The sequence below is a fragment of the Chanodichthys erythropterus genome, chromosome 8 (assembly GCF_024489055.1).
Source record: "Chanodichthys erythropterus isolate Z2021 chromosome 8, ASM2448905v1, whole genome shotgun sequence".
Taxonomy (NCBI): domain Eukaryota; kingdom Metazoa; phylum Chordata; class Actinopteri; order Cypriniformes; family Xenocyprididae; genus Chanodichthys; species Chanodichthys erythropterus.
Window position 1 is genome coordinate 1282561 of NC_090228.1, and position 141985 is coordinate 1424545.

At 36.7% G+C, this 141985-nt stretch overlaps 13 protein-coding genes and 4 non-coding genes across 28 annotated transcripts in view; 14 read left to right on the forward strand and 3 right to left on the reverse strand.

Moving 5' to 3' along the window:
* The window catches only part of dpysl5b (dihydropyrimidinase like 5b), an 11607-nt gene extending 9946 nt beyond the window's left edge, over positions 1-1661 (forward strand). The window contains exons 10-12 of the mRNA XM_067390787.1: positions 669-876; positions 1103-1271; positions 1576-1661. Coding sequence (XP_067246888.1) covers positions 669-876; positions 1103-1271; positions 1576-1661 — 463 coding nt within the window. The remainder of the gene's footprint in view (positions 1-668; positions 877-1102; positions 1272-1575) is intronic.
* Positions 1662-5712: 4051 nt separating this feature from the next.
* On the forward strand, positions 5713-15470 carry mapre3b (microtubule-associated protein, RP/EB family, member 3b). Of its 3 annotated transcripts, none has more exons than XM_067391335.1 (8): positions 5713-5847; positions 9056-9125; positions 9620-9747; positions 9815-9960; positions 10042-10243; positions 12027-12175; positions 12252-12404; positions 12530-15470. In XM_067391335.1, the coding sequence occupies exons 3-8, from the start codon at positions 9627-9629 to the stop codon at positions 12593-12595; spliced, it is 837 nt and encodes a 278-aa protein (XP_067247436.1). In that variant the 5' UTR covers positions 5713-5847; positions 9056-9125; positions 9620-9626; the 3' UTR covers positions 12596-15470. The 3 variants fall into 3 exon arrangements, with proteins under 3 accessions (XP_067247436.1, XP_067247438.1, XP_067247437.1); XM_067391337.1 differs by having other exon boundaries at positions 10042-10198; positions 12530-15192; XM_067391336.1 differs by lacking the exon at positions 5713-5847 and having other exon boundaries at positions 9037-9125.
* Positions 15471-17130: 1660 nt separating this feature from the next.
* Positions 17131-31654, forward strand: tmem214 (transmembrane protein 214). The gene is made up of 16 exons (XM_067391338.1): positions 17131-17391; positions 19869-20056; positions 20138-20288; positions 20419-20553; positions 20877-20959; positions 21266-21371; positions 23549-23630; positions 23704-23805; positions 23887-24028; positions 27867-27958; positions 28044-28092; positions 28169-28276; positions 28830-29044; positions 29123-29291; positions 29374-29525; positions 30893-31654. The coding sequence occupies exons 1-16, from the start codon at positions 17256-17258 to the stop codon at positions 31017-31019; spliced, it is 2037 nt and encodes a 678-aa protein (XP_067247439.1). The 5' UTR covers positions 17131-17255; the 3' UTR covers positions 31020-31654.
* A 340-nt stretch (positions 31655-31994) lies between these two features.
* Positions 31995-32082, forward strand: trnay-gua (transfer RNA tyrosine (anticodon GUA)). The gene is given in 2 exon segments: positions 31995-32031; positions 32047-32082. It is a non-coding gene; the product is annotated as a tRNA-Tyr (tRNA).
* Positions 32083-32620: 538 nt separating this feature from the next.
* Positions 32621-32693, forward strand: trnaa-agc (transfer RNA alanine (anticodon AGC)). Its single transcript has one exon. It is a non-coding gene; the product is annotated as a tRNA-Ala (tRNA).
* agbl5 (AGBL carboxypeptidase 5) lies at positions 32626-50158 on the forward strand. 7 transcript variants are annotated; one of them, XM_067391340.1, is made up of 18 exons: positions 32627-32807; positions 32911-33086; positions 34410-34459; positions 34630-34878; positions 35715-35886; positions 36072-36241; positions 37793-37970; positions 38048-38226; positions 38466-38967; positions 40553-40722; positions 40803-41132; positions 41336-41520; positions 44399-44587; positions 48779-48906; positions 48986-49035; positions 49299-49438; positions 49552-49660; positions 49865-50158. In XM_067391340.1, exons 4-18 carry the CDS (start codon positions 34658-34660, stop codon positions 49878-49880), a joined length of 2739 nt encoding a protein of 912 aa, XP_067247441.1. In that variant the 5' UTR covers positions 32627-32807; positions 32911-33086; positions 34410-34459; positions 34630-34657; the 3' UTR covers positions 49881-50158. The 7 variants fall into 7 exon arrangements, with proteins under 7 accessions (XP_067247445.1, XP_067247441.1, XP_067247443.1 ...); XM_067391344.1 differs by having other exon boundaries at positions 32626-33086; positions 41339-41520; XM_067391342.1 differs by having other exon boundaries at positions 32627-33086; positions 34410-34502.
* An 82-nt stretch (positions 50159-50240) lies between these two features.
* On the reverse strand, positions 50241-52243 carry ost4 (oligosaccharyltransferase complex subunit 4 (non-catalytic)). 2 transcript variants are annotated; one of them, XR_010895646.1, is made up of 3 exons: positions 52138-52243; positions 50404-50530; positions 50241-50328 (listed from the first exon to the last, which is right to left on the reverse strand). XR_010895646.1 is itself a non-coding variant. In XM_067391347.1 (2 exons), the coding sequence occupies exon 1, from the start codon at positions 50524-50526 to the stop codon at positions 50413-50415; it is 114 nt and encodes a 37-aa protein (XP_067247448.1). In that variant the 3' UTR covers positions 50241-50328; positions 50404-50412. The 2 variants fall into 2 exon arrangements, 1 of the variants encoding a protein (XP_067247448.1); XM_067391347.1 differs by lacking the exon at positions 52138-52243 and having other exon boundaries at positions 50404-50526.
* Positions 52244-52463: 220 nt separating this feature from the next.
* On the forward strand, positions 52464-61445 carry LOC137023738 (flap endonuclease GEN homolog 1). The gene is made up of 14 exons (XM_067390789.1): positions 52464-52572; positions 53095-53258; positions 53336-53540; positions 53897-54073; positions 54149-54259; positions 54336-54409; positions 55859-55944; positions 56017-56167; positions 56245-56281; positions 56356-56436; positions 56511-56641; positions 58041-58102; positions 58550-58693; positions 60647-61445. The coding sequence occupies exons 2-14, from the start codon at positions 53098-53100 to the stop codon at positions 61414-61416; spliced, it is 2190 nt and encodes a 729-aa protein (XP_067246890.1). The 5' UTR covers positions 52464-52572; positions 53095-53097; the 3' UTR covers positions 61417-61445.
* Positions 61446-63315: 1870 nt separating this feature from the next.
* Positions 63316-63759, forward strand: msgn1 (mesogenin 1). Its single transcript, XM_067391784.1, has one exon. It carries the CDS (start codon positions 63331-63333, stop codon positions 63757-63759), a length of 429 nt encoding a protein of 142 aa, XP_067247885.1. The 5' UTR covers positions 63316-63330.
* A 2134-nt stretch (positions 63760-65893) lies between these two features.
* On the forward strand, positions 65894-75339 carry si:ch211-51e12.7 (uncharacterized protein LOC336335 homolog). The gene is made up of 6 exons (XM_067391348.1): positions 65894-66061; positions 67438-67535; positions 68220-68375; positions 68481-68624; positions 70432-70551; positions 70784-75339. The coding sequence occupies exons 2-6, from the start codon at positions 67438-67440 to the stop codon at positions 70872-70874; spliced, it is 609 nt and encodes a 202-aa protein (XP_067247449.1). The 5' UTR covers positions 65894-66061; the 3' UTR covers positions 70875-75339.
* Positions 75340-76179: 840 nt separating this feature from the next.
* mrps10 (mitochondrial ribosomal protein S10) lies at positions 76180-78733 on the reverse strand. The gene is made up of 7 exons (XM_067391351.1): positions 78633-78733; positions 78494-78519; positions 78377-78404; positions 78142-78281; positions 77959-78067; positions 76697-76786; positions 76180-76596 (listed from the first exon to the last, which is right to left on the reverse strand). Exons 1-7 carry the CDS (start codon positions 78702-78704, stop codon positions 76516-76518), a joined length of 546 nt encoding a protein of 181 aa, XP_067247452.1. The 5' UTR covers positions 78705-78733; the 3' UTR covers positions 76180-76515.
* A 1041-nt stretch (positions 78734-79774) lies between these two features.
* Positions 79775-97986, forward strand: tulp4a (TUB like protein 4a). 2 transcript variants are annotated; one of them, XM_067391349.1, is made up of 14 exons: positions 79775-79867; positions 80524-81276; positions 86349-86477; positions 86557-86718; positions 88018-88198; positions 88539-88646; positions 89264-89424; positions 89625-89849; positions 89967-90201; positions 90292-90436; positions 90616-90760; positions 90857-90950; positions 91047-94291; positions 95592-97986. In XM_067391349.1, the coding sequence occupies exons 2-14, from the start codon at positions 81025-81027 to the stop codon at positions 95706-95708; spliced, it is 5199 nt and encodes a 1732-aa protein (XP_067247450.1). In that variant the 5' UTR covers positions 79775-79867; positions 80524-81024; the 3' UTR covers positions 95709-97986. The 2 variants fall into 2 exon arrangements, with proteins under 2 accessions (XP_067247450.1, XP_067247451.1); XM_067391350.1 differs by lacking the exon at positions 79775-79867 and adding an exon at positions 79902-80089.
* Positions 97987-99557: 1571 nt separating this feature from the next.
* Positions 99558-109637, forward strand: tmem181 (transmembrane protein 181). 2 transcript variants are annotated; one of them, XM_067390790.1, is made up of 17 exons: positions 99558-99667; positions 100894-100997; positions 101344-101405; positions 102101-102188; positions 103164-103288; positions 103378-103509; positions 104603-104683; positions 104857-104956; positions 105266-105396; positions 105535-105626; positions 105721-105778; positions 107070-107172; positions 107252-107303; positions 107762-107844; positions 108113-108202; positions 108276-108342; positions 108422-109637. In XM_067390790.1, the coding sequence occupies exons 1-17, from the start codon at positions 99660-99662 to the stop codon at positions 108504-108506; spliced, it is 1461 nt and encodes a 486-aa protein (XP_067246891.1). In that variant the 5' UTR covers positions 99558-99659; the 3' UTR covers positions 108507-109637. The 2 variants fall into 2 exon arrangements, with proteins under 2 accessions (XP_067246891.1, XP_067246892.1); XM_067390791.1 differs by lacking the exon at positions 99558-99667 and having other exon boundaries at positions 100952-101086.
* A 45-nt stretch (positions 109638-109682) lies between these two features.
* Positions 109683-112032, reverse strand: dynlt1b (dynein light chain Tctex-type 1b). Its single transcript, XM_067390792.1, has 5 exons — positions 111941-112032; positions 111639-111680; positions 110072-110195; positions 109914-109991; positions 109683-109814 (listed from the first exon to the last, which is right to left on the reverse strand). The coding sequence occupies exons 1-5, from the start codon at positions 111965-111967 to the stop codon at positions 109744-109746; spliced, it is 342 nt and encodes a 113-aa protein (XP_067246893.1). The 5' UTR covers positions 111968-112032; the 3' UTR covers positions 109683-109743.
* Positions 112033-112251: 219 nt separating this feature from the next.
* Positions 112252-114771, forward strand: rpl18a (ribosomal protein L18a). The gene is made up of 5 exons (XM_067390794.1): positions 112252-112346; positions 113828-114007; positions 114087-114216; positions 114434-114543; positions 114626-114771. Exons 1-5 carry the CDS (start codon positions 112329-112331, stop codon positions 114716-114718), a joined length of 531 nt encoding a protein of 176 aa, XP_067246895.1. The 5' UTR covers positions 112252-112328; the 3' UTR covers positions 114719-114771.
* Positions 113643-113777, forward strand: LOC137025364 (small nucleolar RNA SNORA68). Its single transcript, XR_010895844.1, has one exon. It is a non-coding gene; the product is annotated as a small nucleolar RNA SNORA68 (small nucleolar RNA).
* LOC137025365 (small nucleolar RNA SNORA68) lies at positions 114248-114382 on the forward strand. Its single transcript, XR_010895845.1, has one exon. It is a non-coding gene; the product is annotated as a small nucleolar RNA SNORA68 (small nucleolar RNA).
* Positions 114772-141985: the final 27214 nt, after the last annotated feature.

Genomic DNA, 141985 nt, shown 5'->3' on the forward strand with positions numbered 1-141985 from the left:
CTGTGATCAAACTTGAATTTTCAGCATCATTACTCTAGTCTTTAGTGTCACATGATCCTTCAGAAATCATTCTAGTATGATGATTTGATGCTCAAGAATAATTTCTGATCATTATCAATTCTTTGATGAATAGAAACTGCATTTATTTTTTATTTATTAATCATTTTTAAATGTATAAACATATATATATATATATATTGTCATTTTTTATCAATTTAATACGGAAGCTTGTTTTCGCCACTAAGTAAAAAATAAAAAAGGTATAATTGTGTCTTTTTAGCTTACAATTATGACTTTTTTTTCTCAGAATTGGACTTTATAACTCGCCCTTTCAAGAAAAAAAGACAGAATCGCAAGGTTATAACGTGCAATTCTGACTTTATTTCTCGCAATTTTGAGTTTATATCTCACAATTGTAAGAAAAAGGTCAGAATTGTGAGATAAAAATTTGCAATAACCTTTTTTATTTTGTATTTAGTGGCGGAAACAAGCTTCCATAAATTTAACGAGTTCTCACTGAAAAAATGCATTAATTTATATGAAAAAAATATCTTACTCGCGCTAAACTTTTTAATGGTAACTGTACATCCATTTATTACCACTTTCCTTTTTCATGCTAATGCCATGATGCTCATTCTTTGTGTTTGACACATGATCACATGCTTCAGGACGATCTCTGCGAGCTCTCAGGTTCAGGGTGGAGACTTTAACCTGTACGAGAACCAGCGCTGTCACAGCGTCCCTCTGGTGACCATCAGCCGCGGGCGACTGGTGTGTGAGAACGGCGTGTTCACGGCCGCTCAGGGCTCCGGGAAGTTCTACCCTATGCGAGCCTTTCCTGACTTCCTCTACAAGAAGATGATTCAGAGAGAAAAGGTGTGTATATTGTGTCATATATCTGAGTGAAACGCTTTGCAAACAAGAACAAATGTAGGGCGGGGCTTGATTTTCTCCGTGGGGAATTGATTGGATGATTGTGGTTTGATGTACAATAATGATGTGAACGGATAAATCATTTATAATAAACACTGCAATATTCCATGAAAAAACAAGAATTGTCAAGTTTGATTTATGGTGACTTTAATGCTATTTAAATCCTCAGACTCAGAACCTGCGCAGGGTGGATCGAGCTCCGTATTCGGGCGATGTTGTCACGGTAACTAACTCCAGCAGGAAGGAATCGGCCACTCCAGAGGGTGACGTTCCCATGCGGGCGGCTGCCAGACACGCAGGCGTACGAGACCTGCACGAGTCCAGCTTCAGCCTGTCAGGTGTGTGTCTGACATCAAACTTCCAAACATGCACTCTTGAAACAAGTTTTTTACCTGATCTCGGGTCAGTTTTATAAAATTTTACAGACATCATATTTAACGCTATTAGATTTGTTAATTGCTTTAATAGATTACACTTTCAATTAAACATTTGCATTTGGTTTGCAAAAGGTGTTTTTATGCATGTTTGAGCAGATTTGAACAGTATGTTTGCATTTGCATTGCATTGTATATTCCCTCTCGGTTTTGTAATATAATGTCTAGCTGTACTGCGTGCTGAGGATTGTGGGATTTTCCTCCACAGGAGCTCAAGTGGACGATCACATTCCCAAGAGATCCTCTGCTAGGATTCTGGCTCCGCCTGGTGGACGATCCAGTGGCATCTGGTAACTGCTGAACTGTGGAAAATGATTAAATAATCAGATGTGTCCAAACTTTGAACTGGTATTGTACATACAGATGTTTCTATCATTATTCAGTCGCGTTCTGTCAGTTCTCCGGATCACATGATGTTGCCAAAAGAGAAAAGAACACGAGGAGGAAAACTATTATTATTCAGTATTAAAAGTGATGACATGATGAGTTCACATGATGAGTCTACATTCACAGATTGACAGTCAGTGTAAAGCAAACCAAGTGTGTTTTCCCACCAGATTAAAAAGAGTCACATGCACATACTGAACTTAGTGTTTGTGTTTATAGTGATGCCCACATATGATTAAAGTGTCTGTGAAATATCTATATTTTACATATATATTTATAGGAAATTGTTTGTTGTTAGTTTTGTTGGTCTTGATTGTGTAATAATGAAATATCTAAAGCGTCAGTGACTGATGTTACCCCAGCTGTTGGAAAATGTTAAAGGGTTACTTCACCCAAAAATGAAAATTCAGTCATCATTTACTCACCCTCATTGAATGAACCAATGAATTGAGAAGCTCAAACGTGCTGCGTAACACGAGAATGAACCTCATTGGTTCTTGCTGAAGCTCAAACGTATTACGTAACACGAGAATGAACCTCATTGGTTCTTGCGGAAACTCAAACGTGTTACGTAACACGAGAATGAACCTCATTGGTTCTTGCGGAAACTCAAACGTGTTACGTAACACGAGAATGAACCTCATTGGTTCTTGCGGAAACTCAAACGTGTTACGTAACACGAGAATGAACCTCATTGGTTCTTGCGGAAACTCAAACGTGTTACGTAACACGAGAATGAACCTCATTGGTTCTTGCTGAAGCTCAAACGTGCTGCGTAACACCAGAATGAACCTCATTGGTTCTTGCTGAAGCTCAAACGTGCTGCGTAACACCAGAATGAACCTCATTGGTTCTTGCGGAAACTCAAACGTGTTACGTAACACGAGAATGAACCTCATTGGTTCTTGCGGAAACTCAAATGTGTTACGTAACACGAGAATGAACCTCATTGGTTCTTGTGGAAACTCAAACGTGTTACGTAACACGAGAATGAACCTCATCGGTTCTTGCGGAAACTCAAACGTGTTACGTAACACGAGAATGAACCTCATCGGTTCTTGCGGAAACTCAAACGTGTTACGTAACACGAGAATGAACCTCATTGGTTCTTGTGGAAACTCAAACGTGTTACGTAACACGAGAATGAACCTCATTGGTTCTTGCGGAAACTCAAACGTGTTACGTAACACGAGAATGAACCTCATTGGTTCTTGTGGAAACTCAAACATGTTACGTAACACGAGAATGAACCTCATTGGTTCTTGCGGAAACTCAAACGTGTTACGTAACACGAGAATGAACCTCATCGGTTCTTGCGGAAACTCAAACGTGTTACGTAACACGAGAATGAACCTCATTGGTTCTTGCGGAAACTCAAACGTGTTACGTAACACGAGAATGAACCTCATTGGTTCTTGCGGAAACTCAAACGTGTTACGTAACACGAGAATGAACCTCATCGGTTCTTGCGGAAACTCAAACGTGCTGCGTAACACGAGAATGAACCTCATCGGTTCTTGCGGAAACTCAAACGTGTTACGTAACACGAGAATGAACCTCATTGGTTCTTGCGGAAACTCAAACGTGTTACGTAACACGAGAATGAACCTCATTGGTTCTTGCGGAAACTCAAACGTGTTACGTAACACGAGAATGAACCTCATTGGTTCTTGCGGAAACTCAAACGTGTTACGTAACACGAGAATGAACCTCATCGGTTCTTGCGGAAACTCAAACGTGCTGCGTAACACGAGAATGAACCTCATCGGTTCTTGCGGAAACTCAAACGTGTTACGTAACACGAGAATGAACCTCATTGGTTCTTGCGGAAACTCAAACGTGTTACGTAACACGAGAATGAACCTCATTGGTTCTTGCGGAAACTCAAACGTGTTACGTAACACGAGAATGAACCTCATTGGTTCTTGCGGAAACTCAAACGTGTTACGTAACACGAGAATAAACCTCATCGGTTCTTGCGGAAACTCAAACGTGTTACGTAACACGAGAATGAACCTCATTGGTTCTTGCGGAAACTCAAACGTGTTACGTAACACGAGAATAAACCTCATCGGTTCTTGCGGAAACTCAAACGTGCTGCGTAACACGAGAATGAACCTCATCGGTTCTTGCGGAAACTCAAACGTGCTGCGTAACACGAGAATAAACCTCATTGGTTCTTGCGGAAACTCAAACGTGCTGCGTAACACGAGAATAAACCTCATCGGTTCTTGCGGAAACTCAAACGTGCTGCGTAACACGAGAATAAACCTCATTGGTTCTTGCGGAAACTCAAACGTGCTGCGTAACACGAGAATAAACCTCATTGGTTCTTGCGGAAACTCAAACGTGTTACGTAACACGAGAATAAACCTCATCGGTTCTTGCGGAAACTCAAACGTGCTGCGTAACACGAGAATGAACCTCATCGGTTCTTGCGGAAACTCAAACGTGCTGCGTAACACGAGAATAAACCTCATCGGTTCTTGCGGAAACTCAAACGTGCTGCGTAACACGAGAATAAACCTCATTGGTTCTTGCGGAAACTCAAACGTGCTGCGTAACACGAGAATAAACCTCATTGGTTCTTGCGGAAACTCAAACGTGTTACGTAACACGAGAATGAACCTCATCGGTTCTTGCGGAAACTCAAACGTGCTGCGTAACACGAGAATGAACCTCATCGGTTCTTGCGGAAACTCAAACGTGCTGCGTAACACGAGAATGAACCTCATCGGTTCTTGCGGAAACTCAAACGTGCTGCGTAACACGAGAATAAACCTCATCGGTTCTTGCGGAAACTCAAACGTGCTGCGTAACACGAGAATGAACCTCATCGGTTCTCGCTGAAGCTCAAATGTGTTACGTAACACCAGAATGAACCTCATTGGGTCTTGGAGAAGCTCAAATGTGCTGCGTAACATGAGAAGCTCAAGAGTATATTCATATGGATTAGTTTAACGATCTCTTTATGAACTTTTTGAAGCATTAAAGTGGTAGTTGTGTAGGCTGTCAATGGAGGGACAGAAATCTCTCAGATTTTATTAAAAAATCTTCATTTATGTTTCGAATATGAACAAACGTCTTACAGGTTTGGAAGGACATGAGGGTGAGTAAATGATGACAATGTTTTTATTTTTGGGTGAACTATCCCTTTAAATCAGTGATTTTGGCTGTTGAAATCCCTGCTCACACATTCCACTCACAGTGAACACGGATGTGTCACAATCAGATTAATATGCTGATTTTGATCAAACAAAAACTGGATTCACCTGATGTGTGAAATCACGCACCAGAGCTTATTGAGCTTTCACTCCAACACACATTCATAAGCCTCTTACATGTTTGAAAAGTCTCATGTTGTGTTGATCAGCAGTTATACTGTCCGTGTTCTGTCCCGATCCAAGCATGAGCTAGGGCTGTTTTTATTGGTGCTGTTTTTTAAATGCGGGATTTTCATGGCGGGTCTCAGTTTATATGGTTTTAGTGTTTTTTATTTTTCAGAAAAAGCACTTTGTAATTCTGTGTTGTTCTTGACAGTGAGTCCTGAAAGTGAAAGCTTGTTTTCTTACCACATGGATAAGTGCAAAAATAAAAATCCCTATGAAACTGTTGCTTCATTTATATTTTTTATTTTATGTTGTTGTGTACATTTATGAACAGAACCTCTGTGCATCATTTATCAGCGTATCATTTACTATAAATATATTAAAAAATAGTAACAGTTTAGAGTTATATGATTTGAACATTATATTATTTTTTAATATTGAAAAAGGAGACAATTATGCATTTGTTTTTATGTCTTTTCATCATATGTCTAATTTATGTTCATTAAACAGTAAAATGCGCATTACTGTACATTATTATATTTGTTTCTTCCACTATATATTCATCAAACCGAGTGCTTTTAAAAATATAGAATCGTACTGCGTATGTTGTGTGTGTACACTTCCGGTTGTGTCAGACCCGCGTGACGCATGCGTGCTGACGGGGAGCGCGTGTTGCGCGCTGCGTTTCCAGAGACGCTGATTACTGAGAGAGACTGCGCACTGATCCACACTGCTCACTCCAGCCGGACAGATTCACGACAACCGTGAGTAAAATACCTGATCCGACAGCAGAATGTGTGTATTTGAACGATTTGAAGGACTGAACGCGGTACTTTAAACGCGTGAATGAGCGCGTCAGTGTTAAATTATAGAAAATGCGTCAGTCTGTGAGGCCCTTCAGACGCGCGCGGCACAAATATGTTTTATTAAGCTTTAATTCTCGGTTAGCGATATTTTTTTTGGGTGGACCAACGCAGTTTAGGGATTTGTCCCGGTTTAGAGGAGTGTCAGCGGCTACACAGACGCACCGGGGACGCGCACCGGCCCCTGACATCATCACCGGCCCGCTGAAACTACTGCGTATTATATTATATTATACTATATTATATTATGTTATATTATATTACATTATATTATTATACGCAGGCAGTGTGTCTGTACTATAATGTGTGTTATAATATAATATAATATAATATAATTATACACAGGCAGTGTGTCTGTACTATAATGTGTGTTATAATATAATATAATATAATATAATTATACACAGGCAGTGTGTCTGTACTATAATGTGTGTTATAATATAATATAATATAATATAGTATATTATTATTATACACAGGCAGTGTGTCTGTACTATAATGTGTGTTATAATATAATATAATATAATATAGTATATTATTATTATACACAGGCAGTGTGTCTGTACTATAATGTGTGTTATAATATAATATAATATAATATAATATAATATAATATAATATAATTATACACAGGCAGTGTGTCTGTACTATAATGTGTGTTATAATATAATATAATATAATATAATATAATATTATTATATGCAGGCAGTGTGTCTGTACTATAATGTGTGTGTTATTATATTATATTATATTATATTATATTATATTATATTATATTATATTATTATATTATATTATTATAGACTCAAAACTGTGATCTGCCTAGACTGCTGGTTACTTTTCCTCCAATGGGAAATGAGGATTAAACCATAAAGAATAAATAAATGCATGTATTACCGAATGCAAACTATTGACAATAGAGAGATGAAAGTGAAAGCTTTTCTTTAAATCTGGTGATGACATTCGTGCTGGTTTGAGCTGAATAAGTTATAAACTCTGAAAGTAAATAACCTGACTCTCAGATCCTCTGTTCCCACGCCCTGAAAAGAATTCAGTATATTCATATCAAATGGGCCGAGACATGCCACCCGATTCCAGACGCTTTGATAAACCTTTCAAACATGATGTGTGTTATTGGAAACGCTTATAACAGACACAATCCTCCAGACTGATACTGAACAATAACCTCATAAACACTGTAAACACACACTCATTCCCACACACACACACACACACACACACAGCAGAACCTGCAGCGCTCAGCATTACAGTGAGCCGTTCATTCAGAGCGACAGAATGAAGCGATCAGGCATGACACACACGAGTCTCTGTTTTACAGTCATGAAAAACCTGCAATAATATGAGATGAATGTAAGACGTCATGCAGTTTCTCTTCAGGCCGCTGGAGCAGAGCACAGTGATGATCTTGTATTCTGGCATGCCAGTGTTTTGCACAATCAAATATCTTCTAGAACAAGACGCTGTAAAACCTGCCAGAAACAAGCAGCGAATCAGGATTCACGGCTGAGACATAAACTAAAGCCTATTGGCTGGTCGACATAATACTGGTTAACACACCCTAACTTCCTGTTTCAATAGAAAACATGCAAACATTGCATTATCATGAACTAAAACTAATGAAAATTAGAAATGTTGTTTTTGCAACTAACTGTATTAGATTGAAGCACTACAATTTAAAACAAAATAAATTAAACCTAAGAAGAAATATTTAAAGCAAATATGAAAATGACAAAAAATACCACTAAAAATTAAAATATAAAAGGTAATTCAATAATAAGAACTGTAATAGTGTATAAAAATACTAAAATAACACTGAAGTACACAGGAAATTAAACTGCACTCGTCTGGAACTTTTTTGTTTATAAATTCTTTTATTTTCAAGCTTAGAAAAATCATAACAAATGTATGAAAAACTCAAGAGTTTTAGAAATATGCAAAGAATAGAATTATTTTTGATTATGCAAAAAAAATTGTTTAAAACTATTTTTTTTCATTATATAAGTTACACATTCACTCTCACACACACTCACATACTCATGCGCGCACACACACACACACACACACACACACACACACTCACATACTCACTCACACACACACACACACACTCACATACTCATGCGCGCACACACACACACACACACACACACACACACACTCACATACTCACGCACACACACACACACACACTCACATACTCATGCGCGCACACACACACACACACACACACACACATGTTTGTTTTTGTGAAATGTGGGGACATTCCATAGACATAATGGTTTTTATACTGTACAAACCATATTTTCTATCCCCCTACACTACCCCTAAACCTAACCATCACAGGAAACTGTGCACACTTTTACTTTCTCACAAAAACTCATTCTGTGTGATTTATAAGCCTTTTGAAAAGTGGGGACATGCTGAATGTCCTCATATTTCACCTTTTTTTGTAATACCCATGTCATACCCATGTCATTATACACATTTATGTCCTGATATTTCACAAAAACAAGTACACACACACACACACACACACACACACACACACACACTCACGCACACACTCGCACACACTCGCACACACTCGCACATACTCACATACTTGCACATGCACGCACACACACTCTCTCTCACACACACTCACACACACACACACACTCACTCACACACTCGCACACACATGTGCACACACTCACTCACTTACTCACACACACACTCACTCTCTCACACACACACACTCACTCTCTCACACACACACACTCACACGCACGCAGGTTCGTTTAGCTGATGACGGACAGCACAGGAAGCGCAGAGACTTTATCAAACGACATTCCATCATTCTTCAAACGTTATGTGAACGTTACTTTGGAATGTTCTCTGAAACAAGTAACATTTCAGAAAAATACCCTCCATAAACGATGTATAAATTACAATGTTTTTATGCTAACGTTTTGAGAACTTTATTAAAGACCCGTAAACATTACTGTTAGAAAGTTTGTTCATAACTTTGCGAGAACCTTGACAGAACGTTCTGAGAACGTCTCCGTTACTGTGGGAAAGTGTTCAGTGTTTCTCATTGTGTTTGTAGGACACTGTTCTTTTGGGAGCAGTAACTCAGAGGAGAGCTAGAGTACTACAGTGACATCCACCTACTGACGGTGAGTGTGTGTGTGTGTGTGTGTGTGTGTGTGGTGCGTAATCTTGCCAGGCTGTTAGTGGGTCACCTATTTAAACAGAAAGAGAATGTGATCATATGTTCTTGCCTAATTTAACCGCAACATGTCAAAAGAGATGATCTTAAACAAGTTTCCTGAAAACTACGGCATCTGCCATTGGTTGGACAAACAGACAGTCCCGCCTCCAAACTCACGCCATTGGTTGAGTCAGAATGTTTTGAATGAGTCAGTGTTTCACACTCTTCAGGACGTCAGTGACTTCTAGAACATCAAACTGGGAATTTGAGCTTTTAAAAATTTTTAGAAACAAACAAATCAAATTTTGAGTGTTGTAATTTGTTTTTTTGTGAGTCACTAAACCCTGTAATTTCCTGCAATTAAAAAAAGGAAAATTGTGCATGTGTTAAAGCTGATTTGTTGCTGTAATCAGTGTAATCCTCTTGACGTTACCGTGATTTTGTCTGCTTTATCTGTAGTTAGGGGATGGCGGTAAACGTTTACTCCACATCTATGACCATCGAGAACCTGAGCAGACATGACATGCTGGCTTGGGTCAACGACTCGCTGCACCTCAACTACACCAAGATAGAGCAGCTCTGCTCAGGTACGCATCAGCTCTGAACGCACACGCTGTCATGTGATCTCTGGTGCTGATCGGTTCTGCTCCGCAGGTGCGGCATACTGTCAGTTCATGGACATGCTGTTTCCCGGCTGTATCCTGCTGAGGAAGGTGAAGTTTCAGGCTAAACTGGAGCACGAATACATCAACAACTTCAAAGTGCTGCAGGCGGCCTTCAAGAGGATGGGCGTGGACAAGGTGAGACGGACGTTTCTGCCAGCTGAACACCGTAGAAAGTCATTCCCGCAGGTCCTTCTTACATCTAACGTCTGCTTTCAGATCATTCCAGTGGAGAAGCTGGTCAAGGGGAAGTTTCAGGACAACTTCGAGTTTGTTCAGTGGTTTAAGAAATTATTTGACGCCAACTACGACGGGAAGGAGTACGACCCTCAGTTGGCAAGACAAGGCCAAGACATCACTCCTCCACCCAACCCAGGTGAAGTCATTTTCCACAAATCCAAGAGCTCCTCCAGAGCGCCAGGTAACCCGCCGCTGCGGAGAAAACACACACACTCCGCACGCGTGTGTCTGCGTGTGCTTCGCTCGCCTGCTCTGAGTCTCTAGAAACCTTTTCAGGCCTGATCTCAGCCTTGAATTCGTTTCGGTTTGATCTTGTGTGTTCTGGCTTTGGAGTTCAGCTTAATTCTGTTTATTGATGCTTTTCAACAACAGAGATAAAAAAAAATCAATAACAATCAGTAAATAAAAATAAATAAAATAATAACATAAAAACAATAAAGAAAAAAATGTACTGTACATTTTTATTAACATTTTATATATGTGTATATATATATATATATATATATATATATATATATATATATATATATATATATATATATATATATATAATATTTTTATACACATATATAATAAAAACCACAAAGAAGAAATGTATATATATTCTTTATTATATATATATATATATATATATATATATATATATATATATATATATATATATATATATATATATATATATATACACACATCGCTTTTTTATTTTATATGTATACATACAATTTTATTATATATTATATATACTATATATATTATTTTAATTTTATTTATTTTATTTTATTATTTATATGCAATAAAACATAATAATAAAATAAAAACAATAAAGGAGAAATGTATATATTCTTTATTATTATTTTTTACAATTTATTTTATTAATAATTTATTTTATTTTAATAATTTTATTATATATTTATATTTTTCTTTTTTATTTAAATAAAATAACAATCAGCATTTGTTTTATTTTATTATTATTATTTCAATATACACACACACACACACACACATATATATATATACATATATATATATATATGTTTGTATATAATATATGTTTACAATAAAAACAAAGAAAAAATGTACTGTATATTTTTATTTGATTTATTTTACAATAATTATATATTTATAAAAAACAACAAAGAAATGTATATATTCTTTATTATTACTGTATTATATACACACATCGCTTTATTTTTATTTTATTTTTATTTTATATGTATACATACAATTTTATTATATTATATACACCTTTATTATTTTTATTTTATTATTTATATATAATAAAACATAATAATGAAATAAAAACAATAAAGAATAAATGTGTATACTGTATATTCTTTATTATTTTATTTATTTTATTATTATTTTGTTTATATATATATATATATATATATATATATATATATATATATATATATATATATATATATATATATAAAAATAATAAAAATTACAATAACATAAAAACAATAAAGGAGAAATGTATATATTTATTATTATTATTTTTTTTAATTTATTTTATTAATCATTTTATTTTAATAATTTTTATTATGTATTTATACATTTCTTTATTATTTTATTATATATAAACAAAAATAAAAAAAAAATTAACAAAAATAATAATAAAAAGAAAATTTTGTATGTATATATAAAAAATAATTAGTATAAATGCATAAATAAAATACAGAAACAATATTGAGAAGAAAGAGTAGAAAGAAAGAAAGAATCTTGCGCAAAACAACCGTGCACTCACGCTTACAATCACTACTAACAGGAAGGAAAAGATAATGGAGGTTTTTTGTGCTCTCTGTTTCTGGGCTTTGGATTTTAAGTGTGTGTTCGTCATGCTCCGCCCTCACAGTCACAGATCTCTTAGAATAGATTTCCATTGGCTGACGAGTGAACCTCTGCTCTGTGATTGGCTGCTGTGTGTTGTGATTGATTAATGACTTTGCTTTCATATGCAGGACCCCAACGGACATCACCGACGGCACCAAAAACTATGCCCGCCCCCCCGCGTGCCATAAACTCCACCCCCTCAACTGGAATAAGGCGGACCATCCCGATGTCACGGAACGGAGGTGGCGACGCCGAGATCATGGAGCTCAACCAGCAGGTGAACACATCTGAACAAACAAACAAACAAAACGCAGTGTATAAACCGTTCACTAAATCTGTCTGTTCGCCTGCAGCTGCTGGATCTGAAATTGACGGTCAACGGTTTGGAGAAAGAGAGAGATTTTTACTTCAGCAAACTCAGAGACATTGAGCTGGTGTGTCAAGAGCACGAGAGCGACACGAACCCCGTCCTCGGCAAAGTCATGGAGGTCCTGTACGCCACAGAGGTGAACGACAAATAATGCATTTCTGTCAGTTACATCAGATTGATGAAGCATTGTGTATTTTTAACACATAAAGTCACACACACTGGTCCCAAAAGCAGTGTTTATTCATATTTGGGTTTTTTCAGGATGGTTTTGCGCCCCCGGAGGACGATGAGATCGACGAACAGCCACGAGACCAGGATGAATACTGATCTGCAGTCCCGTCTTTCTCTCTCACTTCATCCTTCCTCCATGATGTCTCTCTTTTTTCTCTCGCTCTTTGACACTCCATCCCCACCAGCAGACACCAGGGGCGTGCTGTGATAGGCTAATAGACTGAGTAGGGGCGTGTCTGTGCTAATGAGATGTGAATTTATGCAGTGACGCTGATGTTTTATTGGCTGTGGGTTTTAATTAAGAGCCCAGATGACTCGAGCACTGAACCTGAAACTGCATGATGATGCAGTGACACACACACACACACACAGAACTTTTGCAGTGCTGATGTAGCCGACACACTCAGCCAAGGTTATTGACTAACAGTTTTTTTATTTGAACTCCAATCAGCTAATTTATTCGAGAGTTTGATGCTGATGTCGTTTATATATATATATTTATATATATATCTCTTTAGAAGGGTTTTTAGTTTCAATGAATAAAGTGGACAGTGTATGGAAACCGATGAAAGCTTGTTTCCACCATGGAATAAAAAATAAATAGGTAATTTATTCTAGAATTCAGAATTGCAAGGTGATAACTCGCAATTGCAAGAAAATATTTATTTTATTCTGTGGCAAAATGTGACAATACTGATTTTTTTCTTCTTGTAATAGCAAGTTATTTTATCACAATTCTTAGTTTATAACCTACAATTCTATGATTTTTTTTGTTTCAGAATTGCGAGAAAAAGGTCAGAATTGCGAAATATAAACTTGGAATTGTGAGATATAAACTCTATTGCGAGAAAAAAACAGTTGCAAAACATAAACTCGCTATTATAAGTGAAAGTCATAATTATGAAATATAAATTTGCTATTGAAAGAAAAAAGTCAGAATTTCAAATATAAACTCGCTATTGTGAAAAAAATCTGAATTGCGAAATGAACTTGCTATTATGAAAAAAATTCAGAATTGCAAAATATAAACTCGCTATTGTGAAAAAAGTTAGAAATGCCAAATATAAACTCACTATTGCAAAAAAAATAGAATTGCGAAACATAAACTTGAAATCGTAAGATGTAAACACTTTTTTGAGTGAAAAATTCAGAATTGCGAAATATAAACTTGCTATTATAAGAAAAGTTAGAAATGCCAAATATAAAATCGCTACTGCGAAAAAAAAATAGAATTGCGAAATATAAACTCAAAATTGTGAGATAGAAACACTTTATTGAGTGAAAAGGTCAGAATTGCGAAATATAAACTTGCTATTGTAAAAAAAATCTGAATCAAAATATAAACTCGCAATTGTGAAAAAAAAATAGAATTGCAAAATATAAACTCTATTGTGAAAAAATATCTGAATCACAAAATATAAACTCTTGAGTGAAAAAGTCAGAATTGTGAAGTTTAATTTCGCTATTATAAGAAAAAAGTCAGAATTTGCAAAATATAAACTCGTTATTGTGAGAAAAAAGGTAGAAATGCCAGATATAAACTAAAAAAAAATAGAATTGCGAAATATAGACTCGCTTATTGCGAAAAAATCAGAATTGCGAAAAATAAACACTATTTTTTGAGTGAAAAGGTCAGAATTGTGAAATATGAACTCAAAATTGCAAGATATAAACTCATTTTTTTAGTGAAAGTCAGAATTGTGAAAATTTAATTTCACTATTATGAGAAAAAAGTAAGAATTTGCAAAATATAAACTTGCTATTGTGAGAACATTTTTTGAAATTGTGAGTTATAAACTCGGAATTGTAAGAAATAAAGAACTTTTCAGATACAAAAAGTATCAGTTACCTTTTTATTTCTCATCCCATGGCAGAAACAAGTTTCCATAGAAAGCCTCACTGATGAAATCCCAGAAACCAGACAAACCGCAGGCTGAATCCTTGTGAGCTCATCATCATCAACACTTGTGTTCCTGATCTTCTTGTGCTTCTGCTGCCGATAACGATGCGTTCACAATCAGACCAGGATCGTGTGTTGAGAAAGTAAACGGAGTCTTATGTTGACTTGACAGTTTTTACACTCGCTGCGACACATTTCTCAATGCTCAGGGCACTTTCTCAAAAACTCTTCCCAGCTTTGGCACAGCAGTTAATTTTCACTAAAACTACCAGAACACTAGCGAGGGTTTCAACCAACAAACACTATGAAACACTAACAGCAGCATTACACAATGATTGCATGTGTAACATTTCTTTACAAAACTAGAATGACACTCTTTACTGTTTATAATTCACTGCAGTTTGTTTACATTACAGTACAGAATTATTCATAGGTTTCCACCCGTGTAGGTGTTCAGACACATCTGATTGTTTTTAGATTCGGAATATAATATAATGTCATTTTTGTGTAAATGAAGCAAATTTCTGTCTTATTCAGTTTTGTATAATGTTAGGTTTTGAATGTGTGCAAATTTGCCTGTATATCACATAGTTTTGCTGATGCTTGTGTCCGAGTGAGAAATGTGTTCATGTAATCTGACAGAGGTCGTCGCTGAATGCATTTCGTGCCAAAGCAAGGAGAAATAATCCCCACTTTTGCTCGTATAGAGTTTTGAGAAATGTGTCCTAGCGATTGTAAAAAGCTGTAATGAGTGTGTTTTTTCACAGTAATTGCTGATAAATCATTATTAATATTGCAGGTGTGAGAGTTTTATTTATTTATGATAGTGTTATCAACTAACACTAATGAAAACACACTAATAACTGACTGACAGTATGGAACAAAGATTTCTAGCTGCTATATTTTAATTTAACATTTCATTCTCTGTCTTTATTTGATTGCACTGATATCACAGGTTGATTTTGATTGACAGGACCTGTGTCATTGACCCTTTCACCCCTGCAACCGTTTGCAAACATGCATCCATTTGGAGTTTTACTATGTAAAATAAAGATGTGTGCGGGGAATGAAGGACGCGTCTGCTTTATTCTCACTATACTGCTGCTTTTCAATCATTGATTGACATATAATAATAATAATAATAAAGAGCATCCGCTATAATGCAATACATGAATCACACAGAATATAAATAATGTTTATGATGATTGAAAAGTGATGATGGACTTGAGTTTTCACTTTTTTGAGGGAAAATAAAATGTAAAAATTGAGCTTAAAGGATTAGTTCAGTTTCAAAATAAAATTTCCTGATAATTTACTCTCCTCCATGTCATCCAAGATGTTCATGTCTTTCTTTCTTCAGTCGACAAGAAATGAAGGTTTTTAAGGAAAACATTCTAGGATTTTTCTCCATATAGTGGACTTCAATGGACCCCAAACGGTTAAAGGTCAAAATGACAGCGATCCCAGACGAGAAATAAGAGTCTTATCTAGAGAAACCATCACTCATTTTCTAAAAGAAATTTAAAATTTTATACATTTTAACCATAAATGCTCATCTTGAACTAGCTCTCTTCTTCTTCTCTATTAGAATTGCAGCAGTGCAGAGGCTGCTAAGTGTATTACTGCCCTCCTCAGGTCAAAGTTTAAATTAATTTGTCATATACAATATGCTTGTGCAAGTATATAACAATTAGTTCAAACTTTGACCTGAGGAGGGCAGTAATACACTTAGCAGCTTCTACACTGCTGGAATTCTAATAGAGAAGAAGAAGAAGAGAGTTCAAGATGAGTATTTATGGTTAAAATGTATAATTTTTTAATTTCTTTTAGAAAATGAGCAATGGTTTCTCTAGATAAGACTCTTATTCCTCGTCTGGGATCGCTGTAAACTGTGATTTTGACCTTTAACCGTTTGGGGTCCATTGAAGTCCACTATATGGAGAAAAATCCTGGAATGTTTTCCTTAAAAACCTTCATTTCTTTTCGACTGAAGAAAGAAAGACATGAACATCTTGGATGACATGGGGGAGAGTAAATTATCAGGAAATTTTAATTTGAAAGTGAACTAATCCTTTAAGCTGCAGTGACCTGGAAATATAATGCAAAATAAAATATTTTTATTTGCTAATTTTTAATTTAAAGTTCGGATTAAATAAAAAGAATACTTCGGCATCTTTAAAATAATTTTGTGGGGAAAAAAATAAAAATAAATATATATATTATATATATATATATATATATATATATATATATATATATATATATATATATATATATATATATACAAAAAAATGTCACATACAATACTTTTAACGAATTCTAAAGAATTATAAAGCATGAGTAATATTTTACATAAAAAACACAAATGCATATTCAAAAGTATACATGCGCAGGAGAGACATCAAAGAACAACAACAAACGCAGCATCGCTTTCCCAAGGAGTCACGTGCTGCTCAGCAGCGCTTCCGATTGGTTTACTCTGCGGGCGTTTAGCCGGCGCGCTAGCAGGTTTACTAGAATATCAAGATTATTACATCAATACACACCATATTTCTAAACTGATACGTGACCTTATAAAATACGTACTACATGCCAGTTATGCTTAGTGTGTTTTAATGTCATAATATACCAAACAGACCGCACTAATAGCAAATTTAGCCTCGAGCCCTATTGGAATGGTCGAAAATAAACTTACTATTAGTTACTCTCGGCTGACCGGAAGAGCGCGGAGTGCACGCGCTCGAACAGGAAGCAGTTCCGCTCAGCAATCAGACGTGGCATAAGAACCGTTGGTTTGATTCGATCAACACTGTTGATTATTGATTAATTATCATTTATTTCGTTTCGATCGAGATTATGGCCTCCGGTGTGGGCAAATGGGAGGTGGTGAAGAAAGGAAAGAAACAGAGTAACAGCTCCGGAGGAAAAACTCAGGACAAGAAATCCGCGAGGAAAGCGCTGAGAGAGGCCAACACGAGCCGCACTGACAGCAGTAAGACTCTCTCAGACACCGCAGAAACACTCAAACATGTTCCTCGAGCCGCTCGCTGCTGTTTATTAGCGATATTTCTACACATAAACAAAGCAATGCCATCGAGATACGCGTTAGATATCAGTTTCTGGACATAGATCGATTTTCTTTGAAGCATCTCTGAGGAAACGCCATTATACATGAATAAGATAATCAATTAACACCAAACTACTGAATGTCAGTCGGTTGGATCACGTGATTGTCAGATAAACAGTTAAACTGATCTGAGGAGATTATTCAAAACCAAACAAAATCAAACTGTAAACAGAGAAACAACATTACAGAAAACTGACAATGTCCCACTAATGCTGATTATTATATAAAATTATTTATATAAGACACACCTTAAGAAATTTTGTGCTTTTCTCTACTCTCAAAGTGTATGATTGCAGGAAAAATATATATGTTTGTATTGAACATTGATGGAGCAACATATTTTGTGTTAAAAATCTTATAAATGTATGAGGTGGTGATGGGGTAAAAGGCAAACAAATACTTTAGATAAAATAATGTTTTTAATAATGACTAGGTTAATACTTGTTCAAAAGAATCACTGTAGCAAAGTTTGTACTATTTGTTTATTTTGATAATTAAAAATTCATTTTTTTCAGTAAATATACTGTCATTAAAATGTGATATATATTTTTATATATAAAATATAAAAATAGATTTTAGAAATACAGAAACAAAATTAATCTCAAGGTGCCCTAGAACGTTTTTTCACAAGATGTAATTTAAGTCTAAGGTGTCTCCTGAATGTGTCTGTGAAGTTTCAGCTCAAAATACCCCATAGATTTTTTTTTATTCATTTTTTAAACTGCCTATTTTGGGGCATCATTAAAAATGCGCCGCTTCAGTGTGCTTCCCCTTTAAATCCTTGCGCTCCCCGCCCTGGAGCTCGCGACTCTATAATACACTGCATAAACAAAGCTCACACAGCTAATATAACCCTCAAATGGATCTTTACAAAGTGTTCGTCATGCATGCATGGATCTGATCATGTGAGTATAGTATTTATTTGGATGTTTACATTTGATTCTGAATGAGTTTGATAGCGCTCCGTGGCTAAAGCTAACATTACACACTGTTGGAGAGATTTATAAAGAATGAAGTTGTGTTTATGAATTATAAAGACTGCAAGTGTTTAATAATGAAAATAGCGACTGCTCTTGTCTCTGTGAATACAGTAAGAAACGATTGTAACTTTAACCACATTTAAAAGTACATTAGCAACATGTTAACAAAACATTTAGAAAGACAATTTACAAATATCACTAAAAATATCATGTTATCATGGATCATGTCAGTTATTATTGCTCCATCTGCCATTTTTCGCTGTTGTTCTTGCTTGCTTACCTAGTCTGATGATTCAGCTGTGCTCAGATCCAGACGTTAATACTGGCTGCCCTTGTCTAATGCCTTGAACATGGGCTGGCATATGCAAATATTGGGGCGTACATATTAATGATCCCGACTGTTACGTAACAGTCAGTGTTATGTTGAGATTCGCCTGTTCTTCGGAGGTCTTTTAAACAAATGAGATTTAAATAAGAAGGAGGAAACAATGGAGTTTGAGACTCACTGTATGTCATTTCCATGAACTGAACTCTTGTTATTCAACTATGCCGAGATAAATTCAATTTTCAATTCTATGGCACCTTTAAAAAGTAAAGATTCTGAAAGCATTAAAGGAGATCCCATAATAGCCTATTTAATATAGATTTACAGTAGTAACAATAAATTTTATCTTATTATATGATTAATATATTTTAAAATATGATGGTTTCATTATAAAGATTCATAACACTCCGAAGCTTCCTGAAGCAGTGTTTTCAAATCGGCCATCACTAAATAAGTTGTTTTTTTGGCACACCAAAAATATTCTCTTGGCTTTATAATATTAATATTGAACCACTGTACTCTGATTTAAATACGTGACTCCGTGAGCTTGTCTATTTCTTAGACACAAGCTGCATAAACTAGCTACATTTCAGGCATTATTGTACCACATTTAATTTGTGCACTAATGGCTGTTATGTTAAATAAAGTTTACTAATTACAGCAAAGCTGGTAAGTGTACTTGACCTGTGCACACCGTTGTCTCGTCTCCCCTCAGATGCGCTGTAATGGAGATCATGCGCGCAATTCTCAAAACGCCCACATGATGGCAGCGTTTATTGGTAAATCCGATATTACAAAACCGATATCTGATTATGGCAAAATTCTTAAATATCGAGGAAAATATCGGTAAATTGATATATCGGTCAATCTCTATATATGAGTGTGTGTGACTATAATATCTGAATGATATTAAAATGACAGTGATCAGGGTGTGTGTGTGTGGAGTAAGAGTTGCTCAATGTGTGTGAAAGGGCATCCGCTCTGAGGCTATAAGTCTCCTCTCTCTCATGTCAGCGTTTCTCTGTGTGTGTTTGCAGACGTGATATCCGAGACCATATTTGACGGTTTTGAGAAGATGTTGAAGAAGCAGAACAAGGAGCAGGTTCCTCCGACGGCCGAAACGCAGCAGAAGAAGCCCAACGCAGGGAAACAGACCAAGAAACTCCCCGCCAACGGCAGCTCCAAACCCACACACTACAAGACGCTGGAGGAGGCCGTCAAAGCCGTGAGTACAAGCACATACATCACATGTTAGGAGCTCGAGACTTGGCGAGTAACAGCTTTGACCAATCGCTGTGTCTCTCAGCTGGACGTGGTGGAGCTGAAGCAGCAGCTGGACAAAAGTCAAAGCCTGTTTCCTGAGAATCCGTCCGTCTGGGTGAAGGATCTCGCCGGATACCTGAACTACAAACTGCCAGCTCCAGACACTGATCCCACGCTCAGCAGCTACGGACACGGTGTGTGTGTGCCTTTAAATAAAATAAATAAATAGACCAAATCCAGCGTCACCATCTGAGTGTCACAAGACTCCAGTGTGCCCTGCAGGAAAACTGTGTTTTGCACATCTAATGTTGTTTCTCTGTTTAGATTACCCATACTGCCTTGCTGGTAAGGAGCTGAAGGGCATCATTAAAAACCTGCTGGGCAAATGTTCAGACACGCTGCCCGAGTTCTTCGACCACTGCGTGTTTACCATGCTCCGAGAACAGGACCGGCAGCCAAGTGAGTCACATGTATTTACACAGCACTCTGATTGGTTGTTCGGTTTGGACATTTGTTCCCCAGTTTCCATGCGTGTCGTCTCTCTCAGTTGCTGTGTTGTGTTTTAGTCACTATGTGTCTGTTAAAGGAATAATTCACTCAAAATGACTATTCTATCTTCATTTACTCTCCCTCTCGGCCTTTAATAATCATGACAGGCCTAATATATTAAATGCACTAAAAGATTCAACCCAGTTTTTTAGGAAAACGTTAGATATTTGTTGCCAGTGTTTTTCATTTGCTCTTAGCATCATCGTGTGTGTGTGTTTCTGCTGCTTCGCCAGGTGAATCTCTGCATGGATACAGGATGTGCATTCAGGCTCTCATGCAGGACAAACCCAAAATTGCCACGCTGAATCTCGCCGACGTGAGTCAAACTCTTTATGAACCATGTTTAAGCTCAGCTGGGCAACTAACGCTTGGCAGACGCTCTTGTGACACTCATGCATCCTTAATAACATCTGATAAGTGTTGTTTTAGTATCATTGAGATTATAGTTATTGTTAAATTCAAAATATTACGGTTCTGTTTGTTAACGTTAGTGAAATGACAAAAGCACACAACAAAATGACTAAAAATGAACAGAACTAGAAGGTTAATTCATAAAATAGCACTGTTTGAAGTGAGGAAAGTGTTGTTCTAGTTGAATGACCTCTGTGTGACCTCTCCACAGCACCTGGAGCTGCTGCGCTCCCATCAGAACCGGCCGGTCAAGTGTCTGACCATCATGTGGGCGCTGGGACAGGCGGGATTCTACGACCTCAGCCAGGGCATCAGAGGTGAGTGCCCATGAAACCAGGCTAAAGGACCAGAGAGATGTTGGGAAATAATTGCTGCTGGTGTGTGACACTGAACTTCAGGCTCTCTTGAGACTGAACACGACCAGCAAGACTGAAATGAATGAACTTTATGCCGCTTTTCCTCATGATGAGCGAGTCTTGCGAGTAAAAAACGTCTGGTAGAGCTGGATGATCAATTCAAACACCAGTTCAAACATCTTTTTCCTAAATGTCAAAGATTCGGCTCTATTAAACCTTTGACAAGTACAATCACACTGATTCATATCTCTGTTCTGAGCCAGAGTTCAAAATGCTGGTTCATCCAGTAATGAAATGAAGTCTTTATGAGTGAGTCATTGAATCATTCAAGAGATTCATTCAAAAATTGATTTATCCAATATTGAAAGTGAAGACTTTACGAGTGAGTCATTGAATCATTCAAGAGATTCATTCAGAAACGGATTTATCCGATATTGAAAGTGAAGACTTTACGAGTGAGTCATTGAATCATTCAAGAGATTTGTTCAGAAACAGATTTATCCAGTATTGAAAGTGAAGACTTTATGAGTGAATCATTCAAGAGATTCATTCAGAAACGGATTTATCCGATATTGAAAGTGAAGACTTTATGAGTGAGTCATTGAATCATTCAAGAGATTCATTCAAAAACAGATTTATCCGATATTGAAAGTGAAGACTTTACGAGTGAGTCATTGAATCATTTATTCAAGAGATTTGTTCAAAAACAGATTCATTCAGTAATGAAACAAGTGAAGACTTTACAAGTGTCATTGAATCATTCAAGAGATTCATTCAAAAATGGATTTATCCAATATTGAAAGTGAAGACTTTACGAGTGAGTCATTGAATCATTCAAGAGATTCATTCAGAAACAGATTTATCCAGTATTGAAAGTGAAGACTTTATGAGTGAGTCATTGAATCATTCAAGAGATTCATTCAAAAACTATTTATCCGATATTGAAAGTGAAGACTTTACGAGTGAGTCATTGAATCATTCAAGAGATTCATTCAGAAACGGATTTATCCGATATTGAAAGTGAAGACTTTACGAGTGAGTCATTGAATCATTCAAGAGATTTGTTCAGAAACAGATTTATCCAGTATTGAAAGTGAAGACTTTATGAGTGAGTCATTGAATCATTCAAGAGATTCATTCAAAAACAGATTTATCCGATATTGAAAGTGAAGACTTTACGAGTGAGTCATTGAATCATTTATTCAAGAGATTTGTTCAAAAACAGATTCATTCAGTAATGAAACAAGTGAAGACTTTACAAGTGTCATTGAATCATTCAAGAGATTCATTCAAAAATGGATTTATCCAATATTGAAAGTGAAGACTTTACGAGTGAGTCATTGAATCATTCAAGAGATTCATTCAGAAACAGATTTATCCAGTATTGAAAGTGAAGACTTTATGAGTGAGTCATTGAATCATTCAAGAGATTCATTCAAAAACAGATTTATCCGATATTGAAAGTGAAGACTTTACGAGTGAGTCATTGAATCATTTATTCAAGAGATTTGTTCAAAAACAGATTCATTCAGTAATGAAACAAGTGAAGACTTTACAAGTGTCATTGAATCATTCAAGAGATTCATTCAAAAATGGATTTATCCAGTATTGAAAGTGAAGACTTTACGAGTGAGTCATTGAATCATTCAAGAGATTCATTCAGAAACCGATTTATCCAGTATTGAAAGTGAAGACTTTACGAGTGAGTCATTGAATCATTTATTCAAGAGATTTGTTCAAAAACAGATTCATTCAGTAATGAAACAAATGAAGACTTTACGAGTGAGTCATTGAATCATTTATTCAAGAGATTTGTTCAAAAACAGATTCATTCAGTAATGAAACAAATGAAGACTTTACGAGTGAGTCATTGAATCATTCATTCAAACTGAGTAAAAAAAAAAAAAAAAAAAACTTGTTTTAAATGGCAATTAGCTGCAGCATTTAACATGTCATCAGAACCTCTAGTAAATTACATGTTTTTTTGTTCAGTTGTCAGTTCAGAATTGTGGGAAAATCATGATCTCTATTTTAAACAACAACAAAACAAATCGTGATTCTGAGTTTACCCAGAATAGTGCAGCTTTAACGTCCAGATGATTTCATTGAATGACCTGTTTGTTGTTTTTGTCCTGTAGTTTGGTTGGGTATTATGCTTCCTGTTCTGGGGATGAAAGCGCTCTCTGCGTACGCCATCGCTTATCTGGAGCGACTCCTGACGTAAGTCTTTATCTTTACTTTCACTCTGGAAGTCCTGGACTGTTCAGCTCAGGGTTTTGTGTCCGTGTTTCAGGCTTCATGCCAACCTGACCAAAGGTTTCGGGATCATGGGACCGAAGGAGTTCTTCCCGCTGCTGGACTTTGCTTACATGCCCAAAAACGCCCTGTCACAGAGGTGAGGCTCCCGATGAGACGCACAGGTCATCATGTGACCGCTGAGGCGCTCTGATTCAAATGTCTGCTGGTTGTTTTTCAGTCTGCAGGAGCAGTTGTGTCGACTGTATCCGCGGCTGAAGGTTCTTGCGTTCGGAGCGAAACCCGAATCAACGCTCCACACGTATTTCCCATCATTCCTGTCACGAGCGACGCCGAACTGCCCTGATGCCATGAAGAAAGAGGTGTGACACACACACTGAGCCTTTATAAACCCGTTTGATTTTTTTTCCACACGTTCCCTTGTAACAGTGTCATGAACTGTACAAGGTTCTAGTGGCTGTAGTTTTCATCCTCCCCACCAGGGGGTCCTAGTGTGCTCCCTGGGTTTGATAAAAGATGAGGAAGTAGTAGAGTAAGATAGAGGACAGCATGGTGTGCTTTGTGGTCCTTCTTGGCCCTTAGAGAACATCCTTGTTGGGAAACTTAATTGTTTGCTGCTCAATTGTAAGTCATGCTTAATTATAACCACTAAATAATGTATTTTGAATAGCTTTTATACTTAATTGTAATGTGAAAAGTAGTTCTGAGATAATTGTTCCTTGAGGTTGTCATCCACACCATTTTATGAGTGGGTTTTTTCTGAATGTTTGTATTTTCTTTTTGATGCGAAAACTTGAGAAAATGAGATCCAGGCTGTTGATGACATTGAAGAAAAATTATTTATTTAATTTAGCCTCAGACGCAAACTTAAATCGATAATTAAAATATTTAATAAAACCAAAAGGTAAAATAACAATCAGAAAGAAGTAATTAATAGTTAATAATACAATTTTAGAGTTTTGTAAAATGCAGAGTATTGTATCTAACAGATGAAGATCAAAAAGAACAACAATAATTAAGACATTTGCAGATGAGAGAGAAGAAGCAGAAGCCAAGGAGAGCAAAGGAGGAAAAGCTATCAATGACTTAGTCAGTTTTATACCTTAAACATGTGGAACTTTACTCAGACTAGGGCTGTCACGATATTAGATTTTTCACACCATGGTTATTGTGGCCAAAAGATTTCACAATATCGATAAATCGCAATATTTATAGAATCCTTGGGGGGGGGAAAGTTTTTACTTTACATTTACATTTACATTTTTACATTATTTACTTTATTTAGTTTTTCTCTTTCAGGGTTGCTGCACATTTTTTAAAGTCAAATTTAAGGTTTTTTAAGACCTAAAGAAATAAAAAATTAATACTAGCATAGTAGCCTATACATTATGGCTGTTACCAATCAAATTAAATCATTATCAACAAAATCCATCTTTGCAATACAGAGGTGACACAGAATGAGTGAGATTAATATTTACACAGCATTTACAATTTGTCTACATACATTTAATTTAATATTTAAAAATGGATTTTAACTTTTTAATTAATGTCCCTTAAATATGAAACTAAACTAAACTGCCAGTAGGTGGCAGCAAGTCACTGTCTTAATGAGTGAGTGAGTCATTCATACAACCGATTTGTTCAAATGACTGATTCATTCAGTAACGAAGCTCGGATTCATTCGTTCTAAACGCGGATTCAGTCAGAATAACAAAAACATCTCTGTCTGTTGCACGTGGGCTGTTCTGCTGTTCATAATTTTGAAATTTTCGTTGGCAAAATAAATGGAAAAAACAATATTAACAACACTGTCTAAAATGTAACTCGCATTGTTCATTTAACAATAAGTTGAAGGAACATTGCATTTGTGCTGATTTGGGGAAAACGTCACTTTTACTCGTGTGATATTGTAAAACAACTACATCTTATAATATGATATAATAACAAAAACTCATCGGGCCAAAAAATGCCCATGTATCTTGAATTTTGAGGGCATAAAACTGCATGCATAACTACATCACTCTGAATAAGATGAGTAAAGAAAAGGCGGTACTGCGGTATCACCCTTTATTTTAATAAATGAACACAGAAAATCGCTGTTAACAGTTTAATATAACATTTCCCATTCCATGACTAGTTAAATAATCAAAACTTACTCTCTGTAAAATGGAGTAATCTGCAAGGTGATGGACACGGAGGTGGGTAAGAGGTTGATGGTGTTGCCACCCTTCGCACTGACTGTAGCTAGGCAAATCCTGCGGATTGGGCTGTCTAAGGAGCCGAAAAACTCCCATACTGTCGAGCTTACTTTACTTTTTTCGGGTGTGTGAACAGAGCCTCTCACTCTCCCGCTGCACGCTGCATCATCTTCTTGTTTGACGGGTGTCAGCGTTAAGGTGCAATACTGCCACCTGAGAGCTCAACCAGGTACTGGCACTGGAGTATTTGCATGTCAAGATATCATAAGCGTCCTATTCAGTTTAAATATTGTGGTTATCGCCAATATATTGCGACACCCCTAACTCAGACCTTGTTTTTGTTAATCAGAAAGGTCAATGGATTTATCCGTGATGTCATAGGGCCTTTCCCTTAAAGGGTTAGTTCACCCAAAAATGAAAATGACGTCATGAATGACTCACCCTCATGTCGTTCCACGACCGTAAGACCTCCGTTTATCTTCAGAACACAGTTTAAGATATTTTAGATTTCCAGTGACGCTGCTTCTTCTTCTACAGCGGTTGGCATCCAGCTTATTGGTGCATTACCGCCCCCTTCTGCTCTGGACAGTGACGCTGCTGACATGTTATCCAGTGCGGCAGAGTTTACAGTCTGAGGGTGACACACGCTGTATTCAAGCTGTTCTGCATTGTTTGTATTTTGGTATTGCTATATTTTTTAAAACGGTGCGTAGGTGTGCATGTTGCGGATGTCCTAATCACGTCACTGTCCGGAGCAGAAGGGGGCGGTAATGCACCAATAAGCTGGATGCCAACCGCTGTAGAAGAAGAAGCAGCGTCACTGTGGATATACACAACAGACCCGGAAGAGAAGACAATGCCGAATAAAGTCGTATTTTTTGTTATTTTTGGACCAAAATGTATTTTAGATGCTTCAAAAACTTCTAACTGACCCTCTGATGTCACATGGACTACTTTGATGATGTTTTTATTACCGTACAAACACTTTCAATGGAGGGACAGAAAGCTCTCGGACTAAATCTAAAACATCTTAAACTGTTCTGAAGATGAACGGAGGTCTTATGTGTGAGAAATGACATGAGGGCGAGTCATTCATGACAATTTTCATTTTTGGGTGAACTAACCCTTTAAGGGTATTTTGCAAATCTTACACTATCAAATGTCAGCAGAAATAGAAACAGACACATTTTGATCGGATTCAAATGAGCACTAATTCTGAAAAACATAACTTCTGCAGTACTTGGCAGGCGTCCAATATCTAACCACACACGTGTCACACTGGGACACTTTAAAGAACAATTGAACATTAAAGAATAATGACCATAAGAGTACAATAAAGTGTAAATACTTGAAAATATGAGAATTAATATATAAAGTAGGAGTACATAAATATATGAAATCAAAAGTAAAATTGATAAATCATAAGCCACAAATGATTAACATAAATATGAATAAAATGCGTGAATATGAATATTGACCATTTTGGATCCACCACTTTCGTAGGAGGATTTTTGTTTATGGGCTTTCTTTCCTTACCCATCAACTCATGCCAGGGCATATGGGACATTTCCTACATTATATGTCTGGACTTTATCACAAGTACAATATTCTTTCCACTGATGAGTCTTTCTGCGATTTCTTGTTTTGGGTTATTGATTGATTTTCTACTTTTTATTTAATTTTTTTTATTATTATTATTATGTTTGGTCATTGTTTGTACTGATATGATTGGAAAAGGTCTGTTCAAATATGGGTTATTCATGTATTGTGTAAAGAATCGAGTCATTGATAAGTGTGGGTTTTGCATATGGTATGTTTGCATATCAAATGAACTTAATCCGCAAACGAGTTTGAAAAATCTTTATTGATGTAACTGAGTATTGTGTGAAGTAATATAGTTGATCCCTCCTTCAAAATTTGTATAGCTGTTTTTTTGTTAGAGAGACAGAAAATCAGTTACATCAGTTCATCATGAAATGGTATATGTTTGTTTGGTCTGCAGCTCCTCAGAAGCCTGACGGAGTGTCTGACCGTCGACGGCCAGAGTTTGAGCGTTTGGAGGCAGTTATACACCAAACACCTGCCACAGTCCAGGTGACCTGCGTCAGTGCTCGTTAAAACACGTCAAGAGGTTTTAATTGAACGTTTAATTCAATGCTCTCTCTCTTCCTCTGTTCAGTCTGCTGTTAAATCACCTGCTGAAGTCGTGGAACACACTTCCTCCGAAGGTAAGAGCGCGTCACACACGCAGAGACACGTCATCTCGCGCTCCTCGCTGTCCTGACGTCACGCGTTTTCGTTTAGTTGCAGAAAAACCTTCAGGACACTATCCAGTCCTTCAGAGTGACCAATGACGAGCTGCAGACCAGCACCAACACACAGGACATTCATCACTGCAACACGCTGTGCCAGGTCTCACACACACACACACACACACACACACACACACACACACACACACACACACACACACACACACACACACACACACACACACACACACACACACACACACACACACACACACACACACACACACACACACACACACACACACACACACACACACACACACATGTTTGTTTTTGTGAAATGTGGGGACATTCCATAGACATAATGGTTTTTATACTGTACAAACCATATTTTCTATCCCCCTACACTACCCCTAAACCTAACCATCACAGGAAACTGTGCACACTTTTACTTTCTCACAAAAACTCATTCTGTGTGATTTATAAGCCTTTTGAAAAGTGGGGACATGCTGAATGTCCTCATATTTCACCTTTTTTTGTAATACCCATGTCATACCCATGTCATTATACACATTTATGTCCTGATATTTCACAAAAACAAGTACACACACACACACACACACACATATCTGCAGAATTTTTTATGATGAATGTTGAAATGAACAGTTTTAGTTATGTTGGATTTTGATATTGTGGCGCCCTCTACCCATCAGTCTCTGCAGCTGAAGATGCACGGTCAGGGTTTCCCGTGGTGGCGCGTGTTGATGATGGCATTGGTGTTCGTGGCGGGCTTCATCGCGCATGACGTCAGGTCACAGGGGTCGTTCGCAGACTCCACCACAGCGCTGTACCTGGAGAGGTCAGGGGTCACCGCCGTATCCCAGCAGGCCTGGATCAAAGTGTCACATTACGGCCAACAGGGCGTCAGGTCAGGAAATGCGCCAAGCATGCGCTGAATGTGCCGGGTGTTAGGTCACATGACTCATGAATGTTCGTGTGCTTGCAGCTGGTTGGCCGAGAACACGCCGTATTATTACTCGCGCGCCGTGGAGACCGTCGGGCCGCTGCTGGAGGACGGGCGGGACAAGGTGAAGGTGGCGGCCGTCTTCATCGCACAGAAGAGCTCTGAAGTTTTACTGTGGCTACAGGAGAACGTGCCGCGGCTGATAGAATGGGTGAGAATCACGTGCTTTTGCTTTCTCTGATGTAGACATTAATTGCAAAAATGATGTTTACGTGTGCTCGTTCTTCCCTCAGATCCACGCCAACACTCCAGAGAGCGTGTTTCAGTTCATCGAGTACGTGAAGCTGCTCCTGCTGTACATCCATGAGCGCTTCATCATCCCGTCACTGCAGTATCTGTCCACAGCACTGCAACACGCCTGGAAGAACCTACAGGAGTCCTGCAAGTCAGTCCTCAACACTGAACACACACTGAGGACCTGTTCTGGGTCTTGATGATGTTTTTGGGCTCTACTAGAACTTGAATGTTGATTATTCTCCATTGTTGCAGCTCCTCTCTAATTTGTGATTGATTAATCGCAAATTTCTCACAATTACATTAAAATTGTTTTATTATTATTTGTTTTTATTTATTTTTTATTTAGGGCTGTCAAGCAATTAAAATCTTCAAAATCTAATTACACAATGTGGCAATTAATTAATTAATTGCACATCAAATTTGGCTGAGAAATTCGCACTAAAATGAAGCATCAAATGGACAAATTTTCATTTTTGAAACTATATCTTGAATAAGTTTTTCATTAATTTGGAAATAGGATTTTTTTTTTTTGTTTTTTTGTTTTTTTGTTTTTTTATGAAATGAAACTCTAAATAAGAAACTGCCAGTAGGTGGCAGTGAATGACTCTTGATAAGTCATTGAGTCATTCACTCGATTCGTTCAAATAGCTGATTCATTGTTCACCCGATTGATTCTTTCAAAACGTTGATTTATTCAGAAACAAAACACCGCTATGGCTTTATAGGTAATATTTTTGTTGGCAAAATTGAGCAAAAACAGGCAATATTGTGTCTAAAATAACACAATAGTAACTAATTAATTGAACTGTTGTATAAAATCTAAATCACATTTGCACTCGTGTTACTCAGGACAAAAGCAGCATTTGTGTTACATTTCTTAACTCATATGATATAAATATGAGACATTTTTGAAATTAAATAAAAAAAATAAGAATATTTATTTATTTATTTATTTTATATATAAATTTTATATATATATATATATATATATATATTTTAATAAAATACATTAAATATTATACATAAATATATATATATATATAAATATAAATTAAAAACTATATAAATATAAAAATCTAAATAAATATAAAAATAAATAAAATATATATATAAAGTATATAAATAGAAATTAAATATATATATATATATAAATAATAGAAAAATGTTCTTAAATATATATTAAATATTATACATAAATACATATATAAATAAATATAAACTAAAAATGATATATATAAATATAACAAATAATATAAATTAAATAATATATATAAATAAATAAATAAATTAAGTTTCAATATCTTGAAATTTAGGGGCATATACCATTTAACTAAATAAACAGACCGTTTCTGCTGCTATACCTTTCGAATTTCCATGCAAATAACCTCTGTTATGATTGGCTAACGTTCTCACATGTGAATTAACAATGGCTCTGTGAGTTTCTGAACAGGTGTTGATGTATAAATGTGGGCGGTCACATGTTAATGAGTTTTGCGGTGTGTTCTGTGTCTGTAGTGGCGAGGTTTCGCTGCACTGCTTACAGAATCACGTGAGGTCCTTCACCAACAGCACCTGGATTTACCTGCAGGACGCCACGTCCGCCATCAAGAGCCGAGCGCAGGAGCTGCTGTCACGAGCGTGATGCACACATTTTTAAACAGACGTTTCTTCTTCACCTCCTTTTTTTGCTTTTTTTTTGTTGTCAATTTGCATGAAATTTTATATCTGTTGTACTGACAGTTCTGTCTTTTATGCAGATGTTTTTCATGTTTATTTTACACAAAGTTGCCAATCCAGACTGAGTTGTAAAGAGGCTGTTTTTTTTCTACACACACAGGCACACACACAGCCCTCATAGTTAGCTGTGTGTTGGGTGTGTGTTGCAAACCGGCCTCTTGTTCAGAATGAAATCTGTGTGAGGAAGGTCAGAGAAGACGGATCACTAATGACTACTGCTGCTGGCTGAGCTCTTTACTTGAACACTGAGAATTAATGTGACGCCCCTCTGTGTGATTGACTTGATGTTTTCCTGTTTGTTTCTTTCCCACATGAAGCAACAACAGCGTCAACGACTGAACCTCGTGTGCTAGATTTCAAAGCCAACCCGAACCTTCTGCTTTTAGCCTGTCTGGGGTTTGCCGGAGGTCCAGTTCTGTTTCAGAGTAACACAGAACACATTATTGAAATACAATGTATCATTTAAACCCGGTGTGTGTCCTGTAAGATGAGCTGATTTGTTACTTTGTAAATGATTTATAAATAAACTAATGCTGTTCAGTTCTGCTCACTCCCATCTGTTTTGTTTCAAATTTCATTGTGATGAACCCAAAGGCTTCTAATTTGTATAAGAAAATATGGAAGCATGAAATTAACATAAATTAAAATAAACGCCACCTTTATTTGTGGATTTATATAATATGAAGGACTTGAGTAGCTAAATTTAATTTATATGCATAACCTTTAAATAATGCAAACAATATAGCAATAAAATATAGCGTATATTTAACCTTTAAAATTGAAAATAATGCAATGTGCAATAAAATATAGTGTATAGTTGACGTTTAAAAGTAGCTGAACAGTACATTTATAGCTGATACTATTGAACAGAGTGTCATCCCCTTCGATAGCTCAGTTGGTAGAGCGGAGGACTGTAGCGGTGATTCACTGAAATCCTTAGGTCGCTGGTTCGAATCCGGCTCGAAGGAGTGGCTTTTTTTTAAATTTAGCAATGTTTTTCATGGGCTGGAACAATAAATCATTGAATCGCGAATCGAGAAATGATTCTGTATCGATTCTTAGGTTTTCCGAATCTGCATCGCGATTCTCTCGAATCGATTCTTAGCTTAGTTTTTAACAGCAGATGGCGCTGTGTGCTTTAGAAACAGCCAATTCCTCACACACACACACACACACACCACTTGAACCTTCTATAAAATAATCATTCGTTAAATTTGAATAGGTTGAAGCGAATCACAAGGGTGTTTGCCATAGACAGTAATAGAAAGGTGTTTGCAGATATTAATCTCGCATTCTGAGGTGCAAATACACGAGCGTGCGGTTAAAAACTAGCCTAGAGCGCCATCTGCTTTTAAAAGCTAAACTCAGAATCGATTCGAGAGAGAATCGGAAAATCTGCATCGCGAGATGAATCGATTTATTGTTCCAGGCTTATTTTTTTATGTGCAGAGTTAAATTTCACAAACTTCATTTAGTAAAGGATCTATAGCAGTTAATGCAAGCGGAGGGGGATTAGCTCAGATGGTAGAGCGCTCGCTTAGCATGCGAGAGGTAGCGGGATCGATGCCCGCATCCTCCATTAGGTTTTTGTTGTTGTCATAATAACGATTAACTTCAGCACGATTTTTGGCTTAAGTAAGATGGGATCAAGAAATTGGCTTCCATATTGAACGAGCATTAAATTCAAATAAATGTAAGTTTTTCTAATATTGTTTTTTTATGGTTTACACGCACTTTTCTATATAAACGACATGTCAGTGTTCATACGCCTTTTCCGGTTTACTTCGTCCTTGGAGTCAAACCAACCAATCGCTGCGAGCGAAGCTATCGCGTGCGTCAATCAGCTGGCGCTGCGCTGTGTTCGCGAGCCAATCAGCGGCCAGTGCACTGCTCTGTGAGTCAGGCTGCTGGTGAGGGTTTGTTTGGGTTTAAAGAGTCGCCTAGTGATCGCAGAGGAGGAAGCAATAAACAGGTATTTTTTCTGAACACAGCGATGACAAATGTATTCTTGCTCGGTTTAGTGTTTAGTTTTCTGTGCTGTAAACAACAGAGGTGTTTTGTTAGACAGCAGTGCTGATTTTGTCATTAAATAACTGCATAAAGCTAGCGAATGCTAATCAACACTAGCGGCAGCTGATGTGTGTCAATGTTTCAGTGAGATTCAGAAATTAACATGTTTATGATTTAGAATGATGCAGGTTCGTGTAACATAATCGCGTAATGTCACCGAAACGGTGCAGTGATGATTCCGATGGAAATACCGCGCTATTGTTTGATTATATATGACGGGACTGTAAACATTATTATCCTGTGTCACGAGCATCACATTCTCCAAAGACAACAACCACAGTTATATGAAATAAATGAGTTAAATATGCACATACTATGGGTTTTGACAAGTGTGTTATTTCTGCAAGCTCTAAAGAAAATCAGACTGGAAATTGCAAAATGAAATAGCAAGATTTGGTTATAGGGAGAACGTTTTAGAAAATATGTTTAAAATATATTAATGTGTAAAAAGTGAAGAAAGCAAAATGCAATAAAATATATATAGTGCATATTTAACGTTTAAAAATTAAATTAATGCAACGTGCAATAAAATATAGTGTATATTTAACCTTTAAAAAATGCAAATAATGCAAAACGTGCAATAAAATATAGTGTATATTTAACCTTTAAAAAATGCAAATAATGCAAAACGTGCAATAAAATATAGTGTATATTTAACCTTTAAAAAATGCAAATAATGCAAAACGTGCAATAAAATATATAGTATATATTTAACATTTAAAAATAAAAATAATGAAACATGCAATAAAATATTTAGTGTATATTTAACACTTCAAAAATAAAATAATGCAACATGCAATAAATAGTGTTTTTTATGTTTAAAAAATGCAAAATAAAATGCAAAATTTGCAATAAAATATATATACTGTATATTTAACATTTAAAATGAAAATAATACAACATGTGCAAAAAAGTATAGTGTATATTTAACATTTAAAATATTAAAATAATGGAAAATGTGCAATAAAATAAATAGTGTATATTTAAAGTTAAAAAAATGCAAAAAAGTTAAATGTGCAATAAAATATTTGTATATTTAATGTTTCAAAAAATGTGCAGTAAAATATACAGTGTATATTTAACAGTCTGTGGAAATGTTGCAGAAATGGTACAGTTTTTGTGTGTGAAATGTGATAAACTCATGAAGTACGCTGAGCGTCATCATGTCAGTGTGTGTGTGTGTGTGTGTGTGTGTGTGTGTGTGTGTGTGCTCTTGTCTTTCCAGCTGAAGCAGATCATTACAGGATTCATTACAGCGTCTCTCCTGTGAAACAGGTACGGTGGAGGAAATCCAGGATTTTCTGCGTCTCGTTTGATGGTGTGTGTGTGTTTCTCAGTGCTGATGTGTCCAGACTCAGGCAGGGCTGAAGGGTCAGAGGTCAATGATGGTACTGTAACATGAAGCCGTGTGTCACTGTTGTTTAGGTGTGTGTGTGTTTCTTAAGGTGTGGAGATGAAGGCTCTCATGAACGCATGAACGTCCGTCTGATCATGGAGTTCCGCTTTGGGAATGTCGTGTTCAGCTCCCGCTTCGACTCTGGGAATCTGGCCCGCGTGGAGCGAGTGGATCGATCCGAACCCGACGGCGAGAGCGCGCGACCGGCCAACGCTTCTGCGCAGCCGCAACCCGACTATGAGTTCAACGTCTGGACCAAACCGGACTGCGCCAGTACAGAGTTTGAAAACGGCAACCGGTATGAAGCGTTACATCATCACAGCTGTTCTGCTCTGAGATCAGTGTTTGCTTGGGATATTTTCAACATGAGTCACAATGAAATTAAAATTACTGATACACCAGAATATTGGCAACTGAAAATATGTGTCTTTTCCCATGATTTTTAATGATTTCAGGGACAAAATGATGGACAAAAACAACGACAAATTAATGACACATTTTGGCTGTGGCAGTTTTTATTTTGCAATGTAATTTATTTTTTAAATTAGAAATTAATTGATTAAATAACTTAATTTTTGCATTAGCAAAATTTTAACTTTAAATTTTGCATTTTTAAATATTAAATGTACACTATATATTTTATTGCATGTTTTGCATAATTTTCATTTTTTAAATGTTAAATAAATACTATATTTTATTGCACATTTTACTTAATTTTTATTTTTTAATGTTAAATATACTATATTTTATTGCATGTTTTGCATAATTTCAGTTTTGAAATATTAAATGAACACTATATGTTTTATAACTTCACTGGTGAACTGGTTACACAAACTTTTACCAGCATGTTTAAGTTTGTCATTTTTTCCCTTATCATCAAAATATCCACAAAAGTGTCACTGATTATTAAACAAACTTTTTGATTTTGGTTTTGGATAAATTAAAACTTACTTCTTTCAGAGTTTTAGTAAAATATTGCATCACTAAAAATAAAATGAACCTCATTTTCTTTCTTTTCACACGTTCCTGGCTTTACCGCGAGTGATTAATCCGGGGATTTTCCTGGAGTAAAGCGGTTTCATGTTGAACTAAAGACAGAATCTGTTCTGAAGTGTGTTTGGTGTGTTTTCACAGGTCGTGGTTCTACTTCAGCGTTCGCGGGATGTTACCGGGAAAACTGCTGAAGATCAACATGATGAACATGAACAAACAGAGCAAGCTTTACTCTCAGGGCATGGCTCCGTTCGTCCGCGCGCTGCCCGTCAAAACACGCTGGGAGAGGGTTCGAGACAGACCCACGTTTGTGGTAACACACACGCCTGAAATAACTTCTGTTTGATCTGTGTTGTTAAAAATAGTTCTAACATATTGTGTTATTTCAGGTTCATGTCTTAAAATAATCTGCTATTTTTATTGAGTCATAAATAACTCCTGAACTCCATAAATAACTCCTGTGTGTGTGTGTGTGTGTGTGTGTGTGTGTGTGTGCAGATGTCAGACAGTCAGTTCATCCTGTCGTTTGTTCATCGTCTGCTGGACGTCCGAGGCGTCACTACATACTTCTCCTTCTGTTATCCGTTCTCATACACGGAGTGTCAGGACATGATGCTGCAGCTCGACCAGAAGTTCCTGAGCGCCTCACACACGCTGGGGCCCTGCAGGTACCTCACACACACACACACACACACACACACACACACACACACACACACACACACACACACACACACACACACACACACCTACACACACACACACCTACACACACACACACCTACACACACACACACCTACACACACACACACCTACACACACACACCTACACACACACACACACACACACACACACACACACACACACACACACACACACACACACACACACACACACACACACACCGTCCCGTCTGCTGCCCGACGCTCCTTTTTCAGTTTATAAATCTTAAACAAACCCTGTATGTTTTATTGCACATTTTGCATAATTTTCATTATTTTAAAAATTTTAAACACTAAATATTTTATTACACATTTTGCATTTAAAATAAAAAAAAAATTAACTAAATATTTTATTGCACATTTTGCATTATTTTTTATTTTTTTAAAAATAGTGAACACCAAATATTTTATTGCACATTTTGCATTATTTAATTTTTTTTCAAAAAAAATATTAAACAAAATATTTTATTGCACATTTTGCATTATTATTTTTTTTTTAAATATTGAACACTAAATATTTTATTACACATTTTGCATTATTTTAATTTTTTTTTTAAATATTAAACTAAATATTTTATTGCACATTTTGCATTATTTTCATTATTTTAAAAGTATCAAACACTAAATATTTTATTGCACATTTTGCATTATTTGTTTTTTAAATATTGAACACTAAATATTTTATTGCACATTTTGCATAATTTTCATTATTTTAAAAATTTTAAACACTAAATATTTTATTACACATTTTGCATTTAAAATTAAAAAAAATATTAAACTAAATATTTTATTGCACATTTTGCATTATAATTTTTTTAAATTATTAAACTATTTAATTGGACATTTTGCATTACTTTTTATTTTTTTTTAAATATTAAACTAAATATTTTATTGCACATTTTGCATTATTTTATTTAAATAAAAATTAAACACTAAATATTTTATTGCACATTTTGAATTATTTTCGTTATTTTAAAAATAGAAAACACTAAATATTTTATTGCTCCATTTGCATTATTTTTTTTTTAAATAATTAAACACTAAATATTTTATTGCACATTTTGCATTATTTTTTTTTTTAAATCATTAAACATTAAATATTTTATTGCACATTTTGCATTATTTTTTTACATATTAAACTAAATATTTTATTTTACATTTGTATTATTTTCATTTTTTAAATAAACACTATTTTATTGCACATTTTTCTTTATTATAATTTTTTAATTTTAAATATACACCATTTTATTACGTTTTGCATTATTTTCATTTTTTAAATGTTAGATATACACTATTTTATTGCACATTTTGCATTATTTTTTATTTTTTAAAGGTTAAAAATGCTTTATTTTGTTTTTTTAAGTGATAAATATTCACTTTTTATACATTATTTATACATAGATATATTTGAAACACATTTGAATACTTCTATTTTAATTGCAAACCGAACTTCCTCCCTGTAACTGGATTTTGCCGTGATGTTCTGTGTGTATAGTCCAGTGGAGAGCATATACTACCACCGTGAGCTGTTGTGTCACTCTCTGGACGGCCACCGGGTGGATCTGATCACGGTTTCGTCCTGTCACGGTTTGCTGGAGGAGAGAGAGCCGCGGCTGGACAGACTCTTCCCGGACCTCAGCACCCCGCGGCCGCACTGCTTCACTGGCAAACGGGTATCAGACACTGTTTGACCTGAACATTCTCGCCAGCGTTCCTCTTCAGTCCGTCACGTTCTCGTCTGTGTCCGCAGGTGTTCTTCCTGAGCAGCAGGGTTCACCCCGGTGAGACGCCGTCTAGTTTCGTTTTTAACGGTTTCCTGAACTTCATCTTGAGTCAGGATGATCCGCGCGCTCAGGCGCTCCGCAGGATCTTTGTCTTCAAACTCATTCCCATGCTGAACCCCGACGGGGTCGTCAGGGGTCATTACAGGTCAGAGGTCATCTGTGTGCGCTTGTGTTTATTGAACATTGATGACAATTTCTTGTTTTGTTCAGTTTTCATTTCATCCAGTTGCAAATTTGGAATTTTTCTACCCATATAGGAACAAAACCAAAAAAAAGTTTTAAAATGGTTGTAAAATGACATTTAAACAATTACAATTAATCAATTATTTTAAATGTTTTTAATTGAATCCGTTATTTTAAGTGAATTTAAACGTGTGTTTTCAGGACGGACTCTCGCGGTGTGAATCTGAACAGACAGTATGTGAACCCCAGTCCAGATCTGCACCCCTCCATCTACGGCGCCAAATCTCTCCTGCTCTACCACCACATCCACAATCGCCTCGGCAACAACACTCCCTCCGCCCTTAAAACCTCCAACCAATCAAACACCACCCTTCCTGTGACCACGCCCACTGAGCTAGAGCGCTGTCTCAACCACCGCAACGAGGCGGAGCGCGGGGATGGGCCGACCCTCGACCTCTCAGAGATCCCGATGCAGCTGGAGGAGAGCTGGGAGAAAGGCGGAGTCGAGAGGGAGGTGGGGCCCTGCGATGAGAACGAGTCGACGCCGAACAGAGGCGAAGCGCCGGTGGTGACAAACCCCGCCCCCTCTGAGCAGATCCCGCCCCAGGACAGCGGAGTCGCATATTATGTAGACCTGCACGGCCACGCCTCCAAGAGAGGATGCTTCATGTACGGCAACAACCTGTCGGACGAGAGTCAGCAGGTGTGTGTGATCTCACGGTCACGTATTTCCTTCAGGTGTCTTTTTATCCCTTCGCAAATTTGCACATTTATTAATTGTTAAATATTCAAATTTAATCAGTTGTTTTAAATGGTCTAAATTTTTGCCTTTTAAATTGAATTGATTATTTTTTATGTTTTTAATGTAATAATTTTTAGTGTTTTAAATTTCGTCAGTTATTTTATATGTTTTGAATTTCGTCAGTTATTTTAAATGTTTTGAATTTCGTCAGTTATTTTAAAAGTTTTAAATTTCGTCAGTTATTTTAAGTAATTTAAATTTCGACAGTTATTTTAAGTAATTTAAATTTCGACAGTTATTTTAAGTAATTTAAATTTCGACAGTTATTTTAAATGTTTTGAATTTCGACAGTTATTTTAAAAGTTTTAAATTTCGACAGTTATTTTAAGTAATTTAAATTTCGTCAGTTATTTTAAGTAATTTAAATTTCGTCAGTTATTTTAAGTAATTTAAATTTTGTCAGTTATTTTAAGCAATTTAAATTTCGTCAGTTATTTTAAATGTTTTGAATTTCGTCAGTTATTTTAAGTAATTTAAATTTCGTCAGTTATTTTAAGTAATTTAAATTTCGACAGTTATTTTAAGTAATTTCAATTTCGACAGTTATTTTAAATGTTTTGAATTTCATCAGTTATTTTAAAAGTTTTAAATTTCGACAGTTGTTTTAAGTGTTTTAAATTTAATCAGTTATTTTAAATGTTTTAAATTTCGACAGTTATTTTAAATGTTTTAAATTGAATCAGTTATTTGAAGTAATTTAAATTTCGACAGTTATTTTAAGTAATTTAAATTTAATCAGTTATTTTAAATGTTTTAAATTTAATCAGTTATTTTAAATGTTTTAAATTGAATCAGTTATTTGAAGTAATTTAAATTTCGACAGTTATTTGAAGTAATTTAAATTTAATCAGTTATTTTAATTCATTTAAATTTCGTCAGTTATTTTAAGTGTTTAAAATTACATCTGTTATTCTAAATGTTTCAAATTTAATCAGTTATTTTAAATGTTTTAAATTTCGTCAGTTATTTTAAGTGTTTTAAATTTAATCAGTTATTTAAATGTTTCAAATTTCGTCAGTTATTTTAAGAGTTTTAAATTTAATCAGTTATTCTAAATGTTTCAAATTTCGTCAGTTATTTTAAGAGTTTTAAATTTAATCAGTTATTCTAAATGTTTCAAATTTCGTCAGTTATTTTAAGTGTTTTAAATTTAATCAGTTGTTTTAAATGTTTTAAATTTCGTCAGTTATTTTAAGTGTTTTAAATTTAATCAGTTATTTTAAATGTTTTGAATTTCGTCAGTTATTTTAAGTGTTTTAAATGTAATCAGTTATTTTAAATGTTTTAAATTTCGTCAGTTATTTTAAGTGTTTTAAATTTAATCAGTTATTTTAAATGTTTTAAATTTCGTCAGTTATTTTAAGTGTTTTAAATTTAATCAGTTATTTTAAATGTTTTGAATTTCGTCAGTTATTTTAAGTGTTTTAAATGTAATCAGTTAATTTAAATGTTTTACATTTAATCAGTCATCATCATTTTTCTGCAGGTGGAGAACATGTTGTATCCGAAGCTGATCTCACTAAACTGCGCCCATTTTGATTTCCTGGGCTGTAATTTCTCCGAGAAGAACATGTACGCTCGCGACAAACGCGACGGCCAGTCGAAAGAGGGCAGTGGACGTGTGGCCATTCACAAAACCATCGGCCTGACCCACAGGTACAGACCCAGAATCAAACTCAGTCAGATATTAACATGTGACATGCATTTGAACCAACGTGTGTGTTTCCTGTCTTTAGTTACACGCTGGAGTGCAACTACAACACGGGGCGGTCGGTGAACACCATCCCACCCGCCTGTCACGATAACGGGCGAGCCACGCCCCCTCCACCGCCCACCTTCCCGCCCAAATACACGCCTGAGGTGTACGAACAGGTGGGGCGAGCAGTCGCCATAGCAGCGCTGGACATGGCGGAGTGTAACCCGTGGCCGCGGCTAGTTCTGTCCGAACACAGCAGCCTGCTGAACCTGCGGGCGTCCATCCTCAAACACGTGCGGAACAGCAAGGGCCTCGCGTCCGACAACCGCAAGAACGCCAACACGAAAGCCAGCAGTCCGCCCAAACCTGCGTAAGACAGTATTTTCAGCTTCTTTTTACTTCTATGCAAAGAATGAAAGAGTGCGCTGCAGTTCACTTAACGGCCACCGGTGTCGCTAATAACAGGTTTCTGAATTCTACATACAGCCAGTTTAACCAAATGGGAAATGAATGAAGAACTATAATAATATCTCAATGATACTAAAATAACACTTTTTTTCTGCATTTTCTCAGAAGCTTGAGCACCTCTGCCTCGGAAAACTCCCTCAACCGGACGCGCAGCATGGCAAATGTTCAGGGAAGCCGGCAGACGTCTCCTCAGCTCAAGAGTTCTCCCAGCTTCACCTTCGGCAGCCCCGCCTGCGCTCACGGCCCCGGCGCACACCGGCCCCCGCACAGGAGCCTGGGGCCCGTCAGAGGTCAGATGGTGTTGATTTTGCTCCAAACACACTGAATATCCACTTATGGGACGGCCTTCAGAGACAGATATTATGAAAAACAGACATTTTTAATAATATAAATATGTTGAATCAGCTTTTACTTTTATATTTTCAGTTTTTATTTTAATTCTTTTACAGTTTTAGTAATTCTGCTATGTGCTTTTGTCATTTTTTAGACAGCTTTCAGACTGCATTAAAGCAGCTTCACAGTAATAAACAGTGCTAATGAATGGGGGAAAGTGCAATGCGCGATATGGCGCAATAAGCCCCGCCTTTAAAATAAAAGAGCCAATCTGAAAATCTACTAAAAACATGATGATGAACGAATATTAAATTCAGAACGGTGACGTTTCTGACATGGATTTAAACCCTCAGTATCATGAGCATCTCAGCAACAGGATCGCTCCTGTTCGCCTACTTGCTGAACAGATTCTTGAACAGATTTTCCTTGTTTCCATTCCTTTCCTTCTCCTTCCTCTTCTTGATAATGCCGGCAGCTTTCATGCTGTAGCCCAAGACTGGTCACCCACTGAAGCTAAGCAGGGCTGAGTCTGGTCAGTACCTGGATGGGAGACCTCCTGGGAAAACCAGGTTGCTGCTGGAAGAGGTGTTAGTGGGGCCAGTAGGGGGCGCTGCTCACCCTGTGGTCTGTGCAGGTCCTAACGCCCCAGTGTAGTGATGATGGGGACCCTGTACTGTCAAAAAGCACCATCCTTCGGATGAGACGTTAAACCCAGGTCCTGACTCTCTGTGGTCGTTAAAAATCCCAGGATGTCCTTCGAAAAAGAGTAGGGGTTTAACCCCGGCATCCTGGACAAATTTGGCCTCCTAATCATCACCATGTACTGATTGGCTTCATCATTCTGTCTCCTCTCCACCAATCAGCTGGTGTGTGGTGGGCGTTCTGGCACAATATGGCCGCCGTCACATCATCCAGGTGGTGCTGCACACTGGTGGTGGTTCAGGAGATTCCCTTCTTCCGTATGTAAAGCGCTTTGAGTGCCGAGAAAAGCGGTATTTAAATGTAACAAATTATTGTTATTATTATTATTTCCCCCCTTCTTTTTCCTTCTTTCCTTTTGTCTTCTTTTTATAATGCTGTAGTTTTACTCATATTTTTAGTTTTCATGCAAAGTTTTGTTTTAATTTTTAGTCATTTCATTATGTGCTTTTCTCATTTTATTTTATATTTTTTTAAATATTGCCTGGCATGATCCTTTCATGAATTAACATGTTGCTAGCATTGGTATGTTGGTAGCATGTTGGTAGCATTAATTGGCATGTTGGTAGCATGTTTTAGCATTTTGGTAACATGAAGTGGCATATTGATAGCATGAATTGTGATGTTGGTAGCATGTTTTAACACATTGCTAGCATGAATTGGCATATCGTTAACATGAATTGGCATGTTGCTAGCATGTTTTAGCATGTTGCTAGCATGAATTGGCATTTGCTAACATGAATTGGCATTTTGGTAGCATGGTTTAGCACATTGCTAGCATTAATTGGCATGTTGGTAGCATGTTTTAACATGTTGCTAGCATGAATTGGTATGTTGCTAACATGTTTCTAGCATGTTTCTAACATGATTTAACATATTGCTAACATATTGGTTTTAGTACATTGCTAACAAGTTTTAACTTGTTAGCATAATTTAACACATTAGCATTTTGCTAACATTATTTAGCATGTTAGCATTTTTTTACGTGTCTTCTAACATGATTTAACACATTGTTAGCATGTTTTACCATTTTGCTAGCATAACGTTATCGTGATTTAACGTTGTTAACATGATAATTAGCTAATTTCTTAGCATGAATTAGTATGTTGTTAGCATTATTAGCACATTTCTAGCACAAATTAGCACGTTATTAGCATTATTAGCACATTGCTAGTACAAATTAGCATGTTGTTAGCATTATTAGTACATTGCTAGCACAAATTAGCATGATTTAACTTTTTTTTTAGCATGATTAACACATTGCTAGCATTAATTAGCATGTTGGTAGCATGGTTTAACACATTGCTAACATGAATTGACATGCTGGTAGCATGTTTTAACATGTTTTGCTAGCATGAATTGGTATGTTGGTAACATGTTTCTAGCATGTTTTTAACATTATTTAACATATTGCTAACATATTGCTTTTAGTACATTGCTAACAAGTTTGAACTTGTTAGCAATGTACATAATTTAACACATTACCATTTTGTTAACATTATTTAGCATGTTGTTAGCATGTTTTAACATGTTTGCTAACATGATTTAACACATTGTTAGCATGTTTTACCATGTTGCTAGCATTTAGTTATCATGATTTAACATGTTGCTAACATGACTTAGCATGTGGGTAGCATTATTAGCTCATTTGTTAGCATGAATTAGTATGTTGTTAGCATTATTAGCACATTTCTAGCACAAATTAGCATGTTGTTAGCATTATTAGTACTTTGCTAGCACAAATTAACATGATTTAGCATTTTGCTAGCATGATTAACACATTGCTAGCATGAATTAGCATGTCTTAAGATAGTCGGTAAGCTTTGCTAGTGATGGACAGCTCAAATACTGTGTGTTATAGAAAAGTCTTGACCCCTCAATGAAAGTCTCTGGGATGTAGTTTTGATCGTCCATTTAACGAGAATCATAAGTCTGATCTGTTAGAAAATATAAATCACACCGAGTCTGAAGGTCTGGCCCGAGTTTGGAGGTTGTAATTTGAAGCGAAAATAGTAGATCGGTATGTGAGCTTTGCCAAGCCAACATAATAATAATGATAAACAACTGATATCAACTGTAGTGATGATACGGTCACACACAGATCTGTAAGTGTGTGTGTTTTGTGTCCCGCTGTAGACTGTAAAGCTCAGGAGAAGAGGCGTCCGCATCATCAGCACCAGCGGCTGTCCCTCCGCCAGCCGGGCACCGCTCGCGCCCCTCTCTCGCCCTCCTCCTCCTCCTCCTCCTCTTCCTCCTCGTCCCCATCCTCCTCGTCCTCAGGAGGTGTCGGCGAGGCCCCGGGCCCCTGCTCCATCAGTATGGCAGGTCTGTACTCGCTCCAGCCGTCCAGCCTGGCTCAGATTCTGCCCTCCCTGCAGGTCATGCCCCGCCCCAGCCTGCTCTCCAAACTGCCCCCCCTGCAGGCCTACCTCAGCGACAGCAGGACGTCCCCGGGGCCCGCGCCAGAGTGACGGGCCCTCACTGTGTGTGTGTGTGTGTGTGTGTGTGAGAGAGGGAGTGCATTAGATTTTACACCCACAGAGGTTCCCATGGAGATTATTTGACACGTTAATTTAAAAAACAAGAGATTTTATTTATTATGACTAAATCTAGCGATATTGAGGCCTTAGATTCTACATTCATGTTTGAGTGGAATATGAGCTCAAACTGCACACGATTATGACTGAATCTCACGCAAACAGAGTATTTCACCCCTAAATGTTATTTTTAATTTATGCATAATCGGCACTGCAGGACGTCACCGTTTCTAATTCCCTAAAGGCGTTAAAGCCGGTGAAAGATGACGTCCTTATATGGTCACGCTGCACTTTTATTCTTTCTTGTGAATATATGGTCAGAATGAGTCAGTGAATGTATTGGACGGATCTGTTGCAACCGTGTGTGTGTGTGTGTGTGTTTTCTACTCTCTCCCGCAGTTTCTGTTGTGTTTGTTTGTAATGATCTTGTGAGCTGTACCATCCGCCCAGCATCATGTGACCGCTAGACTTCATCTTTAATGCCTTTATTCTGACTGCCTTCTGCTGTATCATCATTCTCACAGTGTACGCAGGTGAATCTCACAAAAACTCATATTTACACCTAAACGAAAAGAACAAAATAATCAATTAGATTTTCTTCAAAGAAATTATAATTTATTTTTATTTTTATTATTGTTATTATTTTTAGGAACTGTAAAGTTTTTATTATTCTGACATTTCCTTCCAAATTCTCCTTACTGTAATGAAGGATTTATATTAAATTGCAAGGTATACATTGTGGTATGGTTTGTTGTACTAAATTTAAAATGTTGATTTTGCTTATTTTAATTTTTAATTGTTGATTTTTAATTTTAAAAATATGTCTGAACCTTAATAGGATCTATGGAAGCTTGTTTCCACCACTGAATAAAAAATAAAAAAACTGCGACATATCTCGCAATTCTGACTTTATATCACAATTCTGACTTTATAACTCAATTCTGACTTTATAACTCGTAATTCTGACTTTATATCTCGCAATTCTGACTTTATAACTCAATTCTGACTTTATAACTCAATTCTGACTTTATATCTCGCAAATCTGACTTTATAACTCAATTCTGACTTTATAACTCAATTCTGACTTTATATCTCGTAATTCTGACTTTATATCTCGCAAATCTGACTGTATAACTCAATTCTGACTTTATAACTCAATTCTGACTTTATAACTCGTAATTCTGACTTTATATCTCGCAAATCTGACTGTATAACTCAATTCTGACTTTATAACTCGTAATTCGGACTTAATATCTCGCAAATCTGACTTTATAACTCAATTCTGACTTTATAACTCATAATTCTGAGTTTATAACTCATAATTCTGAGTTTATAACTCAATTCTGACTTTATAACTCAATTCTGACTTTATAACTCAATTCTGACTTTATATCTCGCAAATCTGACTTTATAACTCAATTCTGACTTTATAACTCGTAATTCTGACTTAATATCTCGCAAATCTGACTTTATAACTCAATTCTGACTTTATAACTCGTAATTCGGACTTAATATCTCGCAAATCTGACTTTATAACTCAATTCTGACTTTATAACTCGTAATTCTGACTTTATATCTCGCAATTCTGACTTTATATCTCACAATTCTGACTTTATATCTCGCAATTCTGACTTTATAACTCAATTCTGACTTTATAACTCATAATTCTGAGTTTATAACTCATAATTCTGAGTTTATAACTCAATTCTGACTTTATAACTCAATTCTGACTTTATAACTCAATTCTGACTTTATATCTCGCAAATCTGACTTTATAACTCAATTCTGACTTTATAACTCGTAATTCTGACTTAATATCTCGCAAATCTGACTTTATAACTCAATTCTGACTTTATAACTCGTAATTCTGACTTTATAACTCGTAATTCTGACTTTATATCTCGCAAATCTGACTTTATAACTCAATTCTGACTTTATAACTCGTAATTCGGACTTAATATCTCGCAAATCTGACTTTATAACTCAATTCTGACTTTATAACTCGTAATTCTGACTTAATATCTCGCAAATCTGACTTTATAACTCAATTCTGACTTTATAACTCGTAATTCTGACTTAATATCTCGCAAATCTGACTTTATAACTCAATTCTGACTTTATAACTCGTAATTCTGACTTTATAACTCGTAATTCTGACTTTATATCTCGCAAATCTGACTTTATAACTCAATTCTGACTTTATAACTCGTAATTCGGACTTAATATCTCGCAAATCTGACTTTATAACTCAATTCTGACTTTATAACTCGTAATTCTGACTTTATAACTCGTAATTCTGACTTTATATCTCGCAAATCTGACTTTATAACTCAATTCTGACTTTATAACTCGTAATTCGGACTTTATATCTCGCAATTCTGACTTTATAACTCGTAATTCTGACTTTATAACTCGTAATTCTGACTTTATAACTCATAATTCTGACTTTATAACTCAATTCTGACTTTATAACTCAATTCTGACTTTATATCACGCAGTTCTGACTTTATAACTCGCAATTCTGACTTTATATCTCACAAGTCTGACTTTATAACTCACAATTCTGACTTTATATCTCAATTCTGACTTTATATCACGCAGTTCTGACTTTATAACTTGTAATTCTGAGTTTATAACTCAATTCTGACTTTATATCTCGCAATTCTGACTTTATAACTCGTAATTCTGAGTTTATAACTCAATTCTGACTTTATAACTCAATTCTGACTTTATAACTAGTAATTCTGACTTTATATCTCGCAAGTCTGACTTTATAACTCAATTCTGACTTTATATCTCGCAATTCTGACTTTATAACTAAATTCTGACTTTATAACTCGTAATTCTGACTTTATATCTCGCAAATCTGACTTTATAACTCAATTCTGACTTTATAACTTCAAATTTTGACTTTTTATCTCGCAATTCTGAGAAAAGAAGTCAAAATTGCGAGATAAAAAGTCGCAATTACCTTTTTTTATTTTTTATTTAGTGGCGAACACAAGGTTCCAGAAGGATCTTTGTAATCTTAATGGAAAAAAAATCTTGATGGTCCTAAAAATGGCTTCGTTAAGTATGGAAAAAGATATATTTTTATTTTCTTCTTATTTCTGCGGTGAAATATGACCTGCATTTTTTTGTGAGATTCAAGTGCGTGTGTGTGTGTGTGAGAGTGAGTGTGTGAGTGTGCAGATATCATCTGTAATGCACAGACGCAGCTGTCTAAAATCCCAGAATTCCTTCAGCACATGTCAGATGTAAAGCACATCCGTAGAAACTCGCACCAGTTTAACACTCATTAACCATCTCAGCAGAAGCGTGTGTAACTAATCTAACTGTGTGTGTTAATGTAGCGTGACGCATTCGGACAGATCTGATGCTCGCTGTCGTGTCTCGTCTCTGCTGTGATGATGTCATGTGATGTTACTTCCTGTTCCTGTTCTCTCTTCATCTCTGACTTCATCTCTTCTCATCCTGAAGCTGTGCTCTCATTGTGGACCTGACGGTTTGTTCTCTTCATTCGCCTCTGAATGTATAACAGTAGATCATCACGCTAAAACGATGCAATAATCTGTAAGCCACATGATGGTGTGCTCATTTATTAATGTATCTTGTACTGTGTGCTCCGTGAGCTGATAGAAGTATCCGAGCGGTTCATCTGTTCATCTTTTCTCTAATAAACACCCTTCTGTTTGAACTGTTTCTGTGACCTTTGGCCTTTCTTTATCATTCCTTCTCTTCTCTGTGGCGATGTCCTTTCAGTCTGTCCAGTCCCAGGAACATTTACACATGTGCAGCTTATGCAAAACTAAATACAAAATTGTATTTTTTTTATCATATTGTATATTATAAAATCCACAAGTCACTGTGAATGTGGCTCACACGAGCTGTGTTGCTATAGTTACCAGCTCGTTCCACTGTTACCATGGTTACCGTGAATGGTTTTTAATGAGGTAACCCTGTCTGTGTTGTTGCCTAGGCAACAGCTGCCTGGAGTTCCGCCCAGCCAGCCAGACTAAAGAGATGCGTGGTGGGTGGGGCAAGGCTGGTCGATCAGGCCCCGCCCACTCTCAGGCATCCTATCAGAGGATAGCGTTCACAGCACAGGTAGAAACCCACATTTACCAGAGCTGTCCGTGAACACAGATGGCTTATAGATTGAAATACTGTTGGGAATGTTTTCTAGGAACCGCTGCGGGAATCTCTGGACATCCTGACATCTATAGAGTACAGCAGGTGAACATCATCATATGATACTTACTGTAGAGAAAACATGCATGTATGTATGTATAAACGTATGTATGCATGTATATATGTATGATGTATGAATGTATGTATGATGTACACATATGATGTATGCATGTATGTAGACAATGATTTAGCAGGAAATCGTTGCAGGGGTTTGTGCTCTAGTTTGAGACACAGAACTTGATCTGATGAAGCACATTCACACGTTCAGAAGTGCGACTGAAGTGTGTAAATGTGTTTTCTGCTTTCAGATGTGAGCTGCAGCCTCGGCCCAGCCGTATCCCGGTGCGGAAGGACGTTCAGTCCGTGGTCGTCCCTCTTACGGGCCACGAGACGCACAGCATGAGAGTGTGGAAACTGATCAAACCCGGCATCAAGAAACACCTGGCGGGTCAGAGTCCCTCACACACAAAATCAACCCTATAAAGCCGTCCCAACATGCATTCCCTGCTGATTATTTGAATATTCATACATGCATTTTAACTCAGAATCTGCTGTTTTTAGGTGTTTCTGGGAAAGACGGTTCATTGCGTCTGGCAACCAAAACTCTGTTGAAGAACTCTTCCTGCAGCTATCAGAGCTCTGGAGACGCTAGAGACAAACACACAAACAGGTGACAAGAACAGGTTTTCCTGCTTAAATGTTGATTATTCTCCTCATATTCTCCATTGTTGCAGCTCCTCTCTTCCCAGTCTGTCAGGAACGCTCTGTTTAGTTCCTGTCTCTATGAAGCCCCTCCTTCTGAAAAGCACACTATGCTCTGATTGGTCGGCTGGAGCTGGACACTATTAATACTTAAAGACTTTCATCTCAACAGATCTTTGCAGACCTGAGAAGCTCTAATGAATCATCTACAGAAGCTGCTCGTGTTTAACGGTGATTGAAATGTGGCGCTTTCCCAGCATTCAGCAGTGCTGTGGCCGTTTTAATCCTCCATAAGCACAACTACACTAAAACAACCACATGCTCAGCATCACGTTGTGTTTCTAAAGATGCCCTTTTAAATGTGTGGCTTCGTTTTGTGATTGAAAAATTATGTTATGGCAAAATCGGATTGTGGTGCTTATTACATTTAAGAAAAACTGACCAAACTGTGTTTATGGTGCATTTAGAAAGCAATAAACAAATGTGTATTTATGAAAAAAGTGCTGACTTCATTATTTAAATCAAGAAAAACACACACAACAGGCATCTCACATTCTGACAATTTATTCCCATGATTTTCATACAAAACGCACATTTACAGGCTGGGTCATCCTCCGATTCTCCCCGTTCCACATCCTGCCGGAGGAAACATCAGTTATTCCCGTCATTATTATCACACATGATCAGGTGTTGATGCGTGCGTCTGCTCACCTCTCAACCTCACTCCAGTTTCTTAGGGTTGTTCACGGCCACATAGTGATACAGAACCACCAGCAGGAAGAGCGACACGCCCAGCATGTTGGCGAATATGGCCAGCTGTACGTCCGTCACCATCACGCTGCAAAACATCACGTTTGTTTGATTACTGTATTCATGTACTTCATATAGCAGCTATAAAAGCATGTTCATTTTACAGCAACACAATAGAGTGCATTAGGGCCCGCCCACTTTTTCAGCAACGTTGGTTTCAGAAGTATTTTTCCCAGTTAATTTCTCCAATAGGTAATTTTTTTCTATCTCGCACTTCTGACTTTATAACTCGCAATTCCGACTTTACAACTCATAAACTTGGAATTGCGAGATATAAAGTCGGAATTGTGATTTAAAAAGTCAGAATTGTGATTAAAAAGTCAGAATTGCCAGTTATAAAGTCGGAATTGCCAGTTATAAAGTCAGAACTGCGAGTTATAAAGTTGGAATTGCAACTCGCAGTTCCGACTTTATAACTGGCAATTTCGACTTTTTAATCACGATTCTGACTTTTTAAATCACAATTCTGACTTTATATCTCGTAATTCCAACTTTTAAATCACAATTCCGACTTTATAACTGGCAATTTCGACTTTTTAATCACGATTCTGACTTTTTAAATCACAATTCTGACTTTATATCTCGTAATTCCAACTTTTAAATCACAATTCCGACTTTATATCTCGCAATTCCGACTCTCCAATAGGAAAAAAAAAAAAAAGTATTTTAGTCAGCTAGGACTTTTTAATCACAATTCCGACTTTATAACTGGCAATTCCGACTTTTTAATCACAATTCCGACTTTATAACTGGCAATTCCGACTTTTTAAATCACAATTCCGACTTTTTAATCACAATTCTGACTTTATGTCTCGCAATTCTGACTTTATAACTCGTAATTCCGACTTTTTATCACATTTCTGACTTTATATCTCGCAATTCAGACTCTCTTAATAGGAAAAAAAAGTATTTTAGTCAGCTAGGAGGTGAATCGTAGCATTACAAACTTTGATTTGAAGCAAAACACTATTTGAAAATCGGATAAAAACACATAGGTACAAGATTGTGGCTTTAGTTAGGGGAAAAAACTACAATCCCATGAAGCATTGCGACCAGCATAATCGAATTAAAAACGACGTAGAATTATACAACTACTCATTTAAAGACATTGATTACATCTGTAGAAACAATATGTTTTAAGTTTATTGCAAATACATAGAAATATTTAAGTATTTTGAGAGCGTACGGAGATGACGTCATTCGCAATGCAAGAGCATCATGGGTGATGTATTTTTTCCACCTGCCGAATTCTGTCGTTAAAACCTATTTTTTTTCTTTTCTTTAAAAAAACAAGCTCACATAAAGCGAGCTGACGTCTTTAGCAGGAGCAAGTTTAATCGATTAACAAAATGGATGCTGTTTGTACTTCCGGAACCCTGGAGAAATAAATGAAAATATATAATTTTCATTTTTTGCAGCAACTGCATATAATTTATAGTGCAATATAAAGATTACATACTTACTTATAATAACAATGAAATGTTATTTTACGGCATTTAAAACACATCGCATGATTATATTAATGAAGTGTAACACATCATGATCAGATGTGATGCAACGAAATTAAAGATCAGAACTGCTGCTCGTGTCATTGATGCTTTCACACATTATAGTTTAATTTACTGTATTACTCACAATTATTGTGTTGGTTATGTGATGTTTATGATGAATCCGCTCAGCTCGAAAGATCCTGCGCTGCTGAATTCCGGGATTGAGACACGTCACGTACATACGGGTCTCTGAAGACGTCACATCCTGAATAAATCACTGATAATTCACTTCTTTTTTTACAGTTATTAATCTAATTAAAGAATTTTCGTATGGACGTTAGCGTTTTTTTAGTTTAAAAAATAAATAAAATAATTTTACATTTTAAAACGTTATTAAGCGGAACGCGTGTTTTTCCTCCTGACCGCTAGAGGCGCTGATGTGATTCTACACGATCGAGCTCTTCAGCAGGCGCGAGTTCAAATATTCAAACTGAGGATTTACACAACAAAAACATCTGCAAAACAACAGATTAAACATATAAACATCACTTCTAAACACATCGAGATACATATAACATATGTAAGTATTAATTTCTCCTCATAAACCAGCGCTTTGATGTCAGAGTTGACGTTATTTTGGGTTTTGTTTATCTGAATAGTCGATACTTGTACTTTAATATGTTGGATAGAATATAGTAATAAAGTACAAACAGAATATAGTAATTGCTAAAAAATGATATACTAAATAATAAAGTGTTTTAAAACAATATATTGAATAGACAGTAGTGTACATTATTGAACGGGTAATTTTTTGACTATATGTAAGCATTTTATGCAAAATCTGTTATTCAGGACAGTGCTAAATAAAAAAGAACACACATTTTGCATGATCTCTCTTATTTTGTTAAAATAATTAACATTTTTCAGATTCTGCAAGCGGTATGTAAACTTTTGAGCACGACTGTATGTGTGTGTATATATATATATATATATATATATATATATATATATATATATATATATATATATATATATATATATATGTAAAGATGTGAGAACTGTAATATTCTATATATAATTAATTAGTTTGTCTGGTCTGAAGGTGATGGGGGTTTCTGAGCTCTGGTCCATTCTGGATCCGGTCCGGCAGTCCGTCCCGCTCTACAGTCTTTCAGGAAAGACCCTCGCCGTGGATCTCAGCCTGTGGGTCTGTGAGGCCCAGCATGTGCAGGGCATGATGGGAAAGGTCACAAAGCCGCATCTCAGGTGAGTCTGAAATCTGAACGGTTTGATTTCAGAGTCGCTCACGTGATGTCAGTGACGTGTCACGCGTGTTGTTGCAGGAATCTGTTTTTCCGCGTGTCCTCACTGACACTGATGGGTGTGAAGCTGGTGTTTGTGATGGAGGGAGACGCTCCCAAGATCAAAGCCGAGACCATGAGCAAACGCTCTGAGATGAGATTCGGCAGTCTGAAGGCCAAGAGCGTCACGAAACCAGCAGCTGCCAAAAACACCAGCAGAGGCCGATTCAAGGCCGTCCTGAGAGAGGTGCGCATGCCTTTATTCACATGATTAATGTTATGCTTTTTCAAACATTACTTTCAGGTTCTGAACTGCCGAAACGAGTCGTCAGTAAATCCAGTCTCACAAGATTCAGATATGATAATGAGTGTTTGGATTCTGACCAATCAGAGCAGAGCAGCTCTCAGAAAGGCGGGGTTTAGAGAGACCGAATCTTCGAACGAAGCGTTTCAGACACTGAGAGAAAAGAGCTGGTGCTGCAGTGAGGAAATTCAAGTGTTTTTTGACTTTAGATGCATGTGAAGCTGTTTTAGGAGACTCTAAACAACTTTAAAATAGCATAATGGAGGCACTTTAACTGCATGAAACGCTCTTGTCTGCAGTGTGCGGAGATGTTGGACTGTCTGGGCGTGCCGTGGGTGACGGCGGCCGGTGAAGCGGAGGCCATGTGTGCGTTCCTGGACTCTCAGGGCGTGGTAGACGGCTGCATTACGAATGACGGCGACGCCTTCCTGTACGGCGCTCGGACCGTTTACAGGAACTTCAACATGACTTCTAAGGTTCCTCTCATGCTTTAGTCTCTAAACACGCCCCGTACGTCTGCACGCGCTCACGTGTGTTCGTTGATCCCGCAGGATCCTCAGGTGGACTGCTATCGGATGTCTCGCGTTCAGGCTGAACTCGGGCTGTCCAGAGAGATGCTCGTGGGTCTGGCCATCTTCCTGGGCTGCGACTACATCCCGAAGGTGCGAACCTAGAAGAATAAGTTTGAGTAAGATTGCGGTGATGCGATGAAGCTCTGAAGTGTTTCTGCTCCTGCAGGGCGTCGCTGGAGTCGGGAAAGAACAAACACTGAAGCTGATTCAGAGTCTGACAGGACAAACTCTCCTGCAGAAGTATGAGCCGTTCTCACTTACTCTATTCATGCTTATTATTATTAAACGCACAACATTACTAAAAACATGAACCAAAATTAATATGAAAACAGAAAATATAAAGTAGTCAAAATATGATCAAATACTATATATCAGTGATACTGAAATTACACTGTAAATGATACTGAAATAACAATAACTGCTTGATTTTTATTTATTTTTAATTTACTAACAGAAACTGAGTATAATATTAAATAAATAAACATTCAGTTGAACTTTATTTTGTGTAGTTTCAATTAAAAATAACACTTTATTTTTTATTGTTTTATTATTATTATTAATATTTATTTTTATTTTATTATGTTTATATTGTTATCTTTATTATATTTTATGAGAATTACATTTTTGTTTATATCTTGATTTTATGTGGGTATTTTTTAGTATTTAGAGGAAAAAATATTTTTATTATTTTATTATTATTGCAATTAATTTTTTACTGTATTATATTTTATTATTTTTATATTATGTAAGAATATTATTATTATTTTATTGTAATTATATTTTATTATTTTTATTATATTATGTGAGAAATACATTTTTGTTTATATCTTGATTTTATGTGTTTTTAGTATCTAGTTATTGAGGGGAGGAAAATATTTATTATTACAATTGATTTGTTTCTCTATTATATTATTTATTTTTATTATATTATGTAAAGATATTATTATAATTATTTTATTGTATTATTTTCATATTATTTATTAATTATATTATGTAAGAAAAACATTTTAGTTTCTTGATTTTATGTGTTTTTTTGTATTTAGAGGGAAAATATTTTTTATTAGTTTTATTATTATATTAATATTTATTATTATTAAACAATTTAATTTTACTGTATTATATTTTATTATTTTTATAGTATTTATTTTTATTATATTATGTAAGAAATACATTTTTAAATTTTTTTACATCTTAATTTTGTATTTTTAATATTTAGTTATTGAGAGGAGGAAAATATTTGTATTATATTATTATTATTATAATTATTACAATTTATTTTAAATGTTATATTTTAGTATTTTTATATTATTTATTTTTATTATATTATGTAAGAAATATATTTTTGAAATAAATTGTTTTTTAGTTTTTAGTTATTTAGGGGAGGAAAAAATATTTTTATTTTATTATTATTATTATTATTATTTATTTTTATTGTATTATATTTATTATTTTTATATTATATTAATTATATTATGTATAAAATACATATTTGTTAACATCTATATTTAATTTATTTTGTAGTATGGTAATTTCGAGTGAAGCACGGCTGTTACCAGATTGATTTGAGGTTATTTTGGTTTTCTCACAGTAGTCTCAGTTGCATTATTATAAAATATTAGCATTTATTATAAAACAGACTTGAAGAGTTGTTTTATATCAGAGTTGAGTGTGTTTCTCGCTCTGCTGCAGGTTCGACGAGTGGAGCTCAGACAGAGCTGAAAGGTCAGAGGTCGCGGTGAAGAAGGTCACCCACTGTCTGGTCTGTCGACACCCTGGTTAGTTCCGTCTGATCCGATGACAGAAATCCCCTGAACTGGAGCTTTCTCACATTGTTCCTCGTGTTTCAGGCTCTGCTAAATCTCACGAGCGCGGCGGCTGTGTGTTCTGTCAGAGCGAGCGCTTCTGCTCGCCGCAGGACTACGATTCCCAGTGTCCCTGTGACTGGCATCGCACTGAACACTCTCGCCAGGCCTCCTCCGTCGAAGCCAACATCAGGAAGTACGATTAGCACCTTAACATGAGCACAGCGCTAGAGCTTATGGGTAATAATTACAATGTCTGTATCATGTTGACAGGAAGACGCTGGCGTGTGAGCAGTTCCCGTTTACAGAAGTGAGTCCCAGTCTAGAATTCTCAGCAGTCTTCAGTGTCACATGATCCTCATTTGGCGTTTGCTGACGTTTCAGATCATCAGTGAGTTTTTGGTGATGAAGGACAAACCCGTGCCGCCCTTCCGGAGGAGGAAACCCAACCTGCCGCTGATGCAGGTACAGCTCTGAGTGAGTGAAAGCGTTGGGTTTAGACGGACGGTGTTTGACGGAGGCGCTGCTTGAATCCGCAGGCGTTCGCTCTGGAGAAGATGGACTGGCCCAAACACTACAGCAGCGAGAAGATCCTCCCGCTCGTGACCTACACTGAGCTGATGAACCGACAGAGAGGCAGAGACTCTCACAGCCTCATACAGCCTATAAGGTGTGTGTGTGTGTGTAAGTGTGTTACCTGTATTTTAATTTGTTCTTATTGTTTTTAACCCTTGTGCGGTCTTCGTTTGGGAAGTACACTCAGAGTCTTTGGGGTCAACAGGCAACAAAATGTAATTTTGTAACAAAATAATTGTTTTTTTAAAAACAAATGTAATTTAAATCTGTATATTAATGTTTTTACTTGACATTTGCGCAGTATTTGGAGGATTTATCATATCTTTTAAATTTATATAAATAAATAAATAATTTTTTTTTAAAATAAGTTTTTATACAAAAACAGCTTTTTATGTAAAATTCACTTTATAAAGACCCACATTTGTAACTTTCATTCATGGGGATCACATGATAATTTGACATGGTTTAGTGTGAGATTTTTGCCCATCTTTTGGAAAATGCAGTTTTAAAAGTAAAAAATGATCACTTTATCCAGTAGATGGCAGCAGAGCTCCACTATTTGCTGTTTGACTGACTGAAAGACTCTTTTCACAAGTATTTTCAGCTGGATTCATGTCTAAATATTACGAAATCACAATTATAACAATAAAAGGTACTTTTTGTCAAAGTTTAGCATTTGTTGTAATAAAAAATCAGTTTTTCAGTATTGGTACATTATGATGAGACTCATTCAATGGACAAAATTCATCCTCAAAATCAACATTTCTGAAAAACTTTTTTTTTTTCAGTACCAAAAAAAAAAAGCTAAACTTTGACAAAAAGTAATTTTTATTGTTATAATTATGATTTCATAATACTTGTGAAAAGAGTCTTTCAGTCAGTCAAATAGCATATAGTGGAGCTCTGCTGCCATCTACTGGATAAAGTGATCATTTTTTACTTTTAAAACTGCATTTTCCAGAAGATGGGCAAAAATCTCACACTAAACCATGTCAAATTATCATGTGATTCCCATGAATGAAAGTTACAAATGTGGGTCTTTATAAAGTGAATTTTGCATAAAAAGCTGTTTTTGTATAAAAACCTATTTAAAAAAATATTTATTTATTTATTTAGTTGTATAAATTTAAAAGATATGATAAATCCTCCAAAAACTGCACAAATGTGGAGTAAAAACATTAATAAACAGAGTAAAATTACATTTGTTTTTTAAAAAACAATTATTTTGTTACAAAATTTCATGTTGTTGCCTGGAGACCCCACAGACTCCGAGTGTGACTTTTGTTTCTACACTAACATAAAAACAAGAGATTCTGTTTATCATTTGTAGATCTAGAAAGTGTTAAAAAACTGAACAAAGTTTCATGTCATTTGGACAAAAAGAACCTTTTTATTTTATGTGAGCAAACGACGTTTGTGGTCTAAAAAGACCCTATAAGGGTTAAATGTTTTTCATCTTCTTCTGTTAATATCTTTCTCTCTCTTCTCAACAGAATATATAAACCTCGTATAAAGAACGGCGTCTCCTGCTTCGAGGTCATCTGGACGAAACCAGGTCAAACAAACCAACAAACAAACATTTATTCGTTTCCATCAGTAGATTTTATTCTGCAATAATATAATAAGATGCAACATTAAATAAGCAGCTTGTGAGTGTCGTGATGTGAGCGTGTGACGAGCTTGTTAGTGTCTTGTTGTGAGGTCAGATCAGGAGGGGTCGGGGGTCACAGGTGACGGAACAAATGTATCACCGTTAGGTGCTAAAAGAGCTTCCTCCAGACACCCTCAACAGCCCGAACCCCCACAATCCACAGCTCTGCTCGTAAAATATTTATTATATCTTTAAAACGGCTTTAAAGAGGCTCAACGAGTGCTCTCGCCGAGTCTGAGTGAGATTCATGAGCAAAAGGAAGTGATGAAACGCTTTTAAATGTGAAAACAAATCCTTATTATGATGAATGACTGTGTTTGAGATGTTTTAATGATAATAACCGTGTGACAGATCATTATGTGTTCGCCGACGGCTGTGAGGAGCAGACGGAGGTGCGGACGGTCGAGGAAGAGTCTCTCTTCAGCCTGGCGTTTCCCGGGATCCTCCAGGACTTCCATCGGGAGAGAGCCGAGGCTCAGGAGATCAAAATGAAGAGTACGTGCTTTCATTCAAACTAATAAAGCTCTGATCTGAAGCTGTGAAGGTCGAGCGATCTTCCTGTGCGTCTGGCAGCGAGAGCAGGTGAGCGCTGGGTGTTTTTCCTGTGTTGAAGGACGGGATCAAAGAGTTTGAGCTCAGAAGCGTCTCACACCCGCGCCGGCGCATCCCGACGGCTCACACACACACACACACACACACAGACGCTTTGATTACCGCGAGGTGTCGCACAGAAGTCGCTGTCAGTTTCACACTTTATTATCCTCAACCAAAACTATTGAGAACATTCCTGCTAATATCAGTGAACATCAGAAATGCTGTCTGGGAAATAAACTGAAACTAAGCTGAAGCACTGAAATTATTAACTGGAAATAAATAATAAAAATTTTACATTTTAAAAGAAAACTAATAAATATGCTAACAAAATGACAAAAGCACATAACTAAGTGACTAAAAATGAAACTAAAATTAACATGAATACTAAAAATATAAAATAAGAGCTAGTTATTTAGTTATTTTAAAAAAACTCAGCAGGAAGTGTTGGGTTCAGGAAAGACGACAACAGTGCCGTTTTCATCAACTAAAACTATTTTAAAAATTGCTTTCAATGAAATAAATTTTAAAAGGAATACATTTTTTTTATATATATATATATATATATATATATTACACACACATTATAATTAAATTAAAATGAAAACAGAAAATATACTACAAAAATATTAGATACTGAAATAACACTGGTCAACATTTTGGGCAAAAAGACTCCCCAAAAAACATTTAATTAAATAATAAATGTTAATTAAAATGAATGTTAATGGGAATATATATATATATAATATATATATATATATATAATAATTTTATTTCAATTATTTGCAAAACTAATTTTCATTTAGTTTGTTGAAGTATTAAAATTACTAAAATGAAATAAAATAAAGGGTAAATAAACATATTTTTTAAAAAATGTAAATACGACATTACTAAACCTAAAAAATGAATAAAATATATTAATAAATGCCATAATAGTGTATTAATGATACTAAAATAAAAAAACTGGTTGACATTTGTGGCAAAAGACTCCTCAACAAACACTTAATTAAATAATTAATGTTAATTAAAATAAAATAAATGTTAACAGGATTTTTTTTTTATGAAAATGTAAAAATTAATAAAAAAACCTTTTTCATTTAATTTCAGTTATCTGCAAAACATAAAAATGAAAACATAAAAACTAAAAAATATTAATAAATGCCATAATACTGTATTAATGACAGTAAAATAACACTCAACATTTGTGGCAAAAAGACCCCCAAAAAACTTTTAATTAAATAATAAATGGTAATTGAAATATAATAAATGCTAATGGGAAAAAAAATAAATAAATAAAATAAAATAAATAAATATATATATATATATATATATATATATATATATAAGGAAAATGTAAAAATAAATATAAAAAACTATATAATTTCAATTATTTGTAAAACTAATTTTCATTTAGTTGAAGTTAAAATATTAAAATTACTAAAATGAAAGCGAAATAAAAAGTAAACAGACATATTTTTAAAAAAAAAATGTAAATACAACATTACTAAACCTAAAAGTGACTTAAATAAAATGAAAATGAAAACATAAAAATGAATTAAAAATACTAATAAATAGTGTATTAATGATACTAAAATAACATTTGTGGCTAAAAGACTCATTTTGAGTCGTTCCTCAAGCAAAAAATTGTGACTATTGTAATGAACTTACATGTTAAAAAGACAAAAAAATAAAGGGAAAGTTTCTGTGACAGTCTCCAAATACAAACACTGTTGAAGTTACAAAAACAATAGCATTTTTAAAGCATAAATTAAAAGTTAAAAGGAAGAAGAACTGTATGAAAGTCAGCATGAAATGGAAACTGTGATCAATTGTGTGTTTGTGTCTCAATTTCTGCAGAAAAGAAGCCGAGAGCGAAGAAAGAGAAGCCGGCCGATTCCCATGATGCCGTGTCGGATCTGTTCGCTCAGATGTCTCTGCAGACGGACACGGATCCAGATGCCGTTTTATCCAGCGAAACTTCCCAGAAACCACCACAGCCTGATTCCCCTCCGTCCCCTGAGATCCCAGCCCAGCGCTCTCCTGCTTCCCAGAATTCCCCTTCGGTGTCTGCTCTGATTGGCCAGCTGCATCTCAGCAGTATAGACTGGGACTCTTCCTCCTTCACGGCCTCTCCTTCCTCGAGCGACAAGACTGACCCGAGACCTGCGGATAGCTCGACTCGTTCTCTCAAGGAGCGGATAATGGTGAAAAACACCCGGACGCAACATCCCAAGAGTCCTGAATCCCTCCGTTCAATCCCATCAGCTGCAGGTGCAACAACCAAAACAAACCTCCAGCAGAATCCCAGCAAAAAACCTGCAGCGAAAACCGCCGGAGGAACGGTGTGTAAGACGAGCCGGATCAGTGACGACAGCGACGTGGAGAACCGACCCGGATCACAGAAGCCGAGAAGCAAAGTCAAGGTCACGTCCAAACCACAGAGACCCCAAATCCCCCGCAAATCCCCCGACCATGAGCAGGTGAGGAGCTTTCCTGCTAAAACCCCAGAAAAACCAGCCACCCTCGTCCAGGTGCATCATGGGAAGATTGAGGACGAGGATTCGGACGCTTCAGTGGACAGTCCTCGACCGCTGGCCGAGAGGCTGAAAATGAGATTCGCGAAGTGAGCGATGAAGCACAAGTGACTGTTCGTTTGAGAGGATAATGTTTGACGTTGAATAAATTAGTTTTATTTTTATGCAGTTTTTTTGTGTGTTTTTAATTATTTTTAGTTTTCGTGTTCATTTCAGGTTAACATTCAGTCATTTCCCTGTTAAATTAAATCATGATCAGTAGAGATCGCAGTGAAGAATAAAACATCCTCTTCTGCTGAAAGAACTTGTCAAAATAACATTAGGATAAAAGTAACAGTCTGGTCCTAATAAGGGCATAAACGCCTGCCACTTCCTGTCAGGCCTTGATCTTGAGTGACAGGTGTCACACCTTCCCAGACAGCTGCGTCCTGCTGCGCACATCATTAAACACCGGTTTATTAGTGATTCGTCAAGACCTTATAGATGGGCGAGTTTGAATGAAACATTTAAGATTAGATTTAATAGCTTTAAACGTTAACTTTTGTCTCTCGTTACTTTTAAGAGTGCTGAAATTTGACAGAATTAAATAAAACTTTCTTCTACAATTGAAATCAGGAAAGAAAAGCATTCTTTGCACATATTATCAGTTAATTTGTCTTTTAATATTTACATTTTTATAATAAAAAGAATGACTTTCCCTGATACTGCAGTCATTACCATAAAGACAAGTATTTTATAGAAAATATATACAAATAAAAATAATACAATGTTTATAATATAATATTTATTTGGGAAAAAATATTTATATATTTTTCTTTATAATATATTATACAGTATTTTATAGAAAATATATACAAATAAAAATAATATAATGTTTATAATATAATATATATTTGGAAAAAAATATTTATATATTTTTCTTTACAATATAAACAATATATTATACAGTATTTTATAGAAAATATATAAAAATAAAAATAATATAATGTTTATAATATAATCTATATTTGGAAAAAATATTTATATATTTTTCTTTACAATATAAACAATATATTATACAGTATTTTATAGAAAATATATACAAATAAAAATAATACAATGTTTATAATATAATATATATTTGGGAAAAAATATTTATATATTTTTCTTTACAATATAAACAATATATTATACAGTATTTTATAGAAAATATATACAAATAAAAATAATACAATGTTTATAATATAATATATATTTGGAAAAAATATTTATATATTTTTCTTTACAATATAAACAATATATTATACAGCATTTTATAGAAAATATATACAAATAAAAATAGTATAATGTTTATAATATAATATATATTTGGAAAAATATATTTTTTTCTCCACAATATAAACAGTGTATTATACAGTATTTTATAGAAAATATATAAAAATAAAAAATTATATATTTGGAAAATAATATATATTTTTCTCCACAATATAAACAATATATAGTATTTATATATATATATATATATATATATATATATATATATATTTGTACTCAATATTACAATACAAAGTACAGTATTTATTTATGGAAAATATAGAATATAATATAATGTTCATAATAAATTGTGTCTAAAAATTAACATTACAGAATGAAGGCCATGATAAGATCATTATTCCACAACAGTTTGAAGAAGTTTTGTTTTTGAAGATGTAGGCAAAAGTGCCTTTTCCCAATTAAACAATATGTTAATGAACCTGTGAAGTTTGTGTGATTCGCTGCGCGCGTCTGATCGCATCAATCCGCTAATTGTCGTCGTGTCGACTTAAAGAGTCATTTCCCACAAAAGGGAATCTAATTATTTTCTTTTCACTTACACATTATCCGCCAACATCACCTTATTCGCACCCGGGTGGCAAGCGCGCGTCCGTCCTGTGCGCAGGCGCGCGTCTCTTTGAACCTCGCGCTCGTAAAGTTCTGGGGTATAAAAGCGCCGTTCTGCCACACTGGCTGGAAAAGCTGAACGGGGATATGGCGAAGGTTGATGTCGATGTGTTCACGGCGAAAGTTCTGTCCCAGTGGGACTGGAGCAGCGAGGACAGGACGTTTGGAGACTGCAGCGCGTCCTCGCCGGAGTCCGAGTCCTTCGACTCCGTGTGCTCGTCACCGGACGCGCGCTCCAGCAGCGGAGGATGTGAGGCGTACGGACGCAAACACTGCGAGCAGCAGAAGCCCAAAGTGAAGATGAGCGTGAAGAGGAGGATGAAGGCCAGCGAGCGCGAGAAGCTGCGCATGCGGAGTCTGGCGGAGGCGCTGCATCAGCTCCGGGATTACCTGCCGCCGGTGTACAGCAGGAGAGGACAGCCGCTCACCAAGATCCAGACCCTCAAATACACCATCCAGTACATCAAAGAACTCTCCAGCATCCTCGAGCAGCAGGACGGACACGCGCGGGGCTGATGGGAGCAGAAGAACCGAAGAACTGCTCTTAAAGGAACCATTTTTTCTTAGTGTGAAGAACACTTTCCCACTATTAACAACCTCCTGTGCAATGGAAAGATGTTAAAAGACCTTTGTGGAATCATCCAACTGACAGGAAACCTTCCCACAACGTTTGTTTAAATGCAATTGTCTAAATAACATAATCTCTTAAAGGGACAGTGCACCAAAAAAATAAAATAAAATAAAATTCTGTCATTTACTCACCCTCGAGTTGTTCCAAACATGTATGAATTTCTTTGTTCTGCTGAACACAAAAGAAGATATTTTGAAGAATATGGGTAACCAAACAGTTGATGGACCCCATTAACTTCCATTATATGGGTGGAAAAAAAAGTCATTGGTGCCCAAAAACGGTTTGGTTACCCATATTCTTCAAAAAATATCTTCTTTTGTGTTCAGGTTTGGAACAACTGGAGGGTGAGTAAATGACACAATTTTCTTTTTTCTTTTTTTGTTTTGGTGCACTGTCCCTTTAAGGTTGTGAGAAAAACGTTCAGAGAACATTTTTAGAACATCCTTATAATGTTATGAGTGTTAACGTTAACCTTGGAATATTACAAATGAATGTTCAAAGAGTAAAAGGTTAGGAGAATGTTGTACTATAACGTTTCAAACAACGTTTGAATCACAACGTTTTAAAAACATTGCCGATCAAAGTTTTTAGAACATGCATTCGATGCTGATAGAGAATCTTTATTTTTACAGCTGATTTTGATTTTAGGCTGCTGTTGTACAGACTTTATTTTGTTTGTTTGTTTGTTTGTTTGTTGTTTATCCACTCTCAAGTTTTTATGATGTAAATATTTCTTGCTGAAGCTGGAGTGGAGTGTCTCTGTCTAATATTAAGAGTTAAAATTTAAAATAGCTGAATAAACGTCTTGTTCGTGTTGATAACTGTTTTTTTTATGTCAAGATAAAAGTGGATTTTTTAAACTAAAATGTTAAAATATAAGTAACATTGTGTTTTTGCTTTACTTTTTTATCAAAGGGTTAGTTCAGCCGAAAATGAAAATAATGTCATTAATTACTCACCCTCATGTCGTTCCATACCTGTAAGACCTTTGTTAACTTCAAAACACAAATTAAGATATTTTTGATGAAATCCGATGAGGCCTGCATTGCCAGCAATGACATTTCCTCTCTCAAGATCCATTAATGTACTAAAAACATATTTAAATCAGGTCATGTGAGTACAGTGGTTCAATATTAATATTATAAAGCCACAAAAATATTTTTGGTGCGCCAAAAAAACAAAATTACGACTTATATAGTGATGGCCGATTTCAAAACACTGCTTCAGGAAGATTCAGAGCATTACAAATCAGTGTTGAATCATGATTCGGTTTGGAGCACCAAAGTCACGTGATTTCAGCAGTTTGGCGGTTTGACATGCGATCTGAATCACGATTCGACACAAAAGATTCATAACGCTCCGAAGCTTCATGAAGCAGTGTTTTGAAATCGGTCATCACTAAATAAGTCGTTATTTTGTTTTTTTGGTGCACCAAAAATATTCTTGTGGCTTTATAATATTAATATTGAACCACTGTACTCACAGGAACTGATTTAAATATGTTTTTAGTACATTAATGGATCTTGAGAGAGGAAATGTCATTGCTCAGGCCTCACTGAGCCATCGGATTTCATCAAAAATATCTGAATTTGCGTTCTGAAGATGAAAGAAGGTCTTACGGGTGTGGAACGACATGAGGGTGAGTAATAAATGACATTATTTTCATTTTTGGGTGAACTAACAGTTTAAGAAAACCAAAAATATTACAACAAAATAACAAGGGCTTAGACAAAAAATAAATTTTTTGTAAAATAAATATCTGCACAGGCACAAAATATTTATTTTTAGTTTTTGAAAGGGCTTTTAGACGTTGTACCAAATAGATCTTAAAGATTACAAACAGGAGAGATTTAAAAAAAATCTAAATTTGTAATAAAAATAAAGAAAAGTAGCAATAAAACCTGTTTACGCACAACAGCGATTATCATGACGTAGTTGTTGCGACAGGAGCACCGGCCAATCACAGCGCGCCTGTGTTCGTCTCGGGCGGGGCCTCGCGGCACAATGACGCTCTGACAAAGAGAATCAGCGCTCGATGTGACGGTGCGGCGCGGGCCGCCATTTCAAAGCCGAGTAAACGCGCGAGGATTCACGATTTAATAGACGGATGCTTGTTTTTTAGAGTAAAGTGAAGAACGCTTTATATTTTAAAGGCTTGTCTCTTAGAAGAGCTCTCGATCTCATAAGGTAAGTCACGGAAGAAACGCTTTAGCTCGAAATAGAGCAATTGTGTGTTTAATGTCGGTGAGCCGTTAAATCCCTTATTCGCCTTCGTTAATTCTGTCGAATAACTTCAGCTCGTCCGCTCGTTTAACAGTAAATATGTGATAGTTCGTAGTTTATTTGTGTCCTCAGCTGATGATTTCGTTCAGCTGTGGTGAATGATTTTTAAGCCTCCAGTAAATCTCTGAATGCATGAAATTAATGAATTGAGAGCTCGTAAATCATCAAATTAATGTTTTTTGTGGGACTGAACACACTTTCACTATTATATTCAGGTGTAATAACATCATAAACAGCGAGCAAATGCACGATTTTATAGTATGAAGCGTTTAAATTACTAATACTACATAGAAATGTTGAAAGCGGACCAGAGATATTGATGATATCATCGTGCACTCAGGGGTGTGTATGCAAATTATTATCCAATAAACGTGTTCTGCAATGAGAAACCCCTCCCCCTACCGATATCAGATAGCAATTCAAGGTTCGTGGATTTAATGTAAATTAAAACCTAATTAAAATATCTATTATTTATAAATATTTGATATGTCCCGCCTCAAAGTCCTAAAATTTCATAGTCAGTAACTGCTTAGTTCACCCTAAAATGTTATTAATTTCTCTCCCTCATGTCGTTCCACACCCGTAAGACCTTCATTCATCTTCGTAACACAAATTAAGATATTTTTGATGAAATCCGATGGCTCAGTGAGGCCTGAGCAATGACATTTCCTCTCTCCAGATCCATTAATGTACTAAAAACATATTTAAATCAGTTCATGTGAGTACAGTGGTTCAATATTAATATTATAAAGCCACGAGAATATTTTTTGTGCGCCAAAAAACAAAATAATGACTTGTATAGTGATGGGCGATTTCAAAACACTGCTTCAGGAAGCTTGAACATGGTCAGTTCTTCATCAATATCTTGCATCTTGAGATGTTTTCTCATGCATCGTGTTTCCGTTTGCAAAATCTCCAATTATCCACCAGAACAGGGTTAAATTCCTCTGCCGTTTCTTAGAGATGCTTCGTTGTACAGTTGGCCGTGTGCGTTTCACACTATTAATACACAGCTTGTCGGCGTGCCCTGAAATCCCCACAGCCCAGATCAGCTGCTTATATCCCAGCAGGCCGTTTGATGATGGAGGTGGTGGCATGTTAAGCCTGTCGTGACGCTTTAACAGCGTGGAGTCCATGTGCTTCCCAAAGCGAGAGGCCAAAGGAAAATGGTCACACGTTTGACATTGGCGCTCAAACATTTCCAATCTGGATTTGGGTCAAAGGTGAATGTTTGAAATCTGGTGTCTTGTCGTACACTAAAGAGCACCAGTATTTTCCAGATGGATGCCGACACAGAGCAGGTGGAGGAGACGACAGAGGTGACGGAGGCCACAGAAACGCCCACGCAGGAGGAGCCTTCATCTGACAGCAAGTTCAGGTAGGTCGCATGACCACTGTCATTGGTTATTCTCATCAATATTACAACATTGTGCTTACAGCTGAATCATAATTGATGAATTTTGCAACATCAACAGTAGCTATGTTTCCCTCCATCTATGTTTATGCAAATTTGGGGATATTGCATAACGAAAACACCATAAATTCAGAAAATGTGCATAAAAACGTATGTGCTCAATGTTTTTATCTGATAAGACATATGCACACAAACTATGACGGAAACACATTTTTACTGATTAAAACTGTGATTGGATAACTGGACTAACCTGCAGACCAATCGCATCGCAGCATCTCAAATGTTGGTTTTGAGAAAAAAAAAGCGCGATTGCAGCAACTTACGTTTTTATTGCTGATATTTTGCGCTAATTTCCAGGAAGCGATTTTGTTCTCTTGAACACATTGGATGGAAACGCTGTGTTATTCGCAAATATTTTATGCCATATTCCAATTTTGCGCAACATAGCTACAGTTATTGAACGGAATAACGACACTGTCTTCATAATTGATTATTTTTACGCAGTTATTGAAATGAACTGAATCAACATAGAACTGAATGATGACACTTGAATTTATCTCATATTTGATGAAGTTTGTGTAATTGACTTCCGATTATTGTTGCTGAATTAATATAACGTGTCTGTGTTGTGGCTCTGGTTATTTGCAGGGGTCGTGGAATGAAGTTTCGCGGCAGAGGTGGCCGAATGGGCCGCGGGATTCGTGGCGGACGTGGGATGATGATGATGATGAAAGGCTTCAGACCACCGGGTCACATGAGAGGCAGAGGCCGCGACGGGTTTACGAACGGATTTGGACCCATGAGGTCGTGCCGAAGAGTTCTTGAGTCTTAACCCACGACATCTTAGTTCACGACAAATCATTCTAATGAACGTGTTTATGGAAAACTGCTTTTCTCTGTGTGTTGCAGGAGAGGCATGGGTAGGACGTGGCCGTATCCAGACATGCGCGGCCGTCGAGGTCGAGGCGGTCCGATGGGAATGAGCTTGGGTCCGCCGCCGCCGCCGCCTCCTCCGCCCATGCACATGAGAGGACCTCCTCCACACATGCACAGGTGTCTGCACCACTCCTTCAAATATTGGAGAAACACTTCAAAACCATGTACTGCGTTCAACCAAATATGAGCTGTTTTTCTTTTTTTTCTTTTTTTTTGCAGTATCTAAGGCTGGGTCAACTATCGATTTCTTGATCTTAATTTCTTCTGTTTTTAGTTGATGCGTGAACAAAACTTCTGTAAACGTTATTTGTAGCACCTGCCCATCCATCCTTTTGTGCTTTTGTTCCTTTTTTTATAAGAAAGTCTCAGCTTTTAAATTCTGTCAATTTTATCTCAAAATTCAAACAATGAATATTATATTATAGCCCAAATAGTAACATACAATTGCGGTAAAAATTAATACATTTAAAAATTATTACAATATTGATGTATTCGCTCTGAAATGACTTAATTGGGTAAAATATTTAATGTAAGAACTATAACATTAAAAGTTCAAATAACCAATGCTTTTTTTAAACATATTGAGAGGCTGTTTACATGACATTTTCAACTAAAAACCGAAAACTTTTTAATGCGTTTTGGCCATTAATTTATACGACAGTGGCATTTTGGTGGCCTGAAAACATGTTTCAATGTGCAATTTTTTGAAAACGATAACATTATCATCTCTGTGTAAACTGCAAAAACACAAATCTTGAAAATGGTGACGGCATGCACATGCATATTACGTGTTTGTAGTCTATCCACCTTATTTTTCACTTGGAAGTAAGGTGTTTTCTGTGAATGTGCGAGACTTCCGATGTATTAGCCGCTATAGGGAATTGACGAGAAGAATATCAAAGTGCAGTAAACTATAAAATTAAGGTGGATAGACGTGCGTTTGGTGTGAGTGTTCATGCACAGGCACGTTTTCTTTACAAAGTGACATCGACTTGTCTAGCGTGCGTAATACAGCGCCATTTTGGTGGATCCGTGTGAACGGGGATAGATTTAAAATCGGTGTCATCTGTACATAGAGAAACTTTTCTGTTTTTAGTACATCGTTGTCATGTAAACGTACCCTTAATTATTTTAATTTGTTTTTGTTTTTGTTTAAATTGCCGTTTGTTTTATTTATATATATATATATATATATATATATATATATATATATATATATATATATATATATATATATATATAATTTATAATAATATATAAATATAAATAATGGCAATATGTACCAACATAAATCACTACTATTGGTCACCCTTTCTGTGTAGGTTTTGCAAGTATTTAACCGATGAAAAGTACTAAAAAAGGGCTTGTGACTAAACCTCTGAACTCCATTGGCTCCTCAAACTGTCAGTCAAACCTCATAACTTCTGTTGCGAATGAAACGCCGCATTGCATCTGTGCTTGTTTGCAATGCAATGATAAAGAACTGCTTTTTTGAATAAGTACAACGTTTTCTTTATTCAAGCAACGCTATATATCTCTTAGTCTAGCATTTGTCTTTGAGTCACAGCCAATACTGTCTGTGTGAAGCACTGCGTCTTTAATAACGTGAGATTTTGGGCAAATCTGAGCGCTCACATAAAGCTACAGTAAACTTACTGCCTCAGATTTAAAACTCGTATCTCTGTGTAACTCCGTTTGAGCTTGTTTTTGGTGAAATGTTAATAATATAATGACACATGCAAGTGTCTGCATGTATAAAGCCACAACACGGCATTTAATTATTTATTTATTTTAATTTCTCCCATTTGCTGAAAAGTAGCGGTTTTGTGACGTACGTCGTTTCCGCCTGATAAATTCCTACAGACTTCCGTCCACTTTTCCAAATACAAACGTTGAGTGTAAAGTGTGCGTTTTATCGTTACAGGCACGGCCCGCCTCCTCCTCCCCCCCCGCCAGGGCACCCGGCCTTCAGAGGGCGTCCCCCACACCCGAGAGGGCGGAGCATGATGCCGCCCGGCCCGCCTCGCTTCTTCCACCCCAGAGGGTAAGAACGCACTCAGCCGCTTCCCACTTTCACAAACGCACATGCGAAGAGCCTCTTCGGCGTGACAGTGCAGACCACGGCTAATCCAGCACATTGAATTAAATTAGTGCATGACACACCCTGTTTACATTGAATTCTGTGTTTTGAATAACGCATTTGCAAAATGACGAGTTTCGGCCCCTCTTGAGCACAGCAGGCCAATCCAAATGTGTGATTTTATCCTTTCATGCAGCTACCACAACGGATCGGCCCCTCCTCTGCCCCACCCGCCTCCAGGCAGGGGCCAGCGCTGGCCGGGGCCCCCTGGTGGCCGGAAGTTTTAATGCAGCTCAGAACTAGTTGAAATCTGTAGCGTTAATGGCCACCGCTCAGACTCATTTTGTCCGAACAGACTCAAACAGGTCCTTTTACTGTAACAAACACGCTACCTTTTTTTTTAATATATATATATATATATAATGTTACTTCATTTGAGGAAAATCCCGAAAAACATTTAAAAGCACTCTCACTCTGAGGAAGAGAAGGAAACATGTTCTTAAGTTGATTTAAATTAAGTGTATTTTTACTCCTAAGTGTTGTGTAGTCTGCGTGGTGCTATTCCTGTGAGCCTTAAACAATCTTGTTCCTTTATTCCAAGAAAACAAGTGAGATTTTAGAGATCGAGAAGGGACGATGGCGCCAGCCGTCATTCCTCAGCATGTGTCGTTGATATTTCTGTACTCCTTGGACGTCTCAAACATGGCATTTACCAAGCAGATCACTGGCCCCTCAATATGTTCATCTTCATGTGTAGTGCTCATGAATTAATAATGATTTAATATCATTAATGTGCAGCTACTTAAAGTCAAGTGAGAATATTGCTGTTGAAAAGTATTCATGTTCCTTTTTTTTTTTTTTTGGTTTGAATGATTTTGTTAAAATCACAAATACATGGATTCGTTTAACATGACAGTAGAGTAGCGCTACGATTTATACTTCTTCTTTAAATAAATATTTCCTTGCTTTTTCTATTTTAAGGCCAGTTTCGCAAGTATTTGATTCAAAATAGTAAAAAAGTAAAAATAAAAACCCTCTCCTCTGTGTTGAGTTTTGAAGTGTTATGGCACATTCACGTATTGTAACTGATAAAGTCATGTGAATTTGTGAATGTAAATTGAACAGATAACAGCTTTTGACTTAGTTTTGACAAGCAAAACAATAAAGTTAAGATAAAATGACCTCTCTTTTTTTTATTGTTCATTTAAACTAAAAGCTGAATGTCCATTTATGTAATGCATTTAAAAGTACTGATCATTTCTGAAGCCAAATGGACAGAATTTGACATGAGCACAGAAATGAGATCATCCATGACAGTGTTTATTATGAATACTCATATATATATTTGCATCATTGCATAATAAAGCACATAGATGACTGTTCTATTATTGAGTAAAGTTAAATACACTGAATGAGGCTTTTAAAGTTGCCTAAGAGGGCTGAAAATTCAAGCACAGGCCGGATGTCCAAGGATGTGTGCATGAAATAAATGTACTACTTTTATTATTCAACAGAAAAACTTTTCTGCTTATTTGACTTATTCTAAAAACAAGTTCAGATGCATAAAACAAGGACACTTGTGTCATCATAGCAGGCCACGCTGTAGTGCACCAGAGTGATTTTAACACTAAATAGTCAAAAGTTTGGAGACACTCATTTATTTATTCCTTTTGCATGTGCTAGAAAAACAGTAAAGTGAATCAAAACACACATGTGGGGATGAAAACACTTCAGCTCTGGACATTCATCAGCCGACTTCATCCTGGGATGCTTTTAAACACTATTAAAGGAGGAACGTGTGTGAACGTGTGTGTTGGCTGTCTGCGGACAGTTTTAGTTCATGCATTGCACAATTAATATTTTTAAATGATCTATAAAAAATAATTTATCCCTGAAGCGTGTTTGATTAACCCTGTGAGAAGCCTTTTTTATACAGTTAACACTTTGGAAGAATTTATCAACTAAATAAATTTCTTGCCATGAAAATGGCTAACTGGCATGGTGTTAAAAAACAAGAATTTCAAGAATTTAAAGGGATAGTTCACCCCAAAAATTGTCATTTACTCACCCACAAGTTGTTCCAAACCTGTATGAGTTTCTTTGTTCAGTTGAACACAAAATATATTTTATTTTTAATCCATAACCAGTTTCTGGTCCCCATTGACTTCCATAGCATGAAAAAGAACCTATGGAAGTCAATGGGGGACCAGGCCTAAAACTTCACTTTTTCGCCACACCTGCCAATGGCAGTGACTTAAGAAAATGTACCAGCCATGAAACTGTTTTTGCAAAAAACACCAATTCACACCAACATTTTAGATATCAGTGAAAATTCACAATTCTCTATTGCAATTTCCATACCACAGCTAAAACTACTAGCCTAACTAATATAAAAGTAAAACATTAGTAAACAGTCAGTAAAAAAATAAGATCAAATTACAATAGAAAGAAAATAAAATGAAACGGTGCTTTTCAGGTAGGACTGGCAGTAGTTTTCATGTACAGAAATGTAATAAAGTAAGCAAATGTAAAATAACACTGCATAGTCTTCACTGTATAAAGTAAACATCCTTATTAATTAATCCGTATGATTCAATAAAGAGCAGTGAGTGAGCTTTTTTTTTTTCTTTGTCCTTTGTTGTTTTATTAACATCAATAACACTCACAGCTGCTGGAATATTTGGCTACTGTCACTTTAAGAGCGAATGCACGGATATAATACAGCCTACTGATGCGGTTTACTTTCTCAAATGTTCAGTTACGACATAATCGGCGGTGTTTACTATGATACCCGCTGCTTTTTGACATAATTTTGTGTGAATTTGTCTGTGAGAGATCAATTTAGTATTCGCGCGCACACGTGGCTTCCCCCACAGCGCGAAACGAGCTCCCTTTCGCGCCTTTTTGCGTTTGAATATTTACATTTTCAAGGCTTAAACTTTCGTGACGTTGCAGCGCTGGCCCTTTAACGGTTCCGAGCGTCGTTCGCAGAATTCATAACAATATTTCACCGCTTCATATACTCAATAACGCCGATTTACATTCGGCGCTCGTCGAGTGTTAATTTTAGACCCTGGTTACCAACATTCTCCAAAATATCATCTTTTGTGTTCAACAGAACAAAGAAACTCATACAGGTTTAGAAGAGCTTGAAGGTGAGTGAATGATTCTTGATCCATTTAGATCAGATGAACATAAATTCATTCAGTGCGTCCAAACTTTTGACTTGTGTGAAGCCTTTAACATAACAAATAATCCCTGACACGAGAGCTGCAGAACATGCAACATTAGATTATTCTGATTAATCCGTTTCAATACACTAATATTGTTTTTTCATCTGTTATATTCAAAATGAATACAGGTTAATTTCGCAGATATCAGATAATACAATATTGAAGTGCGCAGGTTGAGCTCACAGAATGAGATCTAACCCAAAGCTTGTTAAAATACTGCAGAGTCAACTATAAATCAGTTGTCCGTAGGTTGATTCCCCAAATGTGCGCAGTCCAGAAATTACACACGTGAACATCCGTGTGCCGTGTCTTTGTGTTCCTCTGACGGGGCTGTTCTGCTGCTTTCACTCTGGACTGACTCTTCTTGTCTCCTGAAGGGGTTAGACACCCTTTTGGAAGGCAGCCGGACACGTAGGAGGCAGGACGATCCCGTCTGTCCCTCCTCTCCTCCTCTGCCCCGCCCCCGCCGCTGTGATGCTCCGCCCCCTCATAACCACGGTGAGTTTGTCTTTGTGTTCAGACCCCCTCTCTCTCTCTCTCTCTCTCTCTCTCTCTCTCTCTCTCTCTCTCTCTCGAGTGAAATAGAGCGGCTGACCTGTCAATCACACTGAGAGGACGTTACAAGTGAAAGTTAGTGGATCCTCCATCATTAAAGCATGTATTGATCTCAGCTGAACATTATTAAAAATCAATATCTGTAGTTAATAATCAGAAGCAAGGTTTAATTTGCGTTAACTAACTGAACTAACACTGAACTACAGCATTCATTATCTAAGTTCATGTCAATTAAGGCTTGAGGAACCAATCAAAAGTTTCTTCAGCTTTGAAGTTTTGTAGACACTTTACATTATTAATGCATTATGTAATAATAAGCAACACTTTTGTTAGTTTTTATTCATCTTTGTTAGTGTTAATAAAAATACTTGTGCTTTCGGATTAATCACATCTAATGTGTTTGTGTATATAATATAAATATACTAATTTATATAAAGACACATATTACATAAGCACAACCTTTTTTTTTTAGGTGCAATTAATGGATTTGACAGCACTAAAATACTTTTCAGTTCCATTAAAAAAATATGGTACCAATTTACAGTAAAATTTCATTTGTTTACATTTAATGCATTAACCTGAATTAAGCAAAGCATTATTATTAGTTAATAAAAATGTTCAGATAATAAATACAATGTCTTATAAAAATAAAAAGTGTGATGTTAACAGATGCAACTTTTGATTTTAATGTGTTAGTAAATGTTGACAAAGAATATAAAGAAATGCTTTTCTAAGTGTTTTGGTTGTTTTTCATTGTTCATGTTAACTAATGGAACATTTTTTAAAAGCATTTCCTAAATATAAATGGTAATTTCTTCATAAAACTTAAAAAAAATAGTGTATAATGCATTATATATAATTGTAACCAAAGTTAAAATGCAGCATTGCATTATAGTATTTGCAAATTGCTTGTTACATGTTTTTTAATGCAAACAATGAATTGAAAAGTGTTATATATATCAGATAATACAGTGCATTAAAACACTTACAATGCATTATAAATATATATATATATATATATATATATATATATATATATATATATATATATATATATATATATATATATATATATATATATCAAGTAAAGTGTTAAAAAGTTTTTTTGTGTAAACAATGAATTAAAAGAAAAGCATCCGAGGTGTTTTTGGTCGCTTCATAACTCACATAATAATTGCATTATTCTCCAGTGTGTAAAATAGTCATAACCACGAATACACAGTTCACAATATCATTTTTGAGGCACGTTCAAAGATTCTCCAGAGGGTCAAATTATGCGTCGTCCATCATTTTTACAGTGATGAACAGCTGCCATAAAAAAGCATGAGTTTTTCAGACAGAAAGAGCTCAAATATCTGCAGCGGAAAGAGACGAACTGCCTGAAACTAATGCAATTTTAGTGTTTATCTCTTTTTATCTCGTCTAAATGTTTAAATTCTGTTGACCGGGATTCTGTTTTACTCCCTATAACGAATGTGTTTGACATCTTGCTGTTTTGTGTTCATGATCTCTGTATGGGAGAGACACGAGCGAGCGGTGAGTCATGTGACTGCTCTGGTTCAGAGGAATGAGTCATTTGGTTTGTGCAGCAGGACTGCGCAGATGCAGACGGACCCGTAAGTAACACACTTCAGCTGGACTGCGTGATTCATTCACACACACACCATCATCTTCAGTGTAAACAGATCTAGATCTATAGCTTCTCAGAAGCTCATGTCATTAGTTTTTCTATTGCATTAAAGGGAAAGATGTTTCTGCAAACCCGTCTTGGTGTTTTTAATTGTGGGAATCTTCTGATGTGAGACTTTTAACTGTTTACTGGTTTATTAAATGCTAATGAAGCACAAATGAACACTTCAGACGTCTGTATCCAGATAAAATCAACTCTTCATAACAAAGATTCAGTACAAAATAAATAACAGATGGAAACATATTTAAGCTAGTTGAAAGAGAAAGTGTCATGTCAAAGAAAATACACAAAACCTCATTAAAAAATGCATTGCTTTATGGTATACATGTACAAACAATATGATAACGCATAATATTCACATGCCTTTCTCTGGTTCATATGCAGCGTCTTTTATTTCAGAATCAGGTTGTAAATGTTCTTCAGAGACGCTTATAAAGCAGAAGATCCTCCTCATTGTCCGGACTTCTCCAGTTTGCCGTCGTTGTCCCACAGGGGTTTCTGGATGTGCTCTGGGATCTTTTCAACAGCAGTCTGTCAAGAACAACAAACATTGTGTGTTATATAGGAGAAAACATGCTTTATCGAGCTAAAAACACTGCACTTTTGATATCACACTAGTCTGTGTCGTTACCTTGGTGACCTCCATGGCGACGCCCTCAGGCAGATTACGCTGAATATACTCCAGATAAACCCGTGCGCTTGATCCCGTTATTCGAGAAATCTGAAAGTCACAAAGATGTTGAAGTTGAAATGACCAGACATTTTACAGAGTAGAGAAACAGATTTTATATGTAGCCTTTATATATATATATTATATATATACACACATTATAATTGTTATATTACATCTCATAATAAATATAAAATTGTTTTGTGTGTGTGTATATATAATATATATATATATATATATAAATAAAAGCCTGTATACATTAAATGGGTTAGTTCACCACAAAATGAAAATTCTGTCATTTATTACACAAACACAAATTAAGATATTTTTGATGAAATCCAATGGCTCAGTGAGGCCTGCATAGCCAGCAATGACATTTCCTCTCTCAAGATCCATTAATGTACTAAAAACACATTTAAATCAGTTCATGTGAGTACAGTGGTTCAATACTAATATTATAAAGCCATGAGAATATTTTTGGTGCACCAGAAAAACAAAATAACTTATATAGTGATGGCCGATTTCAAAACACTGCTTCAGGAAGATTCAGAGCGTTATAAATCAGTGTCGAATCATGATTCGGTTCGGAGCGCCAAAGTCACGTGATTTCAGCAGTTTGACACGCGATCTGAATCACGATTCGACACAAAAGATTCATAACGCTCCGAAGCTTCCTGAAGCAGTGTTTTGAAATCGGCCATCACTAAATAAGTCGTTATTTTGTTTTTCTGGCGCACCAAAAATATTCTCGTGGCTTTATAATATTAATATTGAACCACTGTACTCACATGAACTGATTTAAATGTGTTTTAGTACATTAATGGATCTTGAGAGAGGAAATGTCATTGCTCAGGCCTCACTGAGCCATCGGATTTCATCAAAAATATCTTAATTTGTGTTCTGAAGATGAGCGATGGTCTTATGAGTGTGGTGGAACGACATGAGGGTGAGTAATAAATGACATTATTTTCATTTTTGAGTGAACTAACCCTTTAATATATATCCAATACAATATTTTTAACAGGAATTTATCACAATAAAATTGTGAAGTTGTGATTTCCAGTCTTTTGAGAAGTTACAAATTTTTTTAAATGAACATTCATTTTTCTTCAAGTTATGCTAAACTTTAAATTATTCCACAAGTAGGAAATCTTAGAATATCTGCTCTTGAAACCCTCGTGCCGCGAGTGAGATTCATCAGTCCAGATGTTGGAGCCGCTCACCTCGATGCACCTGTAATGCGTCCTCATCTCATACTGCACTCGGTGCTTCTTGAAGATGTGAATGGACTTCAGCAGGGTCAGTTTATCGATGTGTTTGGGCGGCTCAAATCTGGACAGCAGTAAACAACACTGTCAGCCCTCAGTTCAACAGCATTTCCATGAGTTTATCTCAGTGACACTCACACTTTCTCCAGGGTGAGGCCGAGCTCTCGAGCTGCCAGAGTGGCGAAGAACTCATAGCTGTCCAGAACGGCCTTATCGTGACCTTTGACCTGCACTGACAGCCTCTGATAGAGCGTGTCCGGCTCCTCTGTGACCCTCACCTGCAATTCAAACCCATAATCACAGGATACACACGCTTTGATTGATTTTAATCACAGCAGAACTACTTTATTTGAGTTTAAAAGCAGATACTCACTGCAGGAGACAGCGATGTGTGCGTCAACCTACAAACAAGCATTTAAGAGGTTTAACTTCTATACAAGCACATTAGTCTGTCAAACAGCCTCAATTCTTAGGAAAGTGTGAAACTGACCGTGTTTGATGCTGTACTGCAGCAGCCTGAGATTCAAAACAAATGACAACGTTTAAAACACATTCAGCTGAATAAACAACACATGCAGGTAGTAACAAAGACACAGAGATGATAAACCCTGTGAACGAGTCTGCAGTACCGGTAAGAAGTGTCTATTGATGATCTTTGACAGGACGCGAACGGTCCTTACGCTCGCTATGGAGGCCGCCATGTTCTCTGCCTCGACAGGCGGAAGGAAGCGGAAGCGACGTCAAACACGCGGAAGAGGGAAACGGCGCCCCTAATGGCAGGGAATTAAACAATCCACGTGGGATGAGGTTTAATTTAGCCACTTTTGGAGCGGTTCTCGTCTTAACTAAAACACTGGAAGGAAAAATAGTTTATATACTTGCTACATGTAATAATATATTATGAATGAATATCACTGTTTTGCGCATGTGCGCAACTTTATTGACAATAGTTCAGTTTAAGTGTCTGAATACTAACTGCTGGTTTAAGCATCTGAACACTAGTTAACTGCAGGTTTAAGTGTCTAAACACAGTTAACTGCTGGTTTAAGGGTCTGAACACTAGCTGAACACTGGTTTAATAAGTGTCTGAACAGACATTTACTGATGGTTTAAGCATCTGCACACTAGTTAACTGCTGGTTTAAGCATCTGCACACTAGTTAACTGCTGGTTTAAGTGTCTTTATTGATAATAGCTTGTTTACTTCAATTGGACACACAACTAATCTCTCAGAAATATCATTCATTTCAGTCACTGAATATGAATTTACATTACAGTCACAATGAAAGCACCCAAATAAAACATAAAAAGTTATTGTAGATTTAATAATATTTAAATATTTACAGAAAAGGTATTATTGTGCTTTTGTTTTTTTTTAAGTATTGAAACATTTCAATGTTCCAATTCTATTTTACACTGGCCCATGTTAGGTGAACACGTAGAAATAAAACACTTATGAAGCATTTTGAAGTACAATAATGCATTATGAGATACAATAAAAACCTTTGAAAACATCCCATATTATAGGACATTTTTAAGTAAATAGTGTTTTTCCCCTCTGTACCCCACCTCTTGTTCATTTTTCATTGAAATATAAATCTGCAAAAAAAAAAAGATAATAATAAAAATAAAATATCTATTTATTAAATGTATTTAAGATTTTTTTTTTATGTTGTATTAGTCTTTTAAAAATACACATCCCCTGTACACCTTCTGGAAATGAAATCAAAATAAAAGCACTGAGGGAAAAAAAATGATATGTGATCATATGGTGGTCACGTGACCCGACGCAGCGGCCCAGGCAGCATCAGAGAATCAGAGACGGCAGCGCTAAAAACACACTCATCTGACATCCACACTCGCAGGTAACGATCACATCGGGTTCGTTTGGGTTTCCTTATCATCCCTAGACCGGTTCTGTTCTCCTAGCACGTCCTGTTATTGTATTTTATAGTGGAAAAACAATGAGGGAGCGCGTGAAGTGAGTGTAGCAGCGCAGCTAACAAAAGCCACAGACGCAGAAATGCAGCAAAGATGATTTTATTTAACAATAAAGGCGTTTTATTAGACGAATCAACCGGATACATGTACGTATGTTATCTAGACGGATTTCTTAGAAGTGTCAGCTGTTAATCTAACAACAGTTTATATTCTCGAGTTCATCGGGGTCGATTAATACATTCTTAATTCTGAAAATATTGGTGTTAATATTCTCGCCATTTTTAGGACGTTTGAGTCATAAAGTAGAGCACTGAAAGAGGGATCGTTTTCTTTTTAAATATTTAATACTTCGTTTTGTGTTGCTCTCATCAGGGATTTATGGAAATACTGAGGTAAAATTAAACCGCCATTTATTCCTAACCGAAGAAAGTACGTTATTTCTGCTACTTAGCAAACAAACGAATGTGTTTATATGTGTTTTACACGGATATCTTCAACATCATACGAGACTTTTATGTTGTAAATATAATCAATCAGAATCATTAATTGTGTTTATATTTTTGCCGTTGTCCTCTAAAAGGAATCCCCGACGCTGATTGGCCGGCGGCTCCTCTGATGCGATGACGACACAGGCGGAGCTGGCACTCCCGCGCTGGAGCAGCTGACGCGCAGGAGAATCCCGTGCGCGCGCTGCTGCAATGAGCACGAGGAGAGGAGCGTTTCATCCGTCGATGACGTCACTATGAGCGGGGCATCGGGCGTAATGACATCATGAGGTTAAGCTGCGAGCGTGAAGGAGGGGAAAGTTTTCTTTGAACTTGGATATTTTCGGCTCCTTGCTGTTTGGAATCAGGTGAATTCTTACTGACTCCGTCCTCGATATTCTGCAGAAGGGCACTTGGTGTGTTTACGCCTGTCGGCATGACATAATTTATGTGCCTTGATAGTAGTTTTATGCAGTTCTGCGGAAGCATTCGGGCCGAAAGTGGTTGTGAACTGGCAGCCGCTCTCACCTGGACCCCAAGGACCCGCCGGTGAGCAGGGTGACTTTGTGGATCTGCGTTCATCCGTTCGTGCAGGTATGTTTGCGGCAGTGGAGCACGGTCCCGTCCTGTGCAGCGACTCCAACATCCTGTGCCTGTCCTGGAAGGGTCGCGTGCCCCGGAGCGAGAAGGAGAAGCCCGTGTGCAGGAGGCGCTACTATGAGGAAGGCTGGCTGGCCACGGGGAACGGCAGGGGCGTCGTAGGCGTGACGTTCACCTCCAGCCACTGCAGGAGAGACCGAACCACCCCGCAGCGCATCAACTTCAACCTGAGGGGACACAACAGTGAGGTGGGGAATTAGAAACATTACATAACAAGCATATGGCAGTCAAGGAGGTTGTGTGAGGCAGATTCAGGTTTCCCATGGCCAGATTAGGGAAAATACATTTTAATTATGTTGGCTTGACAAAGATCTACTATTTAAAGGTGCAATATGTAAGAATTTTGCAGTAAAATATCCAAAAGCCACTAGGCCAGTGTTGTATATTTTGTTCACTTGAGTACTTACAACTTCCCAAATGTTTCCAACTATTTGCAAACCGTGAGAAAATTGCAATTTCAATCAAGGCTGCGGGACGTGTGAGGAGTCGCCTGTCAATGGCGTCATACCCGCGTTACCCTCGGTTTCCGGTTTATTTTGTAGAAACCATGAAAACACCAAAGACGCTTTAATATTTACATGTTTTAATAGAGAAGGGAACAATTGATTTGATATATTTATAGGCAGAAAACAAATTAAATTAAATTGTTGAATTGAATTAAATTAAATTAAATTTTCTTGATTTTTTGCGATGCTTTACCATGCCTCTGAGAAAAACACTATTTTGTGAAGTAGCTAACATAGCATAACCAGATGCAGCTTTATTTTTAGTAACAGTAATACAGAATTTTCTCCATCATACAATACGTTTTAAAATTAATTGCACTGCATCAACACAATCATCCAGCATTTAATCTGATATTGTAAAATGGATCTATCTTACTGCAGTGTGTAACAGAGTCTCACAGCAGCCGCCGAGCGAACGCTCAGAGTAACGTTATAACATCATTTAACACTCTCAAATGTGTCTAATATGATAAACAGAGCTGCGTTACCTCATACTCATGACCGGAAAAGCGGCAGCGGCGCCGGCGACTGTGTCATAATAAAAGTCCCGCTGCTCGTGAGGCATGTTGATCAATCGCTCCAGCTCCTCGTTCAGCTCCACAACACTCGCTCCTGCTCTGGTTCATACTACAGTAACGTTAATAACCACATCCATGAACATGATTTCTTCCTGAATCCTATCCCTATTCTTTTCCACCATCCGTTGAGGTGGAGATCACATGTCCCAAGATTCCACGCTCAAAACGCATCATCAAGCTACGCCTTTGTTTTGAATAGGCCTCTAGCGGACAGAAAATATTACATATTGCACCTTTAAGTGTCTTCTAAATTTTAAACAGTAATTTATGTAGTAGTTTTCAAGCTACAACCACCAAACTCGGGTCAGACTGCGTTGACTTGATGATGATCGGACTTGCGATTTTTCGTTAAATGGACAATCAAAACTACAAAACGTCGACTTTCATTGAGGGGGTCAACTTTTGTACAATAAGAGTATTTAAGCTATCACTAGCAAAGGTTGATGACTATCATAGGATAACGTGTTAGCAACACCCTAATTAATGCTAGCAATTTGTTAATCATGCAAGGAATAGTTTAGCAACGTGTTAAAACATGCTAACAACATGCTAATTAATGCTGCGAATAAGTTAGCAACATGTTAAAACATGGTAGCAATGTGTTAAATCATGTTATCAAAATGTTAAATCATGTTAGAAGTATTTTAACAACATGCTAATTCATGTTAGTTCATGTGTTTAAAACATGCGAGGAATGTGCCAATTCAAGCTAACAGCATATCATGTTAACATGTTAAGTCATGTCAGCAACATGTTAGCTTATGTTAAATAATGCTAAAGGCATGATAATCATGCTAGTAACACGTTAACAAAGTGATAAAAAATGCTAGCAGTATGCTAAATCATTTTAACAAGATGTAACGGGGTGTTAAATCATGTTAGCAACATGTAAGATCATGTTAGCAAAATGCAAACAACGATGGAAATTATGTTAGCAACGTGGTAAAATGTGTTAGCAACATGTTAATAATGCTAGTAACATGTTAACAAAGTGATAAAAAATGCTAACAGTATGCTAAATCATTCTAACATGTAACAGGATGTTAAATCATGTTAGCAAACACGTTAAAACATATTAGCAACATGTAAGATCATGTTAACAAAATGCAAACAACAATGCTAATTATGTTAGCAATGTGTTAAAACATGTTATATTGTTAGCAACATTAGTAACACGTTAAAAAATGCTAACAATGTGTTAAACCATGTTAGTAACATTGTTTTGACTTTCTCTAAAGTAAAACCTTAACGTTTTTTAAGTTATTTTAAACTTTCAGACCAGGCTTTCTCAAGCCAACATCAAAGTTTATCAAACTTTGCTCGTTTAGTTCAACAATTGTGAGTTCAGTGCCATGAATCATTTGCTCACTCATATCTCTTGTGAATTTAATTTATTTTTGCATATGTTTTGCTTGGTTAAAAATATTTAAAAGGTCTTCAAATTCAAATTTGCACTAAAATTGCATTAAGAGACGCCCTTTGCCTGCTAGCAAGTGAAGTAATTTAAATATATTAATTCCAACACTTGAAAAAGTCATTGGTCAAAAGCTTCCTTGCAAATACACACTATTGTCATTTAAATCTTAATAAATGCATATTATGTTTAAGAAATGCATTTTAGCAGCATCGAGTGAATCATACAATGGCTCACAGACATGTGTTTGTTGAGCCGTTGAATCGTGGCTAGCGCAGGACAGATGTGCACTGGGGTGTGAAATCCATCATGGGCAGCTGTATAATTTCCCTTCCTGACAGCCGGCTGATGACGCTGGTTAATGAGATCTGTCAGGTGATGAGCTATGAGACCTCATTAGCACCAACCATCTCTCATCTGAACCTCAACTGGAATGTGATATTCTATTTGTAAAGGAAACATTCATTCTATAATTTTAATGTGGGCTAGAAATCAGGGTTTTTAGATGCAAAAACATGTTCTAAATGAACCGCTCTCAATGTTTTAAGCTCATCTAATGCTCCAAAAATAGTAATAAGACACCAAAGTGTCGTTCATGTGCTTTGCTTCTTTCTCCTGAGCGCTTTCTTTCATCATGCAAGTGTCCATCACACATGAAGAGAGCAGAAAATAGACGAGGATAAAAATAAACCAGCTGTAATCTGTTCTCTGTTGGGATTCTTAACCTTGTTGCATCTTTAAAGCGTCTCGTCATCTGCCTCTGATATGAAGCGCTTCAGACGGCTGCTGCTTCTGTTCTTATTCTCGCACACATCTGTAAAGTGAGGCCAAATGGCACTAAAAATAGTAGTTTGGGAGAAAAGAAATGTTAGCTGGTTTAGTTGGCGGCCCATTTAGAGCACACAATGTCTGAACTTTTATTTGTGTTTTTGAAATATGGGATAATTTGAGCTCCTTTTCTCTTGTTCGCTCTTTTTCATGCAGTGAAAGCAGACGGTGACAAAAATACAAATCAAAGTATCATAAAACTCTTCCATAAGACTTTCTCCTTGTTTTCCACCTAAAAAATAAAAATACAACATTGACAGTGAGTAACAGAATTAATATTTCTGGGTGAACGATCCTCTCATTATAAGGTGTAAAGATGATTTTCATGTTCTCCACGCAGCTTTTGTCCTCTTACAAGTTAAGTCCATGTTATGTAACCAGATCATGTGTCGCGTCTGAGGTTAAGAGAGAATCTGTTCTTCATTCAGACTGTAAACAAGTCTTCATGCATGTGAATATATATTTCTGTTTCTCTATTGGATGTCCATTCTGGTTCATAACACTTATAAAAAAAAACAAAAGAAAACCAGAAAACAGAAGAGCAAAAGTTCTCTTATTATGAGAACAAACTCGAAATGATGCAGAATGCATTCTTGTGAGAAATACGGCCCTCTGAAATGGGTTTTATTTTTTTCCCAAATTCCATTTTTTTCCATTTTAAATTTTTCTAGATTCCGTTTATTTCCATTAAAATTGTTTTGGACTTAATAATAAAATGTTTGTCATCAAAAAGCATGTTTGATTAATTGAATTCATAAAAACTATCAAAAACTAAATTTAAAAAAATTATTTTGTTTATTTATTTTTTTAGGGCCCTACATTAATAATTCCGTTTTATTTTTACCAAATTCTGTGTTTTCTGTTTTATGTTTTCTGGATTATATTTTAATGGTTAAATAAAATTTTAGCATGTCTAATTAATTGAATTCATTAAACAAATTATTATTAAGTTTTTAGGACACTACAATAATAGGTCCCTATAATTTATTTTTTAATTTTTTCCAGAAATTCTGTTGTGCGTTTTATTTTTTCTGGCAATGAAATGAAGGCATAAAAGATTAATTTATCTTTTAATAATATGAAATTAATGTCAAACAAAATGCTGCACAACAGAGCTTTACTGTTAAAATTCAAACATGGAAGAAAAATTGTGGTTATTTCCTAAATAATAAAGTTTATAAAGAAAAGTTACACAGTAAATTCCGTTTTTATGACTGGATTCTGCGAGTTACGCTTTGATAAGATTGATACTGTGTATCAAATTGTGCTGAGAAGGCTGAGATTCAGATATGCTGATGAGCGTTTTGTTTCTGACGAATCGCAACAGACTGGGCCGTCAGACCAATCAGAGCAGAGCAGAGCTCAGAAAGGCGGGGTTTAGAGAGACCGAATCTTTGAACGAACCGTTTCAGACACTGAGAAAAGAGCTGATGCTGCAGTGGAATTAAAGTTAAAATTAAAGTGTTTTTCGTGGATGTGGTTTAATCAGTTGAAGGAGACTCAAAACACAATTAGGAGTTTTTAAAATAGAATAATATGCCATTTTAAAATGCCACGTGTTCAACACGCGCCTCGACACGCGGTATTGAGTTAATAAAGCAGGTGATTAGCGTGATTTCTGTGGCTTTGGGTTTCTTCAGCACCTGCTGCTGTAATCCCAGCATGTGTACAAATCTTTAGTCTTATCTTGTTATGACGCTTGATCCAGCAAAGCGCTGCGTCACCGTCTGACCGAGCAGAACGGCTCTGATCTCTGCTCTCAATATAGACCCATGTGTTCTTACCTGCGTCTCTGGCCTGATGGGTCACGCTCTGTTTACACGCAGTGCAGCGTGTGTTTGCGAATTAGTGTTTTCAGTTTTGTTTTAAATTCTATAAAACTAATATTGTCTTTGGGAATGAACATTAAGAAGTGTTTCCTGTTGCTCTTGTAGGTGGTGTTGGTGAGATGGAACGAACCCTTTCAGAAGCTGGCGACCTGTGACACAGACGGCGGGATCTTTGTTTGGATCCAGTACGAGGGCCGCTGGTCTGTAGAGCTGGTCAATGACCGAGGAGCTCAGGTGAGGATTAGACCGTCCTAAAGCTCCCGTTAATGTTCTCGCCCACAGATGAGGTGTTTAATTTACTGTACCCATGCAGGTGAGTGACTTCACGTGGTCACATGACGGCACGCAGGCCCTGATCTCCTACCGCGATGGTTTTGTGCTGGTGGGGTCGGTGAGCGGTCAGCGCCACTGGTCCTCTGAAATCAACCTGGAGAGTCAGATCACCTGTGGGATTTGGACCCCTGATGACCAGCAGGTAATGACCGCTTTACTGATCTGTACAAAATCACTTTTATTTTTTCCCAAATTCCCAAACTGGATTCTGTTTGAAACTTTCTGCATTCCATTTTAATGGTTATTTTAAATTTAAGATAAATCAAAAAGCATGTCTAATTAATTAAAATAATGATATTTATGCAATTTAACAATTTATTTTTTGAATAAAATGTTAACAAAAATTACATTTTTAGGTTTTTTTTTTTTAAATATTTTTTCCCCCCCCATATTCCGCTTTTCTCTGTTTTAATAATCAGAAAGCATACCTAATCAAATAAAATCATGCAATTCATACAATTTAACAGCAATTTAGTAAAAGGTTAATAAAAATTACATTTTTATTTTTTCCAAAAATCCATGTTTTCCATTTAATTTGTTTGGGGGATTCTGTTTAGTTGGTTTAGATCAATTTTGATAATCAAAAAAAGCATGTCTAATTAATTAAAATCATGAAACATTCAATTTAACAACAATTTAAGTAAATAATAAAAGTAACATAAAACATTTTGAATGAAATATATATTCAGATTGTTTTTAGTTTTCAGCTTTAATTTTTCTGGATTGGATTTTAATAGTTATATTTAATTTAAAAGTAATGAAAACCATGTCTAATTAATTAAAATCACAAATCTTATACAATTTAACAGCAATTTATTAAAAGTTTATTAAAACAAAAATGACATTTTTAGGGCCCTATGAAATATTTATTAAATATTTGTTTTCCCAAATTCTGTGTTTTCTGTTTTAATTTCTGTAGATTCTGTTTTAATGGTTAAACAAAATTTTTATAATCAAAATGTCTCAACTGTATTAATAAAACTTTAACAATTTAATTTTTTTTTTTTTTTTACAATAATAAGGCCCCATGGAATGTTTTTATTTTTTCATAAATTCAATTCAACATTCATTTTCTATTATTCTATCATTCATTGTCTATTATTTTTCTAGATTTATGATTTAAAACAAATTTATAATCAAAAACGATTGTAATCAAATGAAGCCATGAAACCTAAAAATCTTTCAAAATGCAGTCGAATGAAATTTAGCAAACATACAAATAATAAAACATATTTTTGTTTTGCAGTTGAATGACTTTGATTTTGTGGCAGCATTAGAGTTCAGATTATTTTGTAAAATATATTATTTGCTTTTCATAATCTGCTGAGTGTCTTCTTTCAAAAGAGACCAACCTTAGGTTTGCATTTATGAATTATATCCGTTTAAGTGACAGTGAACAGGTGAATGTGATTTTAAACTCCGCTGTTGTTTTGAACCCCAGGTGTTATTTGGCACGGCGGATGGGCAGGTGATCGTCATGGACTGTCACGGGCGGATGTTGGCTCATATCCTGCTCCATGAGGCCGAGGGCATCGCCAGCATGGCGTGGAATTATCCCAGCTTTCTCGTGGAGGACAGCAGCGAGAGCGACACAGACTCGGATGATTACACACCTCTGCATGGTAACGCCGGATCGCCTTCGTACTCTTTAGCCACAAAAAAAATCTATGTTTACAGCTCACTTCAGGAGGCATATTGATTTTGGGTTTATGGTGGGATTGTTCAAGGGAAGAGATTTATAACCGTACAGCCTCTTCTCATGACATGCTTTTATTACAAGCATACAAAACAAACCATTAATGCAATAATGTTCTAGTGTTTTTCAGGCTGTAGTTTCCTTAGTAAATAATGCAGCAGTATAACATAAAGTGTTCTTTTATAGTTTTATTAATAATTTATTTGTATACATCAGTGCATGCCTAGTTAACAATAGCAACCCCTAAAACACTTTTTTCTTTCCAGTGCACAGTCTGAAGCCGGTGTTGACGGTCTGCTTCACGTCTGGAGACATCAGTTTGATGAGCAACTATGATGACCTCTCACCTACGTTAATACGCACTGGCCTCAAAGGTTGTTCTTCTATATATTTCATCTGTTTATTTTGTCTGCTGTAGAGCAGAATTTATATTTAATGTTGAAATTTGCATTAGTGATTCTGTTATTCTCCTGTTTCTTCTCCTGTGTTGTATAAGAGAATGGTGTCTATTGAAATGCAAATTGATTTCCTGTATAACGAGTCTGTTATTAGACTGCAGAGGGGAAATCAATACAATCTAAACAAATCATTATTTCCTGAATCTGTACACTGATTCCATGTATAAATATGTGAATAATCTTGCTATTATGCCCAATTATGCTATTCTAAAAGTTCTTAATTGTATCTCCTACAACAAAAATTAAAAAACACTTCAATTTTCTCATACATACCCATTGCAGCATGAGTGTCTGAAACGGTTCGTTCAGTGATTCGGTCTCTCTGAACCACTTCAGTTCAGAGTCAATTCTTTCTTTTAGGAGACAATAACTTCTACATTTATGAAACTTTTACATTCCTTTAAGCAGACCTAAACAGATTTACTACACACTACATGAAATGTCATATCCAAAAAAAGCATAAAAGGGGCACTTTAAATGCTTTTTACTGATAATAAAATGATGTATAAAGTACTCTTTGATGTGTGTGTCAGATGTGGTCGTGCAGTGGTGCTCTCAGGGCGACTTGCTGGCCGTTGCTGGGATGGAGAGACTTGTAATGACCTCTGACCTTTCCCAAGTGACCCGAAATGCCATTGTAAAGTTTTACAATGTTCATGGTGAAAACATTTACTCACTGGAAACACCTGCTCAGGTGAGGATTTGCTCATTTAAACACAATAATTTTCACTGACTGTAAATAAGCATTTGCACACTGAAAAACAAAAATTCACTCAGAAACTCCGGAACAATTTTTGGTTTTGGTCCTCTTTTGTAAGTAGATGGATAAACAAAAGCATCTGCTAAATCACACAGATGAAACCTAATCTCATGTGTTTCTGCATTTGTATTCAGAGGCCGATCAGTACTCTGTGCTGGGGCCATCGAGACTCGCGTCTGTTTCTTGCTTGTGGCCCGGCGCTGTACGTGCTTCGTGTCGAACACAGAGTCGCCAGCCTGCAGCTGCTCTGCCAACAGGTCATCGCCAGTGCGGTTCATGAGGAGAAAGACGTGGCCAAGCTCAGCATGCCCTCTCGCCTAAGCACATACGTGTCTTCTGCCTTTGCTCCCACCGTTAAGGTAGAAACTTTTACAGGCTCAGCCCAGTTTCTGCACCTTGGTTGTGTTGGAAAAAGAATACCCTTAACACTTGCTTCCCATTCTTCCATCTATCTTTGTTTCTGGCACCCTTTTTAGCCTCCCATCCCAGATCCCAACAACATGCGAGACTTTGTTAGTTATCCGACATCAGGTAACGAACGTTTGCACTGCACCATGAAGCGCACCGAGGACAACCCTGAGGTCGGCGGTCCGTGCTACACCTTGTATCTGGAGTATCTAGGCGGGCTTGTTCCTATTCTGAAAGGCCGTAGGATTAGCAAACTTCGCCCTGAATTTGTCATCATGGACCCAAAGACCGATGGGAAAACAGGTGGGTTTATATATTACGTAAATTTTCGCCAACTATTCCAAAATGCCTGGTTTTTGTTTCTCATTGGCTCAAATTGTTTACTTATCACAGATGAAGTCTACGGCAACAACTTCATCCCCTCCATGATTGACAGCTGCAATTGCTCAGACTCTAGTGACATTGAGCTCAATGATGATTGGGTTGGAAAGAAATCACCAAAGATCTCCAGAGGGAGCAAGTCTCCCAAACTTCCCAGGTACTGCATGTTTTTTTTAGATTTGTGAGAACATTGTTAGGGAACTTGTCTTCGGAATTGGAGGATCCACATGTTTTGTTTAACACTATTAGACTGCATGCTGCTTCAAACTCACTTTGAACTCTTTTCTTCATTTGCTACCTTCTCTGTAGAGACTTAGTGTGTCCCTTTACCAACAGGATAAATATAGACCCCCGTAAATCCCCCAAGCTCTCCCGCACCACACAGGAAATATCCCGATCGCCACGGTTGCCCATTCGCAAGCCCTCCATTGGCTCTCCAAGTCTGACTCGGCGAGAGTTTCCCCTAGATGACATCACACAGGTACTGCATTTTTACAGCTAAATTATAGACCGTATTGTATATGTATTAGCACACAGAATGTCTCATTCTTAAAATGTATGTCTCCTTGCATTTTAGCACAATTATCTCGCGCAAGTTACGTCTAACATATGGGGGACAAAGTTCAAAATTGTGGGGCTTGCAGCATTTTTGCCAACAAATCTTGGTGCAGGTATTGTATCTTTTTCAGTAATATGAACCACAAGATATCTGATTTATTTATACATCCCTCTTTGTCTAACTTAATATATATTTCCCATCTTACTAGTTATCTACAAGACAAGTCTGCTTCACCTCCAGCCCAGACAGATGACCATCTACCTCCCTGAGGTGAGGAAGATCTCAGTGGAATACATTAACCTACCTATGTTTAGTCCTAATGTCTTCAGTGAGGATGAGGATGACCTGCCTGTCACAGGAGCATCAGGAATCACTGATGATAATCCACCTTGCACTGTCAACATACCTATCGCCCCCATACACAGCCCTGCCCAAGCCATGTCCCCAACCCAAAGCATTGGCCTAGTCCAGTCCCTACTAGCCAATCAAAACGTCCAGTTGGATGTATTGTCCAATCCAACATCGACTGTGGCACCACCTGGGGTGTCTGACCAAGGACAGCAGGACACTGTGCTCACGGCACAGTATACTGTTCCTGCCAGGTATTCTAGTCCTGGCCAGGTAATCTTTGGAGGTATGGACGTTGGTCGGCTTTTAGTTGTGCAATCCCAACAGCAGCAGCAGCAATCGCAGCAGCAACAGCAGCAGCAGCAGCAACAACAACAGCTGCAACAACATTATCAACAACAGCAGCTGCAGCAACAAATTCAACAATATCAGCTGCAGCAGCAACAGTTGCTGCAGCATCAGCACATGCAGCAACAGCAGCAGCAACACATGCAACAGCAGATCCAACAGATGCAGCAACAACAGCAAATGCAGCAACAGCTTCAGCATCAAATCCAACAGCAGCATCTGCAAATGCAACTGCAGCTGCAGCACCAGCAAATGCAGCAGCAGTTGCAACAGCAGCATCAGATCCAAATCCCTGTCCCAACTTTGCCCTCAGGTCAGCCGTCATGCCCAGTAATTCAGCTTCCACAGAGTACTATACCGGTCGCTCCCCCTACATCAGAGCACAGTACAGAGCGGGGGGAGCATGAGCTCCTGCTTAAAATCAAAACTACTCGTTCTGCCCCACAACTGGCTGAGGGTGATGCAGTGGTTTTTACTGCCCCTCTTGAGATTAGCAAAATGAACCCGCCCCCTCCTTACCCTGGCACAGTTGCTGCTGCAGTGGCAGCTGCAACAGCTGCAGGCTCGGTTGCTGCTTCTACGAGTTCTGCCTCTGGGGTAGCGGGAAGCAACACTAGCACTCCATCCTCAGGGGAAGTTTGTCTAAAGAAAGGGGATTTGACTCTGTATCCACCTGGTGCGCAGGGAACTCAGTACCCAACCCCGCTGGGCTACGAACGCATCACCACATTTGACAGCAGTGGAAATGTGGAGGAGGTGTGCCGTCCCCGCATGCGACTTGTTTGCAACCAGAATGTTTACACGCTACAGGGCCCAGGAAGCTCTGCCACCCTCAGGGTCTCATCATCTTCCTCTGCTGTAGAGGGGAAGAAGGTGCAGCTGCCCTATGCCTCAGCCACGTTGAACCGTCTCACTGTGCCCAGATACTCTATACCAAGCGGGGACCCACCACCTTACCCTGACACAGCCAATACGGTTGGAGCAGGGCGGAACCCTGGCCAGAGACTGGACAGCAGCTTGATTCATGCAACCTTGAGGCGGAACAGTCGGGAAGCTGCGCTGAAGGTTTCTCAGATGATGGATCCCCAGAGGACCCTTCCCTCCAAGGCCAAAGCCAATACTTTGTCTGCTTCATACCAGCCCAGAGGACCGACAGCTCTTTATACTTGCAGTCAGTGCAGTAGTAATGGTGGTATCAGCAGTGGGGCTACCAGCAGTGGAAGTAATGGAATAGCTGGGGGGACGATCATTAGGCAAGATTTCCCACCAACTGGGGGTGGTGCACCTCACAGCACTGTTATAGTGCACTCCAACAGTGCCTCACCTCTGCCTTCCCAATCCTCCTACAATTTGCTCAGTATGGATGGCTCCAGTGGTGGCGGAAACAGAGACAGGGCTGACTATATCAACTCTGCCTTTACAGAGGATGAGGCATTGAATCAGTCTCTGAGGCAAATGGCTCTTAATACGGAGGTAGTGAGTTTGACAGTCAAACGGCCACCTCCGTATCAATGGGATCCATCTTCTACGGAAGAGATTTGGGTTCCTCAAGAGCGTACTGCGACTCTGCCCACCTCTGGTCCTCCTACATCCCACAAACCTCCCCCACTCGTGCTTAGCCCTGCACAGCATCTGGATGTTTCCCGTCTTCCATTTGTCCTCTCACCTAAATCTCCAACAAGTCCTAATGTCACAACTTTCCAACCACCAGGAGCTTATCAGATTGCACTTCCCTATCCACCAAGTGCAGCCTACAGTGGTCCCTCTCTACAGACAGTGCAAGCTTCTCCACGTCCTCCCTCTCCAAAAGAGGTGGTTCCTCCACTTTCCTTTTCCCAGCAAGACCAGGCTGTGGTCTTGCCACCTGGTTATCCGCCAAATTTGCCCAACCTTGCTTGCTTCCCACCAATGTACCCTGGGACAGCTTCTTGTTCTAGTCTGCCTGTGACTTCCATTCCTCTTCATCCATGGGGTTCTTACAATCCCTGTCCACCAATGCCAAGCCCCCCAGGTCCTGCCCCTTCCCTTCCACCAAAGACCTCCCACATGCTGGATAAGCCTGTTCTTTCTCCTCCCCCTCAACCACCCCCTCTTCCTTCGCCGCCTCCAGATCTCCAGAGTGTGGTCAGTCCCCCAGAAGCTATCGCTGAAGCTGGGGAAGGCTTTCAAGAGGTGCTCTCACTGAACGAAAGCCCTGTTCCTCAAAGAGCAGACAGGTTTGGCAAGAAGAACCGAAAGCGGTTGGACAACAGTCGGACAGATGAAGCCAATGTTCCAGCAATCGCAGAGGGAGGAAACAAGTCCAAAAAAGAGGGCCGTGCCCTTGGTGACTTCAACTCCCTTATCTCCAGTCCAAGGTTAGGTGGACGAGACAAGAAGAAACCTAAAGGCCAGAAAGAGCAGCTGAAAGCCAAAAAGCTAAGCAAGGCCACCACCAATGAGTTCCAGGACAGCTCAGAGAGTGAGCCAGAGCTCTTCATCAGTGGTGATGAGCTAATGAACCAGAGCCAGAGTGGTAAAAAGAGTTGGAAAGGTAAAAGGAACTTGCGGGCTGGAGGCTGCGAGCTGGACGAAATCAAATGCCGAAAGGCTAATGAGAAAGAGGACCGTGGCCTCGGCAGCCAGGGGTTTGTCTACATTATGGCCAACAAACAGCCTCTTTGGAATGAAGCCACGCAGGTCTACCAACTGGATTTTGGAGGGAGAGTCACGCAGGAATCGGCAAAGAACTTCCAGATTGAGCTTGAGGGGAGACAGGTACGCAAGAAATCTATTGGCTTTCATACAAGCTTTATGGCACTTTTCTACTGCGTGGTACGACTCGGCATGGCACGGCTCACTTTACTTTGCTTTTACACTGTAGTTCAGCACTGCTTCAAAATGGGTGGGAGTATAGGCATATTGTTATAGTTGTACTGCCGTGGATCCGCTCCTCGGCTACCAATGAGAGGAACTTCTGCACCTCGTCTTCTGATCAAGATACTGCCATTTCTTTTTTCAAGTTGCGTGGGATGGTCATTTAAAGGAACACTCCACTTTTTTTGAAAATAGGCTGATTTTCCAACTCCACTAGATTTAAACAGGTGAGTTTTACCGTTTTCGAATCCATTCAGCCAATCTGGTACCACTTTTAGCATAGCTTAGCATAGTTCATTGAATCTGATGAGACTGTTAGCATCTCGCTCAAATTGACCAAAGAGTTTCGATATTTTTCCTATTTAAAACTTGACATTTCTGTAGTTCTAAGACCGATGGAAATTGAAAAGTTGCGATTTTTCTAGGCCGATATGGCTAGGAAATACACTCCCATTCTGTCGTAATAATCAAGGAACTTTGCTGCCGTACCATGGGTGCAGTAAGTGCAATGATATTACGCAGCGTCTCTCACAAATGTCTCCATGGTTGCAAGGCATGCTCCCTGTGCAAACGGGGTCACAGCCGCTGCATAATATCATTGCGCCGCTGCACCCATGGTACGGCAGCAAAGTTCCTTTATTATTACGCCGGAATGAGAGTATAGTTCCCAGCCATATCGGCCTAGAAAATCACAACTTTTCATTTTCCGTCGGTCTTAGTACACAATGTAACTACAGAAGAGTCAAGTTTAAAATAGGAAAAATATCGAAACTCTTTGGTCATTTTTGAGTGAGATGCTAACGGTCTAATCAGATTCAATGAACTATGCTAAGCTATGCTAAAAGTGGTACCGCCAGACCCGGAAATCGGCTGAATTGATTCAAAAATGGTACAACCCAATTGTTTAACTCTAGGGAAAATGACCCTATTTTCAAAAAAAGTGGATTGTTCCTGTAAAGCAAGTCGTTCTAGTGGGTTTGGTGTCTCGTGTCGCAAATCCAATGACGCTGGTAGAGGCGATTCTCTCTGACCAATCAGTGATCTGCAGTGTTTACACGTCACATTTCAGTATCGTTACGGCTCGCTTGGAACCCTAACCGAGGTGGGACTACTTAAGTGAGCCATGCCATGCAGTGGAAAAAGCGCCATTAGTTTAGTTTGGTTGCCTATATACACTTCTAAACTATTTTGTTCCTTCTAGGTGATGCAGTTTGGAAGGATCGATGGGAATGCATACATCCTGGACTTTCAATACCCCTTCTCAGCTGTGCAAGCTTTCGCTGTAGCACTTGCTAATGTCACCCAGCGCCTCAAGTGATCGACTGGGCATAAACACTTTAGCCAATTATACCATTTCTTTCTTTGCTCTCTGTTGTTTTTTTTCCCCAGTTTAAGATGCAGTACTAATACTTGAAAACTACATCTGGGAAGTAATTGCCACATTTTCCAAGTGTTAGCGGTACTACTGGGCACTGAAATCAATTGCTGTACAACATACTGTCATTTTACTAATTTTTTTGCATAAGATACTAATGATACTTTGAGGAGGTCATATCTAAACTCACTTCCAGGGACTTTACCCTTGGAGTTCAATTGCTAGCATCTGATTAGATGCTTTTTGGCTTGCAGTCATAAAATGTATTTTATTAACAAATAGTAAGACTGAATATCCAGTCTGTAGCTGTACTCTCTGTTAGGATGGACTTGCTTTGGCAGACAGAAAACCGAATAAGCTCAACGGTGAAACCATTGATGCTGTATTCATTAGCACTCTAGATGTTTTTAGTTCATGGTTCCTCTTGAATGTTTTTTTGTTAATCACTATTTGATCATCCATACTTTTTAAATTTTTATTTGTACTGCCCTGCATGTCATTTTATTTTCGACACACACATGCCCCCCTCCAAATAATGAAGTGACTGCCCCCTGCTGACGCTTCTGTGAAGTGATTTTGTGTAATGGCTCTCAAGCCACATTTACTCCACCTCAACATGTGCAAAACAAGCAACAGGAGATATTTTTCTACCGTATTACAACAATGTCATTTCATACCTGTTATTTTTTTGAAAATGATGTTTGTGCGACACGTTTTGTTATCAGTGCTAAGAATATCACAGTGTTAGATGAAATCCTGTAGTACGAATAGAAATTCAGCAGTAGGTTTGTGAGGAACAGCAATGAGAAATATATAATTCATTACTCCACGATACATGGAGGATTGTGATTCTCTATGAATACATGGAGACACTTAATGTTTTTTATTTGATTTGCCTTCTATCAGTAAAACAAGCAAGTGATAAAGAATACAGCATGAATAGACGAGTCCCATTTCAGAAGAGAGTGAATTTAACAGGCCGGTCATTACATTTCACTTCTAGTGTTTTCGAAAGAATTAGTCAGTATTTGTGATCAGAATCAACACGTTTGTGCACGTTTGTCTGTCTTATGTCTTTTGTAAAGAGTGGTTTTGTTTTTTGGGGTTAACGTGGTGATTATTTTGGCCTTTCACCAGGAGTCCTTTCCCACGGTGAATCGAGAATTAGTTTGTGTGCTTAACGGAAGAGTTTATTTATTTATTTATGTCTTGTTTGTTTATTGTGCAATATTGTCAAGACTAATGCTTTCTTTAACTTCTCAAGACAGCCGTTCACGATAAACGTGTGGCGTTTAATCCACCTTTTGTAAGTGTGAACATTATTTATGTATAAATCGGCTTGGTGTTGTGTGTGTGTGTGTGTGTGTGTGTATTACGTGGATGATGCTGAATTGGTGGCGGTGGGTTTTGGTGTCATTTGCTCATGCGGTTTGAAGGTGATTGTGGTTACGGTGTAGTAAAGTGACCATGGATGGGTTTGTCACGTGTGTTTTTGTACAGTGCAGAATGGAAACCAGATCAGCAGCACAACCCTTGCTATTTTACTGTTACATCACATACTCCATTTTACCCATGTGTGTCTCTACTATGTACTGATCTGATTGATGGTCTGTGTTGGGTTTTATTGTACAATTATGTGCTTGGTATTCGTAGGAATAGGTCAAAAAGATGCTTTGGCGATGAAGGAAAAACTGACTGAATGTGTGCATTGAGTGGTACAAAGGCATGCTTGGTAAATGAACTTGTTTTTTAAAGTATGTGTTTGTTTTCGGAGGGTGAGCATGGAATGGCTTTGGGATTGAAGACGCACGTCATAGTTCGTTATAATTGCAACTCATTTAAGTATTCACGTTTGCTTTCGTTTGCTGAAATGTGTGTCCATTCTGTCTAAAATAAATGAAATCACCCATGATGCCATTTGGTTTTGAGGTGACTGCTTGGCAGGAAAGTTTCATGTGGACTTGTTTTTTTATTTTTGGAAGTGTCTTTATCTGTTTATTTGCTCTATATACTGTATATTAAAGGGGAATCCTTTGCTTTGCTATAATTCCCCCCTTTTTTGACTCTTATTTTGTAATCAGACTCTGGGGTTTGGGGTTAGGCGTAACTAACTTGAAGCCTATATGCACTAGGGTTTGCATTGTACTGTAATGAACAGTTTTGTTGTTCCTCAAAAGCTGAATTGTGTCCTTTGTCGGTGTGTAGCCCAATAAAGTGTACAGGTTGAAATATGTCTCCTCGATCATTGAGTTCATGAGCCAAACATAAACACACTGATGTTGTTTAAGCAATTTCAATACACATTTGCATGCTTTTGTCACTAACAAAAGTACAATGGTGAAACATGATTTTAATATGAAGTACCATGATTTGAAATTTATTTTATGCATTTTTGTGCTTTATTTTTTATTCATTTCCAGTTAATAATTTTAGTGCTTCAACTTGAACTTATTTCAGTTTATTTTTTTTTCAACTTATTGTCGCTTGCTTTGTTTTTCAGTTGTTTATATTTTATCACACACTGCATTTTCTGTATGTCAAACTAAAATCAGTGCATTATTTTTTAAAAAATAAGCAAAACAATATAAACTCAAGCCACTTTTTAAAGAATATTTTTACATCCATTTTTAGAAATGCCTTTTTATAAGGGGTTTCTCAACATCTTAATATTTATTTACATTTACATTTACATTTTATATATTTTTATATTTATAAAATTTACTTTTTTATTTGTATATTTATTTTATTATATTTATATATACATATTTTTTATATTTATATATATATTTATAAAATTATATTTGTATATAATTTATATGTATTTATATATTTTAACATTTATTTGTTTCATATTTTATATATTTATATTTTATTTATATATAATATTTAAATTTATTTATATATTTTTTATATTTTACACAGCTCCACAACATTTGCTTGTTAAATGGTTCTCTGAAATATTAAATTTACTCCTGCATTTTTTGTATAATTCAGACTAAAACCAATGCATCATTTTTACACACTTTAGAGAATATTTATATAAATATATACAATTACGATTTTTATTTGGGGTTTCTTAAATATTTAAAAAATATTTTTATTTTATTTCAAAGGACATGTTTGTGTCTATATTAGGGTAAGAGCCCTATGTAGTGAATCTCTCTCACTATGTGGACTGAACCCTGTCCGTGGTCCTGAACGCGCATGCGCAGGCGATCAGCTCGTGCGGATCCTCCAGCCTGCACAATTAAAGCGCTTTGCCTGCATTTCACACTCAATAGATCCGCAAAAACACCCTCAAACGCCATTTTCAATGAAAAGCCATGGAGCGGCCGGACAGCGAATACTGCAGCTTTGAAAACCCGCTGATCAGCGAGATGAAGCATTTCTGCAAGAAGATACAAGAAGCCTGCAACGAGCTGAAGGAGGATCTGACGCCGTACAAAAACGAGCGCTTCTACAGGTATCAAACACATTTATGTCGAACGCTTTAAACGCTTTTATTGAACGAATTCTGTGTGTTTCACACCAAACAAACAAACATACAATGGCGTGTTAAAATATCGTGCGCTCAAATTCAACACAGATTGCTCATTACTCACTGAATTCACACTATATATTTTTATTTAAAATGTCCAGCATATGTATAATGTTTGTTATTTTTAAATGCATAAGTCACATGCACACTAAAACGAGTTAAATTAAAACCTCTTTGCGTTATTAATCGATAAAAAAAAAACCCAATAACGCAGATGGCACATGCGCAGTGCGGCGGAGGTCACATGACCTCGCGGGGTGACGTCAGTGGGCTGATGTGTGCGGATATGCGCCGTCAACAAGCGTATTCTGATTTATCCGCGGATTTCGCGCCGCCAATGGAATAAAATCAGCGCGATGGAGCGGTAAGTGTGTGGATGGACATCACAACATCACATACAAACACACTTATACCCGTCTGTGTTCAATAAACGCGCGTTTTCGTCAGATTTGCAGTGACTGTCCAGATTTCGGAGTGAGTGAGAGCTGATCGCGCACGTGCACGCGCTTCACTGCCTGTTTATAATTATAAATAATTGATGGATTATATTTAGAGTTGCTGGAAATGTTTTTGTGTTTTACCCAACATATGTCGGATGTTGTGGGCGTGAACTCATTCCATGTTCCTGTGTGTGTGTGTGTGTGTGTGTGTGTGTGTGGGCGGGCGGTTTGAACATCTTTCTGGTTGTTTTGACCTCAATACTGAATCTTTAAGTTTTGTGATGCAACATGAAGATAGCATTTTTTTCCATTGTGATATTATTTTAATTTCATTTAAGTACCATTGCTAAATCTGTGCCCGCATAATAATGAAAAGGTTGATATATATATATCTATATATATAATGTATGTGTGTGGTTCAAATTAAGTATATTTATTTTATTTTTACACTCCTTTTTGTTAGTATCATTGTGCAAGTGGATATAAATGCGTATTTAGATATTATACAGTGTTTACATTTATGTTTGCAGCCTCTAAACCTAATATGAATAAATTGAAAATTATATAAATGTCATGTAATGTATACTTAATGACTATATACTTTAATGTTTATATTATTGAGGTGTGAATCTTCTTTGTTGCTTTTATTTACATTAATAGCAGCAGGTTTATTATATTAATAGCTAATGCACAGATCTAATATCATGTTACCCGTCAACTGTTTACCTTCGCTTAAAGGGTTAGTTCTAGGGATGTGCAACGATTAGTCGTTTGCAAAATAAAAGTCTGTGTTTATGTAATATGTGTGTGTTATATATATAACATGTATAAATTTTAGAAATAAATAAATATATATATATATATATAATATAATATAATATAATATAAATATTTCATATATAAATCTAACATTTTTCTTAAATATATACATGTATGTGTCTGTATTTTATATATACATAACTATTATACACATAACACACACATATTACGTAAACACAGACTTTTATTTTGCAAACGACTAATCGTTGCACATCCCTAGAACTAACCCTTTAAGACACAACCGGCAGTGTTTATGTGAATTCTCGCAGACATGTTCACATCAGCATCATAAAGCGAGTGTGTTATAAGCTGTGTCCGTGTGTTTCTGTAGGTTGGCCCCCATGCGTCTCTACACTCTCTCTAAGAGGCACTTTGTTCTGGTGTTCGTGGTTTTCTTCTTCTGCTTCGGCGTCTCGACCCTCATCGGTGTGTCAGGTGAGATCTCTGGTTTCCTGCTGACAGTGGGCCGATTCAGCCGTTTCCCAGCATTCACCTGCTGTTCCTTTGAGAGAGTCACAGTGAAGGTCTGTGTGGATAATGAACCTGCAGATCACATGAGATTCCAGCAATTAAAAGTTAAAAACGGCTGTTTTTATTCATGCATTTTTATTTAATTTTTAAAAATGCATTTGCTCACACTGTCTTTGACAGGAACATATTTACAATTTGTGTCTTCTGTCATGATGAAGTCACACAACTATTCATTTTGAGTTCAGGACTGAAATTCAGAATATGAAGTTGAGTTTGTTCTTCAGTTGACGGATGAATGTTTCTCCTGTAGGACCGAAGATCATAAGTGAGAATAATTACAACGGTTTAAGCATCAGCGTCAATGGATCAAAGGTGAGATTTGACATGCTGCGAAAATAGTTTCGCACTTAGACTTAATAGACTTAATTATCTTAAAAAAAGAAGAAATCGCCACCAGAGTAAATGAGATTTTTGTAAAAAAAGAGTCTCTTCTGCTCACAGAGCCTGCATTTATTTGATCAAAAATACAGTAAAAATAGTGAAATATTATTATAATTCTAAGAAATGTATTTCTATTTGAATATACTTTAAAACATAATTTATTTCTGTGATGCAAAGCTGAATTTTCCCATCTTAAGTGTCACATGATCATTCAGAAATCATTCTATGATGATGTTACAAAAGATTCTATTTCTAATAAATGCTGTTCTAAACTGAAAAATAAAATGTATCATGATTTCAGCATTGACAATAATCATAAATGTTTCTTGAGTAGCAAATCATCATATTAGAATGATTTCTGAAGGATCATGTGACACTGGAGACTGGAGTAATGATGCTGAAAATTCAGCTTTGATCACTGGATATAAATTATATTTTAAAATATATTCACATAGAAAACAGCTGTTTTACATTACAATAATATTTCATAATTTTTACTGTATTTTTGATTAAAATAACGCAGTCTTGGTGAGCAGAAGAGACTCTGAAGAGTGTCTCAATGGTTCCAAACATTTGACGGTAGTGTTAGTGTTTTTGTGTGTTGAATTGTGTCCGTGTTTTCTCAGACCGGCCCGTTCGACCTCCGATCTCAGCCGCTGTCCAACTACAACCAGCAGCTCTGGCTCACATGCATCATTCAGCTCAACAACAACCGTGAGAAAACATCATTGTATTCAGAAACGGCTTCTTATCTTAATCAATAATAATCATTCATGAACTATTTAATGCTTAAAGAATCATGAAGTTACTTGATTGTTTGTGTCATTGCAAAATGTAAACTATATTATTGCCAGTCTCTAATCTGATGTGACTATTGCAGTGTTTTTAATTGCTTTATTAATATTTTGAATTGGCTTTTTTAAATTTTTTTTTAGTTTTCGTGATAATTTTAGTTGAATTTTTAGTCATTTTGTTGCTTTTGTCATTTTATTCGTTATTCTTTTTATACGATTTTGCTGATTAGGTTTACTTTTACTTTATTTTCAGCTTAAACTTGTTTCAGTTTTTCAGTTAGTTTCTAAACTAATATTTATATATTTTTGTATTCCAGCATTATTTCAATTATCAGAAATGTTTTTTATTACTTTTAGTTAACAATTATAACCCTGTCATAAGGCAAGAAGATATTAATATATTTTAAACATTAACATCCTGATTTTCTGTAAAGCTGTTTTGGAAACAGTGTATTATAAAAAGCGCTAAATAAATAAATATTATATAAACTGAAGTTAACAGGAAATTCTTCAGAACAGGAAAGAAAATAGTTTGTCAACCGTTTCAAGGCGTCTTTGTCATTGAATCATTCATTTTAGAGATTTGAAACAAATAATGTATTTACTAATGAGTCTTTGAATCATTCACTCAAGAGGTTCGTTCAACAACGCTGTTTCATCCAGTAAAAAAACGTGAAGTGTCTAAGAGTGAGTCATTGAATCATTCATTCAACCTTTTTTTTTTTTTTTTTTTTTTTTTTTTTTAATTTAAGTATTTTTTAATAGACAGCAGCAATTAACATGTTGTCAGAAGCTCTAGTAAATGACATTTTGTTCAGTTGTCAGTTCAGAATCGTGTGAGAATCGTGATTCTCGCTGTATCCAGAATGGTGACACTCTCATGGAATGTGTTCAGTTGTAGATCTGGGTTTGAGAGAGTTCGGGATGAACGTGGAGCTGCAGGGCGTGATGCAGGACGCCAGCGTGATGCGCATCAGTGACAATGTGCACAACAAAAACAGAAGCCTTCACTGCCCCGCGGTGAGTCCTGTGCTCTTCTGTGTGTGATCGTCGTCGGTTCACTCCGATCTTCATGAGTGTGTGTGTGTGTGTGTGTGATGGTTTTGCAGCATCAGCAGGCGTGTGATGAGATCATCGTGTTGCATCTGGGTTACCTGAACTACACACAGTACAAGATCAACGTCAGCTTCAGGAACCTACAGGACGACCTGAAGGACAACATCAAAAATGTCACTTTTGTTGTAAGTTCAGATTATTAATTGTTTCACAGACAAAACTTTTTGATTCATCCAATAACGAAACAAGTGAAGTTGTTACAAGCGAGTCATTGAATCATTTATTCATGAGATTCATTCTAAAACCCAGATTCATTCAGTAATGAAACAAGTGAAGTCTTTATGAGTGAGTCTTTGAATCATTAGTTCAAGAGATTTGTTCAAAAATGCTGATTCATCCAATAACGAAACATGTGAAATTGTTACGAGTGAGTCTTTGAATCATTAGTTCAAGAGATTCATTCTAAAACACAGATTCATTCAGTAATGAAACAAGTGAAGTCTTTATGAGTGAGTCATTGAATCATTCACTCAAGAGATTCATTCAAAAACAGATTCATTCAATAACGAAACATGTGAAATTGTTATGAGTGAGTCTTTGAATCATTAGTTCAAGAGATTCATTCAAAAACCCAGATTCATTCAGTCATGAAACAAGTGAAGTCTTTACGAGTGAGTCTTTGAATCATTAGTTCAAGAGATTCATTCTAAAACACAGATTCATTCAGTAATGAAACAAGTGAAGTCTTTATGAGTGAGTCATTGAATCATTCATTCATGAGATTCATTCAAAAACAGATTCATTCAGTCATGAAACAAGTGAAGTCTTTATGAGTGAGTCATTGAATCATTCATTCATGAGATTCATTCAAAAACAGATTCATTCAGTCATGAAACAAGTGAAGTCTTTATGAGTGAGTCATTGAATCATTCACTCAAGCTCTCAAACTCTATTTTAATAGTAAAAAAAAAATGTTTAGACTCTTATTATTAATCGTTTCATTAGTATCATTGGTCTTGCATCAAAAAAAGTAAGTATTTATCGTGTTGTACTGAAATCACTTGTGCTGTTATTGAGGTGGATACGAGTAAAGTCAGGATATTACCCACACTACCAAACCTGTCCTGACTTTACTCGTATCCACCTTAGAGGTTTAAGAGGTAAAGGAAGGTCAGGAGTGTAATTACACATGTAATTACAGAAATTAATTAGCTAGAGATGCAGGTAACACTTATTACACCGTTAACCTCGAGCCGGTTTCTCTCCGTTCCTCACCAGTTTAAGATGTACAACGCCACGTTCTCTCAGGTGGAGATTTGGTTCCGGTTTGTGTTTGTAGTGATGACCTTCATAGTGACGGTGAGTGTCTGCACATCACACGTGTTTGAGTCGTTCATGATCGTTTAAGTCCGTTTATTAGTGATTGGCTTTTATTTAGAAGGCGGGGCTTATTCCCCCACATTGCATGTTTTGCACTTTTTCCTGTTTGTAGTAACATGAATGCGTATCTAAAGTCGTTGTGTTGTGCGTAGTGTATGTTTGCGCACTCGTTGCGGAAGTTCTCCATGAGGGATTGGGGAATCGAGCAGAAGTGGATGTCGATTCTTCTTCCTCTGCTGCTGCTCTATAACGGTGAGACTCACCTGGACAGTATTTCCTTTACTTTCCTTATAAAAAGAACTTTCTTGAGCAGCAAATCATCATATTAGAATGATTTCTGAAGGAGATCTGAAAATTGAAACAGGAAAAATTCACAGGAATAAATGACACTTTACTATATATTCGCATAGAAAACAGCTGATTTACATTAGAATAATATTTACTATTTTTACTGTATTTTTGCAGTCTTGGTGAGCAGAAGAGACTCTTTCAGGAACATTAAAAAATCTTACAGACCCCAAACTTAAAACAATACTGATATTTCATTTCTCCGTGTTGTAGATCCCTTCTTCCCGCTGTCGTTCCTGGTGAACAGCTGGTTTCCAGGGACGCTGGACGCGTTCTTCCAGGCTCTGTTTCTGTGTGCGCTGCTGCTCTTCTGGCTGTGTGTGTATCACGGCATCAGAGTGCAGGTGCGTTCATGATATCTACAATTGTTCTTTGTGCATCTAAAGTCTGTGATCATAATGTAATGAACGCATGTGAAATAGTCTGAGAATGTGGTTTCATGTTGATTTTGATCAAATCTCGATCTGTTGTTTCGTCTGCAGGGCGAGAGGAAGTTCTTGACGTTTTACCTGCCCAAGCTGATCATCGTAGGACTGTTGTGGCTATCGGCCGTCACGCTGGGAATCTGGCAAACGTGAGAAATGCGCTGCTCTAGTTGGTGTTTTCCTCAGTGGTGGCTGTAACTGCTGGTGATTTATGGGATTATTATCATTTGTTGCTGTTATTAGGGTGAATGAGCTGCAGGATCCCACGTATCAGTACAAAGTGGACATCCAGAACTTCCAGGTGAGTTTCTTTCACTGGTGTTTTACTCCCGACACCTCAGTCTAAATAAAAATACTTAAGTTAAAAAATTAAAGGGGTGGATTCACTTTTTAACTTGATTTAATTTGATCATAAACAACATCTGCAAAGTTACGACACTCAAAGTTCAATGCAAAGAGAGATATTTTCTGTTTAAGGACTACAACAAACGGCTGGTAGGGACTACAACGAGCTTCTTCGCAGGTTTGTGACATCACAAACCCCCAAATTTACATAAACCCCGCCCCCAAGAACATGCAACAAAGGGGGCGGGGTCATGTTGGGCTGCTTTAGAGAAGAGGAAGAGTTGTTGTAGTCGAGTGTTGTTCATTTTACGCCGGACTGCTTCACAAACGAGGGTCAATTCAACACAAAAGATGAACATGACGTGATGAACATGCGTCTAAAAGTTGTAACTTCTTCCCGAGTCTCTCCATCAGTGTCGACTCAATGTAAGGCTGAACACCGTCGTCATTTTGGCTGCGTGAGATTCTCCAGCTTTGTTGTTGTTGAGCTGTTAAAGCTCCGCCCTCTTCTGGAAAGGGGGCGGGGAGCAGCAGCTCATTTGCATTAAAAGGGACACACACAAAGACGGCGTGTTTTTGCTTATATTACACTTTGTGAAAGGGGCATTATAGATCCTTTTTGATGCGTAATTTCCTAAAAAATCAGTCACATCACTTCAAAGTTGTTGAATGAAAAAAAGTCACATTTTATTATTACATTTAGAAATGATGTAAAATACTGGTAAATAAAACCCAGATGTTAACATTATAAACATGTATTTTAGTTCCTGTCACTGCACAACAAATCCTTGACATTTAATGGTATTCAGAACAGAATAGGCATGAAAAATATAAGAATAGAAATAGCGTGTGTAATGTGTAAAATAAAAAACAAACGTTCGAAAAATACAAACTTGAGATTAATTGCATTATAAGAGTCACTGCATGTTTCAGATGATAAACACGACTTACATTAAAGGGAAGTTGTGCTGATCTCTTATTGTGTCGTATATCCGAGTGAAACGCTTCTCAAACAAGAACAAATGTAGGGCGGGGCTTGATTTTGATCGGATGGTTGTGGTTTGCTATTGGCTGATCTCATGTGAGTGACAGGTTGCCCCGCCCTCATCATCAGAGAAGAGATTCTGATTCAAGATTATGAGAAACATGAATGATGTGCACTGATAAATCATTTAAGAATTGTCACTTTTGATTTCATTGTGACTTTTTAAAGAAAAATAGTAGTTAAAAATGTGTTTTTGATGTAGGGCATGAAGATCTTCTTCCTGCTGGTGGTGTGTTTGTATGTTCTGTATCTGGTGTTTCTGGTGGTGCGCGCCTGCTCTGAGCTGAAGAACATGCCGTACACAGGTAACGCGCTTCTGACATCAAGAGCAAGTGTAGCATTAACATGCAGGCTTTTCTTCACGATCTTCATTCATTTGCTCAGATCTGCGGCTGAAGTTTCTCACAGCGCTGACACTGGTGGTGCTGATGATCAGGTAACCTAAAAATACTCTCGTACTGCTATTTAAAGAGGACCTGATGTTGATTTTGGGCTCTACTAGATTGAATGTTGATTATTCTCCTCATATTCTCCATTGTTGCAGCTCCACTCTTCCCAGTCTGTCAGTAACGCTTCTGTTTAGTTCCTGTCTCTATGAAGCCCCTCCTTCTGAAAAGCACAATGTGCTCTGATTGGTCAGCTGGAGCAGTGTGTTGTGATTGGTGTTTGGGAAATACCCCGCCCCTTATCATAACCACCAGTTTCAACACATTACTAACTAACTCAACCAGGCCCCGCCCCTTTATTCTGCATATTAATTATTTAAATGAGGTTCAAAAGAACAGCATTTATTTGAAATACAATCTTTTGTAACGTCAATTAAATTATTGATTTATTTAGAACAGTATCTAGTCATCTGATGATTCAAACAGATTCCCTCTTGTCTTTCATCAGTGTGGTCATACTGTACCTGAGATTCGGCTCCAAGGCCTTGCAAGACAACTTTGTTGCTGAACTTTCCACCCACTACCAGAATTATATCCTTTTATTACAGTGTTTTTAGTTAAATGCCTCTATTTTAAAGTCTCCTGAGTGTGTTTAGAGTCTCTGACAACAGATTCACATTCATCTAAAGCCAAAAAACACTTTAATTTTCTCATAAGATCCACTGCACATCACCTCATTTTCTCAGTGTCGTTCGAAGATTCGGTCTCTCTAAACCCCGCCTTTTTGAGAGCTGCTGTACTCTGATTGGTCAGATGAAAAATCAACTCTGTTGAGTTTTTCCTGAACGTTTTTCTCCACCAGCTGAATTTCTGTCCTTCTACGGCCTCCTGAACTTCTATCTCTACACGTTAGCGTTTGTCTACTCGCCCTCCAAAAACGCTCTCTACGGTGAGTTATTGAACACTATTGAACTTTCGTAAGTGACTCCTTTTGTCATGGACATGTGTTTTCCGTATCCCAGATTCCCAGCTGAAAGACAATCCTGCCTTCTCCATGCTCAATGACTCGGATGATGAAGTCATTTACGGGTACGTTCCCCGCATCACATGTTCGACTGTTCAAAACGACCGTTTCTCATCATGCTGCTCTTGTTTTGTGTTTGTGAAGGAGCGATTATGAAGAAATGCCTCTTCAAAACGGCCGCGCCATCAAAGCCACCGCCAAATACCAGGATGGGAGCGAGAGCGACTGAACCGAGTGTGAATCTGGTGTGACTCCGGATCGCTCCTGTATATTTGAGGGATGTATATAGACTTACTGTTGAAATGATGCCAGTGTCATTATATACTGTGTGTAAATATACAGGCTGATATATTTTTAAAGGTAAAGTGGTGTTTTTGAATGTAACTCCAGCCGCCCTGATGATGATGATGATGATGATGATGGTGTTTTTGGAAGGTCAGTGAGTGTCAGTGAAGGGCAGCGTGCAAATATCAACTGTACATCTAATCTAAATACTGTTGAACCACTGTTGTCACGAAGAAATGGCCAGATTATATTTCACCTCTAAACTAAAAGGAGAAAAAGTAAGAATGTTTTTTTTTTTTTTTTTTTTTTTTTTTTGGTGGGGGGGGGGGGGGTTTTGACATAATTAAGCACTGATCAGTAAACATTAAATTCAGTAACAAATTTCAGTTACTGAATTTTGCAAATAATTTTGCAAAATTTCAGTTTGCAAATAATGTTTATGTTCGAAAAAATATATTTTGTTCCCTTTGCAGTGCACTTAAATGTGTTTAATTGTCATGAAACTACGAGAATATTACAGTCCAAACAATTTCTTCTTAATGCATAACATCATTTAAATGTTTCTTATGTTCCTTTTGGGAGTGAAATATGACCTGGACGCTTCACGTGAGGCGAGGAAGATTTCCTGGCTTGTTTGAGTCACTTTGCCAGTATAGAGATCTCATGTGAATTCCTTTCAGTCATTTTTGATGATGAAATCAAGCCTTGTGTTTTTGTTTTACATTCCAAAAGCCTTCTTTTCTCACATTCCTTTTATTTTATTGTGCCTGTAAACAGTTTCTCTCGCCGTCTTTGTGTATTTATTGTTTTGTGGGTCTGAATCACTTACTGAAATCATCAGGTCTGTGTAAACGGTTGTTTTGAGCACTGTTCGTTCACTTCATTGTCTTAAAGCCTTTAATTTGAGCTGTAATGATGTTTGAAGGTCTTTACAGATGTACATTAACTTGAGTTTAAGAACGGTGGTGGATGTTTTGATGCAAGAAGCACTGCGTCATTAGTGTTAGGATGATGAACACTCCTGCGGACAAACTCAAGGCAGAGATTGCACTGTTGTGAAGAGAATAAAACGTGCTGAAATTTTTAAGATGTGGACTTGTGTGCTTTTATTGTACATGGAGGGTTTTGACTTCATATCAGGCAGGAATACTGAAAGTTGAACACGTCTGGCAGTTTTGCGTCTAAATGGCGAGTCCGAACACACTGACGATGCAGTACAAGTGTTTGTTTTCCCATCTGACGGTGCAGCTGCCTGCAGAAGAACAAAAACTAAATATTATAAACATAATATGGTATTTTTATGCTTTTTTTAATCAAAATGACTTCACAGTGTGTGTAGAACTGCAGCTACCGTCTGTGGTGGTGTCCCAGAAGCAGGAGGAGGCCGACTGCAGTCCGGCGCCGTTCTTCTGCATGATGATGCAGGTGACTGATGGAGAAAGGAAACAGATGGTCAGCTGGTGAACTGCTTCACTGCAGATGTTATGGATGGACAGATGTGATGCTGACCGATGTATTTGAAGGGTTTGCCCAGTTTGCTGAGCTGAGCGAGGCACTGCTCCACCACGCTGGACGTCCACTGACTCACGCGCTTGTGCTCGTAGCTGCTGCGGCCGATCACGCCCTCGAGAGACTGACACATCATCACACCGTCAGCTCAGAGACCAGTGGCCATCGTCATTCTGACACGCTAAACCTGCGTCCAATCATCTCACGCCAGACGAACATCATGCTTTCTGATCATCAGAATTATGACATAAAACATCTAAATTATGACAAGCCTCAATTATGGCATAACAAGTAAATTATAAGATAAAGTCAAAATTCTGACTTAAAAAGATTTGAATAATTGTGACAAATCGAAATTATGACATACTATGTAGAAACTGACAAAAGGTTAAAACTGAATTGAAGTATAAATTCTTCATCTCATAATTATGACTCATAGTTCAATGTTTTGTCAATAATTTTGACGTTTTGTATCATGATTATTTGTGTCATAATTTTAACCTTTTGTCATATTGACTCAATTTTAATTTTGTGTCATAATTATGACTTAGTATTTCATAATTTCCACTTTTAATGCTACAATGACTTGGTATGTCAAATACCAAAATACTTTTATGCCATAATTATTATTTAGTATGTCATAATTTCAGCATTTTGTCATAATTATTACTTAGTATGTCATAATTGTGATGTTTTATGTCATACTGACCATCATGATTTGGTCGTTTTGTGTCATAATTATGACTTTGTCAAACAAATGTATGCCATAATGACTTAGTATGTCATAATTTCAACATTTTGCCACAATTATTACTTAGTATGTCATAATTTCAACATTTTACCATAATTATTACTTAGTATGTCATAATTTTGACAATTTATGTTCTATTGACCATCATAATTTGGCCGTTTTGTGTCATAATTATGATGTAGTCAAACATTTTTAAGCCATAATGACTTAGTATGTCATAATTTCATCATTTTGCCATAATTATTACTTAGTATGTCATAATTTTTAGTTTTTATGCCATAATTATTACTTAGTATGTCATAATTTTGACATTTTATGTCATATTGACCATCATAATTTGGCCGTTTTGTGTCATAATTATGATGTAGTCAAACAATTTTAAGCCATAATGACTTAGTATGTCATAATTTCATCATTTTGCCATAATTATTACTTAGTATGTCATCATTTTGACGTTTTATGTCATATTGATCATCATAATTTGGCCATTTTGTCATAATTATGACTTTTTTATGCCATAATGACTTAGTATGTCATAATTTCAACATTTTGTCATAATTTTGACTATGTAATCATTACGACCTTTTATGCCATACTTATGACTGTCATAATTTCAATGTTTTGTCATAATTATGTATATGTTATAATTTCGACGTTTTGTGTCATATTGACCATCATAATTTTGACGTTTGTGTCATAATTATGTCATAATTTCAGCTTTTATCTCATAATTATGATTTAGCAGAGCATGATTTTGTTCTTTCTCTCTCTCTCTCTTTCTCTCTCTCTCTCACACACACACACACACACACACACCTCTTTAACGATGCCGCTCACTTCTTCCACCACGAAGGCAGTCTAGAGGAAAACAGAGAGGAATAAACACATCTTTATGACAGAGAGACTCTGTTTAAATCTTTAAGGCTCTTAATTGTGTTGTTAAACAACGAAACTCTGAGATCTTCAGTAGTGTGTGTGTTCAGGTGAATCGGTTAGCAGCTGTTAGCGACTAGCTTTACTGCACCCACAGAGAATATAAGCGTTATAAGTAATATATAAGGGCTTAAAGCAAGCATATTTTATTCTTATTATATTAAAAAACATCTGATCATCTTTACCTCTTCAGCACTCTGATCATCATCCATGTTTCGTTGTTTTTGTCGATCAAAGCCTCAGCGGTTGTCATGGAAATGACGCACCTTACACGTCACGACGGAGGGACGTCATATGTCACGCTTTTCAGAGGTATAATTATGATGGTGTAAAAAAAAATTATGATGGTGTATTTTATTTGTCATGTAGCATGGTATTTTAAATATTTAGTCATTTAAGTCACGTATGTATAAAATAAAATACTATTCTAAAAAAAAAATACAAATATGATTGATCGCTCTGACTGACCAATAAAAACGGCTCCAGTAAGCCCCGCCCTACGGAGGAGGATTGACGTCAGGATTCCCCGCCCTGCTGCTTCCTCTTTCACAGTGGCCGTCGGCGAGAGACACCATGAAGGCGTCTGGCACAGTACGTAAAATCCTTCTTAAATCTTTTCATAGTCGCGTAAATCTCACAATTATCACCCGAAAACCCGTATAAGGCACTCAGTTATCCATAACAGCCGGTTTACACGACACACGTTTAGGATTAAAGCGTTAAATTCGCTTTGACGTGTTGAATATGGCGGAGAGAATCATGGCGGCTGAAGAATGGCTCCATGTGCTGAACACTGATCACACACACTCACAGTCTCAGGGTTCAGAGCTGATTTACTCTCTCACACACTCGCAGTGACTCTCAATTATATTATAGAGTGTTTCAGTGACATTCTCCTGCTGTGGTTTATCACGGGTTTTGTTTTCTGAGCGCTAATCGTGTTTAGGCCACTCAGTGTCCGCATTCCGTTATGACGATGATTATTAACTTTTCGCGCGTATTTAAGTAAATAATACATCGAGATATCTTGGTTAAATCTATATTTAGACCTAACTCTAATCAGTGGAGGGTTTAGTTGGCTGATTTTTTTTTTTTTTTTTTTTTTTTAATAAAAAAAAAGAAACTTCTGTCATTACTCCCTCATGTCGTTCCACACCTGCAAGACCTTCGTTCATCTTCAGAACATAAATTAAGATATTTTTGATGAAATTCAAGTTTTTTTTTTTTAATCCCTCATAAAAAGCAATGAAATGACCACATGGGTCCAGAGGTACTCAAGGTCCAGAAAGGTACTAAAGACATCGTTAAAACAGTCATGTGACTGCAGTGGTTCAACCTTAATGTTATGAAGATACGAGAATACTTTTTGTGTGCAAAAACGAAAATGTCTTTATTCAACAATCTCTTGTCATTCTCATACGCTGTTTATGTCCAGCACTTCCAGGTTCTATATTAGAATATCGGCTCTATATTGGCTGATACTGATCATGTGATCAGCACGACGGATGCGTGTGATGCTGATGCAGGAGCCGGCCAATAATGAGCCGCTGTTCTGATGCTGAACCTGGAAGCGTTGGACGTAAACGATGTAAGAGAATGACAGGGTTCTCGTTTCTTCATAACATTAAGGTTGAACCACTGCAGTCACATGACTTAACAATGTCTTTAGTACCTTTCTGGACCTTGAAAGTGTTGATTATATTGCTGTCTATGGACAAGTCTCTCGGATTTCATCAAAAATATCTTAATTTGTGTTCTGAAGATGAATGAAGGTCTTACGGGTGTAGAATGACATGAGGGTGAGTAATTACAGAAATTTAATTTTCGTGTGAACGAACCCTTTAACATACTAGAGCAATGATTGTAATGCAAAGCCACTCGTCTGGACCCGCACGCAAACCCAAAGGTCATTTCCCCCCAGTGTCATGCCCTTGCTATGTGTGCGCAAAGAAAAACCGAACCTTGTCGCCTTTCTTAGGCTGTAAAAAGTGCCGCTGAAAGTGAATTCAAGGTGCAACATGTGATCGTTCGTTCTGTGTTAGAATCAGCTGAATGTCTCTCTGTCTCTGCAGCTTCGGGAGTATAAGGTTGTTGGGCGTCTGTTGCCCTCCGCTAAAAACCCCACACCCCCTCTGTACCGCATGAGGATCTTCGCCCCAAACCATGTGGTGGCCAAGTCTCGCTTCTGGTACTTCGTCTCCCAACTGAGGAAGATGAAGAAAGCCAACGGAGAGACCGTGTACTGCGGCCTGGTGCGCATTGCTTTGAATCGAGACGTGATTGAGCTCAGTGTTTCAGAGACGAGGATTTTAACTTCTTCTGTTCACACAGGTCTATGAGAGAACCCCTCTCAAGGTGAAGAATTTCGGCATCTGGCTGCGTTACGACTCCCGCAGTGGGACCCACAACATGTACCGCGAGTACAGAGACCTGACCACGTCTGGAGCCGTCACTCAGTGCTGTGAGTTTCCCCGAAACACGCGTGTGTTCGACCCGCACGCAAACCCAAAGGTCATTTCCCTCCAGTGTCATGCCCTTGCTATGTGTGCACACAGAAAAAACGAACCTTGTCGCCTTTCTTAGGCTGTCAAACGTGCCGCTGAAAGTGAATTCAAGGTGCGACATGTGATTAGTTCCTCTGTGTTTGTACTCTGTACTGACATGCGTTTGTGGTTCAGATCGTGACATGGGTGCCAGGCATCGTGCCCGCGCTCACTCCATCCAGATCATGAAGGTGCAGGTCATCCCAGCCAACAAATGCCGCAGACCCGCCATCAAGCAGTTCCACGTGAGTTTGCACGTCAATCACGCCATGATGCGGTCACAAGTCACGCTGGCGTTTGAACTAATGTTGTCTCTTGATTCAACAGGACTCCAAGATCAAGTTCCCTCTTCCTCACAGGGTTCTGCGCCGCCAGCACAAGCCCCGCTTCACCACCAAGAGACCAAACACTTTCTTTTAAAGTGTATGTTTGTGCTTTTCACGTTACAGACGAATTAAAAGTGGAGAAAATCACCTGGTCTAGTTTGTCGTCTTTAAGTCAATGCAAAGATGGTTTTACATCATGCCTTTAATGCTGATTATGAACTTGATACGGTCATTTTAAAGTGCAGTCGCTCTAGTCAGATCATGGAGTTTGAGGATGCTTAATTGTAGTGAAAATGTCAATGCAAAAGAGTCATACACAAGCCAATTACAAAAGCACCAGTTGTTTTCTGAATTAAGTCTCTTCAAAATAATTCTCATGCTGTAGTTTTAATATCAATGCAGTTAAAAATTAAGTTGATCATTTCAATGAGAACAAATGTTTGCATGTTTTAAATGCATTTTCCACTGATCGCCACTAGATGGCAGAGTTTCACCACGAGTCCATCCTCGTGTATTTAATTCAGGCATTGCGTGTTGATCTACAGCATTAAAGTAGAACAGTAGCTCTACAAAAACAGCATATGAATGTTGTTCTTATTGCATATCTCAGTCTCAAAGGCAGCTGCTTTATCAAACACCTTGCTCTAGTTACAGTTTATTAAGATAAATGAACTTCAGGTGTGTTTGATTGGAGCTGAACGCATTAGAGAGATGCAGGCACTACATTAGGAGTGTTTGAATGAAGAAAGATTATATCGATACAGAACATCAAAACATCGAACCCAAAAAAAGGCATCATTCTCGGGTAAGAGAAAAAATATTTTTGTCTGTCCGTCGCTGTTACGGTAACATGGTTGGTTGCTAGGGCGTTGCTATGATCGAGTTTCCATCCACATATTTATGTTGCGGCTGACACAAATGCTTGATGGAAATATCAAGAGGATTAAAAATTATAAATAATTTGAGGTGGATACATTTATTATGCGCTGCATTTGTGTGATGCACACGCTTGAAGTGGATCCATATTTTGTAGGCCCATTTGTATTATTTTGGGGGGAAAACTGCATAAACATATGATGGAAAAATAGTATAAATTATTTTAAGTATGAAAGCCCATTTCCGCTACATAAAAAGAAAAATCGTGCTTTTGTAAACCATAACATTGAAAAAGAAATTATGCGTCATTATTGTATGTAGGTGCTATATCTTAGCGAGCTCATAATTATAAGTATGCCATAATTTCGACTTTTTACGTCTTAATATTAGCATAATGTTATTTCACGACCATTAAAAAAGTATGTTCTATATAGTATAAATATGGGTAGCATGAGCAAAGATTATAGATATAGAAAGAATGGGAGAAACAGCAACGCGCAAAATGGTAAGTAAAAGAGCCAATCGCTGATTGATTAAGTCATTGCGTCACTGCAGCTGCATGCACATGCTCTTCTAACCTGAAAAATAAGCTTTTTAACGCTATTTGAGCGTTTATGTCAGATTTTTTTGCTGATTTGAAATGTGTTATTTAATTGTGAGTTCGCCAACCAAGCAGTTTTTGAGATTTCAGGATTCCCCCATTCAAATAGATTGGACTTGGTCTTGGATACCGCCCGGAGGTGATGCAAATATGGCCGCCGAGTGAACACACTTTCATTGAAAGGGACTTTTGTTATGAGTGAAATTCGGGCGCACTACGTCTGCCATGATGTCATGTGACCTACCAGCATCAGTTGCGTTGCTTCACTGCCATTCACAAGTGTTCAAGTAGTAGGTCATCCGGGGACTTTTTGCCTTCTGTTTATCGAATATATACTCAGACATGCTCTGTTGGCATACTGTTTTTCGCCTACTATATAGTAGGGAAGTATTTGATTTTGGATGCAGTGATGATTGTTTTCTTGTGGGATTCCATATTGATGCACTTCAAGTCATGTGGCTAAATAGTTTGCATTGAATAAGCTATGAATGGCATACTATTTCTGCAATATGAAGATATACAAATTCAGCTGTTTGCTTCTCTGTATATGAAGACAAGCAAGTGTGATAATATTAATAGTGGCGCTTCCCTAATGATATTTATTTCATTTTTGCTGGCTGATGAGACTTTTCATGCACGTCATGTACAGTCAGTCCCACACCTGCCGCCGCACGCGTCCACCTCAAACAGCGTGAAGCTGGTTTACTGATACGCTGATGGGTGAATCTGTGGCTTCGGTGCGCGGCAGCTGTGGGCTGGAGTGGCAGCCGTATACTGTGTGTTGATTTCCTCCCGGGACGACACTTTCCAGGAACCGTCCGCGGGCCGAGGCGAGCACCCAAACCTCAAGCCACATATTCCACAGCGCATAAAAGCTCTTGGTTCTGACGGCAGGTACAGGGTGTTTCAGCGCCTGTGACGCTTCTGTGTGTGTGAAATGTGTTTTATTGGGAGAAAAGTGGAGGGTCACAAATCTGATACTTTGCAGGACCATCCAGTGTGGACAAGTGAGGTGAAATCTGTGGATTCGGCAATTAAAATACTTAATAGTTTCAACTAACTATTGAAATAGTTTTCTTATTGTTCTTCCGCTCTTGAGTCAGCCCATAGAACCGTATGGTAAAAAGTTATGAAATTTGGCGCACAGATGGAGGACAGTCTGAAATGTTACCATCGCAAATTTGGAGTCTCTACCTCAAACCCTTTAGCGCCACCAACAGTTCAAAGATTCACTTCGTTCTCGTATAGCGTGTCAACTAATTTGATGGTGAGCATGCAAAAATAGATTTGATGCTGTATCTTCGGAATGATTTGGTGTATTGACACCAAACTTGGTATATGTCATTACAGGCATGACTTGGGGGGGGGGCATGCACAGTATCGTCACAGCGCCACCTACTGGTGCCGAGATAGGAAAAATGGCCATTGAATGCCTTGTCCTGATTCATGGATGGTCGCCTAGCATGCCGAGTTGAACAATATCCAATTTTCTTTGGTCTGCCATTTTGAAGTTTGTCATAAAATGCTGTTTTACGAATGCATGAACGTATCGTTACGAAATTCGGTATGATTCATTGAGGCCATGTTCTGAGAGGACCTGTAAAGTTTTAGGTCAGCGCCCCCTAGTGGTCAAGATTATATATATATATAAATACAATTTATGAAAGTGCTATTAACATATGAAAAATTCAACATATTGTCATTTAACTTACATCATTAGTTTTTTTAGCTTATGCCATGTCCTACGATACCAAATTTGTTGTATTTTACCATACTGTCCGCCATAGTGAATTTTATTCAAAACCTACTTTTTCAAAATTTTTCTTATTTATATGAAATTTGGTATGTAGAATCTACAGACACTCATGACAAAAATATATTAAAAGATTTTTGATAGACCAAACCGTTGTTTTATACTGCAAATTTGACTGTGCACTCCAAAATGGATATGCGGCTGTATCTTTGCAAACGTTTTGTGTATTGACACGAATCTTGGTACATGTCATCACAAGAATAACTTGAGGGTGCATGCAGAGTTTCGTCATAGTGCCACCTACTGCTCAGAATTAATAAACCATATTATTATGTTATCTTATTCGGCTTGACCCCGTAATTTACATTTTTAACTGTAAAATAATGTAAAAATGATGGATTATTCACAATAAGAATTTTGTGTTGACTTTAAAATAACCAAATTAGTTGTGGGCTCCATTTTTAAATAGTCCCTTTAGCATTAAAGCGTCCTGTCCAGAGGAGAGTCGATGGATGAAAACACACTTGTTCTCCCACACGCCTGATTCAGAAGCGCTGATCCAGCATCTCGCGGCCCACGGCAGCCCATGTGATTGATTGGACTCTGAGTTCCCACATTCAGGACACAGGGAGAGTTTCACAGGATGTGCAGTAAAACGCAGAGAGCCATGTCAAAACCTCCCACTGCGGTCCTGCTTCAACACTTGGTCCAAGCAAACACTTAAAGTATAATGTTTTTGAGACACAGGCCGGCTACTGAAAACCTGCCATGAATGACTGGCCTCACACACCGATCTGAAAAGAGAGAGAGAATCAACATGGGGAAAGAAAAAAATCATTAAATAGAACATTTCATGCTGGAGTGTCAGAGTGTAGTATGCAGTGCGTGATCTGTGCTCAGTATGGGAACATTCTGAACACACAGATGATCTATTTACAGAATAATACCTGGAGTCTTCATCCGTTAGCATCTGAATGGCAGTCTTTCATGGAAGTATGCAATTAAAAAATCTGTCTCATTGTACAGAAGAATATGACTTTGACCTTCCATTTACAGTCTGATTTTTGAATCAAAAACCTAAACTAAACACAATCAACAAGTATGCATCAAATGCAGCATTTGGGAGAAAGTGGATGTTCTGATGCATAACTTTGATCACAGTTTGTGTTGCGTTTGACTGTTTATTCAGTCTTAGTTCAGTTCTCTACTGCATCCAGAGTGACGAATTGTGGCATGAAACCACAAGCGCAATGCCTTCTGATCACTAACAGGGGCAACGACACACACACAAGGTCTCCATTCAGACTCGCACTCCGCTTGGCACGAGCAACAGAGCAACAATGAGGGAAAGTAAGAAATGACTTTGAACCGCCTGCCCGTCAGTATCTGTTTCACAGGCTTAGCGTTCAGTCGCTGGCCAGAGATCCGAGCGCTGCAGCGCGGCGCCAGACGCCTCCGGGGAGAAGAGCTGACGCGATTGAGAAGCTGAACGCGATGAGTCGAACGCTCCGAAAAATAGACATTATGGGGAAGTTGCGATCGTCTTATTGTGAGTGACGCAGATCAGAGTGGAACGGCCTGTCGAACAAGAACAAATGTAGGGCGGGGCTTGATTTGTCTGTGGGGAATTGATTGGATTGGTGGATCTCTTGTGAGTGACAGGTTGCCCCGCTCAAAGGGGGAGGGGATTTTATTTTGATTAAAGTTTATGAGGCCATGAATTCAATGCTTTTTTTGTTATAAATATCACTTAGTATGTCAATTTCGACTTGATATGTCATAATTAATATTAGCATAATATTACTTTGTGACCATCAAAAAAGTATTTTATATACAGAGGTCGCGTTAACCGAAAATTGACTTTTTATTTATTTATTTTTTTATTAGTGACGGAAAAATCTGAAAGCCGTCTGCTATTTTATCAGATTACACTTGTAACTGTAATTCTCACCCTGTCCACTTGGTGGCGAGTGCACTCTTGCGGACTATCAAGTTAATGGTCAACGAGTGGCTTTTCTTAAAGGGTTAGTTCACCCAAAAGTGAAAATAATGTCATTAATTACTCCCCCTCATCTCGTTCACACCCATAAGACCTTCGTTCATCTTCAGAACACAAATTAAGATATTTTTGATGAAATCCGATGGCTCAGTGAGGCCTGAGCAATGCCATTTCCTCTCTCGAGATCCATTAATGTACTAAAAACATATTTAAATCAGTTCATGTGAGTACAGTGGTTCAATATTAATATTATAAAGCCACGAGAAAAAACAAAATAACGACTTATATAGTGATGGCCGATTTCAAAACACTGCTTCAGGAAGCTTCGGAGCGTTATGAATCTTATTGCGATGTATTGGACAAATTTCATGATGAAACCTGAAAAGTGACCCTCAGTCTCTGTTCAACTTTATCTTCATAAATATGCATAATCTAGCTTAAATGCTTGTCCTGTAAATTTGTGAATAAAAATGAAAATGTGAACAAAAACAGAGCCTATTAAATAGCTAAAATATGAAAATTAAAATGATAATATGGTAACAATAGATTATGACAATTTTTACGTGACCTCTGGTTCTATAAGATGAATATGGGTAGTGTGAATGAAACCAATTATGTATGAACGACTCATTCGCAGTGCATCATGGGAGTGGGTGGAACTCTTTTAGGTGCGATATGCTCTCTGATTGGTGGAGATTTTTGCAGAATCATGGGTAATGTAGTTTTTCACTAGGAATTCTATTGTTAAACATGATGCTTTAAAAAAATAATGGATGGCTTCAACAAAGCATCGATTAACTCACACTCTGTTTTTTTAACGGTTTACAAGTTATTGATAAAAATAAATTCGGCTTCGAAGAAAATGAATTGAGTTCTAAACTACGAATTCTGCAAGACTGGCATTGGGAAAATGCTCCTCGACGAGTTTGCGGCTAAAATCCCCCTCGCTCGCTCAAATAAAGCCGGCATTATCGGCGGACGGAGCTCTGGGAGGTGAAGGAACAGAATACACATGCTTTTGTATGTTCATTGAGTTCAAATTGACCTCTTTTCCTCTAAAGGTCCAACAGTCTTTCCACAAATGGATTTTTGATCCATTAAGAGAAAAAAAAAATGCGGGAGAAAGAAGGCCTCTCCTTTCAGGTTGACAGCAGGGGAATTCTGGGATGTGTTGCCAGGGGCGACCACAGGATGAACTCGCGGAACGTCAGCGAGCTTTGGCCGATGCGGAGCTCAAATATATCTGCTCTTTGATTTCCACAGACAGGAGGGAAGCTTATTTTAACGTTCCAGAGGTTGAAAGTGCACTGCCAGCGTTTCACCGTTGCTATAAAAAGATTTATACCTCAAAAAATAAAACTCAAGACTGAAATATAAACACTAATCACATTTCATGGCTATAAACTGATGTTTACAGGCAGCAACTGAACGGCTGATCACGGTAATTTATGTTTTATTGCATCGGCTCTCAATTAATTTCTTGTTTTTGACCCAAACATGATTTTGCTTCAGGTCACTGGCCATTTTTGTGAGTTTAAGACTTTATATGTAAAATGATTTTATTGTTATCCTGATTCAATACAGAATTCAGATTTATGTGAAGAATTGTATATGTTTTATTGTTTTTGATTATTGCACACAAAAAATCTGCTGAAACAAATGTGAGAAAAAATCTGCATGGTTGTTTTTCTCCCTCCATTTCTGCCAGTTTCAGAGACTCGCCGCAGCCAAACCCTGGTGGAGGCCGTTCTCCTGTGGCATGCTGGGAGTTTTCAGCGCAACTTGAGAGGGTGACAAGGTAACCGCACGCTGGAGACTCACCGGGACTGTCATCGGCGGGAACCCAGAGTTTGACGAACTGCTTCCCTCTTTTCCAGGACCCGGCCTGTTTAAGAGCTCCGGCCGTCTGAATGGAGGCTTGTGTTTGGAGCGCGCACACGTCACACTCGCGGACGCGCCGCTCGGACCCGCGGCTCTCTCACGTCTGAATCAGACAGGTAAATCTGCTCTGGACGACGCTGACACTTCAGGAAGAGGATGTTGAGCTGAGGGTCCGATTGCTTCAGACTGGGTGGCCAGTGTGGGAAAAAATGAATGTCCGTACATTGATGTCAATGCTCATATTTTATTGACACATGATTTATAAATACACACACACACACACACACACACACACACACACACACACACACACACATACTTGTTTTTGTGAAATGTGGGGACATTCCATAGGCGTAATGGTTTTTATACTGTACAAACCGTATTTTCTATCCCCCTACACTACCCCTAAACCTAACCCTCACAGGAAACTGTGCACACTTTTACTTTGTCACAAAAACTCATTCTGTATGATTTATAAGCCTTTTGAAAAGTGGGGACATGCTGAATGTCCTCATATTTCACCTCTTTTTGTAATACCCATGTCATTATACACATTTATGTCCTGATATTTCACAAAAACAAGTACACACACACACACACACACATTTTTCTAAAGCTTCTCCATGGCTAGAATTTATTCATTTAAATTTGAGTATAAATATAAAATAGTTTAAGTAAATAAGTCCATTTTTTGATGAAAAATATTAGTTTATATAATATGAAGTATAAAAATAAAAATTTTTACATAATACATTATATATATATATATATATATATATATATATATATGTAAAAAAATTATTCATTAATATATTTTAATACACACACACAAGTTAAAAATAAATATGTAATTTTAATAAAAAAAACAAATATATATATATATATATATATAATACATGTAAAAGAATGCATGTTAATATATTTAACCATTTCATATATATATTTATCAAATTTTTAATTATACAATTATTTAACTTATATATTTAATTGTATATGTGTGTGTGTGTGTGTGTGTGTGTGTGTGTATATATATATATATATATATATATATATATATATATATATATATATATATATATATATATATATATATGTGTATATATAGAGTTAAGTATAAAATAAAAATAAATATGTATATGTAATATACTTACACACACACACACACATATAGTAAAAAATATACATTAATATATTTCCCCATATATACAGTATATATACGCACATGCACACACTTATGTAATTATAATTAATAAAAAGGATAATGCAAAATATTATATATATAATATACATACATAAATTAATTATATATAAATATTAAAAAAATGAAAATATGTGTTTTATTTATAAATAATATATAATAAATATCATACAAAATAAATAAATAATTAAATAATAATAGTATTAATAATTAATAAGCAGAAAATGTGTATACAATTATATATAAATTAATATTTCTATATTTAATATTTATAATATTTTCTATATATATACTATATATAAATATACACACAAACAAAATAATAATTAAAAAAAAATAATTTTATATATATATATATATATATATATATATATATATATATTTTATATATGTGTGTGTGTGTGTGTAATATTATGTATTAATTTATAAATATATAAACTATTATATTCAAACTATATATAAACTACTAACTATTTATAAATCTATAAACATATATCTTGTATGATACTATGGGACGGTTTACATGAAGTGTAATTCTATAATCTCCACTAACTCACATGAATCATGTCAATAAGAAGTTCATCCGCCTAGAAAAGACTCAACAGATAAAAAAACATTTTCACTGAATAATTCATGCAAGTGCTTTAACAAAAACACATTTAAAGCTTTAATACGCCACAGACACTGTCGATGGAGCTGACAGAATCACACGGCTGTCGTTCAGTCCTGCTCTCAGCGCTGTATCAGCTCTCTGTGTGCTTCTCAACTGTTTCCATTGGCGTTTCGGAGGGGAAAGCCCCTGACCTCATGAGGCATGTCATTCCCCAGAAAATTACAGCAATTACTTCTCCATAACAGCTCTGAAACACTGTATACATTGAGGATAACAGTTTCCATGTCAAACACGTTCTCGCTCATGCATGTACTTATGCATTATGCGTACAGTAGAAATAAGGCTGTAAAAACTTCACCGTAAACAGATGGAACGGACGGATCCACATTTAGTCTCCGGATGAAAATGTGTCTCAACATGCGGCTTTAAACTAAAGACCGACAGATCATGTAATATCAATTCATTCTGATATTGATGTTATATATATATAAACACACACTATATATTCTGTTTAAAAAGCTTCCAATAACTGAATCCATCCGCAGTGCATTATGGGAAAGCATGGTTCATCGGTTATGGACGCCCGCTGACACACTGCGATGGCGTTTTCTTGTCACACTGTTTTTCCTCCGTACCTCCTGCTGCAAAGAGGAGAACGGTTTAATTTTTAACAGCATCAGCTGGTCGGGTTCACAGAATGACACTGAAGCGCGGTGAAATCGGGCCGCACACGGAGGAAGTCGCATAAGTTATTCGGTTCGACCCGCTGAGAGGAAGTGATGTCATCTCTGTCAGAACGCCTCCAATCAGCACGACATCAGACGAGAGCGGCAGAGACGGACACAACCCTCCTGAACTGGATACGCAGATACTCCTGCCTCTTTCCCATAATGCACCGCAACCAGACTGAATGGATGGAATCAGTTACTGGAAGCTTTTTTAAAACTGCAACATGAACACACACACACACACACACACACACACACACACACACACACACACACATGATTCTGGCATGACACTCATCTCTGTCACATGCAGTGAGTGTGCCGTAACATTTCCCAGACTCCTCCTCTGATGATGTGCGTCTCCTCATCCAGGAAACTGGAGCTCTTTCCCGTCACACACCCTCGCCCCAATCTAGATATCAGAAGCGTGACCGTCACAGCCAGAGGTGCCAGAAGAGGTCAGTGTGTGTGTGTGTGTGAGGCCTGCATCAAACATCAGCCCGTTTAGGCCACATTGACTCTGCTTTTGTCCCGCTTACACACTCGTGGGTCACATCCCACCTGTGCCGCACGGCAGGATCGGGTCACTTGTACCATGTGATGTAAATGTGTCCTCAGACTGAAGATGAGTGTGACACATCTGCGCAGCAGTCCTGACATCTGCCGGTCAGTTCCTCTGAGCCGGTCCGGTGAAGCGTCAGGCACGGCCCATAAAGCTGCTGTCTGACCCTTCACCTGTCTGTCTCTCCCGGTGTCTCTCGCTCTTCCCTCGCTCTCTTTTTCCTTTTCATCCATCTGTGTCTTTCTCTCTTCAACAGAAGCATCAGCTCGGTTTATTTAGGTTCAGCTCGTCTGGCGGGATTCTCGCCACACCACATCCGTTTCATACGCGCAGATGAAAACATGTCCAGGTCATGTTTAATGTAATTAAGTCTATTTTGTTTTCTTAAAATAGGCTTGATTTTCTTAAAATTGTGAAAAAATATACTATAAAAAATTTGAAAAACATCGTTTTTTTTATGTTAAACGTAACCGGTTTCAAAGCAACTACATAAAATGTAGAAAGAAAACACAATAAAACCAATACAAACTATAAAGATGACACTTTACAACATCCAATTTGTGAAATTTTTGTGACAAGCTAATTTCCCCAAATGTCTCATTACTATAATGCATCTGGATTTTGTTTATAGTTTGTATAATTTTTTTATTGTGCTTTTATTCTGTATTTTATTTTTTATTGGGTTGCTTTTAAACATTTCCAAGTCATGTTTGAGTTTAATTTCAATAGAAAATTCACATTTTCAGAAAATTAAACCTAATTAAGATTTTTTTATGACACTATTTTTGTGACAATTAAGCTAATTTCCCCTCAGTTTCCAATTACCATTATGCATCTGCATGTTTTTTGTATCATTTTTCCTTTTTCGTGCATTTATTATGTTTTCATTCTATATTTTATTTTGATTAGGTTGTTTTTAAATATTGTCCAGGTCATATTTAACTGCAAAAACAATAGAATATATATAATATATATATATGTATATATATTTTTTTTTAAAAAAAAAAACGTTTTTTGTGACATAATTTTCCCCATATTTCTAATTGAAATAATGCATTTGCATGTTGTACTATATATATATATATATATATATATATATATATATATATATATATATATATATATATATATATATATATATATATATATATATATATATATATATATATATATAATATATAATATATATATATATATATATATATATAATATAATATAATATATAATTTGTATAGTCTATTGAGCATTTATTGTGATTTATTCTATTTTTAAATTTTTTTTTTTATAAGGTTGCTGTTAAACAAAGTCAAGGTCATGTTTAACCTTAACATTTAAAAACCATTTATGTTAATCATTTATTATTATTATTATTATTATTATTATTATTATTTTTATTTTTCACAGTTTCCCTTTTTAGGACCATTAAGGTTTTTTATTTTAATTTTTTAGGGCATTATTTTTATTTAATTTAAATACATTTAATGTATTATTTATAAATATATTTTTATTTTACTTTATATTTATTCACACATTTATTATTTATAAAAATGAAAGATGAATGTCCACTGGTATCTGACACTAACGGCTGCAGGTTTTTCCACAGTGGAAAGGGCAGATCTGCAGCGGCTTGGACACCAGCGGCCCGTCGCAGCATCTGTGTGTGTGTGCAGACGTGAGATGAGCATGTGCAGTCGGAAACATTCCTGTGTCCAGCTGTGAAACACATGGTGCAGCAGAGGATGGACAGACGTGAGTCTCTCTCTCTCTCTCATAAGTGTGTTCAGATGGCGTCCTGCTGCAGGACACATGCAATCTCAGATTATTTTTCTTCATGTTGCTTCAGCGTTAAACACAGCGCTTTGAGGCTTTACAGATGAAGGTGCGTTACGGACACACTGACCATCATTAATCATGTGCAGGTTATTTTTAGTACAGAAGAGGCTTCCCCAACTAACTTTTGTGCAAGATCTGTGGATGCTAAACTTCTTTAACCATCAATGCCGATGAAGAACTTTTCTTTTTAAGCTTGTAAGACATCTCAGTCTGGGTTTGAAGGAAAGGTGTGTGAACCCCATTTCATCACGCACCATATCTTCTAAGACAGGTTATTTTTAGTCTGTCAGAGGTCAGAGGTCAGCACAGGGAGGTTATAGTAACGTCACACACTGCAGGGCTTCATATTCCATCTGAATAACGGCTGTTTGTGAAGAACGGCCTCTAAAATTCCCCTTCCAAAATAGGGCTTTGAAAACTGAAATGTTTGAGAAGACATCGCTAGCAGACGGCCAATCATCACAGCTCAGAGATGTCACACACGCTGTGGATGTTGGATGTGGAAACCGCTGATATGTTATACGGCTAAATATAGCGTTCACTTGTGTCGTCGTCGGCTCTTTCTCTATTCAGGAGAGATGAGAGTCTCTTGTTTCTGTTTGCTCTATAGAGACACGCTTTCTGACTTAGTTTTAGTCATGTAAAAACCTAAAATAATGACAATTCAGTTATAAAAGTCAGATCTGTTCTGGAAAACAGCTTTATCTATCTAATCTATCTAATCTGTCTAATCTATCTATCTGTCTATCTGTCTATCGGTCTATCTTAGACACACACACAAATTAATTATAAATAATTAAAAAAATGTATTTGTTTTTATTTATAAATAATATATAAATAAACATATATACAAAATAAATAATTAATTAAATAATAATAATAATACAAATAAATAATATATTAGTTATTTATAAATATAATATAAAAAAAATATTTAAACAAAATAAATAAATATAATTTATTTATAAATATATAAAGAAAAGAATATGTATATATGAACAAAATAAATATATTATAAATAACAATATTATTTATATATATATATATATATATATATATATATATATATATATATATAAATATAAAAATTAAATAAACATTTTGTGTGTTTGTGTATATATGTGTGTGTGTGTGTGTGAGAGAGAGAAATATTGAAATATATTAGTATGCATTTTCATTTAAAAAATATATGTACATTATACATACATTATTTAAATATATATACATATAAGTAAAAATGCATACATTAATATATTTCAACATTTTATATACATATAAAATATTTTATATTAAATTATTTTTATTAATTATACAACTAATATATATATATATATATATATATATAATATATATATATATATATATATATATATATAATATGAAGTACAAAAAATACTTATAAAATGTATACGTAATATACGTTATTATATACATATATGTAAAAAATTATATGTTAAAATATTTCATATGTATATATATATATATACAAAATTGTGTGTGTGTGTGTGTGTGTGTGTGTGTGTGTGTGTGTGTGGACGCATGTGTGTGTTTATGAGCAAGTGTGTGTGTGTGTGTGTGATAATTATTATTATATTAATTCTACCATAAATGTATAGTTTTATTTTAGATTCAAATGATTTATATTGTTTTATTTGTAAGATTTTAAAAATATTGATTTTTAAACTTTATTAATTTTTATATCATAATTTTTTCTGGAGCAATGTTGGTGTTTGCCCACCAGTGATGTCATGGGCAATGTTATGCAGTTGCTAGGGTGTCGTAAGTGGTTGCCAGGCTATTGCAGTTTGGTTTCTAGGGTGTTCTGGGTGGTTAATAAGTGGTTTTTCTGCAGATACTGAACTTTGATATTTTATAGTTCTGGAGGTTTGATCAGGTCTCTGGTGCCAATGCAAACGTCCCTAATTAACAATATAAGAACAGATAAAATCAGCATACTGAACACTTGAGATTCACTGTTTCCCAACATATCATCCCAACATTTAGACAATTCTCCTGTTAGTTTCACACACACACACACACACACAGACTGACGGTTCCAGCTCTTTAGTGATGGAGATCGTTGAAATAAGCAGATATTACTGCTCCCCAGATGTCTGTTTTTTCCCTCTCCTTCTCTTTCGCTCGTAATGACTTTTCCAGCGCCACCTTTGATGCCGGTCATTTGTGCGTGTCACGGTTTTTCTCCTCACACTTTCCCTCAGTCGGTGTCCAGAGCCGATCGGCTCCTGAGGGCTTCAGAGTTACAACACATCGCCATAAACGTTCACTCTGAACCTAATGTCTGCATGTCATAGAAACATTTAATAAGATGCCTGTGCAAATCCAGAAGAGTTTGCAGAAGAAATGCATGTCTGTTCTGTAACTATTTTCCCAAAGAACTGAAAGGTCCTTCCATAGCTAGTCCACATATTGAATTTCACAACTTAATGATTATGATGTCACATCAGATATATCTGCGTTTATTCTTGACCTGAAGTCCATTCATGCTCACAGTCTGAGATCTGCAACAGAAAAATATATTACACTTGATTAATATAGTTGAAATGTATGTTGATTGCTTGTACACTCAACAAGATATTTAGGATTTTAGATGCATTTTAACTGCGTATAGAAATCAGTTTCAGGCAAAAATATGATGCATATTTTTCAGGCATGCATTAATGAAATGGGTCAGATTTTGTTCACATGAACGACAAACATTATTAAAGTCTTACTGTAGTCAATAATTGTATGGCTTTATAAACTCATCTTTGATCACCATATTTAAACGTCTTAATGGCTTAAAATAGCTTGAATGTAACTCTACAACCTTGCTTCATTTAGTATATGTGGATCAATGAATATGCTAATTAGCCCCGCCTCCACTCACTCCCACAACAGTGTTGCCAAATCTGCGTTTTTTCCACAGAATTGGACTATTTTTACGCTGTTGCCGTGGGTTGTTTATCTTGACCATGTGTTGAAGCGACCCCAAATAACATATTTATCCCCTGCATGCAGATTTTTTTTTATTTTTTTTTCAATATAGCCTTTGGATCATTGCAGTTTTAAACAGAAAATCCTCAGAAATGGTGTTGACTTATGAATTTGCACATGGTTTGTCTTAAAGCATATTGAAAACACCACATAGACATATAAACAACATTAAAAACTTGATTTTCACCACAGAGGGACTTTAAAGACCAAATAACTCTTACCGAACGTTCTATTAACATTACCGGAACGTTTGTTCGGAACGCTCTGAGAACGTTCTCTGTTAGCCGCCGCTCCTCGCACCCGACGCAGCCCAAGCAAAGGCGTCAGCTACAAATGATGTGTAAAGCAGACTGACGCTGAATAACAAGTGTTTGCACAGCGTTCCAGAAGATTTGACCAAAGGAAGTCTGCAATAACAAGCCAGGATCCATTTTTAGCAGCAGTGTCTTAAAGTAGGTCAGTTTTTACATTTGTCAGCGCTCTGTCATCTCATGCGGTCCAGAGTTTGTGGATCACACATAGTTTAGGTTTGGGGTATTTTGAAGGTAATTATCAGATTCACAGGACGGGGTGTGAATTACAGGGGGATTTGGAGGATTTTTTAATTCTACGAGAGCGTGTGTTTTCACATGTCGTTGAACATATTAGTTGCATTTACACAGCTTTTAGCAGCAGATGTCCTGACTGTGTGGAGCTTTGAATCAGTGAATCATCTTGTGAAGTAATTCATTGATTCAAAGCTTCATGCACTACAATTCCATGAATAATATTATACAAGTTAATGTTTTAAGTGTAAAATAAAGATTAGGGAAAAGTAAAAATATAGTAAAAAAATATTGAGTGACTAATAATCAGTTTAACCTGATAAAAAATATTTATTTAATGCCATCCGTGTTCATCTGCAATAACATTGTGGACTTTTATAAAGATCCGTTCGGCCATTAACTTTTAAATGCATCATTATTATCTTTTTCTTCACAAAAAGAGTGTCGTATAAGTAGGTACAGCAGCTGTCATTGAATCATTCACCCGATTCATTCTAAGACACTGAATCATTTAGCAATGAAATGCCAATGTTTTGATCGCAACAAAACTCGGTTTGGAACTATTTTTGTTGGCGGAAATAGTCGATAGCGACAATATAATGTAACATTAAGTTAATATTATAGTATTTACTAGTATTTAAATCTAAATGATACAGGAATTGTGTGGGGCGTGTCGATTTGAAAAATGTGGAAACAATGACACATGATGCTATTTTATCTCTAATATAAATGCTATTGTATCTGAAATGTATTTATAGAGTTTGTAGTGAAGGGAAATCAATGACTTTTTAAGTTATTTTAATTTTACATGCTGTATTGATTCAGTACGGTTTAACTAATGTCATGCTAAGTCACACAAAGAGTGTATAGTTACAGCAATAATAAATATTATGCCACAATCTAATAAATCTCCTCAGTCTGCAAATGTGCTTAAAAGGAACAAACAAAAGTGCATAAATATGTGTTGCTATGGCTTTGTGCTGATGTTGTTTTCAAAAGCAGCAGACCTGGGTGAGTAAATAAGTGTTTTTGGATGACCTTCATCCTAATTTTAACGGTAATACCCCAACATCAGCTTAACCCGACTGCGATCGCCATCTGAAAGTATAAACCAAACACCTCCGTCTGGCGTTCACGTGTAGACAAATAGCTGAGTAGCAACTGCTGCATAAATGCTCCGTTGAATAAAGAAACAGTCAGGCCGAAAAAACGCACCCGCAATATTTCTGTAAGACATTTACGTGCAACACAATCCGCCGGTGCAGTTAACAAACATCGCTTTTCTTTAGCTAAAAGGCCTCACGCAAACTGGAGGAAAGGGAACGTGGCGATAAGTTTTATCTGCAAACTCCTACTGCTGCTGGTTAATTTGAAACATACTCTGTCATAACAGAGCCTTTCTCAGGCCATTACCGAACGCTTTGGGAAAGCGTAATGGGTCAGCGGGCCGGTCGGTCTGACAGGACTCGGGGTCCGCATTAGGGCCGAGATGGGATACGGCCCCCCGTCGGCACCGACTGAACGGTGTCTTTGTTCCAGCACATCGTCTGGTGCGCATTTGATTGTTCCTCTCTGCGTCATTTTAAAACTCAATTACACACAAATTCCTTTAATGGATAAGTAAAATCCGTGGAAGGGGTCAAACCGCGGCCTTTACTAACTGCTCTGGAAATCTCGACCTGCCTCAGTGCTTCGCCTGACACACTTTGATAAGCAAAATTTCATGCAAAAGCAGTTATACTTGAGCCCCATGAACATGAATTGCAGTTAGCATCCAGTGTGTTTCAGGTTTGGTTGGTAGAATGAGTGTGGGTCCATTATAATCAAATTGAGCCTGACTGTTGTTTAGTTTAAATATGTGCCAACCAGCACAATCAACATATAATACGATCACGCTTCATTACCTCTAAAGCCAACATTATACAGATGCACTTCAAATAAAATATTGCATATGTATTTAAATTGCATATAAACTTTCCATCTGTTTGGATTACACAGTTTCAAGATAAACTAATAAATGTAATGTGATTCATATCTGTCAGTCATACATCAGTGAAACAGGCCAGATTCCTGTAATAGCAGCTACGAATAAACTGAGAGTGTTTTATTTATCTTCAGATGATTTCAATCTCATGCATTTTCACTAAATGAATATTGCTTGTTCCATGTTCATACTTTTTAACTGAACAAATCGAATTATTTTCTCAATGAACGGAGATATGCTATCTAAAAAAATAAAATAGATGCAAATAGTTAATTAAAAAACTATGAAATGATTTTAGTGCAGAAATTAGACCTGTTTCATTTACTGTGACTGATTAAAGGCATTAAAGGCACAATATGTAATTTATTTTGGATTGAAAGTGTCTCATAGCAGCAGCCGCCGCGCGAACACAGAGTAGCATCATAACAACTTTCAACACACAAATGTGTCTAATATGATAAACAGTGCTGTGTTACCCCACATACGCTTGACTGGAAGAAGCGGAAGCGGCGACTGTGGCATAATAAAAGTCCCGCTGCTCTCGAGTCGTGTGTCGCGCTCGTCTCTCATTAGCAATTGCTCCAGCGGCTCTGCTTCATACTACAGTAACATTAATAATCTCATCCATGAACATGATTTCTGTCCGAGTCCTGTTGGATTCTGTAGACATGAAGACAACCTCCCATGATTCCGCGAAATCAAAGCGTCATCAAGCTACGCTTTTGTTTTAAATAAGCGGCGAAACTTTACATAGTGTGCCTTTTAAGTTTATTAGTTTGTTAATGTTAACCTTTTGGTGCTGTTCGGTCATTTTTGGCCAAAAAATTTTATGTTTTGGTTCTTTACTTTATCGGAATGATACAAAACTTTGTAAAACTTTTGGCACTTGCTGTGTGAACACACACACACACACACACACACACACACACACACACACACACACACACACACACACACACACACACACACACACACACACACACACACACACACACACACACACACACACACACACACACACAAAAATAATTATGGATATGATTCAAAAAGTTTAAATGGTCCTAAAAAAATCATACTTGTATAGTTTGCGGTCAAAAATGAGCGCATTGGAAATGAATGGGAAGGAATTTCATCTAGTGGAAGTGTTCGGTACTGCACCCAAACAAAATCTTACTGAAAGCTCATTTTTTGAGATATCAACCTCAAATTTGCAACACAACTTGTTTAGATTTATGCCTTTGATTTTCTTTAAAACATGTTTTTTAGGAAATATATATTTCGTATAAAATTTTATTTTTATGCATTTTTCATTATAATAATAATAAACTTCTATAACTTTCTATTAGTTTCACTAAAACAAAAATCACTTCAGCAATAATCTGCCAAGTGTCTTCTTTAAACTTCAAAAGATTCAAGGTTTACCACAGTTTAAGTTGGAAATTTAATTTTCAGGTCTGTGCTCAAAAAGTGATTAACAGGTAAAAAATGGATGATAACTATTCCATAAATATAATTCAGTACCATAAAATCCCCGTAAAAAACAAAATATTTAATTAAAAACATTATTGAATTAAAATATAGTACATTAATTTTAATTAAAATATTATTATTATTATTATTATTATTAATAATAATTTTGGTCATTTTTGACCACCACACGAGCACCAACAGAGGGTTAAAGGGTTAGTTCACCCAAAAATGAAAATAATGTCATTAATTACTCTCCCTCATGTCGTTTCACACCCGTAAGACCTTCATTCATCTTCAGAACACAAATTAAGATATTTTTGATGAAATCCGATGGCTCAGTGAGGCCTGAGCAATGACATTTCCTCTCTCAAGATCCATTAATGTCCTAAAAACATATTTAAATCAGTTCATGTGAGTACAGTGGTTCAATATTAATATTATAAAGAGACGAGAATATTTTTGGTGTGCCAAAAAAAGGATGGAACAGGAAGCTTCAGAGCATAAATGAATCAGCGTATTGAATCAGCGGTTCGGAGCACCAAAGTCACATGATTTCAGCAGTTTGGTGGTTTGACACACGATCCGAATCATGATTCGACACAAAAGATTTGTAACGCTCCAAAGCAGTTACAAAGCTGAAGCAGTGTTCTGAAATCGGCCATCACTAAATAAGTCGTTATTTTGTTTTTTTGGCGCACCAAAAATATTCTCGTGGCTTTATAATATTAATATTGAACCACTGTACTCACATGAACTGATTTAAATATGTTTTTAGTACATTAATGGATCTTGAGAGAGGAAATGTCATTGTTCAGGCCTCACTGAGCCATCGGATTTCATCAAAAATATCTTAATTTGTGTTCTGAAGATGAACGTAGGTCTTATGGGTGAGTAATTAATGACATTATTTTCATTTTTGGGTGAATTAACCCTTTAAAACTGTGTCATCCATTTTTTTAGGGACCATTTTAGTACGTTTAGTTTTTTTTATTTATTCAAAAAATGTTTATCTTTGACATGTCAGCAGTCATTATCCCCCGCAAAACTGTTTCATGGTTCACATACAACATTGCAGATTGTTTGTGCAAAGCATTTTGAAGCAGAGCATTTAGTAAATAGATAGAGGCTCTAATGTGCTAATGAGTTTATTTCCGATGTTTATTAAAGTGGAGAAGCTGAAAGGTCAGTCACAGCTTGTGTACTAATTAAACGCTGAGAAACGATGCAGTCGTTAACCTGATCTGACAGCATCGTGTGAAGAGGAAGTCCTCGAGCCATTCTTCACTTAGAAGCCATAGAGAAGTGCACTACCTACTCCTGTAGTTCATTAAAAGTTCAGTTGTCAAACTCCATCAATGATCTGAAGCCTTCTAAAAATAATACAGGATTTTCAAATGGTACGGAAAGTCCTTAGCGATTTTCTCCTCATTAGTCATCTGGAGTGATTCATGAACTCGCTGGAACTCTGCGTCCGATCGTATTCTGGTCTCTAGATACTGGATATCTCTGCTTCTACTGGACGGTTTCGCCTCGTTCATCTTCTGCCGGGTGAAAACTGTGCATCTGATCACTCAGTAAAGTCCTCGAAAGACACGTGATGAGAGGAATCATTCATACTCTCTTAAAAATAAAGCTTTTTACTGGCATCATAGAGTTCCACGAAGAGCCTTTAACTTTCCACTGCAGAAAAGTTCTTTATAGTGGGGAAAAAAGGTTATTAAAATGAAATTCACACTAGCTAGTTATGATGGTTTAGTTGTGTTTAGTGAACACAGTTAGTGCGTGTTGCTCTTTTCAAACAGCAGGTCGTGATGGAGAAGGACAGGACATCAGCACGGGACACGCAGCCCTTTACTTTGACATTTAATCCCTGATAATGTACTTAAATAAAACACTCATCCAGCCTGTCAGGTCTGATCTCGTCACAAATTAAAACCTGCTGACCAAATGTTAACCAAGACCACTAATTGTAAGTGATTACAGTAAATTCACACCCTAATAATAAGCCGATGGCTCAGCTTTCGTATGTAAACCCATATCTGATTTTTTCCTGCACGCAACGCGAGGTGGAATTGGACGGCTCTGTAATTGAAAAGAGCAGCCAGATGTATGTAGAGCGCCTCATTCATTTCACTTGGACACTCTGTGATTTGAGAAAACAATTTGAAGTCTTTGGTTAACCACCGTAAGCACACAGTACATGTATAATGTACTTAGGGGGGAAACATGGTTTCCCTCTGAAAAATGAATTTGTGCAGCGCGGCCCCCGACTGTGCTGCGTGTCACAAGCCTTTTCCGCTGGAAATGTGCAGGACGCTGAACGGAGGGAAGTGTGTGGGACAGCATGTGCGTTTGGAGTCGCGAATGAGGAATGGAGAAAAGTTGGAGTTAGTTTTTCTTTGAATTATTATTACATTTTCACAAAGAACTTGTTTTTGTCCTTTTCTGTCCAGAGAAACACTTTATCTAACACTTTATGTATTTATATTTATAATATGATATATTTATTATAAAGTGAATTCTGAAGCTGTAAAGCAGCATTGTCAGTATTCAGCTCAATTCAATATTGATTCAGTTCAGTTCAATAACAGTGTCAGTGTTGCAAAGTTATTGTTATTATAAAGTTAAGTCATTATTGGGCACAACTAACACATAAATCTAATAGTTTTATGGAAGTTACAAGTAAAACAACATATTGCTTTTTAAAGTTACACCACAGTGAAGGTTCATCAACATTCCAGAGTCACTTTTGCACGTTACCTTTGTCTTTATAATTAAATTGTTGACATAAAATTGTCTTTTGGTTAGAAATGGCAACTTTTTGTGCTGAAGTTTTAGAAAAGTCAAAATTGTGGGATATAAACTCTTAGAAAAATGTGAGAATTATGAGGTATAAACATGTAATTCTGATTAAAAAAAAAAAAAAGTCAAAATGATTGGATATAAAATCAAAGTTCTGAGAAAAAGTAAGAATTATGAGATATAATTTTTGAGAAAAAAGTCAGAATTGTTCGATATAAACTTGTGATTCTAAGGACAAAGTCATAATTGCATGATATAACTTCATAATTTTGAGAAAAAAGTCAGAATTATTAGATAAATGTGAAATTTTGAGAGTCATAATCGCGAGAAATAAACTTGAAATTTTGAGAAAAAGTTATTATTGTGAGATTTAAACTAGCAATTTTAAGAAAAAATTCAGAATTGCACTATATAAACTCGTAATTCTACGTCATTACTGCCAGATATACATTTGCAGCTTTGAGGAAAAAAGTCAGAATTGAGATATAAAGGTGAAATTTTAATAATCACGAGATTTACACGTGAAATTTTTAGAAAAAAAGTCAGATTTGCAAGATATAAACCTGAAATTTTGAGAATTTTTTTTTAAAAAGTCAGAATTGCATGATATAAACTTGCAGTTCTGAGACAAAAATATCATAATTGCAATATATAAACATGCATTTGTGAGATGAAAGTAAGAATAAGATATAAACTTGAAATTTTTGGAAAAAAGTCAGAATTGTGAGATGCAATGTAAATTTGCAATTCTGAGAAAAAAGTAAATTTGTCAGAATTTTAAGATGAAAAGTCGCATTTACATTTGTTATTTTTTCTTCTGTGGTGGAAATGAGCTTTCATATTATAGCGCCCCTTTTGGCAAGACCGAGCAACTCATACACGCATTGCCTTGTGAACCGTGTTCTGATCCAGGGCGGGCCGACGATGTAACATAATTAATAGCTTTTATTAAGAGTCTGGCACCCTTAGACGTAGTTTGCTCTAAACGCTGGATCTGCGTATCATTTGTAAGGAGCTGGCAGCCGCAGCACGTACAGTGGGGGGTCCCGCTTTCAAAGAGGTTCGGCGCGAGCGAGAGTTTCCTGTAAGCTCAGGAAGTGAGGAGATGTGTGTGCCGCTTTGTTTCAGAGACCACAAAACTCCCCCGAGGCGGCCGAACACGTCAACAGGGTAAAAGAAGAAACCCTTGGGGAGCTGAAAGGTGTTTGTTCTTCGGCTCTGAGATCGGGGTACCTGATGGGGAGCCCAAAATCAAAGAGGAACCCAGAGCGAGTGCCAAATTATTAGCCGAAGGTAATTTATCTCGCCAAGCACTCACATCTGGGAATCATCCGATTCCGCTCGTTAATGTTGATCGTCTCCTCATCGCTGTCAGGTCACAGATGGGCCAAACTATCAGTGCCTAGTGCAATTCCTCATTCACTTCATGCCATGATTTCATGCACATCAGCGCAGCTGGAAAACATGATATCAGTGTTACCTACAGCACCACACACCCAGAGAAGGTTCTGACAACGTTCTTCCAGTGACATTCATAGAACATTCGTTCAGTCTTTAATGATGTTCTCCAAACGTTTGCACAAAAACATCACGGAACGTTTTTTCTGAAACATTTTAGTTCCTCCAACACTGTTTCGGAATGTTCAGACAGAGAACATTCAAAAGTAACATTCACATAATGTTTGCAAAATGGAATGTTCCCTTAACCTTCGCATCACTGTTTTTAAAACATTTTGAACTTTTAGAGATCATTCAGAAATAACATTTTCATAACGTAATGGAAATGGTTTTGTTAGCCGGAGGCCTTTAGCGCGCCAAAACTGACCAGAAAAAGCTCTAAAAAACAGACGTCCAATTCCAAACTCGGATGATTGATTTAGAAACTGAAAGGATATATCAACAATAGAGAGCAGTTCTGTCTAATTCTGTCATTTATTGTTTTCAACTGGTTTGACATGTTATGACAGTCATTCAAAAGGCCGGATATCAGACCATAGATGTCTATAGTTGCAGATAAAACACTAAAGAGAGGCTCTTTTATATCATCAAAAAATGTTAGTTAAACACAGTGTTGCCAAGTCTGCGGTTTTCCCGCGGAATCGGGCTACATTAACGCTGTTGCCGTGGGTTGTTTTTCATGTTCTCGAGTTGAAGTGACCCCAAATAACATGATATTTAGCCTCTGGAATGTGAATTTTACCAGGGGAACCCTGACAAAAAACAGATTTTACCCCGTGAAATGCAATTGGGCAATTTGTTGTGAAAACCTGGCAACCCTGGTAAAACATGAAAGTTTTATGCAGTCATTTAAGAAATTTCTCCTTATATAGAACCCATTCTTTAAAATTGAGTCAAGAACCCTAATTCTATAAAGAATTAATTTGGATGTCCCCCCCCCCCCCCAATATCTTAAGTCCCTTTGCTTCTCAGGTAAATGTATCTTTATCCAGGATTTTTAGATCATCGTCAACCTCATGATTTTCTGAAAAGCTCTGTACAAATACATTTGATTTGACTTTTATACACACAGTTCAGTGCTGAAAAAAAGATACCTGAGAGTAATTTGGTGAAGGATTGAACTGACTAATTGCCAGTCATTTGATAACCAGCAATTTTACACTCTCACTTTAATGGGACCTGCAACGTGATTCTACAAGGTTTCTATCAAAGATGTCATTGTTCCCCGGATAACTGCTGCGATATATAAGATTATAATATTGTCAATACAGTGTTGACTATACCGCAGATATCATGACTTAACAAGTTGACCTTGAATTTAAATCTTGAGTTCTGTTCTCCTAAATGAAGTGACTGAAAGTCTAGTCTTGCTCGGATGTATTAAAAACACATAACCTCAAACCAAAAGATTATTTCAGTTTGTTTCTGCACTTTTTAGCAGATAAGATGAAGTTCAGCTTGTGGATTGCATTGTGCATATTATTGCACTTTTCATCCCACTGATTTGAATCTTTTGATTCCGTTTACCAAAAAGATCATTCACTGATTCATTTGCGTACATCATTACACCAGTAGGTGGCGATCAGTGAGTGTCTTTTTACAGTATTATGAGTGAGCCGTTGTTTCATCCACTCAAAAACATTGAGTGAATGATTGTTATTAAACAAATGCATTTACTAACAGACTCTGGAAACAGTGTTTCAAGCGCAATTCTCTAAAAATGACAAGAAAACAGATTTACTAAATCTTCTGCATTGTTTCTGTCAACTGCTGGGCTTGACTATTATGAATAGAAAAAAGACTACGGTTGGCTAAATAAAAATGTTGAGTTTCAATAATATCATTATGGAGAGAATTTACAATTAGTTACTCGCAATTGCAGTCGGCATGAAAGGTGAAAAGTATATCTGAGTGAAACGGCTTCACAAACAAGAACAAATGTAGGGCGGGGCTTGATTTTGTCCGTGGGGAATTGATTGGATGGTCGTGGTTTGGTATTGGTGGATCTCATGTGAGTGACAGGTTGCCCCGCCCTCATCATCAGAGAAGATATTCTGATTCAAGATTTTGAAGCACATGAAGTAAAAAAAAAATTGATATCATGGTGACTTTGTCATTTTAATTCTCAATAAATACATCAACAATATAAATTTTTTTCCAAGCTGGCCCCTGACGTGTTATGCCACATTCCATGTTAATTTCTGACTCATTTTAGGTGTTTTTGGAAGCATGGAATTGGCATTCCAAAGTGGCACTGGAAGTGGAGCCACCGTGCCAGCAATCCTAGAACACTGACATCATGCAAATAAAAAAACACTGCCTGCTCACTCCACCCAGCTCATACATCGTTCTAGTGGAGTTCAGTTCATCTTCTCCCCTCCTGAATCACTGAGTCCATCAAAGAGGGAAAAACCTCCGCTCAAAGTGAGCATTCATGGCAAACTCTCCTCTGGTGCATTACGTCTTTTTTCCAAAAGTTTTCCTTTACAGTCGAGGCTACACATCATTACTTCTACTTTAAGTCTCTCTCTCTTTCTCTCTGGATAAAAGCAATATAACCTAATCACTGAGAGGTGTTTAAAAAAAAGAAAATATATAAAGAAATGCATAAATAATATGTAATAAACAAATTTTATAATGCACAAAATAAATAAAATGTATTTCTTAAAATGTACATCTTATCTCGTGATTTTAAATAAATATTGTAAAAACGCTACAGAAAAAAACTGTAAATAGGTTCACAGTAAGTTCCCGTATTATATACAGGGAAAAACTGTAAAAGCTCTAACCAGACATTTATGCAATTTTTATAAGTAAAGACAAAATCAATGTATAATTTACAGTCAAAATCTGTAAACTGATGTTCCCAGTATTCCCTATTCCCAGGCTTTTTTTTAGGAAGGCGCGTGATGAGGGGCTGCACGTGTGGCCCCGCCCATAACTCGTTTCATTGGTTAGTTGTGTGACGTCGACGTCTTGGCAAACAAGAAATGCGGTTGAGTGCATATTTTAGGTTTACAATTATATAAGAAATCAAATACATATAGTAGGTCTAAACAGTTTACAAAAGTGTGATTTCATTATTGATATTCTTGAAAAGATGTAGTTATACTGTGTAGAGTAGACACCATTTGACAGAGTAGAAATACGACTATATATTTAATCTATATGAAAATAGAGAAGAAATTTCTATACTTACACTCTAAAAAAGACGAGAATTATTTTAAAAAAATTGTTTAGACACATTAAACTTTTTTGCATTGTGATTTTAAAAAAAAAGTACTTTTTTTCATTTTTTTTACAATTGTTATGTTTATCTCAGTCATTAGATTGAGGTAATTAAATATTTAATAAATGTTATTATTTGATTTGTATGGAAGAGGATTAGGGCCAAGAAATAATAAAAAAATAAAACCATCTTGACATTAAAGTTGTTAAATTTCGAGAAAAAAGTCGAGATAAAATGTTGAGAATAAAGTCATTAAATTTCGAGAAAAAAGTCGAGATAAAATGTTGAGAATAAAGTCATTAAATTTCGAGAAAAAAGTCGTAATTTAATGAATTTGTTCTAGTAATTTAACGACTTTTTTCTCGTAATTTAATGACTTTATTCTCAACATTTTATCTCAACTCTTTTCTTGAAATTTAACATTTTTCTCATTTCACGAATTTGTTTTCATAATTTAATGACTTTTTTCTCATAATTTAATGACTTTTTTTCTCATAATTTAATGACTTTATTCTCAACATTTTATCTCAACTCTTTTCTTGAAATTTAACATTTTTCTCATTTAACGAATTTGTTCTCATAATTTAACGACTTTTTTCTCATAATTTAATGACTTTTTTCTCATAATTTAATGACTTTATTCTCAACATTCTATCTCGACTTTTTTCTCGTAATTTAACGACTTTTTTCTCGTAATTTAATGACTTTATTCTCAACATTTTATCTCAACTTTTTTCTTGAAATTCAACATTTTTCTCATTTAACGAATTTGTTCTCATAATTTAATGACTTTTTTCTCATAATTTAATGACTTTATTCTCAACATTTTATC

What these genes read in the sequence shown, in the direction of transcription:
- tmem181 (XM_067390790.1), top strand. An exon ending in TCAGCGTCAATGGATCAAAG is followed by an intron (nt 101,406 to 102,100) that starts GTGAGATTTGAC and finishes GTGTTTTCTCAG; the next exon opens with ACCGGCCCGTTCGACCTCCG. An exon ending in TCAAAAATGTCACTTTTGTT is followed by an intron (nt 103,510 to 104,602) that starts GTAAGTTCAGAT and finishes GTTCCTCACCAG; the next exon opens with TTTAAGATGTACAACGCCAC.
- LOC137023738 (XM_067390789.1), top strand. Translation starts at nt 53,098, where the DNA reads ATGGGGGTTTCTGAGCTCTGGTCCATTCTGGATCCGGTCCGGCAGTCC. An exon ending in AGCAGTTCCCGTTTACAGAA is followed by an intron (nt 56,282 to 56,355) that starts GTGAGTCCCAGT and finishes CTGACGTTTCAG; the next exon opens with ATCATCAGTGAGTTTTTGGT. An exon ending in AGCCTCATACAGCCTATAAG is followed by an intron (nt 56,642 to 58,040) that starts GTGTGTGTGTGT and finishes TCTTCTCAACAG; the next exon opens with AATATATAAACCTCGTATAA.
- mrps10 (XM_067391351.1), bottom strand. Translation starts at nt 78,704, where the DNA reads ATGGCGGCCTCCATAGCGAGCGTAAGGACCGTTCGCGTCCTGTCAAAG. An exon ending in TCAATAGACACTTCTTACCG is followed by an intron (nt 78,520 to 78,632) that starts GTACTGCAGACT and finishes TTTGAATCTCAG; the next exon opens with GCTGCTGCAGTACAGCATCA. An exon ending in GCAGTACAGCATCAAACACG is followed by an intron (nt 78,405 to 78,493) that starts GTCAGTTTCACA and finishes GCTTGTTTGTAG; the next exon opens with GTTGACGCACACATCGCTGT.
- mapre3b (XM_067391335.1), top strand. Translation starts at nt 9,627, where the DNA reads ATGGCGGTAAACGTTTACTCCACATCTATGACCATCGAGAACCTGAGC. An exon ending in GAGCTCCTCCAGAGCGCCAG is followed by an intron (nt 10,244 to 12,026) that starts GTAACCCGCCGC and finishes TTTCATATGCAG; the next exon opens with GACCCCAACGGACATCACCG. An exon ending in AGGTCCTGTACGCCACAGAG is followed by an intron (nt 12,405 to 12,529) that starts GTGAACGACAAA and finishes GGGTTTTTTCAG; the next exon opens with GATGGTTTTGCGCCCCCGGA.
- msgn1 (XM_067391784.1), top strand. Translation starts at nt 63,331, where the DNA reads ATGGCGAAGGTTGATGTCGATGTGTTCACGGCGAAAGTTCTGTCCCAG.
- ost4 (XM_067391347.1), bottom strand. Translation starts at nt 50,526, where the DNA reads ATGGTGACGGACGTACAGCTGGCCATATTCGCCAACATGCTGGGCGTG.
- si:ch211-51e12.7 (XM_067391348.1), top strand. Translation starts at nt 67,438, where the DNA reads ATGGATGCCGACACAGAGCAGGTGGAGGAGACGACAGAGGTGACGGAG. An exon ending in AACGGATTTGGACCCATGAG is followed by an intron (nt 68,376 to 68,480) that starts GTCGTGCCGAAG and finishes TGTGTGTTGCAG; the next exon opens with GAGAGGCATGGGTAGGACGT. An exon ending in CCTCCTCCACACATGCACAG is followed by an intron (nt 68,625 to 70,431) that starts GTGTCTGCACCA and finishes TTATCGTTACAG; the next exon opens with GCACGGCCCGCCTCCTCCTC.
- tulp4a (XM_067391349.1), top strand. Translation starts at nt 81,025, where the DNA reads ATGTTTGCGGCAGTGGAGCACGGTCCCGTCCTGTGCAGCGACTCCAAC. An exon ending in AAGTCTCCCAAACTTCCCAG is followed by an intron (nt 90,437 to 90,615) that starts GTACTGCATGTT and finishes CTTTACCAACAG; the next exon opens with GATAAATATAGACCCCCGTA. An exon ending in GCCAACAAATCTTGGTGCAG is followed by an intron (nt 90,951 to 91,046) that starts GTATTGTATCTT and finishes CCATCTTACTAG; the next exon opens with TTATCTACAAGACAAGTCTG.
- rpl18a (XM_067390794.1), top strand. An exon ending in TGGAGCCGTCACTCAGTGCT is followed by an intron (nt 114,217 to 114,433) that starts GTGAGTTTCCCC and finishes TTTGTGGTTCAG; the next exon opens with ATCGTGACATGGGTGCCAGG. An exon ending in CCGCCATCAAGCAGTTCCAC is followed by an intron (nt 114,544 to 114,625) that starts GTGAGTTTGCAC and finishes TTGATTCAACAG; the next exon opens with GACTCCAAGATCAAGTTCCC.
- tmem214 (XM_067391338.1), top strand. Translation starts at nt 17,256, where the DNA reads ATGGCCTCCGGTGTGGGCAAATGGGAGGTGGTGAAGAAAGGAAAGAAA. An exon ending in CCACGCTGAATCTCGCCGAC is followed by an intron (nt 20,960 to 21,265) that starts GTGAGTCAAACT and finishes ACCTCTCCACAG; the next exon opens with CACCTGGAGCTGCTGCGCTC. An exon ending in AACCTACAGGAGTCCTGCAA is followed by an intron (nt 29,526 to 30,892) that starts GTCAGTCCTCAA and finishes CTGTGTCTGTAG; the next exon opens with TGGCGAGGTTTCGCTGCACT.
- dynlt1b (XM_067390792.1), bottom strand. Translation starts at nt 111,967, where the DNA reads ATGGATGATGATCAGAGTGCTGAAGAG. An exon ending in TGAGCGGCATCGTTAAAGAG is followed by an intron (nt 110,196 to 111,638) that starts GTGTGTGTGTGT and finishes ATGATGTGTCAG; the next exon opens with TCTCTCGAGGGCGTGATCGG. An exon ending in CTGGGACACCACCACAGACG is followed by an intron (nt 109,815 to 109,913) that starts GTAGCTGCAGTT and finishes GTTCTTCTGCAG; the next exon opens with GCAGCTGCACCGTCAGATGG.
- agbl5 (XM_067391342.1), top strand. Translation starts at nt 34,658, where the DNA reads ATGAACGTCCGTCTGATCATGGAGTTCCGCTTTGGGAATGTCGTGTTC. An exon ending in GAGTTTGAAAACGGCAACCG is followed by an intron (nt 34,879 to 35,714) that starts GTATGAAGCGTT and finishes GTGTTTTCACAG; the next exon opens with GTCGTGGTTCTACTTCAGCG. An exon ending in CATCAAGAAACACCTGGCGG is followed by an intron (nt 49,439 to 49,551) that starts GTCAGAGTCCCT and finishes TGCTGTTTTTAG; the next exon opens with GTGTTTCTGGGAAAGACGGT.